At 38.9% G+C, this 118,728-nt stretch overlaps 3 protein-coding genes and 2 pseudogenes across 11 annotated transcripts; 3 read left to right on the top strand and 2 right to left on the bottom strand.

The window, feature by feature from the left end:
• Window positions 1–30,762: 30,762 nt before the first annotated feature.
• Window positions 30,763–105,779, top strand: LOC118854607 (glyoxylate/hydroxypyruvate reductase B-like). Of its 9 annotated transcripts, XM_036764950.1 has the most exons (8): window positions 67,387–67,484; window positions 71,039–71,201; window positions 88,373–88,466; window positions 97,679–98,063; window positions 98,687–98,858; window positions 99,621–99,799; window positions 102,116–102,212; window positions 104,801–105,779. In XM_036764950.1, exons 4-8 carry the CDS (start codon window positions 97,682–97,684, stop codon window positions 104,955–104,957), a joined length of 987 nt encoding a protein of 328 aa, XP_036620845.1. In that variant the 5' UTR covers window positions 67,387–67,484; window positions 71,039–71,201; window positions 88,373–88,466; window positions 97,679–97,681; the 3' UTR covers window positions 104,958–105,779. The 9 variants fall into 9 exon arrangements, with proteins under 9 accessions (XP_036620869.1, XP_036620840.1, XP_036620845.1 ...); XM_036764945.1 differs by lacking the exon at window positions 88,373–88,466 and having other exon boundaries at window positions 67,358–67,484; XM_036764956.1 differs by lacking the exons at window positions 67,387–67,484; window positions 71,039–71,201 and adding an exon at window positions 82,208–82,455.
• Window positions 39,031–40,063, bottom strand: LOC118854596 (glyceraldehyde-3-phosphate dehydrogenase-like). Its single transcript, XM_036764943.1, has one exon. It carries the CDS (start codon window positions 40,061–40,063, stop codon window positions 39,062–39,064), a length of 1,002 nt encoding a protein of 333 aa, XP_036620838.1. The 3' UTR covers window positions 39,031–39,061.
• LOC118854669 (glyoxylate/hydroxypyruvate reductase B-like) lies at window positions 41,027–47,749 on the top strand. The gene is made up of 5 exons (XM_036764980.1): window positions 41,027–41,408; window positions 42,000–42,171; window positions 42,943–43,121; window positions 45,113–45,209; window positions 47,593–47,749. The coding sequence occupies exons 1-5, from the start codon at window positions 41,027–41,029 to the stop codon at window positions 47,747–47,749; spliced, it is 987 nt and encodes a 328-aa protein (XP_036620875.1).
• Window positions 79,138–82,004, bottom strand: LOC118835586 (annotated as a pseudogene).
• Window positions 105,780–112,724: 6,945 nt separating the features above from the next.
• LOC118835576 overlaps window positions 112,725–118,728 on the top strand; it is a 7,992-nt pseudogene continuing 1,988 nt past the window's right edge.

Here is a 118,728-nt window from a genome sequence, read left to right as displayed (position 1 = left end):
GATTATTAGCTCATCAAATACCCCAAAAGACAGAAATAAAGGAGTGGGTATATTTCTCTGCATCGTTTGGAATTTTTTTAAAACTAGCCATGGTTACAGGTTACAGAAATGTTGTAAATATATGTATATATAAAGGAAGAAATAATTAACATGCCCTTTACAGACCATAATTCAATAAAAGTAGCAATTGGTTCAGGGACCACAAACAAAAGATACAGATGCAGATGGTGACTTAACAATAAAATTCTAAATAATGAGTAGGTCAAAGAACAAATCATAGAAATAATTAATAGCTATATAAAAGAAAAGTATAATGATGAAACATCATGTGAAAATTTCTAGAATGTTGCTAAAGCAATCTTCAGGGGAAAATTCATATCTTTACAAAATTCATTAACAAATAGAAAAAGAGAGGATTAATAAACTAAAGATGCCTTAAAAATTATAAAGCCAATAAATAAACCTAAAATAAGCTCAAAAGAAGGTATGTTAATATTTAGAGGGGAAATGGATAAATTGGAAACAAAAAATAGAATCAATAAATAAAACTAAAAACTGGTTCTCTGAAAAGACTATTAAGATTGACAAGTCCTTTTCCCCTTTGGTCCTGATTCTTCTTTCACAACAAGACAGATGTGAAAATATGTTTAATATGATTGTACAAGTCTAGCCTATATCTGATTGCATGCCATCTTGGGGAAGGGGGAGGGGAGGAAAGGGGAAAAATTTGGAACTCAAAATCTTATAAAAGTGAATGTTGAAAACTAAAAATAAATTTAAAAATCAAGAAAAAGATTGAGAAACCCTTAGTTAATCTGATTTAAACAGAAGAAATCAGGAAATCAAATCAATAGAATAGTAAATGATCAAGGTGAAACCACAACAAAATCAGAAAGAAGAGAATAATCAGAACATATTGTGCCCTGTTATATGCTAATGACACTAAGAACACAAAAGAAATAAAAGAATACCTTCGAAAATATAAAATATCTAAACTATTAGAAGACCAGATAGAGATCTTAAATAAGCCAATCTTAGAAAAGGAAATAGATCTAATTGTAAAGAAACTACCAAAGAAAAAAACTCCCAATCTTGAAGGACTTGCAGAAGAATTCTATCAAAATTTAAAAAACAATTAGTACAATTACTTCACAAATTATTCTCAAAATTTGAGAAAGAAAGCATCCTACCAGAATCCTTTTATGAGACAAACATAGTCCTAATATCCTAAACAGGGGAAAGATAAAACAGAAGGAAAACTACAGGCTGATACCATTAATTAAAATTGACTGAAAATATTTTAAACAAAACAGTGTCAAACAGAATCCAGCAATTTAACCAAGAAATCTTTCATTATAACCAAGTGGGATTTATACCAGTGATACAAGAGTAGTTCAACAGTAGGAAAATAATATATTAATCATATTACTTAGGCATTTAGCATTCTATGTCAATTTCAGTAGTCATTTCTCCATGAGTAAATGTATTCTTCTTTGTGTTGTTCTGCTCTCCCAAAATTGGGGGTGGGTGCTGATGGAGGAAAGCAATTGTGTTATATACCTTTGCAAATTATATACTGACTTGGTGGCTTATGTTTACTTTAAGCTGTATTATTTTATTGTTTAGCTATATCCAAGGATTTTTCAAAGGCATTGATTACACAGTATCATTAATGTCATGTTTTTACTTTGCCCATAACTCTTAGAATTAAAAGACCTAAGTGCATCCCTGTGAATGAAAATGCACTTTAACTTCCCCTGAATGACACAAGTTCATGAATAACACGTTCATAGAAATACTTGTCAAGTATTTGATGCAGAGTTTACTCACAATTATATATCTCAAGTAACCCATATGTCTTATTTGAAAACTGGCCCCTTACTGATCAGTCAGTTATTGTCCCTTTGCTTGTTTACAGATACTTGGGGGGAGCTGGGTATCTCTTCCTCTGAAATCAGAGAATTGAACCTGTTCACTCTCTTCCTCCCAAGTTCGAAAGTCCCTCATCTTTTCTCCAATTAAAAATCAGATTATCTAATTTTGTATCTTGGTTAATTGTTTTCTTTTTATTAATTGGTCTCATTTGATGAATTGTTTTTACTTCATTAACGTCTGTCTCTGCCTGTATTCATGGTCCTGTACCAAAGCTGAGGGGGCCTGGTCCCAGTTTGTTGAGCAATTGGAATGCATTGCTTAATCAGTCTTGGAACATACTTGGATATGCTTGGAAGTTCAAAACTTTGTTTCCTTGGTCATTTCGTCTTTTACCTACTACACATTAAAATAATTACTTATGCGTAATTAAAAGAAGGGAATTACTGGAATTAAAATGGTCTGGAAAATGCTTCCTGTAGAAGGCAGCATTTTAGTTGGTACTTAAAAGTACTCAATCAGGTCAGTATTTGAAGTAGAAGAGGGAGAGTGTTTAGGCATTCAGGATAGCCAGAGAAAATGCCTGGAGCCAAGAGATGGAGCATCTTGCTCATGGAAGAGCCAAGAGACCAGGGTCACTGGATCTAAGTGTAGGTGGCAGGGAATAAGGTATAAGAAGACTGGAAACATAGAAAGGAGCAAGGTTATGAAGAACTTTGAATGTCAACCAGAGCATTTTGTATTTGTTCCTAAGGCAGTATGAAGCCATTGAAGTATATTGAGTAGGGGCAGGAGGGACATAATTGGACCTGTATTTTAGGAAAACCACTTTCATAGCTAAATGGAGAATGGATTGGAGTGAGGAAAGACTTAAGAAAAGCAGACATACAAGCAAGCTACTGCAATAATCCAGTCATGAGGCGATAGAGTAATGGTGGTGTCAGAGGAAAGAAAGGAATGTATTTGAGACATGTTGTAAAGGTGAAATAGATCCTGGCAACAGCCTGGACATGGGGTGGCTGGAGCAGGGGTGAGAGATGATGAATCCAGGATGAATCCCAGGTTGCAAGGACTAGAAGGATGATGTTGTCCTCTACAGAAAAAGCTAATGTAGGAAGCTGGAGGGCTTGGGGGGAAAGATAATGGAGTTCTGTGGTAGACAAATGAATTTCAGATGTCTATTGAACAAATTCAAGATGTCTGAAAGGCAGTTGAAGATATAAGTATTGAGGTCAGCAGAAGGATTAGAGCAGGTTGAGAATCATCTGCAGAGGTCTGGTAATAAAATCTTGGGGAGCTGATGAGATCACCAAGTATAACAGCAAGCACCCTGGCATATTCAGGACGGCCTGCTAGCACAGGTTCTTTAATCCTCTTTTAAAGGAAAAATAGCTTTTAAAGGGGTCAACAACCTTCTTTAATTATATTCACTAGTTCAGGGGAAAAGTCAGCACCCTAAAAGTCAGAGAAAATACAAGCAGAGAAAATACAGAGAAAATACAAGCAGAGAAATTAGCTCAAAGACCAACAGACAGGGCTCTAACTGCCTGATCAAAGCAATATTGCTACACACTTTACATACATCACTGGATCAAGAAAGCCTTTACATCTGAGCAGTCGGGGAGCTCTGAATGCATGGCTACTCAGAGTCTCAACCAGGAAATCAAAAGATTCTTCTCATAAGCGAATCCCCAAAGCAAAATCTCACCTCAGAATATACATACACTTTTGGCTGATAGTCTCAGAGCTAGAAGACATCACAATCCTTGTGATTCAGTGTCTAATTAGCTTAGTGCCAACAGATGTGAAAGCCTTCCTACAAGCAAGCCTGCCAGTAACGAAGCCTTCCCAGAAGCAAGCTCCTCCTTAGGCAAGTTCCTACCCCAATGAGTTCTATGTGACTCAGGGTGTATCACAGCTATGATTGAACACGTGTGGTCACATAGGCTTATTAATAGATCTTCCTATTCCATTAACATTAAGAGGGAGAGAAGAAGAGGCTCAGGGCAGAACCCTGAGGAACACCTACAGTTAAAGAGCATGAACTGGAAGAGGGTCCAAAAAAGCAGAAAAGAGAAGTCAGAGGGGTAGAAGGAAAAGTAGGAGAGAGTGATGTCTTGAAAACCTAGAGAGAAGGGAGTATCAAGGGGAAAAGAGTGATGAACAATGTCAAAGGCTTCAGACTCTGATCCAGGGAATAGGGATTGAGGAAAAGGCCAGTAGTTTTGGCAACTAAGTGATCATCAGTAACATTGGAGAAAGGGAGCTCTTTCAGTGGAATGATAATGCAGGAAGCCAGATTGAAAGGGGTTAAGAAGAGAGTGAGAGGAGAGAAAGAGGAAACACTTTATACAGTCTTTTTGAGGAGTTTAGCTACAAAAGGCAGAAAAGATATAGCATGATAATTAGAAAGGATGGAAGGATCAAATGAGAGTTATTTTTTTACCAGGATGAATGAGACATAGGCATGTTTATAGGCAGTAGGAAATCAGTCAGTAGAGATGGAGAGATTTAAAATATGTGAAAGAGTACAGATGACAGAGGGGGAAATATGTGGAATGAGATGGGATAGAATGAGATCTAGCCTTGGCAAGGAGTAAGGCCACTACATCATTTGAAACAGGGTTGAAAGAAGAGAAAGTTGGACAAAGGAACCTGAGAAATGGGAGAAGGGAAAGAGGGGAAAAGAAAGAATTCATGGCAAATGGTCTTAATTTTTTTCTGTAAACTATGAGACAAGATTCTCAGTTGAGAGAGTAGGGAGAGAGGAAGCCATGAGAAGTCTGAGGAAGGATAAAAAGGTTTGGAAGAGCCGCTGTGGAGAATAGAATAGTGAGGTACAGTAAAGGAGATACAATAGAATTGCCTAGCATTGGTTAGGGCCCAGTTGAGGTTATATAAGTATGTAATGGACCCAGGCAGAAAAATAGCCTGATTTTCTTCACTTTTGTTCATATATAGGCAAGAAGATGATGAATCGTGGGAACGATCCAAGGCTAAGACCTGGCTAGGCACAATCAGTGATACAATAAGGGGCCTAGGGATTCAAGAGAAGAGGACAGTATAGAATCAAATTGATTCACCAAGGAGTCAAGATGAGGAGAGGAGGAAAGGATGGCTAGTATGGGGGAAATGGCCTGTGAAAGAATTGAGGGGTCAAGAGATTGGAGGTCATGGCATGTGTAAAGAGTGGGGTATCATAAGGGAAGGCAGAGAGAGGTGAAAAGGCAATAGATTATGACTGGATAAAGAAATTTAGAATGCTTGAATGCGAGATGATATATTTGGGGATGATGACAAGATCAAGGGATGAATATCTTTGTATGTAGCTGAAGTGAGGTGGGGGAGTAGCTAGTGGGAGGTGAGTAGTTTGAGGAAATGAATGGGTAGGGTATTTGAGGGAGAATCAATCAGTATGTTAAATTTTCCTAGTATGAGCAAAGGAGTTGAGGACTAGAGAAAAATTGTAAAAAAATTTTAAGTCAGGTATCAAATTCATTGAGGAGGAAAAGAAAGTCACCAGGTGTCTTTAGACAACAGCTACCAGGATTTTGATTAGGTGGTAGATAAAAATATTATGAACCTTGAGGGAAGAGAGATTACTGAGTGATAGAGGAAGGGGGAGAACATGGAAGTGGGAGTAAGGAAGGAGGAGAATTCCACTTCCTCACTTCAACCAGTGAACCAAGGAGAATGAGCGAAAATACAAATAGTACTAGAAAGGGTGGCCAAGGAGGTTGCATGATGATACAGTAAGAGCCAGTAGATGCAAAGAACAGGAGAATAGAATTTGGATGAAGGAAAGTTTGATGCCTATACACAGGCATTCCAGAGGGCACAGTGGAAGGACTGGATGGCGTTAGGATTAAACTTTGGGGTGGGAGAGTTGAGAAGGGGTGGAAATAAGGACTCTGGTGGTAGGGGATTTGGAGTGAGGTTTAGATGATGATCTAGAAGAATTCAGAATCACTGGGATGTGAAAGGTATTAACAAGCATGAGGATGTTCATCATTGAGTGAAATGTGCTACTCTTCTACCCCCAAAGAACAGGCTTGGCTCAAAATGGGAGGCTTGAAGTTGAAGGAAGGGTTGCTCCTCTTTGCAATGGAAGTTCTCCAATTCTCAATTGGGAGATTGGGCTGGCAGCAGGAGGTGGAAGATGCCCTGTGCTGGTACAGATGGAAGTGGTTGCTTTGGGCCTGATGGAAGGTGCCTGGCCTAGCCATAAGCACCATTTCCTCTGGCAACATGCTACACTGAGCAGGAGATAGCAGATTCAGGGTGCTAGTGAATCTGCGTTCTTAGATGGTTAGATGAAGAGTGAAAGCGGAAAGTAATATATTTGGAAATGAAAGCAATGTAAAAATACAAGCTATCAATTAAAGAAATGGCAAACTATCAAATTTAGATCAATATAGCCTGACTACATATTGTTAATGATGATAACCTTAGAAATAGTTTACAGTAAATCACAGAAGGGAAAGATGATGTTAATATGAAACAAGTCATTTTTCCCACCAAAATTTGTTTATGAAGTATTATGCAAATGTATCACTAGATGAGTCCCATTGACTCTGTGCCCCTGCCATTGGTTAGAGTAAGCATAGCCTCACAATAGTAGATGAGCAACAGAGAGGCCGTATTTTAGCTTGTGTTGGCCAATAGAAGCATTGATATCACTGCAGCATGCCAACTCACCCCATCAAGGTTGATGCCTCCCTCTAAAAGATTCAGTCCCAAAGCTAAGTGGCAACATAAGAACTGACATTAACAAATGGGTAAAACTACACACCTACATGTGGAATTTTCAAAAAAAAAGGAATTCGCAACTCTTTATTAATCTCAAATATGTCCATATCCTTGCCCCCATCTATATCCATTACTAAAAAACCAAATAAGAAACACAGGGGAGCAAAAGTTAACCATAGTTGATATATTTCAAGGCTGAGAATATTTTTAGGTTACCTCATGAAACTGTAGCTTATCCCATTAGGGTCACATGATATACTCTTTTCCCATTTCCCTTGAACACTGACTGATTTTGGAATAAATCAAGGCAATTGAGAACAAATGGGTCCTTCTGCGCAAGATGGAAGTTGGACTTGGAAGAAGCTCCATTGGTATAGACATGGTGAACTGAATTGGAACCACACTGGAACCACACCTCTTTCCAACACTTAATCACCACCATGATCTCTCAGCCCTTCCTCAGAGGAAGTCTATCTGATGACATGATATTATTTATCCCTTTCATAAGCCCAATGGGAAACAGGAGGTAGTATAGAAGAAGAGCAGGAAGATCCATGAAAATTACCTACCTCCTCCTATTGTGGCTTCATCATTAGGTCTGAGCTGCCAAGACATCAGGTACATCCATATTTAAATGTAAATTTGAAACAAAAGCATTCCAAAGGCAAATTATTTCCTTTTTTTTAATCACTGTGAAAGCAGTGAGGGCTCACAACTGAGAATTATCCATACTGAGCATTTTGAATAATAGAGATCTATGCTAGAGATTTGGAGTCAGGAAGACCTAGGTTCAAATCATACTTTTGACACTAGTTATATAACACGAGTAAGTCATACACCCTTAAGAGAGATAGATGTGAGAGGACAGAGCACTGGGCCTAGAGTCCAAAAGACCCAAGTTCAATGTTTGCTTCAGATACTTACTAGCTTTATGACCCTGGGCAAGTCATTTAACCTCTGCCTACTTCAATTCTCTCTTTTGTAAAATGAAGATAATAATAGCACCGGTCATAATTTCTTACACATAGGAGAAAAAATTCTAGAGCCTAGAAAGAAATCTATATCTGCTGAGGGTTTATTTTCCTCAGAACCTTGCTCTAACTGAAGGTCAAAAGAATTTTCCATGTGGTTGCCATCATCTTGGGTAGCCCCCTTCTTCCTCCCATGGCAGAGGCATGATTTCTTCCCCAAGAGAACCCAAACCTTTTGGAATTCTCTGCTCTAGTCTTCCTTAGCCAGTTCAAAGTCATTTGCTGGAGAAGTAAGAAGAGCAAGATTCTAACCAGAAGGGAACCAAAATTCCCTAGGCTACTTTTCCAAGCCTGTCCAGGACAAACAGGGAGAAAAGAGGACCTTTGCTGGCACATCCCTGTGTACCCTCCTATCGGTATCTCTCTTTGCAGTTAACACCTCACCTATACCCTTCAGTGGTATTTTGTTACAGAGGGAGGCTTCCCCCCATGGCATTTTGATTTGTCTCTCCCAAGGAGATCAATCTGTATAAAATTTACATGTTGAAGACCAGAGGCAAACTAATTTCCCCCTAAAAATAATATTGCATGTGGGAGGCATCTGGCATTATTCTTGTTACATATATTTTGTATTTCATTGTCTAAGTACCTGTTTCATTCCTCAGTTAAAAGGAAACCCCCTGAAGGCAAGGAAGGCTTCCCTTTTTTTGTTTGTATATCCCCAGCAACTAGCACTGAGTCTGGCACTGATTAAGCATTTAAGAAAAACTTGTTGAGACCAATTCAGTTTAATTCGAATTGACAAAGAATGAAGGCCAAGTGGCCAGTCTGGGAAGTCTAGAATGCTGTTCACACACCAGAGCTTTGCCAAAGGTTGTACTGGTCCCAATAAGCTTTGGTAACATTTTATATTGTGTTAAGTCTAAAACCTCCAATTTCCACTCATTCTCTACTGCCTGGAGAGATTTGCAACTGGAGATGCAGTCTCAGTTGGTCTCAGAGTAATTGTCACGTAGGGAAACTGACCTGTTTAACTGGAAATGAATATAATTTATCTAAATTAAGGCAAATAAATACTAACATTCCCAAATTCTCCCCAAAAGAAAACTTATTGTCAACAATTTTAAACTCTGACCCTAACCGTTAGCTAAAAATTTGGGTTCTAGACATCCATGTAAAAAGAACTGATGAGAATTTATCAGTTTGCAAGTGTGTGCCTTGATGATTCTATTAGATACATTCATATGCATGAAACTGGAAAACTTTTTTCTCGTGGTCACAGAACCCGAAATCTAATTCCCAAAAATCATCTGTCTCATTTTCAAGTTGGAAATTGCTGAGCGTTATATAATTAAAAATTCCCCATAAAGTTAAATGTTATTTTCATTTTCATCTTTTGTTTGTATTTGTATTACTGCCATTTATCAAAAGTCACACTAAAAGACACCAAGTCTATACCCTGGGCTCACAGGGCAAATGAGATGATGAGTTTTGCCTAAGAAAATAAGGAAATCACTCTAAAGCTCTGGTCCAGCTCAGTCAGATTTGAGAGTGGGGGTAAAAATAGGGGGTTAGGAGGGAAAGAAAGCCCTTTGGGGAAGGTAATTCTAGGAGAGGTAGTCTGACATTGGACACAGTTGTGAGGGAAGAGGGGCTGAGCTGTCCCTTTCTCTCCACCCCACCCCCACCCCAGAGTCTGCCACCAGTAATTTCTTCATGTCTTTCCTGCCACAACCCAACAGGGTGAATGGCTTGATAAGGAACTTTCAGGTATTAAGCATGGGGATAGTGGGCTCCAGATTCTAGTGACAGGGAAGAATATCACACCACCCCCACTGGATTTTGTACCCGGGGCAAAGCCCCATTAAAATAAAATAAAGAGTAGAATTTAAGACTATCTCAAAGGAGAAAGCAAATTATTGTGTCATGTAATGAGCCTGGTCCTTGTAGTATTTAATAGAATGTGCGCTCCTTGAAATTGTCTTTGTATCATCAGTCCCTAGCACCGTGCCTGGCACATAATAGGCACTTAATAAAGGCTTGCTGCTTGATTGATTACTCACCCCTAGTTACACCTGAGAATACACGTGCTGCCTTGTTAGGACAGCCAATCCTGGGTCCCAGACTTTGTCCTGATCCTGGGACTCAATGAGGCACACCACCAAAACAAGAATTGATTAGCTTTGCTACAGACTTGAGACAGATCTAAGTGGCCTATTACCCTCAGAGTGTACATCCTTTTGCAACTGGGACCACACAAACTACTCAGTCTTATACATATACAAATGTGTTAAGGTAGCTAAACTTGACCCCACCCCTCAACATAGAGCTGGCAGAAACCAAGCCTGACTAGCCAGCATTAGTTCATCCCCTAATTGATGATATACATAATTTGAGAGACTAAAGATCCTGATGGATGTATCTTTTTGTAAACAAATTTCTTGCCCTACAAACAACTAAGACATAATAATAAGCAATTCCTAACAAAAATTTAAGACAAAAGCATAAAAATGCAATGGAGGTACTGATAGAGTAATTCCTTTTACTTCAAAGTTTCTCCACAGAAACTGTGAAGAAAGATCAATTACATTGGTCTTTTCATCAGGAATGCTCTGAAGCCTTCTATTTCATTAAAAATCCATTTTCCCCTTGTAGCATTATACTCAATTTGCTGGGTAAGTTATTCTTGGTTGTAAACTGTATCTTCTGCCTTCTGGAATATTCAGCCAACAAAACTAAAAGACACAGCCTGAGCCAGATTAAAATTGAAATGGGAAATATTTAATAATATAAAAATACAATAAAACTGATAATGTTAATATGTGATTTTCTAAGTCAACATGTGGCCCACAGGATTCTTTTTTTTTTTTTTTTAAATGCAATTTATTTATTTAACAAATTTGGTTTTCAGCATTGATTTTCACAACAGTTTGAATTACAAATTTTCTCCCCATTTCTGCCCTCCCCCCCCACTCCAAGATGGCGTATATTCTAGTTGCCCTGTTCCCCAGTCAGCCCTCCCCTCTATCACCCCCCTCCCCTCTCATCCCCTTTTCCCTTCCTTTCTTGTAGGGCAAGATAAATTTCTACGCCCCATTGCCTGTGTATCTTATTTTTAGTTGCATACAAAAACTTTTTTTGTTTTTGAACATCTGATTTTAAAACTTTGAGTTCCAAATTCTCTTCCCTCTTCCCTTCCCACCCACCCTCCCTAAGAAGTTGAGCAATTCAACCTAGGCCACACATGTATTATTATGTATAACCCTTCCACAATACTCATGTTGTGAAAGGCTAACTACATTTTGCTCCTTCCCAACCCATCCCGCTTTATTGAATTTTCTCCCTTGACCCTGTCCCCTTTCCAAAGTGTTTGTTTTGATTACCTCCCCCCCCCATCTGCCCTCCCCTCCATCATCCCCCTGCCTTTTATTTTATTTTTTTTTTATCTTTCTCCCTCTTCTTTCCTGTGGGGTAAGATACCCAACTGAGTATGTATGGTATTCCCCCTCAGGCCAAATCTGATGAGAGCAAGGTTCACTCATTCCCCCCTAACCTGCCCTCTCCCCTCCTCCCATAGAACTGCTTCCTCTTGCCACCTTTATGCGAGATAATCCACCCCATTCTATCTCTCCCTATCTCCCTCTCTCAATATGTTCCTCTCTCATCCCTTAATTTCATTTTATTTCTTTTAGATATCTTCCCTTCATCTTCAACTCACCCTGTGTCTGCTCTCTTTTACATATATATATATATAAACACATATATATATACACATACATATACACATAGATACATACATACATACACATTCACTTATATATATACATAAACATATATATATACATATATATATGCATATTCCCTTCAACTACCCTAATACTGAGGTCTCATGAATCATACTCATCATCTTTCCATGTAGGAATGTAAACAAAACAGTTCAACTTTAGTAAGTCCCTTGCAATTTCCGTTTCTTGATTACCTTTTCATGCTTCTCTTGATTCTTGTGTTTGAAAGTCAAATTTTCTATTCAGTTCTGGTCTTTTCACTGAGAAAGCTTGAAAGTCCTCCATTTTATTGAAAGTCCATATTTTGCCTTGGAACATGATACTCAGTTTTGCTGGGTAGGTGATTCTAGGTTTTAATCCTAGCTCCATTGACCTCCGGAATATCGCATTCCAAGCCCTTCGATCTCTTAATGTAGAAGCTGCCAGGTCTTGGGTTATTCTGATTGGGTTTCCACAATATTCAAATTGTTTCTTTCTGGCTGCTTGCAGTATTTTCTCCTTGATCTGGGAGCTCTGGAATTTGGCAACAATATTCCTAGGAGATTTCTTTTTGGGATCTATTTGCGGAGGCGATCGATGGATTCTTTCAATTTCTATTTTGCCCTGTGGCTCTAGAATATCAGGGCAGTTCTCCTTGATAATTTCCTGAAAGATGGTATCTAGGCTCTTTTTTGATCATGGCTTTCAGGTAGTCCAATAATTTTTAAATTATCTCTCCTGGATCTATTTTCCACGTCAGTGGTTTTTCCAAGGAGATATTTCACATTGTCTTCCATTTTTTCATTCCTCTGGTTCTGTTTTATAATATCTTGATTTCTCATAAAGTCACTAGCTTCCACTTGCTCCAATCTAATTTTTAAAGTAGTATTTTCTTCAGTGGTCTTTTGGACCTCCTTTTCCATTTGGCTAATTCTGCCTTTCAAGGAATTCTTCTCCTCATTGGCTTTTTGGAGCTCTTTTGCCATTTGAGTTAGTCTATTTTGTAAGGTGTTGTTTTCTTCAGTGTATTTTTCAGTATTTTTTTGGGTCTCCTTTAGCAAGTCATTGACTTGTTTTTCATGGTTTTCTCGCATCCTTCTTATTTCTCTTCCCAATTTTTCCTCTACTTCTCTAACTTGCTTTTCCAAATCCTTTTTGAGTTCTTCTATGGTCTGGGGCCAGTTCATGTTTTTCTTGGAGGCTTTGGTTGTAGGCTCTATGACTTTGCTGTCTTCTTTAGGCTGTATGTTTTGGTCTTCTTTGTCACCAAAGAAAGAATCCAAAGTCTGAGACTGAATCTGGGCCCGTTTTCGCGTCCTGGCCATATTCCCAACCAACTAACTTGACCCTTGAGTTTTTCAGTGGGGTATGACTGCTTGTAGATTACAGAGTTCTATGTTCTACGTTTGGGGGGAGGTGCCAGCTCTGTCAGAGCCGCACTCCTCCTTCCCCAAGGACCCCCAGTCCAGACTGGGCTCAGATCTTCGGCAGGCTGTGCACCCCTGCTGTGATCCGCCACTTATTTCCCCCCACCAGGTGGGCCTGGAGCCGGAAGTAACAGCAGCTGTAGCTGCCCCACCTCCGCTGCCCCCGGGGCTGGAAGCCGAACCCCGAACTCCTTCCACTCCCGCAGCTTTTCCCACTAACCTTCTCCGCAGTCTTTGGTGTTTGTGGGTCGAGGGGTCTGGTAACTGCTCACGTATTCAGGGCGCTAGGGCCCCCTCCGCCCGGCTTCCGGTCCGGATCATCCACGCCGCTCAGGCTGGGCTCTGCTCCACTCCGTTCCCAGCTCCCAGCTCCCAGCTCCGTGTGGAATAGAGCCCACCCAGAGACCATCCGGGCTGTCCTGGGCTGGATCCCTGCCTCCCTCCGCTGTTCTGTGGGTTCTGCCGTTCTAGAACTGGTTCAGAGCCATTTTTATAGGTTTTTGGAGGGACTCGGGTATGGAGCTCACTCTAGTCCGTGCTTACCAGCCGCCATCTTGGCTCCGCCCCCCCACAGGATTCTTATGTACAGTTTTAGCAGCCCTCATTTCTCTTTGAGTTTGACAATACTGCTCTAAGGGATAAGTGGAATTTCAGTAGTCTAGGCTTAGGGAAGAGCTTGAACAAAGCTCTGGAGGCATGAAAGTAGGGTGTGAGTTTAGAGAGGGCAGAGATGCCCAGTTTGGCTGGAATGTTAATGCTTAAGAATGAAAAATGTTAAATAAGACTTGGAAAGTGTGGTGGTGCTAGTCTGGGGGGTGGGGGCATGAATGACAAAAAAAAGAGTATAGACTGTATTCAGGAGACAAGTAAGATTTTTGAGAAGAGAAGTGGCATAAAAATATTGATACATAAGAAAAATTCTACTGGAAGTAGCCGTGAAGCATCAATTGGTGGAAAAAGCACCAGGAAGGAAGTTATCACAATAGTCTAATGTGGTGGTTCTGAAGGTGTGTGCTCATGTAGGGGAAGTGGGAGTGGAGGAAGAGATGAACAACAGAGATTTTGGAGAGGCGGATTCAGTCAGATTTATGAACTGTTTGCATATGAGGTGGGAAAGAGTACAACATTCTCTTTCTGTAGGTAAAGAAACCGAAACCCCCAAGAGCATTTACCTGAGGCTGTAGATAGTAAGGAACAGAGATAGGATTCAAACCCAGGTCTCCTGACAGCAAATTCAGCACTTGTTCCACTCATTGTTCTGCTTAATCCCACATCCTCAGTCAAAGAAATCTGCCACCTCTAACCAAAGGGGGCATAGGAGACGACTCCAGGTGACACAGTGGCTGAAGCTGCGTGTGGGAGGAGTGCCACTGCCCACACCCCAAGGGTTGGGAATTTGATATCCCTCCTCTGAAGAGTTGCAGAGCCCTCTGATGAGCAGAGTTCCCTCATGAGCAGCCTGAACTATTTCTTCCAAACACACCAATACAACCAAAACACTGAAATTGGACAACTTTTACCTCCCCCCCAAATCCTTTGGCAGTATTTCCAATTATTTACAGAGAACATGTTTTCAGTAGAACAAAGTGATTAGAGGTTACAAAAAACCTGTCATTTTCTGCAGCCGAAACTTGTTTCTGGGTGAATCCATGGTGAGGAGGCAATACATTTTCCAACTTTTCTTCCATTCTCAATGTTATTGCTGTTGCTGCTATTCAGTAATTTCAGAACTGGTTCCAGGAAGGTATGTTCTACTAAAAGGAAGGAGAACAATTTAGGACATAATTCATAAATATGAAATCTACTATTTGGATGAATCCCAATGAAATCATCTAATTTTTAAATGAAGTCCCCATCAATGGCTCTCTGGAATGATTCCACTGCGGATATGCAGCCACCCCCACTGCCTCTGAGATTCACCAAATTTAATCGACTGTGTTCAAGGAACATTTCTCAAATCTTATGAGTGAGGCAATATGCTAGGCACCAGGAATACAAAAGTGAAAAAAAATCACCCTGTCTCTGCCCTCAAGGGACTTACAATCTAATACAATGTGTAAGAAACAAGCATGACGTGAAAGGGTCAAAGAAGAGGCAAATATAAAGATCTTGAGGGAAATTTGAGGCAGGAGAGACTGCCCAGATGATTGCTCAGATCTTTTGGGAGATCTTTTTAAAGGCTGATCTAATTATCTCACCCTATACTTCCCCAGTTAACAGTGAGATGGCTATGAAAGTAGTTACATTGGGTAAGATTTAAGATGGTCCTTCACTATAGGAAAATATTTAATTAAGGTGAGAATAGATATCCAGCATTTGGCAGGGTGGTTCTGGATCTTGGCTTACCATGTCCCATGAAACATCCCCCTGAATCTCCCTTATTAACACATTTCATTCTATCCGGGTCCCAAAATGAGAATATCAGGGCTTATCGTACCTTCTTTCAAGGTTATTACGAGAAAAAAACCTTTGCAAGCCTTAAAGCTCTATATACATGTAAATTGTTATTCTCTCTCCTCTTTTTAAAGGGTCACCTCTTCATGTGAGACTGGTGAAAGAAGAGATAGTGGCAGAAAACATTTAATGATGTGAGATGAGGAGGAGAGAAGAGGGAAGAAGACAATGTTAAATGGTCTCAATTTTTAAAAAATCGGAGGCATGTTTCTCAACTGAGATGCTGAGGGGAAAGGGAGCCATTGGAAATTTGAGAAAGAATGAAAAGACTTGGAACAGCTGCTGTGGTGAAAGTGATAGTGAGTCAATTAGGGAGCTGTCAAAGGATTGCCTAACAGCAGTGGAAGCCCAGCTAAGGTTATGATAAAATTGTAGTAAAACTAGTCAGCATAATTTCATGATTTCTCCACGCCTTCATTCAGTGACATGTAGGTAGGAGTGAAGATGGCAGATGGTAGGTGTGATCTAAGGCTAAAGCTTGGCAGGGTACAATTGAAGATATGATAAGGGGGAATGGGGACTCAAGAGAAGAGAGTAGTGTAGGGTTAAACTGGTTCACCAAGGGTTCAAGATGGGGAAGGGAGGAAGATGAAACTAGTGCAAGAGTGATAGCCTGAGAAAGAACTGAGGGATCAGGGAATTGGAGGTTATAATGTAGACAAAGAATGGGATTTGAGGTTGCCTGCAGAGGGAGAGGTGAAATGATAATAGATTGTGATCAGATAAAGGAATTTCAGAGAACATGAACATGGAAGTGGGGCATTTCTAGGTGATGGCAAATCCCAGGGTGTTATCATCATCTTTGTGTGTGGCTGAGGTGGGGTAAAGGAGCAGGACATGGGAAATGAACAAATTGAGGAACTGGGAGATTAGGGTATTTGAGGAAGTATCAATATGTATACTGAAGTCTCCTAGGATGAGGGTAGGAGTTGAGGAAAGCCTGTGAGCCAAACACTGAACTCATTGAGGGAATAAAGGGAGTGTCCAGGAGATTGATAAGCAACCAGAAATTTGATTGGGTGTTAGATATAAATTCAATAAACCAAAAAGAAGGAAAGATTAATGAAGAAGAAGAATCTAGAAGGAGCAATGATGAGCAAGGAGTATACCAACTACCCCACCTTGGCCAGTGAATTGGGAGAATGACAAAGTGCAGCCAGAGTTAGAAAAGGAAGCTTAGGAGGCTGTGTCATCAGGAGAGGGCCAGGTCTCAGTGAGTGCAGGAAGATGAAAGAAGTAGGAAGGAAAAGATTTAAAATGAAAGACAATTTGTTGCCTAGGGAGCATGCGATTCAGAGAGCACAGGGGAAGGAGTAGATAGATTTAGAGTGGGACACTGGGATAGGGGGTGAGATGGGTTGAGAGGAATGGGAATAAGGAATCAGGTAGTGGAAGATAGGAAACAGGTTTGAATGATGACTGCCATGGGTTGAGAATCTTTGGGATGGGGAGATTATGACCCGGGCAGAGTTTGTTCGTCATTTAGGAATCAGTTTAGGTAGATTTTCATTGTCCATGGAGGGTTTGGCCTCAGGATGGAGTCCTTTCTTGGCCTTAGGAAGTTCAGGTGACAAGTGCTTAGAGCTGAAGGAAAGATGTTTCTCTTCTTTGTTAGGAATGCTAGAGATCAGGCAGGAGATCTGTTATGATATAGAATGGAGTTTTATCCTTTCTTCACAAGTTTCAGAAGACTTGTGCTCAATAGCATGGTATTTCTCCTCTTCCTGAGGGAAACTAGATAACAATAAAGAGACCTGGCATTTCCTTCTTTGGCTACAGTCCTGGACCCAATTCTTCCCCAGCCCTAACTTTTCTCCTGATAACTCAGGAATATCAAATATCTGCACAAGACGTGGGACTCAGTCAAGCTGGGGAATGGAGGAAGAGGGACACTGCAGTCCCTGATGAGGGCTATCCACCCCCACTTGAGAAAGTTAGCTCAGTTCTCTAACTCACACCAACTGCACAGCTACTGCTCCCCACCATAAGAACTTCTCTGGCTTTCACCCTCCTTTCTCCCATTTTCTAGGTCTTTTACTTCTCCTCTTTATATCTTCTAGTTTCATTTAGGGTAAGAATATCAATAGAAATGTAGTTCAATACTTTCAGTAGTGTGTCATCACATTTATTAAAAAGATCATTGAGATAAATGTTGGAGAAGATGTGAGAAAATTGGAACACTAATGCACTGTTGGTAGAGTTGTAAACTGATCTAACCATTCTGGAGGGCAATTTGGAACTATGCCCAAAGGGCTATAAAACTGTGCATACCCTTTGACCCAGCAATATCACTTCTAGGTCTGTATCCCAAACAGATCATAAAAATGGGAAAAGGACCCATATGTACCAAAATATTTATAGCAGTTCTTTTTGTGGCCAAGAATTGGAAATTTAGGGGATGCACATCAATTGGGAAATGACTGAACAAGTTGTGGTATATGAATGTAATGGAATACTATTGCTCCATAAGAAATGTTGAGCAAGTGGACTTTGGAAAAAACCTAGAAAGACTTATATGAACTGATGCTGAGTGAAGTGAGAAGAACCAGGAGAACATTGTATACAGTACACTCTCCCTTTTTTTTCCCCCTTTCCCCTCCTACTGCCTGTAGGACAAGTTAGATTTCTATACTTATCCGGGTATATTATTCCCTTCTTGAACCAGATCCAATGAGAGTAAAGCTCAAATACTGCTCTTCTCCCTCCCTTCTTTCCCTCTACTAAAATGTGTTTTTGTGCCTCTTCATTTGGTGTAATTTACCCTTTTTTACTACCTCCTTACCTCTTCTCCCAGAACCCTCCCTTTACATCTCTTAATTATGGTTTTTATCCTTATATCAGTTATTTTATACAGACATCCACAGTCTATGTGTATCCCTTTCAATTATCGTAATAATTGTACTATCCTCAAGATTGATATATATATATATACACATATATATAACATACATAAGATAATATAATCCTACATAAAGATGTAAATAATTTGCCCCTATTGATTAATAATGTGGGGGTTTTTCCCCCTGTTTACCTTTTTATGTCTCTCTTGAGTTTTGTGTTCGAAGAATGAATTTTTCATTGAGTTCTGGCCTTTTCATCAGGAAGGTCTGGAATGCCCTTATTTTGTTGAATGACCATCTCCTTGCCTGAAAAATTTTACTCAGTCTTGCTGGGTAGTTGATCCTTGGTTGTAGTCCCAGCTCCTTTGTCCTTCAGAATATCATATCCCAATTTCTCCTGTCATTTAATGTAGAAGCTGAGAGATCCTGCGTGATCCTGAGTATAGTTCCACGACATTTGAATTGTTTCTTTTTGGCTGTTTGCAGTATTTTCTCCTTGACTTTGTAATTCTGAAATTTGGCTACAATATTTCTTGGTGTTTTCAATTTGGGGTCTTTTTCAGGGGGTGATTGGTGGATTCATTCAATGACTATTTTACCCTCTGGTTCTAGGACCTTTGGGCAGTTATCTTTGATAATTTCCTCGAAGATACTGTCGAGGTTCTTTTTTTCATTGTGGATTTCCGGTAGACCAATAATTCTTAGATTGTCTCTCCTGGATCTATTTTCCAGGTCAGTTGTTTTCCCCATCTGATATTTCACATTTTCTTCTGTTTTTTTATTCTTTACATTTTGTTTTACTACTTCTTGATGCCTCCTAGAGTCATTAGTTTTCACTTGCTCAATTCTAATTTTTAACAAGTTGCTGTCTTCATTTTGCTTTTGAGTCTTTTTTTCCAATTGGTTGATTTTACCTTTCAGGATGTCATTTTCTCTGTTTAGATTATGACTCTCCATAGCCATTTTGCTGATCTTATTTCTTAAAGACTTGATTTCATCAGTGTTTTTTTTTTTTCCATTTTTTCCCTTTTTTCTTTTACCTCCTTTTAAAAATCCTCCTTTAGCTCTTCCAGGAATGCTTTTTGGGCTTGAGACCAGTTCACATTTCCTTTTGAGGTATCAGGTGTGGGTATAGTGTCAATGCTATCCTCTTCCAAATTGATATTTTGATCATCCCTGTCTCCTTAAAATGAATCAATGGTCCTTGATTTTTTCGTGTTCCTCTTCATGTTGGTAGCTTTTTCCTGGCTTTACAGTGGTTTTCTGCTTTTGGGGCTCAGGGATCTCTGTCCCAGGTTTCTCGTTCTGGGGATTGTGAGTCTAGTTACTGGCTTTGTGTATTATAGCCTTCAGTTTCCTGAGGTGTGGGGAAGGGGTCTGGCTGCCTGAATTCTCCTTTTCCCCCAGGGCTGCTCTCCAGCACTGTTGCTCTTCAGCGATGGTCTCAGCTGTTTGCTGTCTGTGCTGGGGTCTGCTACTTCCCCTGGGGGTGCTAGGGTACATCTGGGCTCCTGGTGTTGACCCCTGCTGGCTCTGCCCCTCTGGGACTCAGGAACTCCCACTGCTCAGTCACTGAAGCCCCACTTCTGTCTCATCTATTGCAGCGTTTTTTCCTGAGGAATTCTCTGGGTCAGGGGTGGGGGTGGGAGAGGGATTAGAGCTGTTTACCTGGCCATTATGTCTCCCAGAAGTTCAAGAAGGCACGTTTCAATCCTTTGGGCTTCAAGCCTCAGGAGTAGATGTCTCATGGCCAGAGGCGTTGCGCTGCTGCCTTGCTTCTGCAGACTCCCTTCCTCTGTTGGGAGGCCTGGGGACCTCCGCCAGTTTCGGGCGCCCAGCTTTCTCCCAGCCTGTCTCGCTGGTTGGTTTCTGCAGCTGCTTCCACTTTGGTGCTGTCTGGTGCAACTCCACACGCCAAGAGCTCTCCCAGCCTACAGATCCAACCCGTGGACCTTTTGGATTCTCCTGGCTTGCAAATTTGCCCCACTCAGACTGCTAGCAGCTTCTAACTCTCAAATCTACTCAGATTCACTTTTTTAGGGGAATCCGACAGAACTTGTGAGAGAGCTCCAGTAAGATGCTGTTTTCACATGGCCATCTTAGCTCTGCCCCTGAATATATTTCTTATAGGGTACTTAATATGACACATGCTTGAACATATGTCCCTAATATATATACCCATTTCCAAAAAATATGCAATTTAAAATTATGATTAATAAGAAAAATCATTACCTGAAAGATCCACCACTGCCTCGTGACTGAATTCTGTATTGTTCTCCCTCTGTCAGCAAGGAAGTATCACAGAAATGACTGGAAAGCCTTTGCTGATTTGGTTGTTTTAAGATCATTGGACAATATTTTGAAGAAGATGGCATCTCAAGGCTTTTGTTGTCAGCTTGTTAAAAGTGAATTTAATATTACAAGTTATCTGTATTATATTTCTCTTTTTGGTAATCTGCTAATGAAACTTAAAATTTTCATTATTTTGGCCTTTTTGTTCTTTGTATATGGAAACGTTTACACTTGTTGAGGTTTGTCAAGTCATGAATCTCATAGCTTATTTTTATAATTTTTTAAAGTATATATTAAATTCAGCGTATTACTTCCAAAGGCTGTCTCACTTGACTATTTTTTCCTATACTACCATCTGTTCTCCTTTGTACCTTTTAAAATACTTCATTTATATATATATATATATATATTTTTTTTTTGCATTGTTATCACTAGCCCATCTCATTAACATTTCTACCCTCCCTTGTTAAAAAGTTAGTATATGCTGTCCATATTCAAAGATGTATCTCATTCTGCATTTCTAGTCCATTACCTCTCTGTGAGCTGGACGAGGGGGTAGGAGAGAGAGAATATTCCATCACTGGCCCTCTGACATGCACTTCTTTTAAAATTCCATTCCTGACTCTGGACTTTTCTACAATGGTCCTTCAATCATCTCACCCTGGAAGATTCTTCCACCGCCATTGCCCCTTACTCCAACTGTCAAGTTCCTTTCCAGAACATTCATTTGAGAAAGTGCCCAGGGCAGCCACTCTTACTCTTTCATTCCTCTCCCAACTCTGCTGCTCACTCTCTGGACTCTGGATCATGCTCCTGTCTAATTACTTCCTGCCCTACCTCCCACCTCTCCCCCTGCCCCCACCAAACTTTTCAATTATCTTTTATGTTTTCTCCTTTTTTCTTTTGCCTTGCATTTGTATCCCCAGTGCTTAGCAAAGTACCTGGAACACAATAAGTGCTTAGTAAATGTTTTATATCTCCATCACACGAACTATGGCTGGTTATTTCACTAGTCAGAGGTCTTAATTCTTTCCACGTTGCTTTTCTTTTTTTAGGTTGTTTCAGTTGTGTCTGACTCTTTATGACCCCATTTGGGGATTTTCTTGGCAAAGATACTGGAATGGTTTGTAATTTCCTTCTCCAGTTCATTTTACAGATGAAGAGCTGAGGCAAACTGGGTTAAGTGACTCGCCCAGGATCACACAGCTAGTAAATGTCCGGGACTGGATTTGAATTCACCAAGATGAGCCTTCTTGATTCCAAGACCAGTAATCTAACCACCAGGCCACCTAGCTGCCTTAGCTCCCCTGCTTTTCTTTACAACACTGTTAATGTATGACTGTTGTAATTATTGTATAAATTGCTCTCCTGGTTCTGACCAATTCCTTCTGCATCAGTTCATGAAAGTCACACCATGTTTCTCTACATCTGTCCCTTTGATCATTTCTTATGGTGTAAGAGTATTCTATTATAATCATACGCAATATTATGGGTATCACCCCTCCCCCATCCCCACTTAGTTTCCAGTTGTTTGCTTTAAAAAAGGTACCACTATGAACATTTTTATTCCTCTTTTTCTTGTCTCCTTGCAATATATGCTTACTAGGGCATTTCCCTTACTATTAATTTGAAACTTTTAAAAATAAGGTTTTTAAAAGCTTACTCTCTTCTTTTGAGGACTACCTGCCCATTTATCTATTAGGGAACAGCACATTATCTGAATCAGCTCCTTGTATAGCTTCAATATCAGACCTTTACTAGAAAAATTTGTTGCGAAGATTTTTTTTTCTTCAGTTAATTCTCTTCTGACTTTAGTTGCTTTGCCTTTGCTCTTGCAAAAGTTTTTCAATTTTATGTGCACTTATAGGCATTTAGTTATAATACCATAAATGGTAGCTTTGTCCTATTGGCTTCTCAGCCAAGCAGATATCTGAACCTGAGGTTCCTCAGCCAAATACATACACCAAATGTTTGAACTTTACATTCTTAACATAATGAACAGATTACTATGATAGCAACTCATCATTAGTAGGGTAAAACTAAGCTGTTTCATGATGTCAGACTAAGTACAACTCAGGTTTCCTATTGTTGGGTAAAAATCCAACACGTGGCAAATTTTGCTTCAAAATGATGGAAAGCATCAATGCTGAAGAACCAAAAAGCAATGTTGCTATGAATGCTTGGCCACCATAAGCAGCATGAGATGTTGGTTTAAATCCAATTTCTTCCTGACTGCTTTCAAGTTTTGCCAGCAGTTTTTGTTGAATAATGTAGCCCTTTCCTGAGTAGGAGGAGTCTAGGGTGAGTTCCTTCCTGGGCCTCCATTTTGGGGAAGGAGCTCAAGCCAGCTAACCTTCATTCCTCTTGGGCTGTGCTTCTGACTTTCTGGAATTCAACACTACCCCTTTTCCCCTTCTCTTAGTTCCCTTTGTGTATTATTTTCCCCCATTAGAATGTAAACCCTTAGAGAGCAAAGATTATCTTTCTTTTTGTTTGTATTTGTATCCCCAAAATTCAGCACAGTTCCTTTGTGTCCAACTTTTCGTGACCCTATTTGGGTGTTTTCTTGGCAGAGATACTAGAGTGGTTTGCCATTTCCTTCTCCAGATCATTTTACAGATGAGGAACTAAAGTGAACTTGCCCAGGGTCACACAGCTAGTGTCTGAGACTGGATCTGAACTCATGAAGATAAATCTTCCTGATTCCAAGCCCAATATTCTAGCCCCACTTAGCTGCCCCCGGAACATAGTTAAGTATTTAGTAAATGTTCATTGCCTTGCTTATCAAACATTATACTATTACACTTGTTTACTTCTGGATCTTGTGTCCCTAAGCTGTCTCAGTGAAAAATTTTTGATTTTTTAAACCATTAAGAACTCATTTTAATGACTACTTCTTTCCCAAATAGTCTTTAATAAGGTATTTCTAGGTCCTTTCTTTACCACTTTTTTTTCATTATTTCCATTATGACTTTTGATCTTTGATTCTTCCAAAAGAATTATTTTTTTTAGCTCTGTAAGCAAACCTTTGGTAGTTTGACTAGCATGGTACTGAATAAGTGTATTAACTGAAGAAAATTGTAATTTTTATTACATCGGCACAACCAAACAATGACCAATTAATCTTTCCAACTGTTAAGTTCTGTCTTTATTTTTACAGGATGTTATGTAGTTTTATTAGTATTATATGTATTCTAGTTATTTTAAATGGAATTTATCTCTTGTTTCTAGGTTTTGTTGGTAATATACAGAAAGGCTGATGATTTATTTGGGTTTATTGTATCTACTGCTCTTTTCCTAAAATTAATGTTTCATTTTAAGCTAAATTTCTATGGTTCTCTAAGTAAATTATCTTTTCATCCATAAAAGAGGTAATTTTATTTAGTTTTTTCTATTTTCCTTTTTTTGTCATACTGTTATACCTAGTATTTCTAGCACTACATCAAATAATAGTATTGTTAAAAGACATTTTTGTTTTAACCCCTATCTTACTGGAGCATTTCATTATATATAATGCTAGCTGTTGGTTTTTTATATGGAATTTATCGTATAAAGAAAAGGTCTATTTACTTCTACATTTTATAGACAAAGCTTTTTTGTAAAAGAATCTTTTATGTGTACAAAACTTACTTCTTTACAGCTCCGTTCTAACTTACTACTCAATCAAGATCCAGCAGCAGTTATCTATCGGCACCCAGGACATTTTCCTTCCTTTCACACAGAATTCTGTGCTCTGGTCAGTCTTCCTTTCTACCCAAATTCCAATTCTTATACTAGAGGATTTTGACATAGGTGTTGACATCCCTTCAAACATTCTAACCTTCCAATTCCTCAATCACAGCCTTGACCTTGGCATCATATACAAGTGTTCTACTTAAATGATCAAAACCTCCAAAATCCACCTATACTAAATAACCTCTTATAATTACATCTCTCTCTAGTCTTTACTCCTTCTAAACTTATTCTTTATCTTCCATGGAACCTCTATTCTCTCTATCCTAACCTTGATTTCTTCTTTACCTTATATTTACCCTACAGTCAACCAATTCAACTTGGCACTCTTAAATCTCCTGTACCCCTCCTCACTTTCACAATCTACTTTCATGTCTATCAACCCTAACCTTTGGATTATTCCTACCAGCCACCTTTTCTGCTACTACCACATGCTGCTGGATGAATGGAACTAGAGGATATCTGTCTCCAAACTCACTAAAAGTCCACTACAAATCTACTATTATGATGTCTCAACAGCGCTCTTACCTCAACAAGACAATCTCTTTATTCCTCCCTAATTTTCTCTCCCTCTCCCTATAGACAGAGACCATTTGCCCTGAACTCCCTCATCTCTCCTTCTCTACATCTCCAAAACCCTCTTAACATCATCTTCTGTTCCCTCTTCCTTTACTCAAGCCCTTTGACAAAGATGTGGTTTGTTTCAACAAAGCCTTAGCTTATATATACCTCGACTCTATCACCTCCCACTTTCTCCATCAGACTGCCCCCCACAATCATCCATCTCTCTCCCCCCTCCCTCCTTCTCCCTTCCTTTCCTCATCTACTAGTTTCTTTCCTGCTCCCTGCTGATATCCAAGTCTTCCTCACACTGAAAAAACTCACACTAGCCTCTACTCAAACCATAATCACATGTCTTCCCTTTCGCAGCCAAACTACTAGAAAAGCTATCTTTATCTCTTGCCTCCACTTCCTCTTTCAGTCATTCCTCAACCTTTGCAATCTGGTTTCCAACCTCAACTGAAACTGCTCTCTCCAAAGTTACCAGTGGCCTCTTAATTTTCAAATCTCATAGCCTCTTCTCATTCCTCATACTTCCTGACCTCTCTGCAGCATCTGACACTGTTGACTCCTCCTAAATACTCTCTCCTCTCTGGGTTTTCCTGACACTGCTCTCCGTTGGTTCTCCTTCTACATGTATGACCACTGTATGACTTTGCTAATTCATCTTCCATATCATGCTCCCTAACTTGTGTTTGTATCCCAAGGTTCTCTTCTATTCTCATTTATACTCTCTCAATTACTGACCTCTAGTTCTCATGGATTAAATTATCATCTCTGCCTAGACAACCTTAAAATCTTTATATCCAGCTTTAATCTCTTTCCCTGAGCTCCAGTCCTACACATTACCAATTACCTATTGGACATGTAAAACTGTCCAGGAGATAGCTCAAATTCAAGGTGTCCAAACAAAACACATCTTTTCGCCAAAACCAACCCCTCTTCCAAACTCTCCTATTTCTGTTGATGAGATCACATTTTTTCCTGTTTCCAAGATTCATAATCTTCATATTATTAACTATGCATTCTCTCACCTCATACATCCCATCAGTTGCCAGACTTTACCATTTCCACCTCTTGCATCTGACCCCTCACTGTACTCACACAACCACCACCTTAGCTCAAGCACTCTTCACTTCTCACTTAGACTACTCCAGTGTCCTCCAAATTGGTTTCCCTGCCTCTAGTATCTCCCAACTCCACCCTTCACACAACTGCTAAAGTGATTTTCTTGAAAGGCAGATTGGGCCAGGTCACTTACCTACTCAATAAATTCCAGAGGTTCCCTATCGTCTCTAGGATAAAATACACCCTCCACTGTTTAGCTTTAATAGCTTTTCACACCATGTCCCCAACCTATCTTTCCAATCTTATACATTATTCCCTTTACCATACTCTACAGTCTAGTCAAACTGGCCACCTCTACTTCTCACATAAGGCACTCTTCATCTCCCATCTCCATGACTCTCCATTCCTATTTCACAGAATCCTTCTCTTCCTTCAAGACTCCACTGAAACATCATTTTCTATACCAAGCCTCTCTTGAATCCCCCACCTGCTAATGCATTTCTTCACAGATTTGTATCATCTCCTATTTTGTAGACACTCACATATACATATATAGGTACATATCATCTCCCTCAGTAGAATGACAGCTCCTCCAGAATAGGAATTTTCTCATTCTTTGTATCCCTAGCATCTAGCACAGTGCCCGGCACACAGTGCTGACTGCTTCTTAAGTTCATCAGTGCAAGTATTATCTTCATTTTACCAATGCTTAGGGAGCTGCAAGGGCTGTAGGAAGGGTCACTAAGTGTAAAAGTAACAGAGGCTGGATTTAAACACAGGTCTCTTGATTCCAAGTCCACGCCTCTTTTTTTTTTTTTAAGAGTGGCAGTACCACTCAAATAAATAGGACAATGAGATAGTCTGTGCCAGAGTAGCAAGTTTTACAGGGTTGGACAGTGAGTTAATGTTTTCCCTATCTAAATTCATGTATTTCGATCTCCTCTCCTCTCAGGTCTTCAGAAAAATCTTAATTCTTTCTGCTTGCTGCAGCTCCAATCTGTTTATTTGCTTTTCTTTGGATCTCTTAGAATAACTCACAATTAAGGATGACAGCTTAAGATTTACCCACCATCCCTGCAAGCAATAAAGGTCTATTACAGTCATTTTTTTAATGAGTACAAGATAGATGACGAGACAGGCTCATGGTCACAGTAGCAAGGTATCCTCAGATCTGCTGATTGCCTCTTTTCTGCTCCATACACCAACCATACAGTTGTTCTTCAAGTGCACGTTAATTGTCTTTGTATGCAAGGCTCCAAGTTTGTTTAATGGCATGGTTCCAGTACCCTTCCTGAAGATGCCCCGCATTTGTCGGTCCTTTCTGGCCTTCGGTGCTCCCTGACACTAACTCCTCCCTTCAGCTCGGATGAAATGAATAGCGACGGTAAGGAACTGACCACCAAAGCCAACTTAAATATTAAATCGGTGCTGCCACTCAAAAGGCTGCTGTGCAATCTCGGGCAAGTCACCATCTCGCTCAAATCTCAGTTTCCTTATTTGTAAATTGAAAAAAAAAAAGCGCTCAAGCCCCTTGCAGGTCCCCTCTCACTTCCCCACAGTCCTCGGACGAGGGATGATGCTTCAGAGAGATGGGCCCAAGCTGCAGGGCCGCAGCGCTGTGGCGCGCGAAACCCTCGGGAGCCCCCGTGCGCACGAAGGGCCGACCTCGCGCCTTGTCCAAGCTGCCTTCAGGACTGGCCGCGAGGTGCGCACATCCAGGCAGTTGGTCCCCTGAGCGCGAGGAAGAGCGACGTGCTGCGCTCCTCGCGCCGGCGGCCGTTGCTCCTTACACGGATGCCAAGGCAGCAAGGACGGGAGAAAGCGAGGAAAGGAGAAACGGAGAGCCGGGGCTGAGCACAGGAGCTTGGAAAAGAAAATGCCTTTGCCTGGCACCGCGTGTGCAGCACTGCAACCCCGCCGCTACTTGTAACGTGGAAGCACCAACCGCGCCCCCTCGGCGGGCTCCTCACGCACAACGCACCAATTGGCGGAGGCGGAGGCACCGACGGAAGTGATGTACTTGAGGAGGCGGAGCATTGGCCTGGGCGGGGCAGGGCGGAGCTGTTTCTATAAGGAGTTAGGGCATCTGGGGCTCTCTTGAGCCCACTTCGTCTGTTTCGTAGATAGACCACTTACCCTCTGTGTTTTGGGGAAGCGGGCACCATGAGTTTGCCTCACTTCCTCCCTCTCATATCCCCTGTAATGACTAGAGTGGGAACTCCCGCTTGAGGGAGGGAGAGGTGGGGGCGACAGAAGCGAAAGGAGATGAATGGGGAAAGGGGAATGGGGGTGGGGAGGGGTCGGGTCCGAGTTAAGGACAAGAAGTAGGTATATGTGTGCTTGTGGTCTCCTGGCCCCACGGTATATGGTGTAGATAGAGGATAGACAGAGCTGCACTGGGAGGCAGGAAGACACGAGGTCACAAGCGTCTTCAGACAAAACTGCCTCAGTTTTTCCATCTGTAAAGAGAAGGGGGTTAGACTTGATGGATATATTCATTAGAAGAAAAATCAGCAAATCCCTGTTCTAGAGCAACCTTTTTGTGTCCTGGATGGAACCCTTTCTGGTGAAGCCTGTGGACACCTTCGCAAAATAATTTGTTTAATCGAAGTTTAATTTTAAATGCACAAAATACAAAAGATTATAAAGAAAACCAATAAAGTATAATTATCAGAATATTAAAAAAAAAACACAAGTCGATGGATGCCAGATTAAGAACTTTTGCCCTAGTTGAAAGTTGATGACAAAGAACAAAAAAGCCAGGGAAACTGCTCTGTGGTCACCCGTGCATTTTCTGCCTTACACTGAGACAGTTTCCCAGGTACAGGCTCTATTTCTGAGAATGAGGGACCTAGAGAAAGCAGGGGTTGTAAAGAAATCCCATTAGCTTCATCGACCAACAGACCTGCTAACAGCTACAATAGTAACAAAGTTTAGAATTAGGTTGATTTGCAGTTTCATTTGCAGTTTTTATTAGGCCCTTGCTAATGTGCCATGGACTGTGCTGGACAACTGGGGATACAAATAGTAACTGGTCGGGGTTTGCACATAGTGGGACTTTAATAAATGTATATCAAATAAATGAAGGAGTGGAGGGGATTAGCAACAAATGTGCTAAATAGGGGAAAATATGAATACAGTTTGCTGAACCACCATGTATGATTGCAATTGGCCCACACATTTAGAATTTCCAACTATGTTGGGATTTTTTTTTAATCTGCAGCATTTGCTACCTTGCTTTCAACAAACATTTATAAAGTGCTTGCTATTTTCCAAACACTGCTAAGTCACAGGGATTCAAAGGCAAAAGTGAGTAGGAACGTGAATATATATCCTAATGGGAGAGACGACACACACACACAGACATGTGGGTATTCATATAAATAAATACATATATGCATACACATAATAGACTTGTGTGTGCGAGAACACATACACACGCACCCTACAAGGTTTGGGGAAGGAGGTCACTAGCAGCAAGAGCTATCATAGTGGATAGAGCACTCAACATAAATCAGGAACACTTGAGATCAAATACCACCTCAGATCTTCAATATCAGTATGACATTGGACAAATCAATTAACTTCCCTGGGCCTCAGTTTCCTCCTCTATAAAAATGGAGATGGTAATAGTACCTACCACACAGAGTTGTTGTGAAGATCAAATAAGATAATGTATAAAGAGTACTTTGAAAAACCTAAGGTGATATATAAATTCTAGTGATTATTCTTTTCAGGAAAGGTTTCATATAAAGCTGGGGTTCTTAACCTTTTTGTGTTATGAAGGGGAATGTCATCTCAGTGATTTGGGAGTTTTTGAGGTAGTTATTTTTGGAGTTCTGTCGTAAATAGTACCAGGAATGATGTCACTTTCATATATCACTTTTTCTTCAGCCTGTTGCATTTGGGTTGGTGTTAACTATAATTTCAGGCATTGTCTACTCATCTTTATCCTGGAATCATAAAATACCCTTTTTCTTTCTTCTACGAACATCACTCACTTTACTCAGCAGCCACTGACTCATAGCCTGAATAGGCCTAGAAATCAATAGGTTAGCATTTAGGGCTTGTTTTTTTATGTGTTTTTTAGTGTGAGATTCAAGACTGATTTATTTTTCTGGCTAAGTAGTTGGCAATAAAAAATATGTTTCATGCATTAAAGAAATAGCAATGTTACTTGATAATGATCTTTTTTTAAAACCACATGATAGGCTATAGTTACAAATCCCTTCCTCTCACAATCATTACTAGAAAACTCCTTAAATATAGAACTCTTCTCTTGTCTTTTTCCAGCTTATTTTCTCTCTCTAGATAAAAACTTTGCAGATTCCAAAACAAAAATGACATCTTTAAGAACTCTGAAATTCTTGAGACAATTTCATCAAAAGGTAATTTCCTTTTTTTTTATACGTAAGTCATTTTACAAGTAGGAAGTTCAAGTTAATCTCCAAACTGCAGATTACAGTCATCACTATCACATGTTGTAAATACTTAAATTATCATTCACTTAAGCCAAAAGAACATGTATAAATTCTTTTTTTCTTCTAATTTTGAAGTGTAGGTTTTAACAGTATAACATATTGTCTCATTGGTGCCCATATCTTTTGACTTTGAAAAATTGAAGCTATCTTTGCATATTAATTGTCTAAAGCCTATTATTTAGCAGTTAAGAGAGCATTGTTTATTTAGCAGAGACTTTCAGTCAAGTGGCTGAGCCAGAAGCCAGACTGAAAAGGAGTGAAAAGCCTGTAGGATTAAAAGTGAATTTGGAGTAAAGTACTTACTAGATCTCTAGTTAGAAAGAGACTTCTGAACCAAACAAGGGATAAGAGGTGAGCATAAAAGAGAATGTAAGCAACTTTTCTTACATTAAAATGAAAAGACTTTTACATGAATCAAATCTCAGAAGCCAGAATAAGGGAGAAAATGCTATTTGGTAAAAAAAAAAAAAAAAAAAAAATCTTTGTATCAAACATCTTTTGTAAAGCCAAGTATCTAAGACATGTAAGACTAAGAGTTATTCTCTAACAAATAAATGGCCAAAAGGTATTAACCATTTTTAAAACTAGAATTGCAAACTATTTACAATCATTTTTTGGTTTTTTATTTAAAGGTGTCTAAATTTAAAAAACAAGTTTTTTGAGTTTGATAAACACCAAATAATTCAGGCATTTTCAAATACATAGTGAAACAGGAAGAAAAAGAGTTATATACAGTACTGTGAATTGCTATTCGGTATAACTTCCTTTTCTTTTTAAATATGTACTTCATCTCATATCTTCTAAACTGTCCTGATTACCTCTGATTTTTCTGCCTCCTTTCTGTTTTCTTCTGTCTTTAAAAAAAATGCTTCAATGACCCACTTTTATTCCTTTTCTTTTTTTTAATGATTAACTTATTTGAATTCTTCCCCTTCAACCTCACCCTGTACTAAAAAAAAAAACAAAAACAAAAACCTCACCAACCCTTGTAACAAATATGCATAGTGAAACAAAACAAATCATCATTGACTTTTGCTAAAAATATCTTTTGTTGTGCCTTATTCTACATCTTGAAGCCATCACCTCTTTTTTCAAGAGGAGGGTAGTATACTTCATCATCAGTCCTTTGAATTTATTATTGATTATTTTGTTGGTCAGAATTCTTAAGACTTTCAAAGTTGTTTTTCCTTATAATGTTGTTGTTATTGTATATTATTCTCATTGTTCCATTCACTTTACTCCGAATCAGTTCATGCAAGTCTTCCAGGTTATTCTAAAACTATCTTTTTCATTATTTCTTGTGGTGCAATAATATTACACTAAATTCTTAAGCCATAATTTGTTAAGCTATTCTTCAGTTGGTGGGCATTCCTTGGCTTCTAGTTCTTTGCTACACTAAAAATTACTGCTATGATCATATTTTGTATATATGGATTCTTTCCCTCTTTTATATTTTTAGATATAAGCTTAATAGTGCATTAACCTTATTGTTAGTGACCATTTATCTATTGGGGACAGAAAGAACTGCTATAGACATTTTTGTACATGTGAGTCCTTTTCCTCATTCTTTGATTCCTTTGGACTGTGGGCCTATTTGTGTTATTGCTAGGTTCAAAGGTTTAGTTACAGTAGTGACTTTTTAAAGCATAGTTGCAAATTGTTTTCCAAAATGGCTGGACCAATTAATTCACAGTTCTTCCAAGAGTGAATGAATATGCCTGTTTTCCTGAAGCCCTTCTAACAGCTGTCCTTTTATTTTTTTTTGTCACCACTGTCAATCTGATTGGTGTGAGGTTCAACACTGAAGTTGCTTTAATTTGCATATCTCTGATTTGTAATGATTTGAAGCATTTCTTCACAGTTTGTTAACTAGAAATCATGACTCCATTAGACACGCATTGAAACTGAATTTATTACAAAAGAAATGAAAATGCATGTAGAACTCCTTATACCAAGTAGGAAGGAATTCTCAATCCAGGCAGAAGCTTGAAGATTAATTACAAAAGGGGGGGTGTCTCATAGGAGGTGTAGAGACCAATCCCCTCCCAAATGGGAGTGGCATGGGAGTGGGAAGGGAGCAGTAGGGGAGGAAAAAGGAGGAGGAAGGGAGGGGAAACAGAAATAAGTAGGATGGCAAAAGCACCATTCTTTTCCCTTGGGAACTGCTAGACTATGAAGGTATGATGGTCTGCTTATCTACAAGGGTCTCAGCTGCACAAACAGTTGATCATTCTGGTGCAGACTGACTGGCCCCTGTCTTGTAGCTGGTTCAACTCTCAAGGACAGACTGAGAATCCAGCTAGGGGTAGAAAAAGCAGATTATGTCAGCTCAGCAGGAGCTTCATCCTTGTCCCATTCTGGGCTTTCTGGAAAATATGGTAACTCAAGAAGACAGGTTAAGTTGGCTTCAGGGCAGCATTGCTGCCCCCATTTGTGGTCAAGGTGGCCTCTGGACATGCCAATAACCACACCTAATAAAACATTATCTTGGATTCCACCTGGGTGGAGCATCTGGAGGCAAGGGTAAAGAGACATTTAACGAGGATAAAAAGGTTAACTGACAGAATGCTAACAATAGATCCAACCCCTGAAGGATGGCCCAAAGTCCCTGGAGAGCCAGCTAAACAGATCTAAATTCTAGTTCTCTATGGCATAGAAATAGAGAGCCTTGTCTTCCAGGGCCACAAGTCCTTCTTGGATTGAACCAGGCCAATTGTAATAACAATTTAGATTTGAAGATCTTTCCCACCCATTAATAGGTCATGTGACCTGCTTATATCACAGGAAGTCTAAGTCACATGATGGGAGGAGCTTGCTGAGAGAAAAAAGAAAGTGTATCATAGGAAATGCTCAGAGAGAGAGCAGTTAGAGCTGAGGGAAAGAGTAGATGTGTGCTGTGCTGTGAGTGTGTTTGTGGGAAGGCCCCAGCAGGGGGGTGGATGGCTTTGAGATGGAGAGAGAGGTGAATAATGAAGATTGTAAGCATAAGACTGAAGGTTAAGGTAAAGATTTGGCAAGTGGTTAAGGCAACCTTATACTCAGCCCTAATTCAGGATCCTGTGGCTGTCTCTTCAGGATTTTAGTATATTAATTTAGATTCTTTGTTAGAAAGTAAGATTTTACCCAGCAATACCAATTCTAGGTGAGATCATAAAAATGAGGAAAAGGACTCACATGTGCAAAAATATTTATAGCAGCTCTTTTTGTGGTGGCCCAAAAATGGAAATTGAGGTGATGCCCATCAACTGGGGAATGGCTGAACAAGTTGTGGTATATGAATGGAATGGAATACTATGGTGTTTTAAGAAATGATAAGCAGGCAGACTTCAGAAAAACCTGGAAAGACTTATATGAACTGATGCTCAATGAAGTGAGCAGAACCAGGAGAAAATTGTAAACAGTAACAGCCACATTGTGCAAAGACTAACTTTCATAGACTTGGCTCTTCTCAGCAATGCAAGGATCTAAGACAACTTCGAAAGATTCATGGTGGAAAATGCTATGCATATCCAGAGAAAGAACTTGGGAGTCTGGATGCAGATCGAAGCATACTATTTGCTCTATTTGTTGTTGTTGTATTATTTCTTCTCTCTCATGGTTCCTCCCATTGGTTCTAATTCTTCTTTACAACATGACTAATGTGAAAATATGTTTAATATGAATGTATATGTAGAGCCTATATCATATTGCATGTGGTCTTGGGGAGGAGGGAGGGAAAGAAGGAGGAGAAAATTTAAAACTCAAAAGCTTATGGAAGTGAATGTTGAAAACTAAAAATAAATAAATTTTTAAAAAGTTTTTAACTGATGTGTTCTCTTTCTTACATCATCATAGTTATCCCAGTATCCTTACCTCTTCTCCTCCCAGAAAGCCATCTCCTAAAACAAAAGGTATATTTCTAGAGAGTAAAAGAATCAGTGCAACTGATGGATATAATGAAAAAGTCTGAAAACATGTAACGTGTAACACCTATGGACCTTCTACTTTAACTAAGACATGGGTTCAGGGATGTCTTCATATATTTCATTCAGGTCATACTTGTGCTTTATAATTTTGTTACATTCATTTTTTATTTTTTGGTATTGTACCGGTAATTAAGGTGAGACTTTCTTTTACTGTTTTCTCTTTTAGCACTTATTTAATCAAGTGCCCTTGAAGAGTCCTGCCTTTGTTTCTTTGATTGTATCAGGAGTCTTTGATGACTTGCTTGTCTCAAGGGAAAACCTAGTTTACATGGATTTGAGTCACATGTTTCTAATGCCAGAAGCTTTTAGGTCATGTGGGTTTGAGTCGCACATTGTGATACCCTTTGACCCTAAACAAGATATATAAACCCGGAGGTTGGCAGTTTTCCTTTGGAGCTTTCACTAATTGGAAAAATGGCATGTGACTTGAAGAGACTCTGGGCAGCCATCATTAAGAGGCCCCCCGCTTGTAAACCCAGATGTTGATGCTTTCCTGGTAACTATTAATTGTGATTTGAATCAGACAAGGTCTGCCTGTTGATGTTCTTAATTTCTGTTTGTTTGTATTTGCTTTGAAGTTCAGGGTGCTGGCTTTTCCTCCTGAACTGAGTATATGTATATATATATATATATATATATTTGATTAAATGGAGATTGTTAACCCCTTAAAGTTACTTGTCTCAGTAAAGCAGATCAAGGAACCTGTGCTGGAAGCTCTTGTTGCTAGTCTTGTTGGGTCTTACATCCCCTACAACAGCTGCTGCTGTTGTTACAGGTGTGTTATTGTTCTTTCCATTTACATTGTTGTAAATATCATGTATGTTCTTTTCTTGGCTCTGCTTATTCCATTCTGCATCAATTCATGTAGGTCTGTCCATGCTTCTTTGTATTCGTCACATACATTTACTTTACAGCACAGTAATATTCCATTATATTCATGTACCATAACTTCTTTAGCCATTCCTCAATCATTGGCCATCTACTTTGTTTCTATTTCTTTTCTATTACAGAAAATTTTGCTGTAAACATTTTGGTGTATATGGAGACTTTCTTATTAAAATGTCCTTGAGGTTAAGCACAGTAATAGTCTCTGGTTAAAAAAGATGGACATTGGAGTCCCTCCAAAAACCTATAAAAAATGGCTCTGAACCAATTCTAGAACTGCAGAACCCACAAAATACCAGAGGGAAGCAGGGCTCCAGCTCAGACAGCCTGGATGGTCTCTGGGTGAGGTCTATCCCACACAGAGCTGGGAGTGGAGCGGAGCAGAGCCCAGCATGGGTGGCACGGACCAACCAGACCAGGAGCCAGGCGGAGTGTGCCCTAGAGCCCTGAATCAGTGAAGTGCAGCAGTTACCAGACTTCTCAACCCACAAACACCAAAGACAACAGAGAAGGTTAGTGGGAAAAGCTGCAGGAGTGGAAGGAGGTCGCAGTTCGGCCACCACCCTGGGGGCAGCGGAGGTGGGGCAGCTACAGAACTACAGGTGCAGTTGCTTCCGGCCCCAGGCCCACCTGGTGGGAGGAATTAAGTGGTGGATCAGAGCACGAGTGAAGAGCCTGCTGAAGATCTAAGTCCAGTCCAGGTTGGGGGTTCTTGGGGAAGGAGGAGTGCTGGTGTGGCAGAGCTGGTGCATCCCCCCAAGCTTGGAACATAGTTCTTTGAGGACAAAGAAGACAAAAACATACAGCCAGAATAAGTCAACAAAGTCAAAGAGCCTACAACAAAAGCCTCCAAGGAAAACATGAACTGGTCTCAGGCCATGGAAGAGCTCAAAAAGGATTTGGAGAAGCAAGTTAGAGAAGTAGAGGAAAAATTGGGAAGATAAATGAGAAGGATGTGAGAAAACCATGAAAAACAAGTCAATGACTTGCTAAAGGAGACCCAAAAAATACTGAAAAATACACTGAAGAAAACAACACCTTAAAAAATAGACTAACTCAAATGGCAAAAGAGCTCCAAAAAGCCAATGAAGAGAAGAATGCTTTGAAAGGCAGAATTACCCAAATGGAAAAGGAGGTCCAAAAGACCACTGAAGAAAATACTACCTTAAAAATGAGATTGGAGCAAGTGGAAGCTAGTGACTTGATGAGAAATCAAGATATTATAAAACAGAACCAAAGGAATGAAAAAATGGAAGACAATGTAAAATATCTCATTGGAAAAACCACTGACCTGGAAAATAGATCCAGGAGAGAGAATTTAAAAATTATTGGACTAACTGAAAGCCATGATCAAAAAAAGAGCCTAGATATCATCTTTCAAGAAATTATCAAGGAGAACTGCCCTGATATTCTAGAGCCACAGGGCAAACTAGAAATTGAAAGAATCCACCGATCACCTCCACAAATAGATCCCAAAAAGAAATCTCCTAGGAATATTGTCGCCAAATTCCAGAGCTCCCAGATCAAGGAGAAAATACTGCAAGCAGCCAGATAGAAACAATTTGAGTATTGTGGAAACACAATCAGAATAACCCAAGATCTAGCAGCTTCCACATTAAGAGATCGAAGGGCTTGGAATATGATATTCCGGAGGTCAGTGGAGCTAGGATTAAAACCAAGATTACTTACCCAGAAAAACTGAGTATCATGCTCCAAGGCAAGATATGGACTTTCAATAAAATAGAGGACTTTCAAGCTTTCTCAGTGGAAAGACCAGAACTGAATAGAAAATTTGACTTTCAAACACAAGAGTCAAGAACAGCATGAAAAGGTAATCAAGAAAAAGAACAAGAAAAAGAAATTGCAAGGGACTTACTAAAGTTGAACTGTTTTGTTTACATTCCTACATGAAAAGATGATGTGTATGATTCATGATACCACAGAATTAGGGTGGCTGAAGGGAATATGCATATATATGTATATATATATATATATATATATATATATATATATGTGTGTGTGTGTGTGTGTGTGTGTTTATGTATATATATATGTATATGTGAGTGTGTATATATGTATATCTGTATGTGTATATATATATATATATATATAGAGAGAGAGAGAGACAGAGAGAGAGAGAGAGAGACAGAGAGAGAGAGAGAGGGCACAGGGTGAGTTGAAGATGAAGATATCTAAAAGAAATAAAATCAAATTAAGGGATGAGAGGAATATATTGAGAGAGGGAAATAGGGAGAGATAGAATGGGGTAAATTATCTCACATAAAAGTGGCAAGAAAAAGCAGTTCTGTAGGAAGAGAAGAGAAGGCAGGTGAGGGGGGAATGAGTGAATCTTGCTCTCATCAGATTTGACCTGAGGAGGGAATCCCATACATATTCAATTGGGTGTCTTACCCCACAGGAAAAAAGGAGGAAGAAGACAAAAAAAGGGGGGATGATAGAAGGGAGGGCAGATGGGGGTGGAGGTAATCAAAAACAAACACTTTGGAAAGGGGACAGGGTCAAGGGAGAAAATTCAATAAAGGGGGATAGGTTAGGAAGGAGCAAAATATAGTTAGTCTTTCACAACATGAGTATTGTGGAAGGGTTATACATAATGATACACATGTGGCCTATGTTGAATTGCTTGACTTCTTAGGGAGGGTGGGTGGGAAGGGAAGAGGGGAGAGAATTTGGAACTCAAAGTTTTAAAATCAGGTGTTCAAAAACAAAAAAAGTTTTTGCATGCAACTAGAAAATAAGATACACAGGCAATGGGATGTAGAAATTTATCTTGCCCTACAAGAAGGGAAGGGAAAAGGGGATGGGAGGGGAGTGGGGTGACAGAAGGGAGGGCTGACTGGGGAACAGGGCAACCAGAATATATGCCATCTTGGAGTGGGGGGGGAGGGTAGAAATGGGGAGAAAATTTGTAATTCAAACCCTTGTGAAAATCATTGCTGAAAACTAAATATATTAAATTAAAAAAAAAGATGGACATTTTAGTCACTTTATTCACATAATTCGAAATTACTTTCCAGAATGGTTCTACCATCTCACAGCTCCACCAACAGTGTATTGAGGTTCCTATCATTCCACTGCTACTCCAACATTAATAATTTCTGGGGTTTTTTTGTCATCTTTGTAATTTGCAGGGTATAAGATAAAAATCTCAGGATTGTTTTGATTTGTATTTCTCTTATTACTAGTGATCTGGCATGTTCTTTCTTATGGTGGTGAATACTTTGCAACTCATCTTCTAAAAACTTTATGTTCATATCCTTTAACTATTTATCTACTGGAAAATCTCTGTAGCCTCCTTACAAATATTTCATTTAGCATTCTGTCTTGATGATCATTAGGTTTATTGGTCTGTAGTTTTCTTTCTCTGCTTTGTCTCTCCCTGGTTTAGGTATCGATAACATAATTGTATCATAGAGTCTAGAAAGGATCCTTCCTCCCCTACCTCCCCCCATTTTTGTAAATAGTTTATGTAATATTGGAATTAATTTTCCTTGAATGTTTGATAGAGTTCAGTTGGAAATCCATCTGATTATGTTCCTAGCTTTGTCTTTGTAACTTAATTAATGGGACTTTAAATTTTTTTTTCTGACATTGAGTTTTGTAAATAATCTAAATTTACGTCTTGTTCTGTTAATCTGCATTTTTTATATTCATACATTTTCTCTAAGTTATTTTTTGCCATAGAATTGGACAAAATAGTTTATTTCATCTTCATTTGTAATGAATTCTCTTTATTCGCCTTTCATTCAAATAATTTGGTTTTCTTTTTTTTTTTTTTTTTTTGCACTGAATGAGGTGACTTTATTGATGATACGCAATACAGGACTCTAGGCTTCTCCCCGTTACTACAGGGGTGCTTTGGTACAAGGATGTGAATGGGATATGGATCCCCAGTACAGGAACATAGGTTAGGAATGTAGGCTCCCCAGTGGTGGACCTCCTTTTTTAGGCTGGGGATGAAGGTTCATGGCTTTCCACTTTACTCCTGGGAGGCCACGTAGACCATGAGGTCTACTACACTGTTGCTATAACAATACTCATTGTCATACCAGGAAATGAGCTTGACAAAGTGGTCATTGAGGGCAATACCAGCACTAGCATCAAAGGTAGAAGAGTGACTGTCACTGTTGAAGTCACAGGATACCACCTGGTCCTCTGTGTAGCCCAAGATGCCCTTCAAGGGTGCCTCTGATGCTTGCTTCACCACTTTCTTGATCTCATCATATTTGGCAGGTTTCTCCAGGCGGCAGGTCAGATCCACAACAGATACATTGGGAGTAGGAACACGGAAGGCCGTGCCTGTGAGCTTCCCATTCAACTCAGGTATGACCTTGCCTACAGCCTTAGCAGCACCAGTGGAAGCAGGGATAATGTTCTGGGAAGCACCATGCCCATCACACCACAGCTTACCAGAGGGGCCATCTACTGTCTTCTGGGTAGCCGTAATGGCATGGACTGTAGTCATGAGTCCTTCCATGATACCAAAGTTGTCATGAATGACCTTGGCCAAGGGGGCCAAGCAGTTGGTGGTGCAGGAGGCATTACTGACAATCTTAAGGGAATTATCATATTTCTCATGGTTCACTCCCATCACGAACATGAGGGCATCAGCAGAAGGGGCAGAGATGATGATCCTCTTGGCTCCACCCTTCAAGTGAGCCCCAACCTTTTCCATGATGGTAAAGACTCCAGTGGACTCTATAACATACTTGGCTCCAGCATCTGCCCATTTAATATTGGCGGGATCCCGCTCCTGGAAGATGGTAATGGCTTTTCCATTTATCACCAGCTTCCCATTCTCAGCCTTGGCAGTGCCCTTGAACTTGCCATGAGTGGAATCATATTGAAACACATAAACCATGTAGTTGAGGTCAATGAAGGGGTCATTGATGGCCACGATGTCTACTCCACCTGAGATGAATGCAGCCATGGTCACCAGGAGCCCAATATGGCCAAATCCATTGACTCCGACCTTCACCATCTTGTTTCAGGGATGTGACTGAAAACAGCAGATCTTGGCACTGAGCTTGGGAGAAAAGCTGTTGGTTTTCTTTTTTTTTTAAAAGAGTCACACTAGTGTTTATTATTTTTTTTTTAATTTTAAGCAGTTCATTTTATTTATCAATATGATAGGAGGTTTTTTTTTTTCCTGCTTTCAGTTTTGTTAAGCTTTTGCTTGGTGTTCAGAATTCAGAATCTTGGCTTTCAAAATTCAGTTTCAAAAAATTCACTGCTCAGTTCATAACTTGTGTTAACCATATTGACAGACAGAGTTTTCTGTACCATGAAAGTAGTGTGGGACACTAGAGAGATAACTAGCTCTGAAGTCAGAGAAGAAAAATAAATATGAGTTTTTCATTAAGGGTTCTCAAGTAAAACATTTGTTTCTATTATATGTATTATATGTAAGCTGATTATATGTATTATGATTACTATATAACCTGTTTATTATAATCTAAAGAAATTTTTAACTTCATAATTATATTACATTTTATTTCCTCAACTGAATCTTACAAAACTTTCATAGAAAAAAATAGTTTTTCCATCAAGGGTCAGTGAGAAAAATGCAGAAATTACTCACTCATTGCACTTTAAATAGAATTTACTATTTAAAATATAAAATGTTCCATTTGTTGACCTTTAAGTATCAGGAACACAGACTTTTATTTAGTAAATTTAAAAGATAATGAAAATATTCTTCAGTTTAGTGGTATGACTAATTTTAGAGCAAAGGAAGGCCAAAGTGGGAGAAAGTAAAGGAGACATGACACTCAGGGTAGTATGAGCTCCTGGCACCTCTGAGTTATTCTAGAAATTTCATCAAAATCCTCAATCCTATTCCATTCTTGTAATCCAGGAAGTCAATGATTGACTAAAGAACACACTCTATACTCAACATTTTCCCCCTTTCACTCAAGAAACCCTTTATTTTTCTCCACAGATCATGAAAGATCAAAAGCTACCTTATGTTTTGGTAAATGGTTTTGAAGAACCATATAGTGTGAATGACCATCATGTAGGAGATCTTAAGAAACATTTTAATCTTATCACCATGAAAGAATTTCTTGAAAACAAAACAAATTTCAGTCAAAAGATACAAGCTATATATGTATGGGGAGGGAAACCACAAATTGACCAGGAGCTCCTACAGAGCTTGCCTACCTTGAAGATTATTGTAAGCGGAGGAGCAGGCCTGGATCATCTGGACCTGGACATGATTGCCAGCTTTGGTGTGAAATTGGCCAACACTCCACATGCTGTTACTAACAGCACTGCAGATATGGGAATGGCCTTACTTCTGGCATCAGCCCGGAAGTTGTTAGAAGGTAAAATGACCTTTTAAGTCATTTAATTTCATGTCAGTTGATAATAAGAATCTTTATTTGTGGAAATAATGAAAAAAAATTCAAACTGATATTTTAAAAAATGTAAGTCCTTTTCAAGTTGTCTTGATTCCTAGAGGGAATCTTATGAATAAAAGAATCAGAATAGAATTTTTAATGAATAAATCACAGAGGAAACCAATTCTAGTGAAATAAAGTTGTCAAAAAAATTTTAAAACAAGTTCCCAGATCCAAGGTTAAGAGCCCCAACCTTATTGTGAGAGAAAATTGCTAGTTTAGAATAAATGTTATAGTGTAACTTTTTTGCCAAGATATTCTGGTTTATACTATGAGGAAAACTTCTATCTGTTCCCAATATGTTATAATTTAGTTTTTGCTGAAACTTTTGTTTTACTTTATATAGAGATGAATGAGTCATATGTTCCAGAGGATGAGTTTTCAGAACAACTCATTTTATCAGTTTATGCACGATGCAAATCACAACCTGTTCCCTTCATTTCTTTGTCTTAAAAGCATAATAGAATTGTTTGTGGAGACAGTTTCAGCACTCGCTTTTGCATCTTGGACTTTTAGGGCATGAAGTAGCGACTTCACCAAACACTAAGTATTTTTCTATCAACTGGTTGGGACAAGAAGTGACCGGATCTACTCTGGGAATCATAGGTATGGGCAACATTGGCTATAAGGTTGCTCAGCGAGCCAAAGGATTTGACATGAAGATTCTGTATCACAATAGGAACCGCAGGTAAAACTTCCACAAAATAAATTTCCAAACTTAACTGAAGCTGTGCCTCTCTAAATGAAACCCATGATTGTGTTTACTTCTACAACACAGTATAATGATAATATTCCTCCCTTCTCTCTCTCCATAGACCCTCAGTCAGATGTTCTCCATCATTCTTCTTCCTTCCCCATTCCAATTCCTGTATTTTCCCTCAAAAGTATATCTTCTTAATATACAGTGTTACTTCCATCTCTCTTTACCTATCCTGTTCCCCCAGATATGTGGTTGTAAAAGGGAGGAATATTATAAGAGCAAATAATGTCTTATAAAAGAAGTTTTGATTTGGCAGAGCTCTTTCCCCTTGCCACCTCCAAAAGGGTGTTGAGAATCCCTCAGTTTCTGCAGATCACATTTTGAGAACTGTTACTCTATGACATCTGTCTTGGTGAATATACATAGGCTGTTTTCTTCCTGTCCCATCCTTTTTGTTTTAAAGTCACTTTGATTTACAAGGCACCAATTGGAGCGAGGATTTGAACATAGTTTTTCTGACTCTAAATACAATTTTTTTCCTACTATGCCATACTGTCTCCATTCTGCTTTTATCCAATCTGAACTTAATTGGCAGCCCGTAGCCTAAATAATATATCTGAATTATTTTCCCTTGTTTCAGGTTCCTGTTCAATGATTTTTCTGTGGATTTTGTTCTTTGTCACTTGAGGTTTCTTTGGGCATCTTGGGCTGTTTCTGATTAGGAAACTCACTTTATTTTTTCTTGGTTAATTCTGGCAGGAAAATGGAAGAGGAGCAGGCAGTTAGGGCATGCTACTGTGCAAAGTTGGATGAGCTGCTACAGCAATCAGACTTTGTATTGCTGGCTACCCCTTTGACGACTCAGACTCATAAGATGATTGGAAAGAGGGAACTGGGACTAATGAAACCCACTGCTGCTCTTATAAATATTGGCAGAGGTAATAGATACTAAAAGAGATGACTACCAAAATAATTTTCTCCTTCACTTAAAAGATACAGCAATAAATCTCAAATATTTGGTATTCTCTATCAACTTTCTCCTCTTGTAATCTCTTAGAGAATAAGTCAGATTTGTAAGCAATTGAGTTAAAATTTACCTTTTAATTATAAGCATTCTTTTAGTGAATGTATTTTTAACACAAGTTATTAATAAGTTGAAAAAAGGATATTTTTGAATTCAGATATTTTTTATACCTTTTGTGAGAAAGAAGAGTACTGTATTGGATAGCTTCTAAGTTCAATTAATTATAAATTTCTCAGTGTTTTGTCATTTTTCTTGGAAAAATCTTTGTTTTTCTTCCTTAATATTTTATAATACCTAATTTAGATATCTACACATAATAAACAAAAGTAGGTCATGAGTTGATCATTGAACTTATAAAACTGAGAACTCTAATAGTTTACTATAGACAAAGTTTTATTGACATTGAAAATGACATAACTGAAATGAATGGCAATTACATTTGTCACTATTAATTTACTGATGATCAGAAAGCTGATAGAGGAGTTTGGAAGACAGATTCTAAGATTGTCTCTGCTATTAACTATGGCATTGAGTAATCTTTGTGCTTTCATTCCTTTATGTACATGTAGTAAAGATAATATCTGGAATTTGTAAGTCACAAGCATTAATAAAGTTAAAATTTCTTTGGAAATTAAGAATTTATATTATGAAGATATAAAGAAAAGTATATGACTATATAATTTTATAATTATATTAATAACATATAAGTATAGATAAAGAATATATAAATATATTATATATGTAGCATTGTCATTTTGTATGATATCAGTTTTTATTCTTAGTGACTAAGCACTTAGGCAAGCAGAAAGCTATTTCCCCATGGAAGATGCAGTAAAGGATAAAGGTTGGTGCTTTCACAGCCATAGCACTAAACATTAAACATATAAATAATCTCAATTCTGGACACTGTTGCTAGGAGGCTATTATTATAACAAATAAAAGAACAGTGTTTAAAAGAATTGATCTTCAAAAGAAAAGTATCCTTATCAGAGCATCTCACTAAGCTTGGTTACTCTAAGCTCTGGAGTTAGACATTTACTGAAAACTCATTGACATTTAGAAAGAGCATCATAAACCTTTCTGCAAGTCTGTGAAGGTTCTAAGCATAAAGGAGAAGAGTTTATTTCTCCACTTAACCACTGCTTGATGGGACATGGGCATATCATTTTGAACCTGAAATGAAATGAGAGGCATCATGACCTAGTGGACTTGGAGTCAGTAAGACCTGGGTTTAAATCCTGTCTCAGACACTCTGGTTGTGTGACCCTGGGCAAGTCACTCAGCTTCTTTGACCACCAGTTTCCATGTCTGAAAAATGAATTAGTTGGACTCTATGACCCTTGAGATCCATCCCTTCCAGCTCTAAATCTATGATATTGAGTTATCATAATCAGTAGCTGCCATTTTTACAGCACTTTAAAGTTGACTCATTTTTTCCTCCCAACCACCCTGTAATGTGTTTTTTGTAGTTATTAACCTGATTTTGTACATACGGAAACTGAAAATCCAGAAATTAAGTGACTCACTCACAGACACACACTAGGCAATGTGAGAGAAACTGAATTAAAACTCAAGTCTTTCATTTCTAAGGATGATGTTCCTTCTGCTAGAACATTCTTTCTCTCAACTAAATTTTTAATGTAAAGTTTCTCGAGTCATAAAAAAATATCCTTTTACAGTGAAAAAAGTAAGTTATGTGGCCATACTTATTGTTTTTTAGGCTCCATTTTTAATTTTGTATCACTGTCATTTGATTTTACTAAATTTAATATTCATGAATTTCTGTTATTTGGTCAGTTAAGGTAACTGTGTACTTTTAAAGAAATTACTGAAACAGCTTGAAATGTGGACATTCCTTCTCTATTATATATAGTCTAAGTAAATGATATTGTTATGTTAATTCAGGTCAATTGGTTGATCAAGATGCCCTAGTTGAAGCTCTTCAAACTGGGATTATTAAAACAGCAGGACTGGATGTGACTTATCCTGAACCCCTGCCCAGGTATAAACAAAACAAAATTGTTAATGCAAATATTTTTTGAAAAATAAAAATAGAAGGAAAGTTGCCAAACCGTGTTTGAAGATAAAAGTTTTTTTGGCTGATACCTCACCCATAGACTCACAAGGTTTTAGAGGTCTTCTAATCCTAGTTTCCTACCTGGCTGCCATCTTTGGGCTTTCTCTGATTTCTCCTTCATGCCCCCAGATCAAGTACCCTTTCCTCTCCCTCCCAAACACACTTTCCATCTTTCTTTTGTGTGTTTTCTTCCCCCATCAGGCCATTAGCTCTTTAGGGCAGGGACTTTCTTTTCTCCTCTTTTTATTCTCAGCACTTAGAGTACCTGGTACATAGTAGACCCTTAATAAATGTTCATTGCTTTTTGAATATACAATCTCCTACCCAGTATAGGAGTTTTTCGTGTAACATCACTGAGTTATTTGCCTTAGAATTGAGTATCTTCAGTGACAGATTGTTTGATTCTCCTACAAATCAGTCCATTGCATTGTTAAACAGTTCTTATATTTAAACAGATTTTTGGTTCAATATAAGAAATAACTCCTTGTCAGTTCTTCCCAATGGTCCTAGCTCTGCAAAATAAATCTATCACTTCATCTATATATACTTCAAATTTCTGAACTCAGATTTTGTGCCTCTATTTAGCCTTCTCTTCTCCAGGCTGACTCCCTAGTTTCCATATCTACAAAATGAGAATATTTCACTAGATCAGTGTTTCTGAAAAGTTTTTGGTCTCAGCCCTCCTTTAGATGCTTAAAATAATTGATCACTATATCTATTACCATCTTACTATATTTGACTTTAAAACTGATAAAAATGTTAAAATTTTTATTTATTCATTTAAAAGTAATAATAAACGCCTGACACGTTAACATAAATAATATACTTTTATGAAAAGTAGCTACATCTTACAAAATAAAAAATTTAATGAGAAGAGTGGTATTGTTTTACATATTTTTGGAAATCTACTGTCTGACTTAATGGAAGACAGCTGGATTTTTATATCTGTTTTCTGTATTCAGTATTTTGTTTTAGTTGCTTCTCACAGATATGGAGGAGTATTTTAACAGGCAAATAACATCTTAATATTCAAATAATTGTGACCTTGTGCATCCCTCAAACAGGTCTTAGGAACTCTCAAAGGGTTTCAGATGATACTTTAAGAACTTCTGGACAAGAAAATCTTTCAGATCCTGTCTGGTTATAAGATTGGATGATTCTTCCTTTAATCAAATGGAATTTTCTTCAATTCTTTTTTAACCTGCTACATTTTTATCCATGTATAAATATCAAAATGTTAAATAGTTGCAGGATTTGATTTGACAAGAATTTGATAATAATTCTAAAAGAAACCAGTAAAACTAGAACCTCTTTTTTCCTTGTAGGGTATTTCAGACCTTGTCTTTTGCTAAAGGTAACAAAATTATGCTAACACCTCATTTTTGTAGCACAACTCTTTAAACTCTACATCTATATTTAAAATTTAACAGACTTGTCACTTCCATCTATTGGTCTTAGCTTTGCCATTGTTAGCAACATAAAGCAAATGTATTGCTTCATCTATTAATAATTTAGATGTTGGAAATCAGATTTTGTGTCTCTATTCTTTTCTTCTCCAGGCTAATTACTTGCATTAATTTTAAGTCTTCCTTAGGTGACAGGTTTCAGACCCCTTGCCCTGCTGGTCTTCATCCTCTGAATACAGTTTGTTTGTTGAAGTCCTTCTTAAAATTTGACAGCAAGAATTGAACATGTGAAATGTGATCAGTGCACTGTATGATAGGATTGTTATTTCCCAATACTTAGCACTATATTTCCATGAATACAACCAATAGTTGTATTAACCTTTTAAAAAAATTATGAAAAGCCCCATCACATTGTTGCCTTACTAAGTTTATAGTCAACTAGAACTGGGCGTGAACTCTTGACAAGCTATATGGACTTCAACCTGTTTTGTGTAGTTCATTTATTGCACTTAAATGCATGCCTTTACTGTTAATTCTTTAAAATAATACCTAGTTTTCACTCAGCATTCTATTCCTTTGAGGTAATTTTGAAGACAATGGTGGTCTACCAGAGCCTTGACTTAGGGGCCAGGGGTACTGGGTTCTTGCATTGTATCCTTATGCTAAGTCTCTAGTTCCTCATCTGCAAAATGAGAATACTGAACTAGGCAATCTTTAAGGCTTTATCTGGTTCTAAGGTTCCATTATTACTCCATGAATCAAATGGAATTTTCTTGTATTCTTTTTTTAATGTCCTACAAATGTTATCTTCCTGCAACTATAACGAATGTAACTACAGCAAAATAGTTTTTCTAAAAAATGACAAAACCTGAATCATTTTTTAAAATGTATTTTTATTTCAGATCTCATCCTTTATTAAAGTTGAAGAATGTTACTTTGACACCTCATATAGGAATTGGAACTCATCAATGTCTACATCTCATTAAGGAAAATATGGTTGAAAGCCTTCTGGCTGCTCTCAGTGGCCTTCCTATTCCTAATGAAGTACATCTTAAATGATTTGTTTGGGTGGAAAGATCACTATGATGAAAACTTGACATTAAATGATAAAGGCTTATTTTTACTTTGTATTCTTTATATCTGTTAGTCATACAGTCATCACTCAGGAAATTGGGTCCTCAGGATATAGATATCTTCAGGGTGATATAGCCGCTGGTTAGGAGGAAGGGAAGCATGGATCTGGGAGAAGTCCTTCGTCTGTTTTCCTAATAATAAACTCATAGATCAAGTGTCCTTCTGCATCCAAGTGAACATAGAGCAACTGAAATAATAGATTAAACCAGGGGTGGGGAACCTGCAGCCTGAAGGCCACCTGTGCCCCTATAGGTCCCGAAGTGCAGCCCTTTGACTGAATTCAAACTTTGGAGAACAAATCGCCTTAATTAAACTGTTCTGTAAAACTTGGACTCAGTAAAAGGCCACACCCAAGGACCTAGAAGGTCACATGTGGCTTAAAGGCCACAGGTTCTCCACCCCACCCCAGATTAGATCTTATAAAGCTCCCTTGTTAGCCAACCTTGAATAAATCTGGGAACATTACACTTTAACATTCCAGTTCCTTTCACTGATTACTGCACAAAATGAGCTTTGACCTGGAAATGGAGGTACCAAATAATTCCTTCCTCTTCATCAATTACAACCAAAAAGGAAGGAGAACTTTTAATACACATCAGGGATGAGACTGTCCTATACAAAAGGGGAAACTGGGAATCCATATTTGGCTCCGTTATTCTGCCACCACCCCAATTCCAGTCTTGAATTTGGAAGAACATAGCATGCCCTCTCGCAGTCTTGGTAGTTTATATAGAATATCCTTTAATCATTTTTTGGACTCATGAGCAAAGGGATTTAATAAAGTAACATCAATGAGGAATGAATATAAAGTGTTTCCCACATCAATTTGGGACATACTCTTCCATAATTTCACACACACCATCAGTAGGAAGAGTGTAGGTCATAGAAGGAGAGGCACATCCCTAGGAAACACCTGGTCAGGGCAACAATGTTACTGGCGATGTGGACTTTGTTAGATTTTGCTCCTCTAGATACTGCCAGGCTTGGCCTCCTTGGGCATGTGATTGTGGAACTTTTGTTTACTTTCAGTATCACTTAAGTTATTGGCTAGGGTGCTATTTCTTCCTCTTGAATAGAGTAGTCTTTGCATAAAGCTATGAAATTGTCCCTTCTCTTTGATCTAGCCTGTAGGTCTATACCCCCAAACAGATCAAAGAAAGAGGAAAAAGCCCAGATACATTAAAAATATTTTAGTATCTGTCCTTGTGGAGGCAAAGAATTAGAAACTCAGAAGATGTCCACAATTTGAAGAATGGCTGAACAAGTTGTATGAATGTGATAGAAAACTAAATGTGCTATAAGAAACAATGAAGGGGATCAGCTCAGTGATTTGTGAGTTTCGAAGTGGTTATTTTGGAGTTCTTTCAGAAATAGTACCAGGATTGATGTCACTTTCATTAATTTCAATTTTTTTTCATCAGCTTATTTAGATTTTTGGTGTGGAGTTAATATATTCTCAGGGACTATCTTCTCATCTTTATTTTAGAATCATAGAATCTTATTTCTAACTGATAAAAACAGAATGACCAACCACAATTCCAAAGGACGCGTAATGAAACATGCTATCCACCTCCATATAGAGTACTGATGGACTCAGATTGCAAATTGATGCATATGTGGGGAAAAAGATTTATTGTTTGGGAAAAATTGTTATACTGTTCAAATCTAACATTATATGATTAAAGATTGTCTTCCCCCAGAATGTCACCTGACCCCAGTAACTCTCTAGGAATAGTGGTGGTGGTGGTTATTTGTTCCCCTAGGTGCCGGATCCACCCAGTTTCCACACCCAGGACTTTTGATGAATCCACCTAAGCTTCTATTTTGGGTTCCCTTGTGTTTTGGCCTAACCCAAATTTTATTGAATGTTTACAGTTATTCATTTCTATCTCAATCTACCTTGCTTTCAAGTTGCCCTGTGTCTTCAACTTTGCTAACTGTGTATGGATGATTATTGTGTGGGCACTTTTGTCTAAATCCTTCATAAGGTAAACCTTAAGGAGCCTAGAAGAGAGGGAGCCACACCTCTTTTCCAGCTCCCTATCCTCTACTGAATGATTTAATAAATTTCTTTTCAAAACTCTTTCAGATTTTGGGCTTTGTTCTCACAAAGAACACATTTTCTTCTCTTTGTTTCTTTTTCTCCATTTTCTTTTTTCGCCTTCTGGGCAAGACTTAATTGGAGAATTTGTTTTGCTGGACTATGCATATTTGTAATACTTTTTTTCCCCTTGCTTTCTCAGTGGATGTGAGAGAGGGAAGAGAGAGAGAATTTGGATCTGCAAATAACATTGAATTTTAAATGAGAAGAAAAATAAGAAAGTGCTATTTCAGTTTAAAGCCCTGAGGTGTTTTACAACCCTCTTAGAAAGATAGCAGGTAGTCTTGGAATAGCAGAAAGCCTCCCTTGGTGGGCAAAATCCCCTTCCTGGACTTTCTTCCAGGGCTGGTCTGTCTTGATCCTTTAAGAGTCTTGGGTAGAAACCTTTCCACCTTCAACAGCAGCTCAGAGCATTGAGTTGAGGCTGGTGACCTTGCACAGCTCTCCCTTAGTCAAATCAAAGTCAACTGCAAGTCATGTTATCATTTCCCTGATGTCCTGGTCCTCTTCGAAAACGAAGGACAAACACAACCTGTGAGTAGATTGAGCTGCCTGAAAGGAGACTGGGTAACTCATCCTGTCCTCTCGCCCTCAGTCTCCCACCCCTTTTCACTCTCTCTCTCCTCTCCAAAGGAAGGTAAATTTTGATGGCCAGAAGCTGCCCATTTAACTTGGGGTTTACTGGCTAGATTTCTTTTTCTCTCTCTCTCTCTTTCTTTCTTTCTCTCTTCTCTCTCTCTCTTTTTCTCTCTCCCTTCCTTTCTTTCTCTTTCTCCCTTTCTTTCTTTCCTTCTTTCCTTCCTTCCTTCCTTTGTTCCTTGCTTTCTTCCTTTCTTTCTTCCTTTCCTTCTTTCCTCCCTCCTTTCCTTCCTTCTCTCTCTCTCTCTGTCCCTTTCTTCCTTTATTCCTCCCTCCCTCCCTCCCTCCCTCCCTCCCTCCCTTTCTTCCTTTCTTCCTTCATTCCTTCCTTCCTTCCCCCCTCCGCTTTCTTTCCCCAGGTCTCTCTGAGGCTCATAGATGGGACCACAATATAGGTCCCTGCCCAAGCTCCACTTAATGGCTGTATTTTGGGCCCTCCTGCCTTAGAGTGAATGTCAGCGGTAACTGTTTCTCTTTGGAACAGCAACCCTCAGGGTCTTGCCCTCCCAGCTTGATTTTTTTTCCTCTCTTTTTTTTTTTCTAGTTAAAGGGGCCATCTCTTGACTCACTTCTTAAAGAGGTGTATTCACTGAATGGACATTACCTCACTCTAAGTGAGTATATGAAAAGGCCTTAGCTTAAAGGGGCCAGGGTTTCCCGTTGCATCCTGGTTCATCTCCAGGCATCTTGATAAATATCTGGTCACTGGACCCAGATGGCTCTGAAGAGGAAAGTGAGGCTGGTTTGCACAGCCCTCCCTCCCTCAACTGCAAGTCGTGTCATCATTTCCCTGATGTCATGGTCTTCTTTGAAAATGAATGACAAACACAAGAGCACTGAGAAGTTAAGCAATATATTGTTTCATGGCCTATGTGTATGTCAAAGATATCCCCCTCCCCCGACACCTTCCATGGGCAAATGAGAACAATTTTTGTTCCAAGGCACAGGCATGCAGGGCTCTTAGAGTATGGTCAGACATCTAAGAGGCTAAGATCATCCATTGCATCTCGGGTGTGACAACAATGTTGCTTGCAGCTACTGTGGGGGTGTAAGGCCAATAACACCAGCACACAGGAGGGCTGCTAGCACAGGTTCTTTGATCTGCTTTTCTAAGGAAAGCCACTTTAAGGAGTTTACAATCTCACTTCAATTAAACATACATATGTAATTCACTTAGTTCAGGGGAAAAAGTCAGCACCCTGAACTTTAGAGAAAACGCAAACAGAAATTATATCAATAGAGCAAATAACAGAAATCAGCAGACAGGACTGTTCATAGCAATACATACATAGTTACCAGAGAGAGAGAAGCACCAACATCTGGGTTTTCAAAGTGGCAGGGGTGGGAGGGGGCTCCTTAACAGCTACCTAGAGTCTCATCTGGCGAAATCACAGGAACGCACTTCCAACGAGTGAGCCCCCAAAGCAAAATGCTAACCTTCAAGTATATATATGCTTCTTCAGGGTCAGAGGGTGACACAACCATGTGACTCAAACTCATGTGACCTAGACTTTCTTGTGACTTAAGCAGGTCATCGAAGACTCTTGATTCAATCAATGACTCTTGATTGAAACAAAGGCAAGACTCAAAGGCACTTGATTACCTTAGTGCTGAGAAGTACTCCAACAAAAAACAGCAAAAAAGTCCCACTTTGCTTGCCATTATACTGGGCCATTGCTAGTGTTCTCGACTTTTGTCTTGCCACTGGACTTTGATGACTTTCAAAGAGGGAGTGAGGCGGAAGACTGTGCAACTCTGCTCACTTCGATTCAATTCACTCTCAAGCCATCAACTCATGAGGTCTGAATGTGTCAGAAGAAGGCCTTAAAGCCCAGTCTGCCTTACTTCAAGGCCAGCTCTCTAACTCCAACACCAAATTAGCTGTTGGTTATCAGGATCTGAGAAGGAAAATGCCTTCTATTGGGTGACACTGTAGCTCTTTGTAACATGTGCATCACATGCTCCTCAGCTCCAATTGGCAGAGGCGGAGACACTAATAGAAGTGATGTATATGATGGCAAAGAGGAATAGGGCTGGGTGGGACAGGCTCTGTCTAGACTCAGGGCTTCCATGATGTTGAGCCTAGCATTGTACTTCAGACAGGCTTCTACCCTTCCTGGCTTAGGGAACTGGCTATCATGAGCCTGCCTCATTTCTTTCCCTTTCCTCCCTCTCACTTCCTTCAGAATGACCCAAGAGGGAATGCCCAGCTGAAGGACAAAGAAGTGGGGTGGAAATGGGAGAAGTGAAAGAAGATGAATAAAGGAAAGAAGATATGGGGACTTGGGGGGCATTTAGGATCACTGCTCTGAATTAGTGGAAAGAATTTAGGGTATGGGTCCCTGTGTGCTTGTCGTTTCTTGACCAATGGTATTTGGTGTAGACAGTGGGTAATGCTGGAACATGGAGGCTGGAAGACCTGAGTTCAAATTCTTTTTCATACACCAAAAAATGTGCCTCAGTTTCTCCATCTGTAAAATGGAGGTGGTTAGACTTGATGGTCTGTGGGGCCTTTTCTAACTCTAGAACTATGCACTTATACCCCAAATGGGTCATTTCATGGATATGCTTATCAGGAGAGGAAAAGTCAGCAAATCACCATTCCCCCTAGAACAGGCCTGCACAGTATATGGTCTGCAGGCCACAAATGATTTCAAGAATTCAGGTGGTCCCCAAAAAAATTTAGAGGACATCAAAGAAAGTAAAATTGTAACGAGTGCTTTCTCCATGCCCGGCTTAACCCACCTTCCACTAGTCACTACTGTGCCCATCCTGTAACTTGGCAGGTGGGTTGCTCCTGAGCATTCTTTCCTGTTTGCCAGATGACCCTTGGCAACCAACCATTCTCAGTCTGTCTCTATTCTGAGAGGAAAGAGTTGTGTTTTTTTCCTCAGTGTTTTTGGTTGTTGCTGGCATTGAACAGGGACAAAGTGAGTGCAGCCATGCTCCAATGCAATTGACACCCACTATGCGATGAGCTGCAACAACACTAGGGCTTCTTTTCCTCCCTTCCTGCACGACCACCCTCCAAGCTATATGTGTGTTTGGTGCTCTCTCTGAGGTCGGACACTCAGTTCAGTATTTCTTTGTATGTCAGCAGATTTTTTGGTTCTAACATTAAAGTTTTTGGGGTGACTTTGTAAAATGGGTGATTAAAAAGAACAGGAAGATCAAATCAGAACACAGAGTGCTTAATCCAGAGTGGACACATAGATATTTGTTTATTTACACGAGACACAAAATATGCCTTTTTTGTCAAGAAGTAATAGCCATTTGAAAGGAATACACTCTTCGTTGCCATTTCAAATCATAACATGCTGACTTGAGCAATTTGGACACCAAAAATAAAGCGTCCAAATTGATGAAAAATCTCAGTGGGGAACAATGGTTTTTCAAGAGTAAACTCAGAAAATGAGGCAGCTACTAAGGTTGATTTTCAGATTTCTAAAGAAATTACTGCTGCTGGGAAATCTTTTACTGAAGATGACTTCATAAAGAAGTGCTTGCTGATTGCAGATTCTAGATTATGTCCTGCTTAGCAAAGTAATTTTAACATTAATGTGATTTCATGACAAATAAAAATCTTAAGTAACAAGTGTAATTAATTGAAAGTAATTGAAATTTCCCCCTCTAAAATATGGTTTATTTGCAAAATAGCTTAATTATTAATTATACTTTTACTTGGAAAGTAAACTGCTAAAAACCTATTTGCAGCCCAAAGAAGTTTAGCCTATTTTAATTTTGGCCCCTACCTATTGCAAAGTTGTGCAGGTCTGCCTTAGAATAATCTTTTTCTGTCCTGGATAGAAAACCCTTTTTGGCAAAGCCTGTAGATACTTCCTCAAAATAATTTTTAATAAAGTTCAACTTTAAATGCAAAAATGTATGATTGTAAAGAAAACCAATAAAATACCAGGATGCCAGGTTAAGAACATCTGCCCTAATTGAAAAATAATGATAAAGACTAACCCATAGAATGTGACCTTTGTAAAAAGCCAGGGAAATTTCTGTGGTCACCTATGCATTTTGCACCTTTACTGAAACAGTCTCCCAAGTTCAGGCCTCATTCCTGAAAATGAGGGAGATAAAGAAAGCAAGGGTTGTAAAGAAATCCCATTAGCTTCCTTGACCAACAGACTTGCTAACAAAAAAAAAATCATAAATTTTAGAATTAGGTTGATTTGCAGTTTCTTCTACTGGTCTCTAGGAAGGAACTAGAGTTTATACTTAATCTATGAGCATTTATTAGGCCCCTGCTGTGTGCCATGGACTGTCCTAGACAACTGGGGAATACAAATAGTAAATGGTTGTGGTTTGCACATAGTAGGACATTAATAAATGTATACTAAAAAATGAATGAGAACTGGGAAATATGAATATAGTTTGCTAGACTACCTTGTATAACTATTTGGAACATATATTTAGTCTTTCCAATAATAATTGGATTTTATCGGTATTTGTAGTGTTTGCTACCTTTTTTCAGCAAGCATTTATTAAGCATTTGCTATGTTCAAAGCATTGCTCAGTCTCAGGAGTCAAATGCAAAACATTGCAGGCACTTGAACATCCATCTTAATGGGAGAGACAACGTATACGTGTAAAAATACATACATGAACACAGACATAGAGATATGTACACATATACATGCACACAATTAATAGAAGGTTTGGTGAAGGAGGACACTAGCAGCCGGAGCTATTATAGCGGAGAGAACTCTGAACTTAAATCAGAAAGCTGTTGTTTCAGTCATTTTTTTTCAGTTGTGTCTCAATCTTTGTGGCTCTACATAGGATTTTCTTGGCAAAGATATTGGAGTGGTTTGCCATTTCCTTCTCCAGCTCATTTTACAAATGAAGAAACTGAGGTAAATAAGGTTAAGTGACTTGCCCAGGGTCACACAGTAAGTGTCTCAGGCTGGACTTGAACTCAGAAATATGTTTTCCTGACTCCAGGCTCGGTGCTGTATTCACTGGACCACCTAACTGCCCCAAATCAGGAAGACCTGAGTTCAAATCCCACCTAACCATATCACTCTCCTACACAGTGAGCTCCAAGATCAAGTGTGAGGTTCGCTGCTAGAAGTTTAGAGATCTTCAAAGTTGACTTCTTTCTATCTTTCCTGGCTTCTTTAAATTTCCTCCCCTCCAGCAACACTGGCCTACTTGCTATCCCTTGAACATGACACCATCTCTACTTCCCTTTGTATCCCATTGCATGACACTGGCTGTGCCCCATACCCACAATGCTCTCCTCTACCTCTTAGTTTCTCTTCTTTTAAGATCCAGCTCAAATCCTGACTTTTATAAAAGGCACCTCCCAATTTGTTGTTGTTTTTGTTGTTTGGAGGTAATTGGGGTTAAGTGACTTGCCCAGGGTCACACAGACAGTAAGTGTCTCAGGCCAGATTTGAACTCACAAAAGAAAATCTGGCTGAGTCCAGGCCCAGTGCCTTATCCACTGCACCACCTAGCTTCCTAATGATTAATACCTTCCTCTCTTGAATTGCCAACCATCTACTCTGCATATTTCTTTTCTGTATCTGGTTATTTGCTGTCTTACCCATTAGAATGAAAGCTTCTTAAAGGCAGAGAATGCCTTTCTTTATATCCCTAGTACTTAGCACAAGATTTGACATGTATTAAGTGCTTAATAAAGGCTTATTGACTGATTATGGCCACTATACAACACCATACTATCTTATCCTCTTCCATACACATTCATTATGTATTCTCTTCCCAGCTTCTCTCTTGATTTTTTAGGTGTCCTAGTAAAATTCTTCTTTGACTGGATCACTTAATAATCTCAGGAATTAGGGATGTGTGAGAGCATTCTTGTAATTTCTTTGAATAAATAACTTTACTAAGTAGAGCAAAGCTTCAGGGGAGACAACAGTTCTGTATACATGTGCATCTGTTTAGATAGATAGATAATTTCAGCTACTGGGACTTTAATCTGAAAGACAATTTTAATCACCACATGCTGTGTATCTACGATACTACATAACACTGTGATGTATAAACTGTCAAGTGGTCCCCTGAACTTGTCCTTTTAGTTGCCATATTTTCCAGTATGCTAGAGGACTGAATATGTCAGGGATGAAGTCCCCCCCGCCCGCCCCAGCTGATATAATTTGTTGTTTGCACCCCAAGGTGGACTCCCTGTGTGTCCCAGGGAGTCAAGACAGGTGCCAGGCAGTCTGCACTAGAGTGAGAAACTGCTGTGCAGCTGGGACCCTTGTACATAAGCAGACCATCCTCTCCTCATGGTCTAATAGTTCCCAATGAAAAATAATGCTGGTTTTTGCCATCCTAATGATTTCTCCTCCCCTGCCATTCTCATTTAGGTGGAAATTTCTGTTTCTCCCCCTCTCTTTGCTGCAATTTGATAAATATGCAAGCTTCTGTTTGGATTGCGATCTCTATGTGCTTGCTTAGGGTTCCACATGAATGTTCTTTTCTCTTTTAATCTCTTTGCAATGCAATGTCTCATGGACCTGTGATGTTGTTTTTGGTTAACAAAATATATCTAAAAATGTGTACACACACATACATATGTCTATATATATTTACTGCCTTTTGGTCCAGACCTCTGATTGGCAAACTCCCAGTGTGGAAACCCTTCCATCAATGCAGATCAGCAACTAGTCTGCCACTTAGAGTTGCGTTGTATACTGAAAAATTAAGTGGCGTGCCTGTGCCTCAGACACAGAACTTGAGATGAGGTTTTCTAACTTTCAGGTTAGTTCTCTATCCATTGTGCCCTCTTGCCAATTGTGGGCCAGGATCCTGGTGGAACTGGGGAGACTTATTTTAACCCCCCCCCCCATGTTCATACCAGCCAAGAATTGTTGTGAACAAGGAAGCTGGGGTGTCAAGTTAACTTTGCCCTTAGGTGAACTGATCTAAGGTTTTGGGTTTTTGGGGCAAGAAGAATATAAAAGTGGTTTCTAAAATTTGACAGAGTCCTCCTGACTCAAGGAACCACCTTGTTGTGGCTTTTATCTGAACTGCTTTTTAACTGTCTCAGACACTGCTTTTACCTAGGGGTGCTGAAATATGCTTTAAGTAAAAAGACTCTTCATTTTCAGATAAATTAATATTATACCATTATATTAATAACTAATTATCAATTTGTGAGTCACCTTTTTTTTCCAGCTATGGCCAGCCCAACTCCTGAAAAGGTTAGTCAGTCTCATGGCTAACTGGTGAGATTGGTCCTAGCCCTCAAAGCATATGCTCATTAACTTCGGGCAGGACTCCCGCCAACTGGGAGATCTAATTTCTGTTTAGTGTATTAACAGAATCCAATCTAGGGGAACCTTTGCCTGTCCTTGTTTGCCTCCATCAGAGTTTAGGGTGACCAAGTTCTTGAAGGAGAAAACGAGCCAGAGAGGTCTGGATAGAAATGGCTTTCCCTACCCAGATTGCTGGATGCTGCTCAGTCTCATGATCAAACCAAATCCTCAGTAAGAGGAACTGAAGACTTTTAGCCCACCTTTTCATTAAATGTCCACTGATCAAGGTTGATTTTCACTTGTCAGGGAAGTTCCCTTTCAGAAGGTGTTTAAAGCATTTCAGGGTCTCCCTCAGCTTCTTTGGTTGCCAAGAGAAACCACTGGTCATCAATTAATTGATTGCTGGTTACTCTAATTAATAAATCAATGACTAATTACGCAGAAACTCTATCTCATGGGGTTTTATTGAACCTTTGTGCTCTGAGTGATCCATCATAGCAGATATGGAACAGGGACTGGTATACTGGCTCTCCCATACACGTAAAGAAACATGCAAGTAGATTATAAAGTTAAGTAACTTGATTTTTAAACGCATCTCTCATAGTCAAAGAGGCTCTCTGCATTTGAAGCCTAGCTTCTATTGTGGCAGGTTACATTCCTTTGCTGTAAGTTTGCTCCTCCTCCTAGCTGATATCACCTTTTATTTCCATTTTACAAAAACTTGACTATTCCATTCTCGGATGGAAAGAGTTTCCCTGGGCAATCTCTGGTAGTTCCCTGCCTGTGACATCAGAGATGAGGGACCAGTCATATATGTCTATTATATCCGGGTTGCAATGATTCATTTCATTGTAACCCTCTTGTGTTTTCTACATTGGTTTCTTATTTGGTATATAGGGATATAGCTGTGGTTTTTAGTGTTGTTCATTTTGTTTTGTTATTGGAAGAGATATCCTGACTCTGAGGGATATAAATGATCAATTTTGCTTTCTGTAGAATATGTATATGCATATACACTTTTAAAATAACTGAATTAATGAGATCTTCAGTCCCCTGCTAAGCTCTTTGCGTCTTTGAAACTTATTCCCCCTCGCCTATGGAAACTGGAGAAAGCATCAGCCCTTCAGACAGTATAAAATACCAGAGAGAATACCTGCCAAAATGGACACAGAACTCCATGACCATAAATATTAAACACTCTTTATACAAATGAAGTCAGATTTAAATAATGGAAAATTTATTCATTATTCACAGGTAGACAAAGCCAGTATAATAAAAATCATAATTCTACCTAACTGATCTATTTATTCAATGTGATCCCGATTGAATTACTAAAAAATTATTTTACTGAGTGTGAGAAAATTATAATAAAATTCATTTGGAAGAACAAAAGGTCAAGAATTTCAAGGAAAGTAAGGAAAAGAAAATGTAAAGGAAGGAGATTCAGCAGTATGAGATTTTAAGCTATATTATAAGGCAGTAAATATCAAAACTATATGGTATTGGCAAAGAAATAGAAAGGTACATCAGTGGAACGGAGTAGACCTGCAATGCACAATAGCAAAGGACAACAGTAACTTTGTGTTTGACAAATGTAAAGATTTAAGTTTTTTGGATAAGAATTAATTATTCGGTGAAAAAAAATTGTTGGGAAAACTGGAAAGTTGTCTGGCAGGAATTGGGCATAGACCAATATGTTAAGCCACGTACCAAGATAAAGTCAAAATAGCTATATGACCTAGATTTAAAGAGACATATCACAAGAAAATTAGAAGAACATGGAATATATTACCTATCAGACTCATGGATAGAAGAATAATATATGAAGAAACAAGAGATAGAGAACGTTGTTGAGGTATAAAATGGATAATTTCTGTATAAATGGATACATAAAATGGGTAAATTTAAAAGTTATTGTATACATAAAACTAACGTAGCCAAGATAGAAGGAAGGGAGAAACTGGGGGGAGACTTTCATAAACAATCTTTCAGATAGAGGTTTCACTAAAAAAATGGTATGGTTGATGTCTTTTGATTTGTGCATAAATTGGATTTAAATGAGGCAGAGTTGCACAAAGTCATAGGCCTCACTCTCTTTTCTAGAGTCGTCAAAGTCCAGTGTCAAAACAAAAGTCAAAACAACTGGTGATGGCTCAGAATGCAGTGGATGATCTTGGCGTTTTCCAAGTCGAACCAAGCTCTAAGGGCGGGAGTGCCTACTTCAGTCACCCTTGTGGACATTGGGACAATTTATTTTCACGTACCCATTCTGCTGGGGGACGTTTTCACATGCTCAGGGTAGAAACCCCACTAACTCACTGAAGGGTTTGAGACCCTTTGGTTAACCTCAACCTGGCTGACCCTGTCTGCCAAAACAGTTTACCAGGAGTGGCTGCTGCTCATGCTACAGCTTCTTGGAGCCACAGCTAAGAGTTAGTTGAATCAAATGGACACCAAAGATGGAAAGAAGCCCTGAAAAAGGCCCTGCAGCCCTCACAGCAGAGGTACTCTACTAGTCATCCCTGAACACATCCAGTCCCCTCAGAATGGAGGTGTCTTCAAGGTAGTACAGAAGCTGGTTACAAGGAGGAGAAGTTCAGAGAATGGAGTTGGGAGAAGTCCTCCATCTGTTTTTCCAATAATAACTTTATAAATCAGGGAGCATTGATCTGGAAGTGGAAGTTGCAAATAATACTTTCTTCCTTATTAGTTTCCATGCTGAGCCATCGAAGTGGAAGAAGAACTTCCTTTTCCCTTCAGGGATGAGACTTTTCTTATTCAAAAAGGGAAAACTGGGAATCCATATGTGGAGCTGTTGTTCTACCACCACCCCAACTCCAGACTTGGATTTAGAAGAATATAGCAACCCACTCCCATCTCAAACCCTCTTGCAGGCTTGATTGGTTATAATGAATATTCTTTTTATCATTTTTGGACACATAAGCAAAGGCATCTCATAAAGAAACATCAACTTGGGGCATACCCTTCCATACATTTACACATATTATCAGTGGGAAGAGTTTAGGTCACAGAAAAAGAGGCACATCCTAGGGAACACCTGGTCAGGACAACAGTGTTACTGGTGTCAACTCTGGTAACAAACGACCCAAGAGTCAGAGGTTTTGCAACCACTGTTAATGGCAAAAATACCAAAGATCTCACACAGGTTATAAGCAAAAAGCTTTATTCATTGCATTGGGAGGGGAAAATGAGACACGTGTCAGGGCCACCTCTACTGGGAGACCCATGGTGGTGGTGCTAAACCTAGATTAGTATATTTGTGGCTAGACAAAGAATCAAAGAATGTAGTGTAACAAAAGAGGTGAAGCACAACAGCAACAGTGAGGCAAGGTTGTCCAGTGACAAAAAGTCCATTCATAACAGGGCTTCATGTCTGGGCCTGTTGGTACTTGTCTGAGCTTGGGGACCATCAGTTCTGTGATTTAGTTGCAGCTGAGTTCATGCAGAGGGTGAGTGCAAAGGATTATTGTACAGGGCACAATCTGCTTGTTACACCTTATCTCTGGGAAATAGAGTGTCTCCTAATAATAAAAAGAGAGGAGTAACAAGAGAGGGGTGGTCTCAGATCCTGACAATCCCCCCTTTGGGCCAAAGGAAGAAGGTCTTAAAGAATCCATCTTATTCTGGCCAGTAAAGGAGAGGCAAGTATAAGCCAAGATGTCACAAGAGGCCATTTGGGCTAGAACAAGATGTTGAGTTGAGGGACAGATGCAGGCTTAAGTGGTGAACTTAGGGATTAAGGTGGCAAATCTAACAATTTGCCAACCCCTTCCCCTTAGCAGTGATGGAATGGCATTTTTATTTCAGGAGGTCAGTTCCTTGAGGACACCTATGGGGGAAGTGTGGCCTAGGTATCATTGCAGTGCCCACAATTGAATATGGTTTTCTCACAAGACAGAAATTGGACTGAACCCATAATTGAATAGGTACTAAGCTAGTTCCTTGATTGGGTCACAAGAGTCAGTGTGTTTTCCTCAATTTCCACTATTAATCATTTGCTGTCTTAATCCCCTCAATCCTCTATAAGCCAAACATACGAGGTTTTACATAAATTCCTAAGTCTAATTACATTAAGTCAGGTTTAATTAATGTCAAGTTACAGATCAAACTACTTAGAGGCTCACAATGGACTAGTTTTGAGAAGGGAAATTTACATGCTTCTAAGGTAACCAAAAAACTTAAACATAAACGTCTTGAAACAAAAGACCAAAGCAATACAATAATTATCACCAATGTTAACTAATATCAAATCTCTTGTATCCTAGTAACCCATTCTTAATGTCCATTTAAACAGCACATTTTGAGTCTCAGATGTCTCATGTATTTGTCTGATCTCTAAATTTAAAAAACAAAACAAAACTGGGACAATAGGTTTTTAGTCTCAGGACAGCTCTGAAGAGGCCTCTGCCTCTCTAGAGATTTCTAGATAATTCTGACTTAATATAATTTGGTACTATCACTTAAATTTGGCTCTCCAATTTTGAAACTTAGAGAATTTCAGTTTGTATACCATTTGCTATTTCTATCCTTACCTAAATCCTGTACCTAATATAAATTTTTTTTAATGTATGAGGATCTGACTGTAAATAAGTTCTTCTGCCTTTTAAAATTATCAGATACTTAAAAAATGAAAAAAAAAACCCTTCACTTTCTTTCCCATTATGTATAATTTATGCTTTAAATCCTTAATCCAAATTTCTGAATTTATCACCAAAAAATATTCAAAGCCTGAATTTTCGTGATATATTTGGAAACCAATCATATACATATGTATATAGTTCTTAGAGTAAACAGTCTAATCCTTTTGCTTTTCTCAAAATTTACTATTCTATTTATTTAGAAAACTTTTATATTACATCTTTGTCTAATCATTTCCCCTTAGGAGTACATCATCCTTATATTATAATTTGACCACCAATACAGGTTAAAATTGCGAGATGTTCATACTTGTATCCTATTACAGCAACTCAGAGGTATTCTACTATCAATCTATGATTTAATAGATTTAGTATTTTACTTACAAAACTTCTTGATTATAGAAGTTTTCTATAAAAGGAAAAGGAGGGACATAACAATGTCATATCACAACAGGAGGGATAAACTCCCTTATCTCCGTTTGATTCCAGGCATGGGTCATATTTGACAGCCAATCATATAGTCACAGGGCATCAAAAGCAAGGCTCAATATTAACAAGGTAGGGAATTTTTCTTTTTAGAAAGGAAATAGCACAATAGAGAAGTAGAGTCAGGATGATCCTAGCTTAGGCCATGCCAAGGTCATCCCCAAAAGTTTTCACAGGCACATACATCCCCAGGATGCAGCACATGCCATTTTCTACTATTGGCTTCATGACAATTCAGACAGCTATTCCTGTATTCAAAACTCAAACCAATAGTAAATTACAGTCCCAAGAATTTTTACCTTAAATAGTAAAATTTCACTAACCACAACTTAAGGCTTGAATATCTTTCCTGATGTTTCCCTAACAATTAACGTTTTATTAATTTGTTGAAGCTACATCTTTAAACCTCCCTATACACTTTCATAAACTCCAAGAGTGTTCAAATGAAAATTTACTATTATCACTTCTTCTTCTTCTTCTTCTTCTTGTTTGTTATCAGCATTATTATCTGTTTTATAACAAAATACACCTAACTAAATATTTAACAGTTGTCAAGTATCTATTTTTAAATTATATCCTTTTAAAAGCCTAATGGTGACAGTTGTCTTCAACTTCTGCCAATTAATTACATATCTGAAGGTTTGGGGCTCATGATATGGACTTTAGGCTGCTGTTTTCTGAGGTGGATCCTCATTTGCCGTTTGTTTACGGGCCTGAGGGAAAGGGGTACCCACTTCTAAATATCTGAAGATGTGTTCCTTCATTGAAATAAAGTCGTAAGGAGGGACTAAAAACCCAAAACCTCTCTCAGGGAGGGACCAAATAAAAGCTCTCTTGAGGAGGAACCTAACTTGCAAGTATCTGTTCCATGGACTAAATGCATATGCCCTGCAGCCAAGTTCTTTGGCAGCTCATTCTTTAAAATACCTGATCCAAGAAGTCAAGAGACTTCACTAAGAAGAGAGAGACAAATTCTCTTTTCAGTAGTGAAAACCAAAATTTTAATGCTGTAAGGGAGCAGAACTCAAAAAAGATGGGAGCTTGGGAATCAGAAAAGGAAAATCATTCACTGCAACTCTCCAAGTGTGAATTGACTGGAGCACAAAGGACTCCTGTAAGTACCATGCTTCAGGTCACACTGGGGGCAGGGCAGAAGGTAACTATTAACTTTCTGATCCCACTTCTGACACCAACTGTCAGCTCTGGTAATAAATAACCAAAGAGTCACAGAGGTTTTGCAACCACTGTTAACTCCAAAAATACCAAAGAGCTCACACAGGTTATAAGCAAAAAGCTTTCTTTATTCCATTGGGAGAGGGAAATGAGACACATGTTGGGGCTTCCTCTACTAGGAGGCCCAAGGCAGTGGGGCTAAACCTTGATTTACATATTTCTGGCTAGACAAAGAATCAAACAGGGAAATGTAACAAAATGGTGAAGCACAACAGCAAGAGTAAGGCAAGGTTGTCTAGTGACAAAAATTCCATTCATAGCAGAGCTTCATGTCAGGCTCATTGCCTGAAGTTGGGGACGATCAGTTCTGTGATTCAGTTGCAGCTGTGTTCATGCAGAGGGTGAGGGCAAAGGACTGCTGTTATGCCAACCTCAGGGCACAGTTTGCTTGCTGGACCTTAGCTCTGGAAAACAGAGTGTCTCCTAATAATAAAAAGAGAGGAGTAACAAGACAGGGGTGGTCTTGGATCCTGACCCTGGGGATACAGTCTTTTTGAGATTTTGCTCCTGTAGATACTGTCAGGTTTTTCCCCCTTGGGCATGTGATTGTGGAGCTTCTGTTTGCTTTCAAGGTCATTTAAAGTCATTGGCTATGTGTGATATCAACTAAGTTGGGACCTTTTTTTACTGTTTTAGTATGATAAATTAATTAAGTGTCTTTGATTGAGCCTTACTAGGTGCAAAGCTCCAGGCCCAAATCCCTATCTAGTAGGTGCTAAGCCTACTTGGGCGTGAAGCCCTCAGGGTCCTAAGGAGAGTTGCCAAGACCAGAGCCAATAGTAGGAGTCTGAGTTCAGGTCACTCAGATGATGTTTGATGAAGGTTAAAGAGTGTATAAAAAGAAAGAACAGAGCTATTTGCTGAGGGTCTCACTCCTGGAGGCACAGGACTCTGGGCAGCTGCTCTAAGAGCCTTCCGGCTCACCCAGATGTTGATGGTTTCTTGGTAACTGTGAATTGTATTTGGTCTGTTTATAATGTATGTTTGTAATTTGTTTGTGTTTGCTCTTAAGTTCCAGGTGCTGGCTTTCCCCCCTGAACTAAGTGAATGATATTAATATGTTGGACTGAAATAAGATTGTTAACCCCTTAACACTGCTTTCCTTAGTAATGTAGATCAAAAGAACTTGTGCTGGCAGCGTTCTTGTTGTTGGGCTTGTGTTGGTCTTTGACCCCTACGGAAGCTGCTAGCCGAATTGGTGCAACACTTTGGTACTATTTCTTTCTCTTGAAAAGAGTAATATCTGCAAAAACATATGAAATTGTCCCTTTCCTTTGACCCAGCAACTATGTCTATACCCCAAACAGATCAAAGAAAGGAGAAAAGACCCAGATGTATCAAAATGTTTATGGTAGCTCTTTTTCTGGAGGCAAAGAATTGGAAACTGAGGGGATGCTCTTCAGTTGGAGAATGCATGAATAAGTTATGTTATATGAATGTGATAGCATACTCAATGTGCTGTAAAAATACTGAAAGAGATCAATTCATATATTTGTAAGTTTTGAGGTAGTTTTTTTTGAATTCTCTCAGAAATAGTACCAAGATTGAGGTCTTTTTCACTAAATTCATATTTTTTCTTTAGCTTGTGTAGACCCTTTGGGTTGGTGTTACTATCATTTCAGGCAGTTTCTTTTCATCTTTGTCTTAGAATCATAGAATCTCATTTCTAACTCTGATAAACATAATGACCAACCACAATTTTAAAGGACTCAAAATGAAACATGCAATCTACCTCCAAATAGAGAACTGATGGACTCAGATTGCAAATTTAAGTATATATGGGAAAAAAAGATTTAGTCTCTTGTTCAGGAAGGATTATTATACTGTTTAAATCTAACCCTATATAATTAAAGGTTATCTGCACCCAGAATATCACCTGAACCCAGCACCTCTCTAGGAATGGTGGAGATGACAACAAGGTTTGGTTTTTTTTAAATTTCCTCTAGACCTTGGATCCACCCAAAGCATTCTTGTGTTGGGTTACTACACCCAGGACTTGTGATGGATCCACCTAAGCTTGTATTTTGGGTTCCTTTGGGTTTTGGCTTCACCCAAATTTTACTGAAGCTTTACAGTTGCCTTATTGGCAACTTTGCTTAATTATTTATGAGTGGTTAGTGTGTGAGCACCCTTGTCTAACTCCAATATAATAGAACAGAATCTGGAAGAGAGGGAGCCTCGCCTCCTTTCCAGCTCATTATCCTCTACTGAATGACCTAATATATTTTTTTTAAGAAAAATTTCAGATTTGGGGATTTGTTCTCACAAAGAACACACATTTTTCCCCCTTTCTTTTCTTTTTTTCTCTTTGGACAAGACTAATTGTAGAATTTGTTTTGGTGGACTATGCTTATTTGTAATAGATTTTTTTTCCTTGCCTTCTCAGTGGATGTGGAAGAGGATAGGGAGAGACAGATTTTGAATTGAAAACAAAATAAAATTGAATTTTTAAAAAGAGAGGAAAAAATAATGAGAAAGTGTTATTTCAGTTTAAGGCCCTGAGATGTTTTGCAAGTCTCTTAGAAAAGTAGCGGGTAGCCTTGTAGCAGCAGAAAGGCTTCCTTGGTGGGCAAAAAACCGCTCCTGGCTTTTCTTACAAGGCTGGTTTGTCTTGATCCTTTATGTTCTGAGTCTTGGGTAGAAAGCTTTCCATATCCAATAGGAGCTCAGAGCATTGGGAAGTTAAGCAATGTATCCAGTCTCTCACAGCCTATTGTGTGTTGGAGGAAGGCCTTGATTCCCAGTCTTCCTGACTACAAGGCCAGCTCTCTAATCCTACACCAGCATTGGTTGTTGTATATCAGTGAGTTTTCAGTTTTGGAGTTCTCTCAGAAATAGTTCCAGGATTGATATCACTTTCATATTTCATATTTTTTCATCAGTTTGTTTAGACATTGCCTTGGAGTTACTATAATATCAGACAATGCCTTATATTCATCTTGGAATCATAGAATCTCATTTTTCTTTTTAAAAAAAAGCAACTAAAGGTTTAGAGCTTTTGCTTTTAGTTTGTGATTCAAGATTGATTTATTTTTCTGGCTAAGTAGTGGATAATTAAAAAAATGAATGTTCCATGCACTAAAGAAATAGCAGTGTTACGTAATAATGATCTTTGTACCCCATGATAGGGTATAGTGCAAATCCCTCCCTCTGACAATCATTGCTAGAAAACTCCTTAAAAATAAACCTCTTCTTCTCTTGGTTCTTTTTGTAGCTTGTTTTCCTCTCTAGATAGAAACTTTACAGAATCAGAAACAAAGATGACATCTTTAAGAACTCTGAAGTTTTTGAGACAATTTCATCAAAAGGTAATTTCCTTTTCTTTTTTTATACTTAAGTCATTTTACAAGTAGGAAATTAAAAAGGTTAATCTCTAAACAGTCCAAACTGCAGTATCAGATGTTGTAAATATCTAAATTATAATTCAGTTAAACTGAAAGAATATGTATAAATTCTTTTTTTTCTTCTAATTTTGAAGTATAGCTTTTAACAGTATAACATACTGTCTCACTGGTGCCCTTATCTTTTGACCTTAAAAAACTGAAGATTATTTATTTTTGCATATTAATTGTCTAAAGCCTATTATTTAGCAGTTAAAAGAACATTCTTTACTTAGCAAAGAGACTTTCAGTCCTGTGGCTGAGCCAGAAGCCAGACTGAAAAGGAATGTAAAGCCTGTAGGATTAGAAATTTGGATTAAAGTATTTACTAGATCTCTGGTTAGAAAGAGACTTCAGATAGGGTTGGAGCCAAGATGGCAGCTGGAAAGCAGGGACTAGCATGAACTCCCCGCCAAGTCCCTCCAAAAACCTATAAAAAATGGCTCTGAACTGATTTTAGAAATGCAGAACCCACAAAATAGCAGAGGGAAGCAGGGCTCCAGCCCAGGATAGCCTGGATGGTCTCTGGGTAAGGTCTATCCCACATGGAGCTGGGAGCTGAGCTGAGTGGAGCAGAGCCCAGCATGGGCGGCACGGACCAACCAGACCAGGAGCCGGGAGGAGCGTGCCCTAGCACCCTGAATCAGTGAGCTGCAGCAGTTACCAGACTTCTCAACCCACAAACACCAAAGACAACAGAGAAGGTTAGTGGGAAAAGCTGCAGGGAGTGGAAGGAGTTCGAGGTTTGGCCACTGCCCCGGGGGCAGCAGAGGTGGGCAGCTACAGAACTACAGCTGCAGTTGTTTCAAGACCCAGGCACACCTGGTGGGAGGAATTAAGTGGTGGATCAGAGCAGGAGTGAAGAGCCTGCTGAAGATCTAAGTCCAGTCCGGGTTGGGGGTTGCTGGGGAAGGAGGAGTGCTCATGTGGCAGAGCTGGCGCATCCCCCCAAGCTTGGAACATAGTTTTCTTTACTCTACAAGCAGTCATACCCTGCTGAAAAACTCAAGGGTCAAGTTAGATGACTGGGAACATGGCCAGGCAATGAAAACGCACCCAGATTCAGTCTCAGACTTTGGAATCTTTCTTTGGTGACAAAGAACACCAAAACATACAGCCAGAAGAAGTCAACAAAGTCAAAGAGCCTACAACAAAAGCCTCCAAGAAAAACATGAACTGGTCTCAGGCCATGGAAGAGCTCAAAAAGGATTTGGAAAAGCAAGTTAGAGAAGTAGAGGAAAAATTGGGAAGAGAAATGAGAAGGATGTGAGAAAACCATGAAAAACAAGTCAATGACTTGCTAAAGGAGACCCAAAAAAATACTGAAAAATATACTGAAGAAAACAACACCTTAAAAAATAGACTAACTCAAATGGCAAAAGAGCTCCAAAAAGCCAATGAGGAGAAGAATGCCTTGAAAGGCAGAATTAGCAAAATGGAAAAGGAGGTCCAAAAGACCATGGAAGAAAATACTACCTTAAAAATGAGATTGGAGCAAGTGGAAGCTAGTGACTTGATGAGAAATCAAGATATTATAAAACAGACCCAAAGGAATGAAAAAATGGAAGACAATGTGAAATATCTCATTGGAAAAACCACTGACCTGGAAAATAGAACCAAGAGAGAGAATTTAAAAATTATTGGACTACCCGAAAGCCATGATCAAAAAAAGAGCCTAGATATCCTCTTTCAAGAAATTATCAAGGAGAACTGGCCTGATATTCTAGAGCCACAGGGCAAAATAGAAATTGAAAGAATCCAATGATCACCTCCTGAAAAAGATCCCAAAAAGAGGACTCCTAAGAACATTGTTGCCAAATTCCAGAGCTCCCAGATCAAGGAGAAAATACTGCAAGCAGCCAGAAAGAAACAATTTGAGTATTGTGGAAACCCAATCAGAATAATCCAAGATCTAGCAGCTTATACATTAAGAGATTGAAGGGCTTGGAATATGATATTCTGGAGGTCAATGGAGCTAGGATTAAAACCAAGAATCACCTACCCAGCAAAACTGAGTATCATGCTCCAAGGTAAAATATGGATTTTCAATAAAATAGAGGACTTTCAAGCTTTCTCAGTGAAAAGACCAGAATTGAATAGAAAATTTGACTTTCAAACACAAGAATCAAGAGCAGCATGAAAAGGTAATCAAGAAAAAGAACAAGAAAAAGAAATTGCAAGGGACTTACTAATGTTGAACTGTTTTGTTTATATTCCTACATGGAAAGATGATGTGTATGATTCATGAGACCTCAGTACTAGGGTAGCTGATGGGAATATGTGTGTGTGTGTGTGTATATATATATATATATATATATATATATGTATGTGTATATATATATATGTATATATGTATATACACATATATACACATATATGTTTATGTATATATATGTATATGTGAGTGTGTATGTATGTATATATGTATGTGTGTATATATATATATACATATATATATATATATATATATATATATATATATACAGAGAGAGAGAGGGAGAAAGAGAGAGAGAGAGGGCACAGGGTGAGTTGAAGATGAAGGGAAGATATCTAAAAGAAATAAAATCAAATTAAGGGATGAGAGAGGAACATATTGAGAGAGGGAGATAGGGAGAGATAGAATGGGGTAAATTATCTCGCATAAAAGTGGCAAGAAAAAGCAGTTCTGTAGGAAGAGAAGAGAAGGCAGGTGAGGGGGAGTGAGTGAATCTTGCTCTCATCAAATTTGACCTGAGGAGGGAATACCATACATACTCATTTGGGTATCTTACCCCACAGGAAAAAAGGAGGAAGAAGATAAAAAAGGGGGGATGATAGAAGGGAGGGCAGATGGGGGTGGAGGTAATCAAAAACAAACACTTTCGAAAGGGGACAGGGTCAAGGGAGAAAATTCAATAAAGGGGGATAGGTTAAGAAGGAGCAAAATATAGTTAGTCTTTCACAACATGAGTATTGTGGAAGGGTTATACATAATGATATGCATGTGGCCTATGTTGAATTGCTTGACTTCTTAGGGAGGGTGGGTGGGAAGGGAAGAGGGGAGAGAATTTGGAACTCAAAGTTTTAAAAACAGATGTTCAAAAACAAAAAAAAAAGTTTTTGCATGCAACTAGAAAATAAGATACACAGGCAATGGGGTGTAGAAATTTATCTTGCCCTACAAGAAGGGAAGGGAAAAGGGGATGGGAGGGGAGTGCAGTGACAGAAGGAAGGGCAGACTGGGGAACAGGGCAACCAGAATATATGCCATCTTGGAGTGGGGGGGAGGGTAGAAATGGGGATAAAATTTGTAATTCAAACTCTTGTGAAAATCAATGCTGAAAACTATATATATAAAATAAAAAAGAGAGATTATAATGATTTGTTCTAAAAAAAAGAGACTTCAGAAGCAAACAAGGGATAGAGGTTAGCATAAGAGAGAATATAAGCAATTTTTCTTATATTAAAATTAAAAAGCTTTTACATGAATCAAATCTCTGCAGGTACAATAAGGGAGAAAATGCTACTTGGTAAAAAAAATGAATGAATAAATGAATGAATGAAAGAAAGGAAAAAGAAATCTTAGCAGCAAACATCTTTCATAAAGCTTGGAATCCATGACATGTAAGAACAAGAGTTATTCTCCAACAAATAAACGGCCAAAAGGTATTAACAATTTTTTAAACTAGAAATGCAAACTATTGACAATCACTTTTTTATTTTTTCTTTAATGGTGTTTACATTTAAAAAAATTTCATGAATTTGATGAAAAACCAATATTTTGGGCATTTCTATAGACACAGTAAAACAGAAAATATGTTATACATGGTACTGTGAATTGCTATTCTGTAAAGCTTCCTTTTCTTTTTTTTAATTAGATATTTTTATTTTTAGTTTACAACACTCAGTTCCACTGTTTTTGAGTTTTAAATTTTCTTCCCTTCCCTCCCCTCTCCCTTTCCCCCAAGACGGCATGCAGTCCAATATATATTCTATATAAACCTTAGCATTAAAATTATTTACAATATAGTCAAGTTGCAAAGAATTATGACAAATGGAATAAATCATGAAAGAGAAGAAACAAAACAAAAAAAAGAGGAAAAAAAAGAGAGCAAATAGTTTGCCTCAATCTGCATTAAAATTCCACAGTTCTTTCTCTGGATGTAGCTAGCTTTTTCTATCATGAGTCCTTTGGAGCTGTCTTTGAGCCTTGTATTGCTGAGGAGAGCCAAGTCTATCAAAATTAGTCATCACAGAATCAATATGTCTGTGGTTGTGTATAATGTTCTCTTGTTTCTGCTCCTCTCACTCAGCATCAGATCATGTCTAGGTCTGTCCAGGTGATTATGCAGTCCATATCTTCCCCATTCCTTATAGCACAATAGCATTCCGTTACATCCATATACCACAACTTATTCAGCCATTCCCTAACTGATGGGCATCCCCTTGATTTCCAATTCTTTGCTACCACAAAAAGAGCTGCTATAAATATTTTTGTACATTTTGTCCCTTTCCCACTTGTGTGATCTCTTTGGCATATACCCCTAGGAGGGGTATTGCTGGGTCAAAGGATATGTACATTTTCATGGCCCTTTGGGCATAGTTCCAAATTGCTCTCCAGAATGGCTGGATCTGTTCACAACTCTACCAACAATGTATTAATGTTCCAATTTTCCCACATACTCTACAGCATTTGTCATTTTCCTGTTTTGTCATTTTAGCCAATCTGACAGGAGAGATGTGATACCTAAGAGTTGTTTTGATTTGTATTTCTCTAATCAGTAGTGATTTAGAGCATTTTTTCATATGCCTATAGATATCTTTAACTTCTTCCTCTCAAAACTTCCTGTTCATATCCTTTGAACATTTATCAATTGAGGAATGACTTGTATTCCTATAAATTTGGCTCAGTATATGTGTATATTAGAGATGAGGCCTTTATCAGAGACACTAGTTGTAAAGATTTTCTCTGAATTTTCTGCTTCCCTCCTAATCTTTGTTGCATTGGCTTTGTTTATACAAAGAGTTTTCAGTTTAGCATAATCAAAATTATTCATTTTGCATTTTATAATGCTCTCTATCTCTTGTTGGGTCATGAATTCTTCCCTTTCACATAAATCTGACAGGTAAACTATTCCTTACTCTCCCAAATTGCTTATAGTATCAGCTTTTATTCCTAAATCATGTACCCATTTTGACTTTATTTTGGTATATGGTGTAAGATACTGGTCTACGTCCAGTTTCTGCCATACTATTTTCCAATTTTCCCAGCAATTTTGGTGAAATAGTGAATTCTTAACCCAGAAGCTGGATTCTTTGGGTTTAACAAAGAGTAGATTGCTATAGTTGGTGATTTCTGCGTCTTGTGTACCTAAACTATTCCACTGATCTACCATTCTGTTTCTTACCCAGTACCAGGTAGTTTTGATGACTGCTGCTTTATAGTACAGTTTGATATCTAGTATGACTGGGCTACCTTCCCTAGCATTTCTTTTCATTAATTCCCTTGATATTCTGGACTTTTTTGTTCTTCCAGATGAATTTTGTTATTACTTTATCCAGCTCTGTAAAATAAGTTTTTGGTAGTTCGACTGGTATGGAACTGAATAGATAAATTAATTTAGGTAAAATTGTCATTTTTATTATATTAGCTAGGCCTAACCATGAGCATCTGATATTATTCCATTTAATTAGATCTGACTTTATTTGTGTGAGAAGTGTTTCATAATTGTGTTCATATAGGCCCTGGGTTTGTCTTGGTAGGTGGACTCCCAAATATTTTATAGTGTCTACAGTAACTTTATTTAAATTTATTTATTTAACATATTTGGTTTTCAGCATTGATTTTCACAACAGTTTGAATTACAAATTTTCTCCCCATTTCCACCCTCCCCCCCACTCCAAGATAGCATATATTCTGATTCCCCTGTTCCCCAGTCAGCCCTCCCCTCTATCACCCCCCTTCCCTCTCATCCCCTTTTCCCTTCCTTTCTTGTAGGGCAAGATAAATTTCTACGCCCCATTGCCTGTGTATCTTATTTTTTAGCTGCATGCAAAAACTTTTCTTTGGTTTTGAACATCTGTTTTTAAAACTTTGAGTTCCAAATTCTCTCCCCTCTTCCCTTCTCACCCACCCTCCCCAAGAAGTTGAGCAATTCAACCTAGGCCACACATGTATCATTATGTATAACCCTTCCATAATACTCATGCTGTGAAAGGCTAACTACATTTTGCTCCCTCCCAACCCATCCCGCTTTATTGAATTTTCTCCCTTGACCCTGTCCCCCTTCCAAAGTGTTTGTTTTGATTACCTCCACCCCCATCTGCTCTCCCCTCCATCATCCCCCCCCTTTTATTTTTTTTTTATCTTCCTCCCTCTTCTTTCCTGTGGTGTAAGACACCCATCTGAGTATGTATGGTATTCCCTCCTCAGGCCAAATCCGATGAGAGCAAGGTTCACTCATTCCCCCCTCACCTGCCCTCTCCCCTCCTCCCACAGAACTGCTTCCTCTTGCCACCTTTATGCGAGATAATCCACCCCATTCTATCTCTCCCTATCTCCCTCTCTCAGTATGTTGTTCTCTCATCCCTTAATTTCATTTTATTTTAGATATCTTCCCTTCATCTTCAACTCACCCTGTGTCTGCTCTCTCTCCTTTACATATATATATATATATGAAAACACATCTATATATATATACATACATACATACATAGATATATACATACATACACACTCACTTATATATATACATAAACATATGCATATTCCCTTCAACTACCCTAATACTGAGGTCTCATGAATCATACACATCATCTTTCCATGTAGGAATGTAAACAAAACAGTTCAACTTTAGTAAGTCCCTTGCAATTTCCGTTTCTTGATTACCTTTTCATGCTTCTCTTGATTCTTGTGTTTGAAAGTCAAATTTTCTATTCAGTTCTGGTCTTTTCACTGAGAAAGCTTGAAAGTTCTCTATTTTATTGAAAATCCATATTTTGCCTTGGAACATGATACTCAGTTTTGCTGGGTAGGTGATTCTAGGTTTTAATCCTAGCTCCATTGACCTCCGGAATATTGCATTCCAAGCCCTTCGATCTCTTAATGTAGAAGCTGCCAGATCTTGGGTTATTCTGATTGGGTTTACACAATACTCAAATTGTTTCTTTCTGGCTGCTTGCAGTATTTTCTCCTTGATCTGGGAGCTCTGGAATTTGGCGACAATATTCCTAGGAGATTTCTTTTTGGGATCTATTTGAGGAGGTGATCGATAGATTCTTTCAATTTCTATTTTGCCCTGTGGCTCTAGAATATTGGGGCAGTTCTCCTTGATAATTTCTTGAAAGATGGTATCTAGGCTCTTTTTTTGATCATGGCTTTCAGGTAGTCCAATAATTTTTAAGTTATCTCTCCTGGATCTATTTTCTAGGTCAGTGGTTTTTCCAATGAGATATTTCACATTGTCTTCCATTTTTTCATTCCTTTGGTTCTGTTTTATAATATCCTGATTTCTCATCAAGTCACTAGCTTCCACTTGCTCCAATCTAATTTTTAAAGTAGCATTTTCTTCAGTGGTCTTTTGGACTTCCTTTTCCATTTTGCTAATTCTGCCTTTCAAGGCATTCTTCTCCTCATTGGCTTTTTGGAACTCTTTTGCCATTTGAGTTAGTCTGTTTTTTAAGGTGTTGTTTTCTTCAGTGTATTTTTCAGTATTTTTTTGGGTCTCCTTTAGCAAGTCATTGACTTGTTTTTCATGGTTTTCTCGCATCCTTCTCATTTCTCTTCCCAATTGTTCCTCTATTTCTCTAACTTGCTTTTCCAACTCCTTTTTGAGCTCTTCTTTGGCCTGGGGCCAGTTCGTGTTTTTCTTGGAGGCTTTTGGTGTAGGCTCTTGCACTTTGTTGTCTTCTTTAGGCTGTATGTTTTGGTCTTCTTTGTCACCAAAGAAAGAATCCAAAGTCTGAGACTGAATCTGGGTGTGTTTTCGCTGCCTGGCCATATTCCCAACCAACTAACTTGACCCTTGAGTTTTTCAGTGGGGTATGACTGCTTGTAGACTAACGAGTTCTATGTTCCACGTTTGGGGGGGAGGTGCCAGCTCTGCCACACCAGCACTGCTCCTTCCCCAACCCCCAACCCGGACTGGGCTTAGATCTTCGGCAGGCTGTGCACTCCTGCTCTGATCCGCCACTTAATTCCTCCCACCAGGTGGGCCTGGAGCTGGAAGTAACAACAGCTGTAGCTGCCCCACCTCCGCTGCCCCCGGGGTGGAAGCCGAACCGCGAACTCCTTCCACTCCTGCAGCTTTTCCCACTAACCTTCTCCACAGTCTTTGGTGTTTGTGGGTCGAGGGGTCTGGTAACTGCTGCAGCTCACATAATCAGGGCCCTAGGGGCCCCATCCGCCCGACTCCAAGTTTGGTTGTTCCATGCCGCTCAGGCTGGGCTCTGCTCCACTCCGTTCCCAGCTCCCAGCTCCGTGTGGAATAGACCTCACCCAGAGACCATCCAGGCTGTCCCGGGCTGGAGCCCTGCTTCCCTCTGCTGTTCTGTGGGTTCTGCCGTTCTAGAATTGGTTCAGAGCCATTTTTTATAGGTTTTTGGAGGGACTCGGTACGGAACTCACTCTAGTTCCTGCTTACCCGCCGCCATCTTGGCTCCGCCCCCCCTACAGTAACTTTAAATGGAATTTCTCTTTCTATCTCTTGCTGTTGGGCTTTGTTAGTAATATATAGGAATGCCGAGGATTTATGTGGGTTTATTTTATATCCTGCAACTTTGCTAAAGTTGTTTATTATTTCAAGTAGTTTTTTACTTGATTCTTTAGTATTCTCTATGTAAATCATCATATCATCTGCGAAAAGTGATAATTTAGTTTCTTCTTTACCTATTCTAATTCCTTAAATTTCTTTTTCTTCTCTCATTGCTACAGCCAACATTTCTAGTACCAAATTGAATAATAGGGGTGATAATGGACATCCTTGTTTCACCCTTGATCTTATTGGGAATGTATCTAGCTTATCCCCATTACATATAATGCTTGCTGATGGTTTTAAGTAGATGCTATTTATAATTTTAAGGAAGATTCTGTTTATTCCTATGCTTTCTAGTGTTTTTAATAGGAACGGGTATTGTATTTTGTCAAAAGCCTTTTCTGCATCTATTGAGATAATCATATGGTTTCTGCTGTTTTTTTTATTGATATGATCAATTATGCTGATAGTTTTCTTAATATTGAACCAGCCTTGCATTCCTGGAATAAATCCTACCTGTTTGTATTGTATTATTCTCCTAATAAGTTGCTGCAATCTTTTTGCTAATATTTTATTTAAAATTTTTGCATCAATATTAATTAGGAAAATTGGTCTATAATTTTCTTTCTCTGTTTTGACTCTTCCTGGTTTAGGTATTAGTACCATATTTGTGTCATAAAAAGAATTTGGTAGGACTCCTTCTTCACTTATTTTCCCAAATAGTCTATAAAGCATGGGAATTAATTGTTCCTTAAATGTTTGATAGAATTCACATGTAAAACCATCTGATCCTGGAGATTTTTTCCTGAGGAGTTCATTGATGGCTTGTTCAATTCCTTTTTCTGAGATGGTGTTATTTAGGTAATTTAATTCCTCTTCCGTTAAACTGGGCAATTTGTATTTTTGTAAATATTCCTCCATTTTCCTGAGGTTGTCAAATTTATGGGCATAAAATTGGGCAAAATAATTCCTAATTAAAATGATAAATGCTGGAGAAGATGTAGGAAAATTGGAACATTGTTACATTGCTGGTGGAGCTGTGAATTGATCCAGCCATTTTGGAGAACAATTTGGAACTATGCCCAAAGGGCTATAAAAAAGTTCATACCCTTTGACCCAGCAATACCACTTCTAGGGTTGTATCCCAAAGAGATCACACAAGCGGGAAAAGGACCCATATGTACAAAAATATTTATAGCAGCTCTTTTTGTGGTAGCTCTGAATTGGAAATCAAAGGGATGCCCATCAATTGGGAAATGGCTGAACAAGCTGTGGTATATGAAGGTAATGGAATACTATTGTGCTATAAGAAATGGGGATGATACGGACTTCATAACAACCTGGAAAAACCTACATGACATAATGCTGAGTGAGTGGAGCAGAGCCAGGAGAACATTATACACAACCACAGATATATGGATTCTATGAGGACCAACCCTGACAGACTTCGCTTTTCTCAGCAACACAAGGTACAAAGACAACTCCAAAGGACTCATGATGGAGAATGCTATCTACATCCAGAGAAAGAACTATGAAGTATGAATGATTGAGGCACACTTCATGCTAGCCTTCCCCCCCCCTTTTTTCTTTTTCTCTCTTTTGTTTTTGTTTTTGGGTTGGTTTTTCTTAGGCCTGTTCCTTCTTTCTCATGATTCATTTCATTGATCACAATTCTTCTCCATAACTTGACTAGTGTGTAAATCAATGCAAAATTATATGTCAAAGTTATATGGGATTCCATGCCGTCTTGGGGAGGGAAGGAGGGAGGGGAGAAAATCTGGAACTCAAAATTATGTAGATCCAAGTGTTGTAAGCTAAAAATTAAAAAAAATTAAAAAAAAGAAATTTAAAAAAATAATTCCTAATTATTGTTTTAATTTCCTCTTCATTGGAGGTGAGTTCACCCTTTTCATTTTTGATACTGGTAATTTGATTTTCTTCTTTCTTTTTTTTAATCAAATTTACCAAGGGTTTATCAATTTTATTGGTTTTTTCATAAAACCAGCTTAGTTTTATTTAATAGTTCAATAGTTCTCTTGATTTCAATTTTATTAATCTCTCCTTTGATTTTCAGTATTTCTAATTTGGTATTTAATTGGGGATTTTCAATTTGTTCTTTTTCTAGCTTTTTCAGTTGCAAGGCCCGTTCATTGATCTCCTTCTTTATTTTATTCATGTAAACATTCACAGATATAAAACTTCCCCTAAGAACTGCTTTTGCTGCATCCCGTAAGTTTTGGTATGTTGTCTCATTATTGTCATTCTCTTGAATGAAGTTATTAATTGTTTCTATGATTTGTTCGTTGGTCCACTCATTCTTTAGGATTAGATTATTTAGTTTCCAATTAATTTTTAGTTTATCTTTCCATGGTCCTTTATTACAAGTAATTTTTATTGCGTCATGATCTGAGAAGGATGCATTGACTATTTCAGTCTTTCTGCACTGGATTGTGAGGTTTTTATGCCTAGTACATAGTCAATTTTTTTTTTTTGAGGCAATGGCTGGCAAGTTTATTGGTTGGATGGGTGTTTTCAGTGAACTCCAAGCTCAGTACAAGAAGCAGACGACAAAGAAAACTCATGGCAGCTCCCAAAGCCCCTTCCAAGCCCCAGCTTCTCCAGGGAGAGATTGCCTAACTAACCCTACTTCCAACCATTCAGACCTTGGGGGTTGGAAGCAGGTATATGGGCCCTAAGAGGGAAGACTCGTCTAGTCTAAACAGAAGGGGGAAGGACCCTTGGGAGCCTCTGGGCTGGGGTCCTCTCCCCTTCCTGGGCTGTAAGCTGGGGAGGGGGGGGGCCTGCCTGCATCCAAGAGAAGCCTCGCGCTAAGGGGAAGTGGGGCTCTGCTTTGGCCAGGGCAGCCCACAAAGCCACCATGCCCACCAACCAGCCCCATGCCAGGGACTCCCAGGACACCCTGCTTGCTCTGGGTCTGTGTGACTTGTGGGACTTTGTCTCCTGGGTTACGTTTTTATTAAATCGAGAGAAGTAAAAACTGCATCTGGGGATAGGATACAGAAGGACCAACAGGTGAAGGAAGGAATGAGTGAGGGGACAATGGAGCCATTCTGGGGTAAGGTAGGGGCTCAGTTACCATCACTGGGGCCCCCCGCCAGTTCTGGAGGGGCCAGGCCAGGGCCTGGGATAGGGGGAGGGAGGGGCTCCACCAGAATAGCCGAAAACTTGGTGTCCCCAAAAACCTTGTTCATGCGAGTCTCAAAGAAGCGTTGAAGGCCAATGATCGACTGGACGTCAGCTTTGTCCTCAGTGAGTGTGTTGAATTGCTCTAACATGTGGCCCACATCCTGGGCAAACTCCTGCGGGGAGCTGTATGGGGGTGACAGTTTCTCCTGGAGGCGAGCACGAATCAGAGTGAGGTCCAGGGTGCCGGGCTGCTCTGCAGAGGGCGTGGGGTCTGTGGCCAGTCGGTGCAGGGGACGGCATGGCTCGTGGCAGAGCAAAGCCAACAGCACACGTTCACACTTCTGCTGGTTAGTAGGTGAGAGCTTGGCAGGGCAGGTGTCCCCATCGGCAGTCAAGGCCACACTCTCAGGGCCAGGAAGTGGGACCTCATCTTTACAATCCACCACCTCCTGGCACAGGGAGCAGCTCCACTTTTCCCCAGGCACCTCCTGCAGGGTTGGCAGGTGACACTCCAAATGGAAGCAGAATTCACACTGGCTACACATCACCAGGTCTCCTGGCTTCTGACAGACACGGCAGATAGTGGCGCTGTCATCCACAGCTCCAGGGCCACCAGTGGCCACTGTTGCAGCGGCGGCAGCCGCGTCAGGACCTCCCAGCACTTCCAGGCCAGAGCTGGTGCTGCCGCTGGGGGAAGCCAGATGGGGGCCCTCAGGCCCCGAGGCCTCCAGGGGAGGCAGCAGCAGCGGTTTTGTCTCCAGTCCCTCCACCCCTGGGGGAGCTCCGATGGCAGCCTCTGTCTCTTCCTCCTTAACCATGGCCATGGGTGGCATAGGAGGCCCCCCAGGGGCCCCTGGCTGGCCCCCCCTCTCAATGACAATGAGGTTGTAGTCCTCATTGGTGGTCCCCTGGAAGACTTTGAAGACGGGGGGGGCTGGCTGTCTGCTGTCAGATCCAGATCGAGGCGCTCCAAGCTCACCCTGGGCACCTTCCGCATGAGGCCACTCACTTCCCCCTCACCAGATCTGGACCTTTTCATTCCGGACACATTGGGCTCAGCACTGTAGGGGTCATCTGGGCCATAGCTCCCATAGCCCTCCTGCAGGTCCATGGCCTGATTCCCTCCTCCAGGCTTGCCAGGAGGCCTGGGAGGGGCCATGGAACCAGGACTACTCCTCTCTGAAACAATCTTGCCGAAGGCCTCGGCGCTTTTGGTCCAAGCGTTGAGGTCCCACTGGAACTTCATGTCCCCCTGGGGCTCCACGGGGTCCACAATCATCTTGAGGGCTTGGTGTAGCTGGAAGTAAATCAGCTTCTTGGACAGCAGCAGGGCTGTGTTGTTATCACTCTCCAGGGCCCAGGAGGCAAAGCGAAGGATGTGCTCCTGGTGCCTCTGGATCTTGGTCATGGTCCAGTGCTGGCGCTCCAGGCGCTCCTGCTGCCCCTCCGTCACCTTCTGGGCGTCACTGACCAGCACCCGGCCCCGCTTGTTCAGCTCTTTCATAATCTGCAGGATGGCCATTTTCACATCCACCTGTACCTGCTTCTGCACATCTGTCACCTGGCCGATCGAAGTGCGCACTTCCTTGGTGTTCTTCTGCAGGGTGGCATGCTTGTCCCCCACGCGTTTGACCAGGGAGGCCAGGAGCTTCCTCTGGTTTCTGACAGCATCCTCCAGGAACTGGTACTGATGGTCCTTGTGGGCACTGAGCTGGCAATCCCCGCAGGTAAGGGTATCACAGCTCTCACAAAAAAGGACCAGGGGCTCGTGCTTGTGGACTGAGCAGTAGACGGTACGCTCCCCATCGCGGGACTTGGCGGGACCAGTGGAACGGACAGTGTGGTCCTTGGTGTACTTGACCCGCTGATGAGCCTCCACGCACGTCTCACACAGGGGCTCTCAGCACTCAACACAGTAGCTGGTGGCGGGGGCGTTGTCCTCGCAGCTGGTACAGCACTGGTTGGCATCCTTGGGGTCCGGGGCCGCCTTGGCGCCGCTGTCTCTCATGAAGTAGTTTTCCACGATGTCCTTGGCGAAGCACTGCTGCTTGCACACCAGACAATCCACCACCGCGCCGTCGCCCCCGTTGTTGGCAGCGGCAGGCCCGACGGCCGTGCCGGTGGCACCGCCTGGCGCGGAGGCGGGCCCGAGCAGCAGGCACTGGCCGCACACCGAGTGCAGGCAGGGCAGCAGGCGCGGTTCCCGCTCGGGCCGCAGACGCTCCCTGCACACGCCACAGTGCTCCAGCAGTTCGGCCGCCTCGCTTGGCCCGCCCCCGCCCGACGCAGCGGCGCGCGAGGCCGAGGAGGCTGTGGGGCCCGCGGCGCTGGAGGCCGAGGAGGCGGCGGACGCAGGCCCCGAGGGGCCCCCTCCCGAGGCCGCCGCCGCCCCCGCGGCCGCGGAGGATGAAGAGGAGGCGGCGGCAGGCCCCGGCCCTGAAGGCCCCCCGGCCGCGGCCGAGGCCGAGGCAGCCGCCCCGCCAGGGCCCCCGGGCCCCCGCTTGTCGGCGCCCGCGGGCCCGTCCCCGGAGCCGGGGCTGCCCGCGGCCGCCGCCACCGACGTTGCCATCCCGCGCTGGTGCCGCGCTCTCTGCCGCAGCTGGGCCCTGGCCTCACGCGGCTCCGCTCGCGCTCCCGCCGCCGAGGCCTAGGCCGTGGGACTCGCTCACGCGCGGGCACAGGCGCGGCCTCGGTCACAGGCCTCTGCGCGTGCGCGTCAGGACGCGCGCACCGCCCAAGAGCAGGAGGGGAGGGGCCGGCCGCCGCCGCCGCCGCCGCCCGGCTCTGCTCGGCTCCTCTCGACTAGCCAACGGCCCAGGCCAGCGCCACGCGCCTCCTCAGGGCCCGCGGACGGCCGGACGGAAGAACGAGGCTCCTGGGCTGGGCTGCTGCGGAGCCCGACGCAGGCGGACGGGCCGCGCCGAGGCGAACGGGAGCAGGAGCACGAGTGGGAGCGGGAGGAACGAGAAGAGCAGACGCTGGAGCAGTAGCAGGAGACGGAGCACATAGTCAATTTTTGAGTATGTGCCATATACCACTGAGAAAAAAGTATATTCCTTTTTATCTCCATTCAGTTTTCTCCAGAGATCTGTCATATCTGCCTTTTCTAAAATTCTATTCACCTCCTTGACTTCTTTCTTGTTTATTTTGAGGTTAGATTTATCAAGTTCAGAAAGGGGGAGGTTGAGGTCCCCCACTAGTATGGTTTTACTGTCTATTTCTTCCTGTAACTCCTTTAACTTCTCGTCTAAGAATGTGCATGCTATACCACTTGATGCATATGTGTTAAATAATGATATTGCTTCATTGTCTATGGTGCCTTTTAGCAGGATATAGTGTCCTTCCTTATCTCTTTCAATTAGATCTATCTTTGCTTTTGCTTTGTCTGAGATCAGGATGGCTACCCCTGCTTTTTTTACTTTAGCTGAAGCACAATATATTCTACTCCATCCTTTTACTTTTACCCTGTGTGTATCCCCCTTTTTCAAATGTGTTTCTTGTAAACAGCATATTGTAGGATTTGGGTTTTTGATCCATTCTGCTATCTGCCTCCATTTTATGGGAGAGTTCATCTCATTCACAGTCACCATTATGATTACTATCTGTGTCTTTTTCTCCATCCTGTTTCCACTCCCATTTATGCTTTTATTTCTCCCTCCCCCCTTCCACTCCTCAAAAGAGTTTTGCTTTTGACCACCGTCTAACTCAATTTACCCTCCCTCTTGATTTCCCTCCCTTATCCTACCCTTTTCTCCTTGCTACTTCCTCCCTCCCTTCTGACTACACCCCCCCCCCCGCCTTTTATTTCCCCTTTCCCCTCCTACTGCCTATAGGACAAGTTTGATTTCTATACTTTTCAGAGTATGTTATTCTCTTCTTGCACCAAATCCAATGAGAGTAAAGCTCATATACTACTCTTCTCTCTCCTGTCTTTCCCTCTACTATGTGTTTTTGTGCTTCTTCATTTCATGTAATTTACCCTTTTCTAATACCTCTTTACCTCTTCTCCCAGAATTCTCCCTTTACATCTCTTAATTATGTTTTTTATCATTATATCAGTTATTTTATGCTGATACCCACAGTCTATGTATATCCCTTTCAATTGTCATAATAACTATACTATTCCCAAGACTGACATATATAATGTGTGTGTGTGTATATATATATGTGTGTGTATATATATATATGTGTGTGTATATATATATATGTGTGTGTATATATATATATGAAATAACGTATATAAAAGAGTATAATCCTATATAAGGATGTAAACAATTTGCCCTTATTGATTAACAAGGTTTGTGGGAATTTTTCCCCCTGTTTACCTTTTTATGTCTTTCTTGAGCTTTGAATTTAAAGATCAAATTTGCCATTGAATTCTGCCCTTTTCATCAGGAAGGTCTGGAATTCCCTCATTTCATTGAATGTCCATTTCCTTGCCTGAAAAATTATGCTCAGTTTTGCTGGGTAGTTTTTCCTTGGTTGTAGTCCAAGCTGCTTTGCCCTTCAGAATATCATATTCCAATTTCTCCTGTCATTTAATGTAGAAGCTGAAAAATCCTGCTTGATCCTGACTGTAGTTCCACAATACTTGTTTCTTTTTGGCTGCTTGCATATTTTTTCCTTGACTTTATAATTCTGAAATTTGGCTACAATATTTCTTGGTGTTTTCAATTTGGGGTCTGGGTGATCGGTGGATTCTTTCAATGACTATTTTCCCCTCTGGTTCTAGGACCTCTGGGCAGTTGTCTTTGACAATTTCTTCGAAGATACTGTCCAGGCTACATACATGCATACATATATATGTCTATGTGTATGTATATACACATACATACATACATACACACATATAAACAAAATTAATAGAAGTTTTAGGGAAGGAGAACAATAGCAGCCAGAGCTATGATAGAAGATAAAGCTCTGAACTTAAATCAGAAAGTTGTTTCAGTCATTTTCCACTTGTGTCTGATTCTTCAGGATGCCATTTGGGGTTTTCTTGGTGAAGATACTGGAGTGGTTTGTTATCTCCAGCTCATTTTACAGATGAGGAAACTGAGGCAAACAGGGTTAAATGATTTGCCCAGTGTCACATAGCTTGTAAGTGTCTGAGGCTGGATTTGAACTCAGAAAGATGAGTCTTTTTGATTCCAGGTCCGGTGCTCTAACCACTGTATCACCTAACTGCCCAAAATTAGGGTGACCTGAATTCAGACCCTTAATACCAGTATGACACTGGACATATCAATGACCTCTCAGCCTCAGTTTCCTTCTCTGTAATAATGGATATAATAGTAATACCTATCTCAGAGTTATTTTGAAGATCAAATAAGAGAACATATGTAAAGTACTTTTTGAAAAATCTAAAGTGCTGTATCAGTTGGAAAAGCTTCACGTAAAGCAGGGCTTCTTAACTTTTTTTGTGTCAAAGATCCCTTTGGCAGTCTGGTGAAGCCTGTTCTCAGAATAATGTTTTTAAAGGCATTAAAAATACATAGGAATACAAAGGAAGACAATTATAATGAAGTACAGTTATCAAACTATTTAAAAAACAAGTTCATGGACCCTAGATTAAGAACCTTAACTTGGAAATGGGCATTTCAGCTGAATCTTGAAAGAAACTAAGAGTTCCAAGATGTGGAGGAGAAGAAAGTTTGTATTCCAGGCATGAAGGACCAGTAAGGCTAGATCAAAGCATATGAAAAAGAAAATAATGTGTAAGAAGAGTGAAAGGTGAGAAAGGGCCAAGCTGCGAAGAGTTTTAAATGACAAGCAGTTAATGTTTATTAGCTGCCAAAATGATTTCCTAAAGCCAGTTCTGATCACATCATCCCACCTGCCCAAAAAACTCTGGTGGCTGGCTCCCTGTTGTTTCCAAGATCAAATAGAATTCCATTGGCATTTAAAGCCCTTTGCAATCTAGCCCCTTCCTACCTTTCCAATCTTTGTACACTTTACTCCCCCTCTTCCAAACTTCCTTATTCTTGTCATGGAAACCACCATCCTTGTTGAGTAACTTGGGCCCAAGCTCCCAATGTAGGTATCCTTGACTCCTCACTTTCACCCCTCCCGCACATATCCAATCTGTTGCCAGGTTCTGTGATTTCTACATAACATATCTCATTTACTCCCTTCATAATCTGGCTCCTTCCTACCTTTCAGGTCTTCTTACACCTTACTCCCCTCCATGTGTTTTGCACCTATTGACACAGGCTTCCTTGATATTCTTCAAACAAGACACCTTTAATTCCCAACTCTGCTTTTTTTCCACTGTCTTTTCCCTCTTCCTGGAAACTTTTCCCTTGTTTTTGCCGCTTGGCTTTCATGACCTCATTCAAGACTTAAATTCCACCTTCTGCAAGAAAGCTTCCCCAATCTTCCTCAATGCTAGTACCTTTCTTCTGAGATTACCTCCAATTTATCCTGTTTATATCTGTGATGTGGCTAATTGTTTGAATGGTGTCCCCTTTTTTGCCTTTCTTTGTACTCCCAGTATTTAGCACAATGCCTTGAGCATGACTTAAATAGGAAATACTAGGGTAAGGGAATTCTGTCTACTGATGCAATTAGTATCATCTCTGCAATTTTGTTTGTAAAGAGTTGTCCAACAGCATTCCTATGTGTGTGTCTGAATTAGATTAAAACGTAGTTCCTATTAGGTTATAATGTGTTGCTGTATTAATAAAAAGAGAAATAGGGTAAATATATGTGGTTCCTAAGTCAATATGCAGCTGCAGGGATCCTTATCATTACGTACGGTTTACTGGTCCACTTTTCTGACCTAGAGCACTAATAATTTTATGACTTATCTAGGGACACACAGGTGTACCTCTCAGAGGCAGGACTTTAAAACAGGTGCAGTTCATTTAATCTCTGTCTCCGTTTGCGGAACTGTTTCACAGTAAAAAAAAAAAAACAAAACTGTGATAAAGAGAAACTGAGGTACAAAGTTCAGAGCATGACCAATTTATTAGCAAGCAAGCAACTGCCAGTAAGTGGGATCCAAGGCCCCTCAATGGCCAAGGACCCCTCGGACAGGAGAGGCTCTTTTATGCAGTTGGTTATTTAAGGCACCAGTGATGAAAACTAAATTAAGACTGTGATTAGTTTAACATGAAGATGAAGGGTGGGCTTATGTTTGGTTTGATTCAGAGAGGAGATATCCATAACTTAGGGCAAAAGGGAAAAGTATAGGGTTGACTCATCCCGTGGAAAGTCTTGAGGTGTGCAAACATTTTATGATGAAGTTGACTTGTCTTGGAGCCTGTAGCCCTGTAGCAACAGTTTGGCTAGCGGCTAGTTTGGGGGTGAAAGACCAACACAAGACCAACAACAAGAAGGCTGCTAGCATAGGTTCTTTGATCTGCTTTTCTAAGGAAAGCAACTTTAAGGGGTTAACAATCTCAGTTTAGTTAAACATACATATATCATTCACTTAGTTCAGGGAGGAAAGATCAGCCCCCTGAACTTCAGGGCAAATACAAACAGAAATTACAAACATCAAGAGACAGACCTTGTCTGATCAAATCACAATACATAGTTACTAGACAAGAACAAATGGGTCTGGGTTAGCAAAGCCAGGGGTGGGGGGCAGTTACAGTGGCTTGCCCAGAGTCTCAACATTCCTTCCATGAGTGAGCCCCAAAAGTCAAACACCAACTTCAGATCTTATATACCCATCTCAGGGCCTGTTCCCATCTCTAGCCCTCTTCAGCCTTGGTTGGTGATATAGAATATCTTTAACCATTTGGGGGCACATAAGCAAAGGAATTTAATAAAGTACCATCAGTGAGAAAAGCTGCAATAAAACATTTTCCTGATAAACTTGGGGCCTGCCCCTCCATAAATACACATACACACACACACACACACACACACTCTATTAGTGGGAAGCCTGCCCCTCCATAAATACACATACACACACACACACACACACACACACACACACACACACACACACACACCTGCCCCTCCATAAATACACACACACACACACACACACACACACACACACACTATTAGTGGGAAGAGTGTAGGTGGTATGAGGAGAGGCACATCCTTAGGGAACACCTGGTCAGGGCAACAATGTTACTGGGCATGTGGTCTTTTCAAGATATTGCTCCTCTCTATGCTGTCAGGCTTTTCCCCCTTGGCCATGTGACTGTGGAGCTTGTTTCCTTTCAGTGTCACACAAAGTCATTGGCTATGGTGTTGTCTCTTCTTCTTCTTGAAAACAGTAGGCTTTGCAAAAAAAGGTACAAAATTGTCCTTTCACTTTGACCCAGTCACTGGATCTATATTCCAAAGGTGTCAAAGAAAGAAGAAAAGACCTAGATGCATAAAAATATTTAAAGTAGCTGTATTATGTGGAGGAAAAGAATTGGAAACTGAAGGGATGCCCACCAATTAGGGAATGGTTGAATAAGTTATGTTGTATGGATGTTATGGAATACTAAAAGTGTGTAAGAAATGATGAAGGAGATCAGCTCACTGATATGTGAGTTTTGAGGTAGTTTTTGGAGTAATTTATTTTCGAGTTCTCTCAAAAACAGTACCAGGGATTAATATCCCTTTCATTAATTTCATATTTTTTTATTAGCCTGTTCAAACCATTTGGGTTAGGGTTACTAAAATTTCAAGCAGTGTCTTCTCATCTTTATCTTAGAATCATAGAATTTCATTTTTCTTTAAAAAGTACCCAAGTAAAGGTTTGGGGCTTTTTTTTTAAAGCATATGATTCAAGACTGATTTATTTCTCTGGCTTAGTAGTTAGTAATAAAAAAAAGTATGTTTCATTCACTAAAAAAAAAGTAGCGTTACTTGGTAATGATCTTTTTTACCACATGATAATTTACAGTTTCAACCCCTCCCTCTCACAGTCATTACTAAAAAACTCCTCCTTGAGTATAAAACTCTTCTTCCCTTGTTTTTCTCCCCCAGTTTATTTTCCTCTTTGGATAGGAATTTTGCAGAATCATCAAGTAAATAACATCTTTTAGAACTCTGAAGTTCTTAAAGACAATTTCAACCAAAGGTAATTTTCTTTTCTTAATTCTTAAATCGTTTTACAAATAAGAAAAAAAGGTTAATCTCTAAGCAGTCCAAAGTGCAAGCTACAACCATTAGTATCACATGCTGTAAATACCTAAATTATCATTTGTTTAAGCCAAAAGAATAAGTATGAATTCATTTTTCTTCTAATTTTGAAGTGTAGGTTTTAACAGCATAACATACAGTCTCACTCCGGTCCTTATCTTTTGACCTTTAAAAAGTGCAAGTATTTACTTTTGCATGTTATTTGTTTAATGCCTATTATTTAGCAGTTAAGAGAGCATTGTTTTGTAGAAGGAAATGGCAAACCACTCCAGTATCTTTGCCATGAAAACCCCAAATGGGGTCATGAAGAGTCAGACAAGACTGAAAAGACTGAACAAGAGCATTGTTTACCTAACAGACACTTTCAGTCCTATTGCTGAGCCAGAAGCCAGATTGAAAAGTACTGAAAGCCTAGAGGATTAGAGTTGAATTAGATCTTTGGTTAGGGAGAGACTTCTTAACCAAACAAGGGATAGAGGTAAGCATAAAAGAGAATATAAACAATTTTTTGAATAATATTTTATTTTTTTGTTACATGTTAAAAATAATTTCTAACATTCATTTTTAAAAATTTTGAGTTCAGTTCTCTCCCTCTCTTCCTCCTCTCTCTCCCTCTGAGACAGTAAGCAATTTGATATAGGTGATACATATGCAGTCATGCAAAACGTATTTCCATATTCATCATGTGAAAGAAAGCTGAGACAAAGAAACAACAGAAAAAAAGAAAGTGAAAAATAATATGCCTCAATCTACATTTAGACTCCCCATCAGTTCTTTCTCTGGAGGTGGATAGCTTTTTTCATCATGAATCCTTTGAATTGTTTTAGATTATCATCGTATTGCTGAGAAGAGCTAAGTCATTCATAGTTGATCATCATACAATAAAGCAATTTTTCTTATGTTAAAATGCAAAAGCTTTTACATGAACCAGCTAGAATAAAGGAAATAATGTTATCTGTAAAATGAAATCTTTGCATCAGACATCTTTGGTGCCTAAGTATCCAAGACGTGTAAGACCAAGAGTTATTCTCCAACAAATAAATGACTGAAAGGTATTAGCAATAAAAAAACTAGAAATGGAAACTATTGACAGTCTTTTTTGTTTAATGATGTTTAATTTTTTAAAAAATTGTTTTTGTGAGCTTGACAAACACCAAATAATTTGTGCATTTCCATATATATTGTAAAACAGAAAGAGATGGTTATACATGGAACTGTGAATTGATACTTCTGTATAGCTTCCTTTTCTTTTTAAATATGTTCATCTCATATTTTCAAAGCTGCCCTGATTGCCTCTGACTCCACTGCCCTTCCTTATTTCTGTTCTCTTTTGTGTCTTTCAAAAAATACTTCAGTAACCTGCTTTAATTCTTTTTCTGTTATTGGTTAACTTATCTGAAATTTTCCCCTTCAGTCTTCCCCTCAACTGAAAAAGAACTCGACTCTTGTAACAATTATGTATAATGAAGCAAAACAAATTGTTGTCTTTTGCTAAAAATGTCTTTAGTTATACCTTATTTGGTATCTAGAGGCTGTCACTTCTTTTTCAGGAGGAGGATAGCATTCTTCATCATCGGTCCTTTGAATTTATTGTTGATTGTTTTATTGTTCAGATTTCTTAAGTCTTTCAAAGTTGTTTTTCTTTATCATATTGTTGTTGTTGTATAAATTATTCTCATTGTTCCATTCACTTCACTCTGAATCAGTTCATACAAGTCTTCCCAGGTTATTCTAAAACCATCTTTTCCATTATTTCTTATGGTGCAATAATATTACATTAAATTCTTAAGTCATAATTTGTTAAGCTGTTCTTCAATTGGTGGGCATTCCTTGGTTTCTAGTTCTCTGCTCCAATAAAAAACTACTGCTATGAACATTTTATATTTACATAGGTATGTGTATATATATATATATATATATATATATATATATATATACATATATGGATTCTTTCCCTCTTTTATCTCTTTAGATATAGGCTTAATAGTGCATTAATCTTATTAGTAATTTGGAGTATTTTTTCACATAGTTATTCATAGCTTACTTTTCTTTTTTTGAGAATTTCCCGTTCCATCTTTTGACCATTTTTCCACTGGGAACAAAAAGAGCTGCTATAGACAACATATGGATCCTTTTCCTCTTTCTTTGATTTCTTTGGACTATGGGCCTATTTGTGTTGTAGGTTGAAAGGTTTAGTTACAGTTTAGTGATTTTTTGAGCATAGTTACAAATTGTTTTCCAAAATGACTGGACCAATGAATTCATAGTTCTATCAAGAGTGAATGAATATGCCTATTTTCCTGAAGTCCTTCTAACAGTCATCATTCTCATTTATTTTTTGTCATCGTCAATCTGATTGCTATGAGGTTGAACCTTGAAGTTGCTTTAATTCACATATCTCTGATTTGTAGTGATTTGGAGCATTTTTTTGTAGAGCTAATGATTCGATTTCTTCTCTTGAGAACTGCCTATTCGTATTTTTAACCATTCATCAGTTGGTGAATGGCTTTTATTCTTATAAATTTGAATCCGTTCCTTATTTATCTTGGAAATGAGATCTGCTGATGGGTCATACTCAATAACTGCCAGATTGCTTTCCATTACTCCTAGCAGTTGTTAAATAAGTATTTATCAAGTAACTTGGCTTTATAGAATATTGTGCCATTCTATTGCTTCGCTTCAGTAAATTGTGTGCCTAGTCCATTCTAACTTTTGTTTTCAACCTCTTTATGTATATTTTGTATTATATTTTATATCCAATCTCTTTGTTTTCTAACCACTATCAAATCCTTTTACTGATTAATGCTCTTTAGTATGGTTTGAAATGGGTACTGCTAGGCTCTATTACTTCCCATCCTTTTTAAAATTTCCCTTGAGAGTCTCAGGGGTCAGCAAACTATAGCTCAAGGTCAAAATGCACTTTACCTAATTTTGAAGAGGTAAGAATGGTTAAATGATTAAATGGTTAAAAATACAATAAAATTTTATTTAAAAATTTAAAAAACCATTCTTAGCTCACTGGCCATATAAAAATATGCAGTGGGACAGATCTGGTTGGCAGGTAATTTGCCAATACCTGCTCTAGATGAATTTCAGCATTTTTCTAGTTCTATAAAGTAATCATTTAAAAATTTGATCGGCATGGCAGAGAATAAACAAGTTGATTTAGGTAACATTTGTATTATATTGACTCACTCTACCCATGAACTATTAGTCTTTCTCCAAGTATTTTAGGTCTAGTTACCCCCACCCAAAGGATGTTTTGTAGTTGCATTCACATAGTTTTATGTGTATTTTGGTAGCTGGAGTCATAAATATATATGTAATATAATTCTTTTACATGAAAGTTATCTTATATTGAAATTTATAGGTAACATAAAGGTGTTGATTTCTATGGCAGCTCAATGGTACAGGGGATAGAGTACTGGGCCAAGAGTCAGAAAGAGCTAAGTTCAATTTCTGGCCTCAGATGTTTACTAGCTACATGACCTTGGGCAAGTCAGTTGACCTTTGTTTGTCCGAGTTTCCTCATCTGTAAAAGGGGGACAATAATAGTATCTACCCCCCAGAATTGCTGTGTGCACCAAATGAGATCATTGCAATACATTTAGTGCAGTGCCTGGCACATAGTAAGTCCTATATACATGCTAGGTACAATTATTATTATTTTTTATGTCCTGCAACTTTGCTGAAGACATTGTTTCAATTAATTTTTAGTCAGCTCTTTGGCACTTCATAATATCATCTGCAGAAAGTGATAGCTGTTTCTTCTTTGCTTGTGTGTATTTCTTGGATTCTTTTTTCTTGACACTTTTATAGCTAGGATTTCTAAACTTATGTTAAATAATAATGATGATAATGGATATCTTTGCATTATACCTGATTTAATTAGAAAAACTTCTACCTTTCTCCATTACATATAATGTTGCCTCTGGGTTTTAGATAAATACTACTCATCATATTAAGGATAAATCCATTTAATCATATGTTTTTCAAGGATTTTTACCTGAAATTGATGCTGGAATTTTCAGCTTCTATTGGTATGATGATGTGTTTGTTATTGTATATTATGCTTATAGTTTTTATTACATTGAACTAACCCTGCATTCTTGGCATAAATCCAAACCAGGTCATAGCTTATAGACATTTTAGTATGTTAATTTAGTCTCTCTTTATAAAAAAAGAAAACAAGTTTTTATCAATGTGTTGTGTTTTTTATGTTATCATAGTCATCCCCAGTATCCTTACCTTTCTCCTCCCAAAGAGTCATCCATATAACAAATAGTGTATCTTTCAAGAATAACAAAAAAAAAAATCAACAAAACTGATAGGTACATTGAAAAAAATCTGAAGATGTGTCATGTGTAATACCTATGGACCTTCTACTTCAACTAAGACATGGGTTGGGTGATATCTTCATATCTCTTCATTCAAGTCATCCTCGATCTTTATAATTTTGTTACATTCAATTTTTTATTTTTTGGTACGTGGTTGTTCCTTCCATTTACATTATCATGTATGTCATTTTCTTGGCTCAGCTTATGTCATTCTGCATCAGTTCAGGTAGATCTTTCTACATTTCTCTGTATTCATCACGCACATTATTTCTTACAGCACAGTAATATTCTACTATATTCATGTACCACAATTTGTTTGGCTATTCCCCAATCAATGGCAATCTACTTTGTTTCTATTTCTTTTCTATCACAGAAAGTGTTGCTATAAATGTTTCAGTGTATATGGGGACTTTCTTCTTCCTTGAAGTTATTTGGTTTGTATTTCTCTTATTACTAATGATCTGGAGAAATCTTTCTTATGGTTGTGAATACTTTGCAATTCATCCTTTGAAAACTCAATTTTCATAACCTTTGATGACTTATCTTTTGGGAAATCACTGTAGCCTCCTTGCCAATATTTCATTTAACATTTTATCTCGATGTTCATTAGGTTTATTAGGCTATAGTTTTGTCTGCTTTGTCTTTACCTAGTTTAGTTGTCAATACCATATTTGTACCATAGAGACTAGAAGGGATCCTTTCCCCCAGGCCTCTATTTCTGTAAATAGTTTGTGCAATAGTGGAATTAATTGTTCCTTGAATGTTTAACAGAATTCACTTGGAAATCCATCTGGTTCTGCCTCTAGATTTGTCTTTGTAACTTAATTAGTGACACATTTATTTTTTTTCTGACACTGAGCTTTATAAATAATCCAATTCTATGTCTTGTTCTGTTAATCTGCATATTTTTATATTCATCCATTTTCTCTGTTTTAATTTTTTTTGCCATGGAATTGGACAAAATAGTTTTTGATAGTGTTTCATCTTCTTTTGTCATGAATTCTCTTTATTCACCTTTGATTCAAACAATTTGGTTTTCTTTTTTTAGAAAAAATCACACTAGTGTTTATTAGTTTTTTTTTTAAATTTTTAGCAGTTCTTCATTTTATTTACCAATATGATTGGAGCTTTTCTTGTTTTCAGTTTTGTTAATCTCTTGCTTTGTTGCGGTTTCATGGTGTATTGTGGCAGCACCATCTCAAAGAATTTAGAGTCAGCTTGGCATTCAAAATTTTGACTCTCAAAATTCAGCTTCAAAAATCTAATGCTCATTCCATAACTTATCTTATCTACACTGACAGACACAGTTTTCTGTGTTAGTACCATGAAAGCAGTTTAGGACACTGGACAGTTTACTAACTCTGAAGTCAGAAGGAAAAAATAAAGGTGAGCTTTTCATTAAGGATTCACAAGTAAGCATTTGTTTATATTATATGTAAATTGATTGTATATATTTTGATTGTTGTATGCCCTGTTTATTATAATCTGAAGAAATTTTCAACTCAGTAATTATGTTATATTTTATTTCCTCAACTGAATCATATAAAAATTCCATAGTTTTTCCATCAAGGGCCAGTGAGACAACGGTAGAAGTTATTCACTCACTACACTTTAAAAAAAAGAATTTGTGAAGATGGCAGCTGGAAAGCAGGGGCTTGCTTAAGCTCCGCCCCGCCCCCAGGTCCCTCCAAACACCTATAAAAATGGCTCTAAACAAATTCTAGAGCTGCAGAACCCACAAAATAACAAAGGGAAGCAGGGCTCCAGCCCAGGACAGCCTGGATGGTCACTGGGAAGGTCTATCACACGGAGCTGGGAGCAGAGCAGAGCCCAGCGTGGGCCGTGCCAGGACCAACCAGATCAGGAGCCAGGTGGAACAGGCCTAGTGCCCTGAATCAGTGAGCTGTGGCAGTTACCAGACTTCTCAACCCACAAACTCCAAAGACAACAGAGAAGGTTAGTGGGAAAAGCTGCTGGGACAGATTGAAAGGAGTTCACAGTCAGCCACCGCCCAGGGGGCAGCCGAGGTGGTGCAGCTCTGAGGCTGCTTACAGAGCTACAGCTACAGTTGCTTCTGGCTCCAGGCCCACCTGGTGGGAGGAATTAAGTGGCGGATCTGAGCTGGAGTGCAAAGCCTGCTTTGCCCTGCCTGCATCTGGGCCATAGTCCTGAATGGCGGTTGTTGGGGGAGAAGGAGCACTGGTGTGGCAGAGCTAGCTCTGAAAATAGCAGCGCAGACCCTCAAGCTTGGGACAAAGTACTCTCTACTCTACAAGCAGTCGTACCCCAACAAAAAAGCTCCAGGGTCAAGTAGTTGGCTGGAAACATGAACAGGCAGCAAAAACAGTCTCAGATTCAGACTTAGACTTTGGAATCTTTTTTTGGTGACAAAGAAGACCAAAACATACAGCCAGAAGAAGTCAACAAAGTCAAAACGTCTACGTCAAATCCCTCCAAGAAAAATATGAATTGGTCTCAGGCCATGGAAGAACTCAAAAAGGATTTGGAAAAGCAAGTTAGAGAAGTAGAGGAAAAATTGGGAAGAGAAATGAGAAGGATGCGAGAAAACCATGAAAAACAAGTCAATGACTTGCTAAAGGAGACCCCAAAAAATACTGAAGAAAATAACACCTTAAAAAATAGACTAACTCAAATGGCAAAAGAGCTCCAAAAAGCCAATGAGGAGAAGAATGCCTTGAAGGGCAGAATTAGCCAAATGGAAAAGGAGGTCCAAAAGACCACTGAAGAAAATACTACTTTAAAAATTAGAATGAAACAAGTGGAAGCTAGTGACTTGATGAGAAATCAAGATATTATAAAACAGAACCAAAGGAATGAAAAAATGGAAGACAATGTGAAATATCTCATTGGAAAAACCACTGACCTGGAAAACAGATCCAGGAGAGATAATTTAAAAATTATTGGACTACCTGAAAGCCATGATCAAAAAAAGAGCCTAGATATCATCTTTCAAGAAATTATCAAGGAGAACTGCCCTGATATTCTAGAGCCACAGGGTAAAATAGAAATTGAAAGAATCCATTGATCACCTCCTGAAAAAGATCCCAAAAAGAAAACTCCTAGGAATATTGTCCCCAAATTCCAGAGTTTCCAGGTCAAGGAGAAAATACTGCAAGCAGCCAGAAAGAAACAATTTGAGTATTGTGGAAGCACAATCAGGATAATACAAGATCTAGCAGCTTCTACATTAAGGGATTGAAGGGTTTGGAATATGATATTCCATAGGTCAAAGGAGGTAGGATTAAAACCAACAGTCACCTACCCAGGAAAACTGAGTATCATGCTCCAAGGCAAAATATGGATTTTCAGTAAAATAGAGGACTTTCAAGTTTTCTCAGTGAAAAGACCAGCGCTGAATAGAAAATTTGACTTTCAAGCACAAGAATCAAGAGAAGCATGAAAAGGTATACAAGAAAGAGAAATCATAAGAGACTTACTAAAGTTGAACTGTTTTTTTTACATTCCTACATGGAAAGATAATGTGTGTAATTCATGAGACTTCAGTATTAAGGTAGCTGAAGGGAATATATATGTGTGTGTGTGTGTATATATATATATATATATATATATATATATATATATAATATATATATATATATAGACAGAGGGCACAGGGTGAGTTGAATATGAATGGGTGATATCTAAAAAAATAAAATCAAATTAAGGGATGAGAGAGGAATATATTGAGAGAGGGAGAAAGGGAGAGATAGAATGGGGTAATTTATCTCACATAAAAGTGGCAAGAAAAAGCAGTTGTGTTGGAAGGGAAGAGGGGGCAGGTGAGGGGGAATGAGTGAATCTTTCATCAGATTTGGCTTGAGAAGGGAAGAACATACACACTGAATTGGGTATCTTACCCCAAAGGAAAGAAGGAGGAAGGGGATAAAAAAGGGGGTATGATAGAAGGGAGGACAGATAGGGGGAGGAGGTAATCAAAAGCAAACACTTTTGAAAAGGGACAGGGTCAAGAGAGAAAATTGAATAAAGGGGGACAGGATAGGAGGGAGCAAAATATAGTTAGTTTTTCACAACATGAGTATTGTGGAAGGGTTTAACATAATGATACATGTGTGGTCTATGTTGAATTGCTTGCCTTCTTAGGGAGGGTGAGTGGGGAGGAAAGAGGGGAGAGAATTTGGAACTCAAAGTTTTAAAAGCAGATGTTCAAAAAAAAGTTTTTTTTTCTATGCAACTGGGAAATAAGATATACAGGGAATGGGGCATAGAAATCTATCTTGCCCTACAAGAAAGTAAGGGAAAAGGGGATGGGGGGGAGTGGGGTGATAGAAGGGAGGGCTGACTGGGAAACAGGGCAACCAGAATATATGCCATCTTGGAGTGGGGGGAGGGTAGAAATGGGGAGAAAATTTGTAATTCAAAATCTTGTGGAAATCAATGGTAAAAACTAAAAATATTGAATAAATAAAAAACAAAAAAAGAATTTGGTGTTTAAGATATAAAATGTTCTATCTGTTGACCTTTAAGCATCAGAAACACAGAATTTTATTTAGTAAATTTAAAAGATAATGAAAATATTCTTTATTTTAGTGGTATGGCTAATTTTAGAACAGAGAAAGGCCCAAGTGGGAGAAAGTAAAGGAGACATGGATACTCAGGGACGTATGAGTTTCTAGGACCTGTGAGGTATTCTGGAAATATGGCTGAAAGCTCCAAACAATCCTATTCTATTCTCGTTGTAATTCAGGAAGTCAATGATTAACTAAAGAATGCACTCCATATTCCTAAAGATCTTTTTTCCTTTACTATAGAAACCCTTTACTCTTCTCCACAGATCATGCAAGATCAGAAGCTACCTTGTGTTTTGATAAGTGGTTTTGAAGGACCATATGGTGTGAATGAAGATCATGTAGGAGATCTTAAGAAACATTTTAATCTTGTTACTGTGCAAGAATTTCTTGATAACAAAACACATTTCAGTCAAAAGATACAAGCACTATACTTATGGGGAGGGAAACCGCATATTGACCAGGAGCTCCTGCAGAGCTTACCTGCCTTGAAGATTATTGTAAACTCAGGAGCAGGCCTGGATCATCTGGACCTGAACATGATTGCAAGCTTTGGTGTGAAATTGGCCAACACTCCACATGCTGTTACTAACAGCACTGCCGATATGGGAATGGCCTTACTTTTGGCGTCAGCCCGCAGGTTATCAGAAGGTAAAAGGACCTTTTAAGCCATTTAATTTCATGGTAATTGATGACTAAAGAGGCTTTATTTGTAAAAATAATGAAAAGGTATTCAAACTGATATTTTAAAAATGTAAGTCCTTTTCATATTGTCCTGATTCCTAGATAATGTCTCACAAAGTCTATGGAACCCTTCTCAGAATAATGTTTTTAAATGAACAAATTAAAATATATAGGATTACAAAAGGAAACCAATTCTACTGAAAGAGAGTTATCAAAAAATTTATAAAAACAAGTTCCCAGACTCAAGGTTAAGAGCCCCAACCTTATTGTGAGAGAAAATTGCTAGTTTAGAATTAATATTACAATATATAACCATTTTGCCAGGATATTCTGGTTTATATGATGAAGAAAACTACTCCCTGTTCCCAATGTGTTATGGTTTATTTTTTTGCTGAAATTTTTGGTTTACTTCATGTAGAAATGGATGAGTTGTATGTTCCAGAGCATGAGTTCTCACAACTCATTTTATCAGAGATTGTACAGTAAGATGCAAATCACAACTTGTTCCCTTCATTTCTTTATCTTAAAAGCATAAGAGAAATGTTTGTGGAGACAGTTCCATGGCTCATTTTTGCATCTCGGACTTTTAGGGCATGAGATAGCTACTTCACCAGACATTAAGCATTTTTCTATCAATTGGATGGGACAAGAAGTGACTGGATCTACTCTGGGAATCATAGGTATGGGCAACATTGGCTATAAGATTGCTCAGCGAGCCAAAGCATTCGAAATGAAGATTCTGTATCACAATAGGAACCGCAGGTAAAACTTAAGTGGAGCTTTGCCTCTCTAAATGAAATCCATGATTCCATTAACTGCCTCATCACAGTGTAGGATAAAATTTCTCCTGTTTCTCCCTCCATAGAGTTTCAGTCAGATGTTCTCCATCATTCTTCTCTTCCTTCCTTCCTTCCTTTCTTCCTTCCTTCCCCATTCTAATTCCTGAATTTTCCCTCAAAAGTATATCTTCTTAATATAGAGTTTTACTCTCATCCCTCTTTGCTTATCCTGTTCCTCCCAGATATATAGTTGTAAAAGGGAGGAATAAAAGCAAAAAATATCCTATAAAAGTAATTTTGACTTTTTAGACCACTCTTCCCCCCTCAAAGGGTGTTGGAAATCCCACAGTTTCTACAGATCACACTTTGAGAACTGCTGCTGTGTGATATCTATTTTCGTGAATATACATAGGCTGTTTTCTCCCTCTCCTATCCTTTTTATTTTAAAGTCTTTTTGATTTTCAAGACAACAATTGAAGCTAGGATTTGAACACAGTTTTTCTGACTCTAAATCCATTGCTTTTTTCACTATACCACACTGCTTCCATGCTTCTTTCATCCAATCTGAACTTAAATTGTCAGTCCTTAGCCTAAATAATATGACTAAATCATTGTTATCTTGTTTTAGGTTCCTTTTCGGTGACTTTTTCTTGAATTTTGTTCTTGGTCTTTTGAAGTTTCTTTGGGTACCTTGTGCTGTTTCTGACTAGGAAACTCACTTTTTTTTCTCGATTTACTCTGGCAGGAAGGTGGAAGAGGAACAGGCAGTTGGGGCCCATTACTGTGAAAAATTGGATGAGCTGCTGCAGCAATCAGACTTTGTAATGCTGGTTGTCAATCTGACACCCCAGACTCATAAGTTGATTGGGAAAAGAGAACTAGAACTAATGAAACCTACAGCTTCTCTTATAAACATTGGCAGAGGTAACAGATACTAAAAGAATGCCTACCAAAATGATATTTTTCTCCTTCTCTGAAATGATGTAGCAGTAAATCTAAAATATTTGGCATTCCCTATCAAATTCCTTCTTTTCAATCTCTCTTGATTCAAAGAGTAATCCAGATTGGTTAGTAAGAGAGTTGAAATTTACCTTCTAATTGTAAAAATTCTTGACTTTTTGCAAATATATTTTGAAGCCAAGTTATGAGTAAGTCAAATAAGAGATTTTTTTCAAATTCACATTTTTTATACCTTTTTTGAGGAAGAACAGTACCATATTGAATATCTTTTAAGTTTACTTGTGTGCTTCTCAGTGTTTAGTCATGACTTTCTCAGCAAAATTATTTCTCTTTCTTCCTTAACATTTTTATAATGCTTTATTTAAATATCTACACATAACAATTATTGCTATGTCTGCTCAAAATTAAGTCATGAGTTGAACATAGAACTTATGAAGCTGAGAATCATAACAGAGTTTAGTACAGAGTAATAAAGTTTTGCTGACATTGAAATGACCTGACTGAAATCATTGGTGATTATATGAGTCAGTACTAGTTCACTGATGACCAGAAAGCAGTGGAGTTTGGATATGATAGTTGAACTAGTTTTGTTATTAACTATGGCCTTAATTAATCTTTGTCCCTTAATTACTTTATGTGTATATGATAAAGATAATACTGGAATTTGTCACTTATAAGGCTTAAGTAATAAATGTAAAAGTGCTTTGGAAAAGTAAGAATATATAAACATATTGTCAATATATAAATAAAGAATATGGGAATGTATTACTTAATTATTAAATATAATATATACATATATTAAATATTATATAGATAATATACCAATATATAAAAATATATTTCATAATATACACATTATATATAAAATACATAGCATTGTCATTCTAAATGATATCAGTATTTTCACCTGGTGCCTTGGTAACCATATTAGGCAAGCAGAAACCTACTCCCCCTGGACGATACATTAAAATATGAAGTTAGTACTTCTGTAGCCTTAGCACTAAACACTGGACATGTAAATCTCAATTCTAGAGGCTACTATTGCAAAAAGAAGAAGAAAATCATTTTGAAGAATTAGTCTTCTGAAATAAAGTATCTTTTTCACAGCATCTCACTAAGATTGGTTACTGTAAGCTTTGGAGTTAGGCATTTACTGAATACTGATTGACATTCAGAAAGAACATCATAAATCATGGGACATGGATATGTCATTTTGAGCCTGAAATGAAATGAGAGGCACCATGACCTAGTGGACTTGGAGTTAGCAAGACCTGGGTTTAAGTCTTGTCTCAGACACTTCCTGGTTGTATGATCCTGGGCAAGTCGCTCAACCTCTTTGACCATCAGTTTCCATATTTGTAAAATGAGATGGTTGGACTATATTACATTGAGATCCACCTCTTCCAGTTTTAAATCTATAATATTCAGTTGTCATAATTGGTAGCTTACATTTTTATAGCATTTTAAGGTTTGTGAGTTGATTTGTGTACATTACCTCATTTCATCCTCTCAACAACCCTGTACAGTGGGTATTAGGGTTATTAACCCAGTTTTGGGGAAAAATGCCCAGTGACTCACCCACGGACACCTGGCTAGCAAGTGTGAGAAATTGATTTAAAACCCATGTCTCTTATTTTGGGGCAGCTAGGTGAGACAGTGGATTAAGTGCTAGGCCTGGAGTCAAGAAGTCTCATCTTCCTGAGTTCAAATCTGGCCTCAGACACCTATTAGCTATGTGACCAGGAGGAAGTCACTTAATGCTTTTGCTTCAGTTTCCTTATTTGTAAAATAAGTTGGAGCAGGAAATGGCACTCTAGTCTCTTTGCCAAGAAAGCTCCAGATGCGGTCTGAAGAGTCAGACATGACTGAGAAATGACTGAGCGATAACAATAACAACTCTCATTTCTAAATCTGACCTTCCTTCTACAAGAACATTCTTGCTCTCAACTAAGCTTTAAACGTTAAGTTGCTCTTGAGTTATAAAAAAGTAACCTTAGGCACTGAAAGAAAAAAAGTTATGTGGCCATACTTATTGTTTCCTCGGCTCCATTTTTATTTTTGTGTGGCAATCATTTTATTGTAAGTAATTTGATATTCATGTGTTCCTGTCATTTGATCAGTTAGAACAGGAGTAACTGTGTGGTTTTAAAGTTATTGAAAGAGGTTGAAATGTGGACGTTACTTCTCTTTTACATATATATATATACTATATATAATCTAATTATGATACTGATGGAGATTAATTATGATAGTAATGAAGATACTGTTCCATTAATTCAGGTCAATTGGTTGATCAAGATGCGCTGGTTGAAGCTCTTCAAACTGGGATTATTAAAGCTGCAGCACTGGATGTGACTCACCCTGAACCTCTGCCAAGGTGAAAAACAAGAAAAAAAAACAAGAAACAAAAAACATGATCCTGCGAAATTTCTTTAGACAAAAATTGAAGCCAAATTTTCAGCCCATATTTGAAGATAACAGGTTTCTTTGCTTGATGTCTCAGTCGAAGACTCACTGGGTTTTAGAGGTCTTCTAATCCTTGTTTCTCACCTGGCTGCCATCTTCGGGATTTCTCTGACTTCTCCTTCATGCCCCCAGTTCAAGTATCTTCTGCCTCCCTCTCAAACACACTTTCCATCTTTCTTTTGTTTGTTATATTCCCCCAGTAGATAATTAGCTCTTTAGGGCATGGACTTTCTTTTCTCCTCTTTTTATTCTCAGCACTTAGCAGAGTACCTGGCACATAGTAGGCACTTAATAAACGTTCATTGCCTTTTGACTATCCAGTCTCCTACCCAGTATAGGAGTTCTTCCTGCAGCATCACTAAGAGTTATTTGCCCAGCTTATAATTGAATATCTGCAGTGACAGGTTGTTTGGTACCCCTATGAGTAAGTCCATTCCATTGTTGAATATTCTTGAAGCAGATTTTGGTTCAATATAAGAAATAACTCCTTGTCATTTCCTCCCAGTGGCCCTTGTTCTGTCATTTTTAGCAAAATAAATCTATCACTTCATCTATGTATGCTTCAAAATTCTGAACTCAGATTCTGTGTCTTTATTTAGTCCTCTCTTCTCCAGGCTGACTACCTAGTTTCCTCATCTGCAATGTGAAGATATTTGACTAGATCAGTGTTTCTCTCACTTTTTGGTCTCAGTGCACCTTTAGATGCTTAAAATTATTGAGGATTATATGTATTGATATTTTACTATATTTGACATTAAAACCGATGAATTTTTAAAATATTTTAATTCATTTAAAAATAGTAATAAATCAATAACATCTTAAAATAAATAACATACTTTTGTGACAAATAACTACATCTTCAAACCATTTTAGTGAGAAGAGTAGCATTGTTTTACTTATTTTTGCAAATCCCTTCAATTTCTGACTTGATAGAAGAGAGCTGGATTTTTATGTCTTTTTCTGTATTCAATATTTTGTTTTGGTTTCTTCCCACAGATATAGAGTTGGATAAAGGAATATTTTAACAAGCAAATAACATCTTAATATTGAATAGCTGTGACATTGTGGGTCCCTCAAACAGGTCTCAAGAACCACCCCCCCCCCCGGTGGTTTTCTTGCTGGATAGGAAAATCTTTAAGGTCCTGTCTGGTTCTAAGATTGGATGACTCTTCCATGAATCAAATGGAATTTTCTTGAATTCTTTTTTAATCTTCTGTATGTTTATCTTTGTATTAGTATTAAACATGTAACTATGGTTTGATATTAATTCTAAAAGAAACCAATAAACCCGGAACTGCTTTTTTCAGTGCAGGGAATTTCAGATCTCATCCTTTGTGAAAGGCAACAAAATTATGCCAACACCTCATATTTGTAGCACATCTCTTCAAACTCTACATGTATGATTAACATTTAACAGACTTGTCACTTTCACTTATTGGTTCTAGCTTTGCCATCATCAGCAACATTAACATGAATGTATTGTCTCATCTATAAATACCTTGAATGTGTGAAGTCAGGTTTTATGTCTTTATTTAGTCTTTTCTTCTCCAAGCTACATGCGACCTGCATTAATTTAGCTCTTCCTCCGGTGATAGGTTTCAGATTCTTTGCCATGCTGGTCACCATTCTGTGGATACAATTTGGTTTGCTTAAAATTTGGCAGCCAGAATTGAGCACTTGAAGTATGACCAGTGTGATGTGTGATAGGACTATTATTTCCCAATATCTAGCACTATATGTCTATGAATGCAGCCAATAACTATATTTTTAAAAATTATAAAAAGCCACATCACATTGTTGACTTACTGAGCTTGTGGTCAATTAGAACTGGGAGTGGAAGCTCAGGGTTTTTTCTTATGAACTCTTTACAAGCTACATGTACTTAATCCATTCTCATGTAGTTGATTTATGGAACCTAAATGCAGGCCTTTACATTTAATTCTTTTTTTTAAGTACATTTTTATTTTATTTTTTTGGAGGGTCGGGAAGGCAGGGCAATTGGGGTTAAGTGACTTGCCCAAGGTCACACAGCTACTAAGTGTGTCAAGTGTCTGAGGCCAGATTTGAACTCGGGTCCTGTTGTCTACTCACTGAGTCACCTAGCTGCCCCCTAATTCTTTAAAATAATATCTAGTGTTCTATTTTTTTGAGATAATTTTGAAGACAGACAATGTGGTGTATCAGAGCCCTGATCTGGGAGCCAGGAGTCCTGGGTTCTAGCACTGACTTTCCCATTAATTCATTCTGTGTCCTTAGTTTGGGCCTCTATTCCCCTCATCTTTAAAATGAGACTTATTAGACTGGACAATCTTTAAGGTCCTGTCTGGTTGTAAAATTCTATTATTCTTGCATGAGTCAAATGGAATTTTCTTGTATTCTTTCTTAATCTCCTACAAATTTTTGTCTTCTGTCAAATATAAAAAGTGAAGCTACAGTGTAATACTTTTAAAAAAAACCAATGAAACCTGAATAATTTTTTTCAATGCATTTGTATTTCAGATCTCATCCTTTGTTAAAGCTAAAGAATGTTATTTTAACACCTCATATTGGAAGCGCAACTCATCAAAGTCGACGTCTCATGATGGAAAATATGGTTGAAAGCCTTCTGGCTGCTCTCAGTGGCCTTCCTATTCCTAATGAAGTACATCTCAAATGATTTGTTTGGATGGAAAGTTCATAATGATGAAAACTTGACAGCTTAAATGACAAAAGCTTATTTTTACTTTGCATTCTTTATATATGCTAGTACTTCTCTTCATGAAATTAAAAACTCATAGATTTTCACTTTATTATGTTTGAAGGGCTAACAAAGAATATGTATTCCCAAGAAGCCTTCAGAGTCTAACACTGCACTGAATATAACATAGTTATGTATCTTTGGTAGTCTTGTCTGTTATTTTCTTTCTCTGTGGAGTTCACAGTATTCAAAACTTACCTAACAAAAAATTAACAATATATAAGCAAACATGGTAGATAAGGCAAGAAAGAAACACACTGATCTGGATAGGGGAAGGAGCAATGAAACCAAAAATTGGAAGGAAATGCAAAAACATTTGATAAGCATTGACTAGTTCAGGCCAGCTTCTAAACAGAATTGTAGAGTAGAACGCGTTATTTTTCCAAACCTATTTCTGCCTTACATCCTCTTTTTCATTCACCCTGCAGCTCATAGCCCTCGTTTTGCCCTTTGGCTATTGTAGATGCCCCTGAAATTGTATAATGAAAATAATTATGTTAACTTAGCATCAGTGACTCCATTTTAAGTCTCTATTTTGTGATTGAGATGTTTTGAATAAGTAGTTTTGCTATTAGAAATACTTTTCTGTACTGTAGGTTGTTATTCAATAAGAAGATGAATATTTACATGATATAGTTTGATCAACAACATTTGTGTTTCCAAACAACTAATAAACAATATGTAAACCTTCAGATATGAAAAACCACTAATAAAAATATTTTAACCTATTGTATCATTTAACCTATTGTATTTCAACCTATATTGTATCAACAACTTATTTAGTTTTCTAACCACATTATATGGTAAACTGAATAATAAAGCCATCAGAACTTCAGTGTAACCAACCAACACCTCCCTCTATGCTACTTAACTTTGTGATCTCATCAGCTCCCATGGATTTAATTACCATCTGTATGCTGACAATTCTCAATTCTAGCTATTCTGCCCCAATTTCTCTGCTGACCTCTAATCTTTCATCTCCAGCTACCTTTCAGACATTTTGAATGGGAAGTCCAGTAAAAAAAAAAAATCTTAAAAAAACATCCAGTAAACATCTTAAACTCAACATGCCCAAAGTAGAACTCATCTTTCCCACTAATCCCTCTCCCTCCTCCCTGCCACTTCCCTGCCAGGGCCCAGGCACCACTCTCCTCCCAGTTTCTCAGGATGTCATCCTTGGCTCCTCACTATCTTTCATCCCTCTTATTCAAACTCTTGCCAATCTCACCTTTGCAACATCTCTCCAGGAGGTAATAGTGCTACACCTCAACGCAAACCTCTCAACCCAGACTACTGCAAGAGCTTATGAGTGGATTTTCCTGCTTCAAATCTCTCTCCATTCCAATCCATTCTCCATTCAGACACTAAAGTGATTTTCCTAAAGTGAAGCTCTGATCAGGTCACCTCACTCCCACCCCCAAACAAAAACATCAGTGGCTTCCTGTTACCTCCAGGAGCAGATATAAAATGCTGTTTCCCATTCAAATCCCTTCAGAAACTAACCCTTTCCTACCTCTCCAGTCTCCTGGCCCCTTACTCCCTGATACGTACTCTTTGTTCCAGTGACACTGGCTGAGCAAGACACTCCAACTCTAGGCTCTGGGTATTCTCTCTGGCTATCTCCCACTCCTGGAATACTCTCCCTCCTCTGCTCCAACTACTGACCTCCCTGGCTTCCATTAAGTCTCAATTAAAATCCCCACTTCTACAGGAAGTCTTCTCCAATCCCTCTTAATGCTAGTTGACATTAATTAATTGCCAGAGCTAGCTCAGTGTTTGGAAGGCTCTGAAGGAACATATGGGAGACAAGAGGTATTAGACTGACTACCAAACTGAAGGTCTACAGAGCTGTGGTGCTGACCTCATTGTTGTATGCCTGTGAAACCTGGACAGTATGCCAGTGCCATGCCAGGAAACTGAATCGCTTCCATTTGAATTGTCTTAGGAAGAGTCTGAAGATCACCTGGCAGGATAAGGTATTGAGGTCCGTATTCAAACTAAACTGCCAAGCATTAAAACTCTGCTTCAGAGATGCAATGTTAATGGGTGTGTATGGGTATCATGTGGAGCCCATTAAGGAGCCCTAAGCAAGCTTAGGGGAGGAGCTTGCTTGTAGGAAGGCTTTTACACCTTTTGCTAATAAGCCAATTAGGTGCTGAGTCGAGTTGTGATGCCTTCTGGCTCTGAGCCTATTAGCTGAAAGAGTATATATTCTGAGAGGTGAGCTTTTGCTTTGGGGGCTTGCTTACAAGAAGGATCTTGTGATTCCCTGGTGGAGACTCTGAGTGGCCTATGTTCAGAGCTCTCCAGCTGCTCAGAGGTAAAGGCTCTCTCGATCCAGTGGTGAATGTAAAGTATATATAGCAGTTTTGCTGTGATTCAGGCAGTAGAGCCCTGTCTGTTGGTCTTTATTTCTCTTCTCTGTATTTTCTCTGTTTGTATTTTATGTAATTAAAGAATATCATTGACTCCTGAAACAGCTGTTTTTCCTAGTAAATCAGATAAAACAACCTTCACTAGCAGCCATCCTGAGTATGCCAGTGTGGTCGCCATTACAAAAGAGTGCAACTCCTATAGGCTGGCCATGTTGTTTGAATGCAAAACATACACTTGCCAAAAAGACTGCTTTGTGGAGAACTCACACAGGGCAAGTGTTCACCTGGTGGTCAGAAGAAGGACATTCTCAAGGTGTGTCTTAAGAACTTTGGAATTGATTGTGTGACATGGGAGACAGTGGCACAGGACTGCTCAACATGGCTTGCCCACAACAGAGAAGGTGCTGTGCTCTACGATCAAAGCAGAATTGAAACAGCTCAAAGAAAACGCAGGATGCGCAAGTTTAGAGTGTCCACTCCAAATGCTCACACAGACTATTTGTGCCCGACCTGTGATAGACCACTCCAAGCTTGCATTGGTCTGATCAGCCACAGTCAGACACATTGAATCTTGACTCTAGCATAGCGATGTCATTTTGGTCCTCTTCAAGAACGCAGGACAACGACCAAGCAACCAACTAATGCTAGTGTTTTCCCTTTCTTAATTATTTCCTATTTATCCTGTATAATGCTTGCTTGATACTTATTTGTTCACATGTTGTCTCCTCCATTAGATTATGATTATGAGCTCCTTGAAGTCAGAGACTGTCTTTTGCATCTTTTTGTATCTCTAGTGCTTAACACAGTGCCTGGCACATTGTAGGTGCTCAATAAATGTTTATTAGTTGATTGATTGGGAAACTCCTATTGTGGAAACTCCCTCCAGCATGTAGTTGAGCAATTTGGCTGCCAACATAGAGTTACATGGAAATTAAGTGGCATGCCTGTGGTATTAGAGGCAGAGATCTGGTCTTCTAATTCTGACCTAAGTTCTCTATCCACTGTGCCATGGTGCCAGTTGTGGGCTAAGGTCCTGGCGAAACTGGAAAGGCTTGTGTTAATCTTTCACATGTCTATATCAGCCAGACACTGTATGCTGGTGTGTAGACCTCAGGCAATTTATGTTAACTTGACCCCCAGGTGAACTGATCTAAGAATACCCTTTAGGTCTCTGGTGCAAGAAGAATGTAAAAGTGATTTTTAGTCTTTGGCAGGGATCTCCTGACCCAGGGAACCACCTTGCAGGTGACCTTTAAATGAACTGCTTTTACTGGGAGGGGAGGGTGTTGAAATATGCTTTTAATAAAAGAACTATTTGTCTGAACTCTCAGGCTCTAAGTGATCCATTGTGCCACAGGTGAAACAGGGATTGGCATACTGGCTCTCTCCTTCTTGTTGTTCAGTCATTTTTCAGTAATGTCCAGCTCTTTGCGAAACCATTTGGAGTTTTCTTGGCAAAGATACTGGAGTAATTTGGCATTTCCTTCTCCAGCTCATTTTACAGAGGAAACTGAAGCAAAGAGGGTTAAGGGACTTACCCAGAGTCACATAGTAGATGTCTAAGGCCAGATTTCAACTCAGGTCTTCCTGAGTTCAGGTCCAAAGCTCTATTCACTGTGCCACCCAGCCGCCCCAGCTCTTGTATACACATACACACATGCATACATTTTATAAACTTAGCTTGATTTTTAAAGAAAGCCTGTGATAGTTGAATAACCTGTCTGGATTTGGGGCCTAACTTTTACTGCAGCAGGTTACCTTCCTTTGTTGTGAGTAAGTTTTCTCTTCCTCCTTTCTCCTTTTGCTGTCCTTTTAAGGTAACTCGACTGTCCCATTCTTGGATAGGAAAGAATTCTCCTGGGCAGTCACTAGTTTTTCCCTGCCTCTGACAATCAGAGATGAGGGACCAGTCATATATGGCTATTATATCCAGATTATAATGATTCATTTCATTGTATCCTGCTTGTGTTTTATATAACGTTTTCTTGTAAGGATATAGTATAGTGGAGGTGGGTTTTTGGTTTGTTTTGTTTTTTCTAACTGACAAGGATATCCTGGCTTTGAGGAATGTATGTCACACATATACACAGCTGAATTAATAAGTAAGATCTTTATTCCCCTGCTAGGTTCTTTGTGTCTTAGAAGCTCATTCCCCCTTGCCTATGGAATCTGAGTTAGTATTTGTCAACATAAAATCTCAAAAGAAAGCATCAACCCTTTGATTCTTCCCTTAAGAGAATAAACTAAGACCATTTGTTTGCCATTGGCTAGATAGTTTAAGAAACATAATTCCTTGGGAAGATTTATGCATATGTTACTTGGCATGTAGCCTGTAAGTTTTAATCATCCCTTATTTTCATCCCTAAAACCATCAAAGAGATAAATTGAGTTCTTACTAAATGCCAGGCCCAGTGCTAAATTCTGCTGATCAAAATGCAAGCAAGCAAGACAGTCTCTACCCTCAAGGGACTACAGGGGAAAACTACATAAGGGGAACTAGAGGTGAAAGATTGGGGAGATGGAGGCAGCTGGTGAGGAGAAGAAAAAGAAGTCCCAGAGAGTCCAGCTGGAAATGGAGTAGAGCTTTGCTGGAGTTCTGTTGAAATGGTACCCCAGTTAGTCACAGATCAGGAAATTGGGATCTCAGGATGGAGGTATCTTTGGGGTGGTACAGCAGCTGTTTAGCAGGAGGGGAAGAAGTCCAGAGAATGGAGCTGGGAGAAGTCTTCCATCTGTTTTCCCATTAATAATCTCAGAGATCAAGTATCTGAACCCACATGAACCCATAGCAACTGAAATCATAGATTAAACCCTCCAAAGTCCCATTGTTAGCCAACTTTGAAAAAATCTGGGAACTTTACACTCTAATGTTCCAGTCCCCTCCAACTGCTTACTGAACTAAAAGATACCAGAGCATTGATTTGAAAGTAGAGGTGGCAAATAACATCTTCCTCCTTATCCATTACCATGCTGAACCACCAAAAAGAAAGAACTTCTAACACATATCAGGGATGAAGCTTTTTCTATACAGAAAGGAAAGACTGGGAATCGGTCTTTGGAGCTGCTTTTCTAGCATCACCCCACTTCCAGACTTGGCTTGGGAAGAATGTAGCATGCCACACTCATCTCTAGCCCTCCTGTAGCTTTGATTGGTTAAACAGAATATTCTTTAATCATTTTTGGACACATAAGGAAAGGGATTTAATAAAGTAACATCAGTAAGCAAAGATCCAGTCAAACATTTCCTCTACCAACTTGAGGCATAGCCTCCCATGAATGCACACTAACAGTGGAAAGAGTGTAGGAGAAACGCACACATAAGGAACCCATGGCAACAATATCACCGGGGATGTCATTTCTGCTGGATATTACTCCATTAGATGCTACCAGGCTTTGCCCTCTTGGGCATGTGACTGTGGAGCTGCTGTTTGCTTTCAGCATCGCTTAAAGTTATTGGCTGTGGTGATTCTCTTCTTGAAAAGAGTAGGCTCTGCCTTGCTTTTTCATATTAAAAACTCTTCTTTTAGAAAGGCAGCATCCCTAGCCTTGGAGGAGCAGAAGGCTTCCCTTGTTGAGCAAAAATCCCTCCTGGGTTTTCTTCCAGGGCTGGTCTGTCTTGATCCTTTAAGAGTCTTGGGTAGATTCCAACAGGCCTCAGAGAACTGAGAGGTTAAGTAATGTGTCCAGTGCCTCCCAGCTTCTGTGTATGTGTCACAGGAAGGCCTTGGATCCCAGTCTCCCTGACTACAAGGCCAGTGCTCTAACCCCTCCACCAGCATTAGTCATTGGATACCAGTGATTTGTGAGTTTTGGAGGTATTGTTTTGGAGTTTTCTTAGAAATAGCTATTGTCACTTTCATTAACTTCATCTTTTTCATCAGTTTATATAGACAAGCTAGGTTGGAGCTAGCATAATTTCAGGTATCATCTTATCTTTATCTTAGAATCAAAGAAGCACATTTTTCTTAAAAATAGCAACTAAATTAAGATTTGGTGCTTTTAAATAAAACTATGTGATCCAAGACTGATTTATTTCTCTGGTTCAGCATTTAGTAATTATATATACATATATGTGTGTATATATATGCATACACACACATATATTTCATGCACTAACAAAATAGCAGTGTTACTTGAGAATAATCTTTTTACCACATTATAAGCTATAATTTCAAAGTCTTATCTCTTATCTCTTACAAGTCATTACTAGAAAATTTCTCCTTAAATATAAACCCCTTCTCTTTTTTATCCAGTTTTCCTCTCTGGATTGAAATTTTACAATTAAAAAACTTAACATCTTTTAGAACTCTGAAGCTCTTGAAGACAATGTTTTCATTTCTTTTTATAATTGTCTTTTTGCAAGTAGGAACAAAAGGGTAGTCTTTAAGCAGTCCAAAGTACAAGACACAAATGTTGCAGTCACATGTAAATAACTAAATTATGACTTGATTAAACAGAAAGAGTAAATAAATTTTTTCTTTTAATATAGAAGTGTCAGTATTAACAACATAACACAATGTCTCATTAATGCCCTTATCCTTTAACCTTCAAAAAGTGACTATACTTACTTTTACATATTGTTTAGAGCCCAGTTTAGCAGTAAAGACAGCATTGTTTACCTAGGAGAGAGACTTTCAGTCCAGCAGCTGAGTCAGAAGCCATACTGAAAAGGAGTGAAAAAAATGAAATTAAGGAGTGAGGGAGATGCACTGGGAGAAGGAGAGAGGTAGAATGAGGTAAATTATGTTTCTACTATTTTTACCTCATGTTCCCCTCTTATGTAAGATAATACACTTTCTTATTTTCCTCTTCCTTCCCTTCCCATTATATTCCAATTTCCTTCTTCTATTAAGTATATCAAAAGAGAATAAAATTATTTCCAGATGCTTTGTTTATCTTACTTAAATTTCTCTTTGACTTTTAGAGAAACTGGTGCTCTGAGAGGATGCTTGCTCTTTTTCTTTCTATTAGAATGTAAAAACATGTCATCATCCTATAGTCCCATCAAGTTTTGAAACTGTATTTATTTACCAATGTTTCTCATGATTCCTGACTTTTCATTTCAAAGATTTTATTCAACTCTAGTCTTTTCATTAGGAATAGTTAGACACATTCTATTCCATTAAAGGTTCACTTTTCTCTATAGAAATATACTCCGTTCAACCAAATAGGTTATTCTCAATTGTAAGCAGTTAGCTTTTGCCTTTTGGAATATCAAATTCCATGCTTTTTGCTCCAGAGCTGTAGTAGCTGCTAAATATTGTGTGATCCTGTTATGGCTGCTTGGTACTTGAAGACTTTCTTTTTGATTATGGTAAACTCAGGAGCAGGTCTGGATCATCTGTACCTGAACCTGATTGCCAGCTTTGGTGTGAAATTGGCCAGCACTCCATAGGCTGTTTCTAACAGCACTGCAGATATGGGAATGACCTTACTTCTGGCATCAGCCTGGACAATAGTAGAAGATCCTTTTAGGCCATTTAATTTCATGATGATTCATAACCATAGCCTTTATTAGTGAAAATAGTCCTTTTCAAGTTCTCCTGATTCTTAGATAATGTTTTCCATTTTTAGTTAGGGGTTTATATTATTCAGAGTAAGAGAAGAGTTTCACTGGAATCTGGTATGACCTATTTAAAACAAATATGCATGAACATATTTTATTATTTGGCATCGGACATTTTCCCCTTATCCATTCTACTTATTTATACAGAATCAGTATGATGTAATGCTAGATGACAACCAGAAGATATAGAACCTAGTTCCAGTTTTGCCACTTACCAGCTATGTAACCTTAAGTGAGGCACTTAACCTTTTCTTAGTTTCAGCTTCTCCATTTCTAAAATGGGAATAATAAACATTACTTATCTAGCTTGCCTGCCTCATAGGGCTGCTTTAAGGATCAAATGAGAAAATGTATATTTGAAGGTGCTTTGTTAATCATAAAGTTTCTTATATTGCAAGGTAGCAGTAGTTCTTAACATTCTTTTCTTTGTTATAGAGCAGTGAATACGTTTTACAGTATTTTTGTCCAAATAATTTCAAAACCATTATAGAATGCTTCCAGGAGTTAGGTATACACTAGTAGTTTGGAAAGGAGCTACAAAGGAGTGCATGTCATAATCGAGCCAAAAGCATCCTGGGGACATGAACAGTGTTCCTAAGCACATTTGGGCATATTCTGATGCTAGCTAATGTCTTGATAGAAGATATCTCCCATTCTCCCATGGTGAACAGTGGAATACAGGAAAGAGCTATACCTTTTTGTATGTCTACATGAAAGAACTAAATTTTGGGCTTTTTGCCTCCCTGTAAGGCATGAGTTTTTAACATTTTTTTTGGTCATGAATTTATTTCATAGTCTGGTAAAGTTTATAGACCCATTTTTAGAATAATGTTTCTAAATTAAACAATTAAAATATGTAGGATTACAAAGGAAACCAATTCTGTTGAAATACAGTTATCTAAATTGAAAAAAAAATTCCCAAGGTTAAGAACCCCAGCCTTATTGTGACAGAAGATTGCTAGTTTAGAATAAATGTTACAACGTAACCCTTTTGCCAAGATATTCTGGTTTATACTATGAGGAAAATACTACCTGTTCCCAATATGTTATGATTTTTTTTTTGCTGAAACTTATGTTCTACTTCATGTAGAAATGGATGAGTCACGTGTGTTCCAGGACAAGAGTTCTCAGAACAACTCATTTTACCAGAGATTGTAAAGCAAGGTGTAAATTACAATTTTCTCCTTCATTTCTTTGTCTTAAAAGCATGATAGAATTGTTTGTGGAGACAGTTCCATGGCTTGCTTTTGCATCTTTGATTTTTAGGGCACGAGGTAGCTACTTCACCAGATGCTAAGTATTTTTCTATCGACTGGATGGGACAAGGAGTGACCGGATCTACTCTGGGAATCATAGGTACGGGCAAAATTGGCTATAAGGTTGCTTAGGAGGACAAGGCATTTGAAATGAAGATTCTATATCACAATAAGAACCGCAGATAAAACTGCCAGAAAATTAATTTCTAAACTTAACTGAAGCTGTGTCTCTCTAAACGAAGCCTGTGATTCCAATCAGTGCTGTATCACACTGTGGTGATAAAATTCCTCCTGCTTCTCCCTCCATAGAGTTTCAGTCAGATGTTCTCCATCATTCTTCTCTTCCTTCCTTCTTTCTCCATTCTAATTCCTGGATTTTCCCTCAAAAGTATATCTTCTTAATACACAGTGTTACTTTCATCCCTCTTTACCTATCCAATTCTCCAATTCTCTCCCCCCCACACCCAACTCCTCTGCAGATATGTAGTTGTGAAAGGGAGGTGTATTTTAATAGGACTTTGCAGACCCCTTCAAAAGGGTGTTGGGAATCCCACAGTTTCTACAGATCATACTTTGAGAACTGTTGCTCCATCTATAATATCTGTCTTGGCGAATGCACATAAACTATTTTCTACTTCTCCCATCCTTTTTATTTTTAAAGTCTATGTAATTTACAAGACACCGATTGGAGCTGGTATTTGAACACAAGTTTTTCTGACTCTAAATCCAATGCTTTTCCTTCTATACTACATTGCCTCCAAGCTTTTTCAAATTTAATTTGAATTTAATTAGCAGCCCTTCACCTAAATAACATGTCTGATTATTTTACCTTGCTTTAGGTTTCTCTTCAGTGCCTTTTTGCTGGATTTTGTTCTTGGTTTCTTGAACATTCTTTGGGCATCTTGGGCTATTTTTGATTAGGAAACTCACTAATTTTTCTTGGTTTACTGTAGCAGGAAGGTAGAAGGGGAACAGGCAGTTGGGGCCCATTATTGTGCAAAGTTGGATGAGCTGCTGCAAGAATCAGAGTTTGTATTGCTGGTCCCCCACTTTGACACCTCAGACTTATAAGTTGATTGGAAAGAGGGAACTAGGACTAATGAAACTTACTGCTACTCTTATAAAGGTTGGCAGAAGTAAAGAATATTAGAGTATATGCCTACCAAAATGATATTTTCCCAAAGGTCAGAGAGTCCAACTACCTCATTTTACAGACATGAAACTGATGACCAAAGAGGCTGAGTGACTTGCCCAGGGTCACACAACCAGAAAGTGTCTGAGACAGGGTTTAAACTCAGGTCTTGCTGACTCCAAGACCACTAGGTCATGGTGCCTCTGATTTCATTTCAGGTTAAAAATTATATGCTCATGTCCCATCAAGCAGTGGTTAAACTGAGAAACTCTTCTCCTTTATACTTAGAATTTTCATAGAATTGCAGAAAGGTTAATCTCAAATATGTTACATTCTCTATCAACTTCGCTGGCAGGTTAAATACTAAACCTGAGACTTAAATACTTTGGCCACATAATGAGAAGACAGGACTCATTGGAAAAGATCCTGATGTTGGGAAAGATTGAAGGCAAAAGAGAAAAGGGAGAGCAGAGAGAGAGATGGATTGATATTGTGGTGGAAATAACGAACATGACCTTGGACAGGCTTTGAGAGATAGTGGAGGATAGAAGAGCCTGGTGTCACGAAGAGTTGGGCACCACTGAACAACAACAACAAATCAACTTCCTTCTTTTGCAGGTCTCATGGTTTAAAGAATAACTCTGGGAAACAAGTGAGTTAAAATTTACCTTCTAATTCTAAGTGTGCTTGACCTTTTGTGAATATCTTTTAACCCAAGTTTCTAAGTCAGGAAGAACAAAAAATGTTTTTAATTCAGATTCTTTCATGCCTTATGTGGGAAAGAACAGTAACAAACTGGGTGTCTTTTAAGTTTCATTCATTGCACATTTTCTGATTATTTAGTAATTACTTTCTCATCAAAGTCTTTGTTTTTCTTCCTTAGCATTTTTATAATGCCTAATTTAAGTATCTACACATAGTAGTTGTCCCTTCTTCACTCAAAATTAAGTCAGTGAGTTGAACATAGAACTTATAAAACTGAGAATGATAACCAATTTTAGTACAGAGAAGAAGTCCCATTGATATTGAAATAATATGACTGAAATGAATAATGATTGCATGTCATTAATAATTTACTGATGGTCAAAGTGCAGATAGTGGGATTTGGATGCCATAGGTCAAGGAATGGCTCTATTACTAATTAACTATGGTCTTGTGTAATCCTCATGCCTTAATTCCTTTACGTATATAAAATAAAGATAATAATATCTGGAATTTGTAACTGAAAGGTTTTAGGTAGTAGAGCTAGAAGTGCTTTGGAAAAGTAAGAATTCATATTTACATGTAGCATTGCCATTCTATGGGATATATCAGTATTTCCCCCTAGTTCTGGGGTGACCATCCTGGGCATTTTAATCCCCAAGGCAGATGCATTAAAGAATGAAGGTTTGTCCTTTGATAGCAGTGGTGCTAAACACTGGACAAGTAAGTAATCCCTGTTCTAGAGATTAATATGACAACTAACAAAAGAACAGTATTCAGGAATCTTTCTTCAGACAGAAAGTACCTTAGGAGAGTGTCACACCAAGGTAGTTTACTCTAAGCTTTGGAGTTAGGCATTTACTGAATACTGATTGACATTCAGAAAGAACATCATAAACCTTTCTGCAATTCTATGAAAATTCTAAGTATAAAGGAGAAGAGTTTCTCAGTTTAACCACTGCTTGATGGGACATGAGCATATAATTTTTAACCTGAAATGAAATCAGAGGCACCATGACCTAGTGGTCTTGGAGTCAGCAAGACCTGAGTTTAAACCCTGTCTCAGACACTTTCTGGTTCTGTGACCCTGGGCAAGTCACTCAGTCTCTTTGGTCATCAGTTTCATGTCTGTAAAATGAGGTGGTTGGACTCTCTGACCTTTGAGATCTATCCTTTCCAGCTCTAAGTCTATCTCATTTTATTCTCCCAGTAATCCTGTAAAGTGGGTTTATTTATGATTATTTACCTGATTTTATAGATAAGAAAACTGATGACCCAGCAATTAAATGACTTGCTCAATGACAAAAAGCTTACAACTTCAAGAAATTGAATTAAAACCCAAGTCCCTCATTTCTTAGGCTGATCTTCCTTTCACTAGAAGATTCTTCCTCTCATCTCAGCTTTAAATGTTAAGTTCTTCTTAAATTATAAAAAAAGTATCCTTTTGCACTGCAAAAAAGTGATTTGGCCATACCTTATGTTTTCTAGGCTCCATTTTTTGGTTTTGTATTGCCATCATTTCATTTTATGTGATTCGATATTCATATGTCTTGGTCATTTGAACAACGAGAACAAGGGTAACTGCAGTTTTAAAGAAGTTATTGAAACAGCTTGAAATGTGAACATTACTTTTCTATTGTATATAGTCTAGTTATTGTAGTGACAAAAATACTCTTACATTAATTCTGGCCAAATGGTTAATGAAGATGCCCTAGTTTAAGCTCTTCAAACTGGAATTATTAAAGCTGCAGGGCTGCATGTGACTTACCCTGAACCCCTGTCAAGGTAAAGAACTGATGCAGCACATTTTTATTTAGATAAAAATAGAAGCAAAGTTCCCAGTCTTTGTTTGAGGATAAAGGTTTTCTTTGGTTGATGTCTCAGTTATAGAGTCACAGGGTTTTAGAAGTCTTCTAATCTATTCTCCCCTCCTCCCAATGTAGAATTCTTCCTATAACACTGAGAGTTATTCACATAGCCTATGTTTGAATACCTACAGTGACAAATTGTTTGGTACCCCCGTCAGGCATTCCATTCCATTATTGATAAATTCTAGTAGTTAGATTTTGGTTCAGTATAAGAAAACTTCTTGTCACTTCTACGTAGTGGTCTTAGGTCCACCATTTTAAGCAAAACAAAGCAAAGCTATCACCATATCTATGTATTCTACAACTGTAGATTTTGTGTCTGTATTTATTCTTCTCTTCTCCAGACTACCTAATTTCCTCATCTGTAAAATGAGGTTATTGGATTAGAGAATCTTTAAGGTCTTGTCTGGTTCTAAGATTCCATTATTCCTCCATGAATCAAATAGATTTTTTTATATTCTTTTTTAGTCTCCTACACATTTTTATTTTCCTACAAATGTAAAAAAAGAAACTAAAGTATAATAATTTTAAAAAGAAATCAGTGAAACCTGAAAAATTTTTTTCAATGCATGTTTATTTCAGACCTCATCTTTTGTTAAAGAGTGTTATTTTAACACTGTATATTGGAAGTACAACTCATCAAAATTTCATAATAGAAAATATGGTTGAAAGCATTCTGGCTGCTGTCAGTGGCCTTTCTATTCCTGATGAAGTACTTCTTAAATGGTTTGTTTGGGTGGGAAGTTCATAATGATGGAAACCTGGAAGATTACAAAGGCTTATTTTTTTAC

The sequence above is a fragment of the Trichosurus vulpecula genome, chromosome 1 (genome assembly GCF_011100635.1).
Source record: "Trichosurus vulpecula isolate mTriVul1 chromosome 1, mTriVul1.pri, whole genome shotgun sequence".
NCBI classification, from domain to species: domain Eukaryota; kingdom Metazoa; phylum Chordata; class Mammalia; order Diprotodontia; family Phalangeridae; genus Trichosurus; species Trichosurus vulpecula.
Note: the sequence above shows the minus strand (reverse complement) of the source record. Positions and strands in the feature narration are given on the sequence as shown.

Bases quoted from the DNA above. Each gene is read 5' to 3' on its own strand.
- LOC118854596 (XM_036764943.1), bottom strand. From the start codon at position 40,063: ATGGTGAAGGTCGGAGTCAATGGATTTGGCCATATTGGGCTCCTGGTG.
- LOC118854669 (XM_036764980.1), top strand. From the start codon at position 41,027: ATGAAAGATCAAAAGCTACCTTATGTTTTGGTAAATGGTTTTGAAGAA. The intron at 41,409-41,999 runs GTAAAATGACCT...TTGGACTTTTAG, and splicing joins AGCCCGGAAGTTGTTAGAAG to GGCATGAAGTAGCGACTTCA. The intron at 42,172-42,942 runs GTAAAACTTCCA...TAATTCTGGCAG, and splicing joins TATCACAATAGGAACCGCAG to GAAAATGGAAGAGGAGCAGG.
- LOC118854607 (XM_036764974.1), top strand. From the start codon at position 97,682: ATGCAAGATCAGAAGCTACCTTGTGTTTTGATAAGTGGTTTTGAAGGA. The intron at 99,800-102,115 runs GTAACAGATACT...CCATTAATTCAG, and splicing joins TCTTATAAACATTGGCAGAG to GTCAATTGGTTGATCAAGAT. The intron at 102,213-104,800 runs GTGAAAAACAAG...TTTGTATTTCAG, and splicing joins CACCCTGAACCTCTGCCAAG to ATCTCATCCTTTGTTAAAGC.